Source organism: Branchiostoma belcheri, unplaced genomic scaffold, assembly GCF_001625305.1.
Source record: "Branchiostoma belcheri isolate BF01 breed outbred unplaced genomic scaffold, Haploidv18h27 scaffold3, whole genome shotgun sequence".
Taxonomy (NCBI): domain Eukaryota; kingdom Metazoa; phylum Chordata; class Leptocardii; order Amphioxiformes; family Branchiostomatidae; genus Branchiostoma; species Branchiostoma belcheri.
In genome coordinates, this window is record NW_017803909.1 from 117379 (window position 1) to 244598 (window position 127220).

At 41.1% G+C, this 127220-nt stretch overlaps 13 protein-coding genes across 29 annotated transcripts; 7 read left to right on the plus strand and 6 right to left on the minus strand.

Annotated features, from left to right (window-relative positions):
• The first annotated feature begins 9274 nt into the window (after window positions 1-9274).
• On the plus strand, window positions 9275-13122 carry LOC109474025 (protein disulfide isomerase-like 2-1). Its single transcript, XM_019774231.1, has 12 exons — window positions 9275-9427; window positions 9627-9672; window positions 9955-10138; window positions 10378-10541; window positions 10901-10974; window positions 11148-11197; window positions 11292-11355; window positions 11570-11662; window positions 12024-12077; window positions 12338-12405; window positions 12576-12670; window positions 12845-13122. Exons 1-12 carry the CDS (start codon window positions 9329-9331, stop codon window positions 13099-13101), a joined length of 1248 nt encoding a protein of 415 aa, XP_019629790.1. The 5' UTR covers window positions 9275-9328; the 3' UTR covers window positions 13102-13122.
• Window positions 13123-13196: 74 nt separating this feature from the next.
• LOC109474024 (testis, prostate and placenta-expressed protein-like) lies at window positions 13197-19261 on the minus strand. 2 transcript variants are annotated; one of them, XM_019774229.1, is made up of 8 exons: window positions 18475-19261; window positions 17933-17994; window positions 15187-15245; window positions 14957-15027; window positions 14749-14810; window positions 14556-14620; window positions 14370-14402; window positions 13197-14195 (listed from the first exon to the last, which is right to left on the minus strand). In XM_019774229.1, exons 1-8 carry the CDS (start codon window positions 18695-18697, stop codon window positions 14165-14167), a joined length of 606 nt encoding a protein of 201 aa, XP_019629788.1. In that variant the 5' UTR covers window positions 18698-19261; the 3' UTR covers window positions 13197-14164. The 2 variants fall into 2 exon arrangements, with proteins under 2 accessions (XP_019629788.1, XP_019629789.1); XM_019774230.1 differs by having other exon boundaries at window positions 14957-15024; window positions 18475-18968.
• Window positions 19262-19884: 623 nt separating this feature from the next.
• On the plus strand, window positions 19885-28716 carry LOC109473895 (fatty acid 2-hydroxylase-like). Of its 2 annotated transcripts, none has more exons than XM_019774030.1 (8): window positions 19885-19971; window positions 24189-24334; window positions 24528-24641; window positions 25285-25383; window positions 25705-25954; window positions 26333-26505; window positions 26951-27203; window positions 27453-28716. In XM_019774030.1, exons 2-8 carry the CDS (start codon window positions 24191-24193, stop codon window positions 27512-27514), a joined length of 1095 nt encoding a protein of 364 aa, XP_019629589.1. In that variant the 5' UTR covers window positions 19885-19971; window positions 24189-24190; the 3' UTR covers window positions 27515-28716. The 2 variants fall into 2 exon arrangements, with proteins under 2 accessions (XP_019629589.1, XP_019629588.1); XM_019774029.1 differs by lacking the exon at window positions 19885-19971 and adding an exon at window positions 20579-20771.
• A 1098-nt stretch (window positions 28717-29814) lies between these two features.
• On the minus strand, window positions 29815-34280 carry LOC109473894 (WD repeat and coiled-coil-containing protein-like). Its single transcript, XM_019774028.1, has 9 exons — window positions 34169-34280; window positions 33510-33745; window positions 33103-33197; window positions 32744-32967; window positions 32351-32609; window positions 31953-32144; window positions 31627-31758; window positions 31367-31481; window positions 29815-30994 (listed from the first exon to the last, which is right to left on the minus strand). Exons 2-9 carry the CDS (start codon window positions 33728-33730, stop codon window positions 30199-30201), a joined length of 2034 nt encoding a protein of 677 aa, XP_019629587.1. The 5' UTR covers window positions 33731-33745; window positions 34169-34280; the 3' UTR covers window positions 29815-30198.
• A 207-nt stretch (window positions 34281-34487) lies between these two features.
• LOC109473867 (6-pyruvoyl tetrahydrobiopterin synthase-like) lies at window positions 34488-36903 on the plus strand. 2 transcript variants are annotated; one of them, XM_019773988.1, is made up of 7 exons: window positions 34488-34550; window positions 34933-35081; window positions 35301-35380; window positions 35628-35650; window positions 35897-35953; window positions 36082-36152; window positions 36401-36903. In XM_019773988.1, exons 2-7 carry the CDS (start codon window positions 34984-34986, stop codon window positions 36522-36524), a joined length of 453 nt encoding a protein of 150 aa, XP_019629547.1. In that variant the 5' UTR covers window positions 34488-34550; window positions 34933-34983; the 3' UTR covers window positions 36525-36903. The 2 variants fall into 2 exon arrangements, with proteins under 2 accessions (XP_019629547.1, XP_019629548.1); XM_019773989.1 differs by having other exon boundaries at window positions 34504-34550; window positions 34918-35081.
• Window positions 36904-38118: 1215 nt separating this feature from the next.
• On the minus strand, window positions 38119-42158 carry LOC109473866 (probable low-specificity L-threonine aldolase 2). Of its 2 annotated transcripts, XM_019773987.1 has the most exons (9): window positions 42001-42158; window positions 41132-41365; window positions 40867-40950; window positions 40519-40607; window positions 40036-40215; window positions 39535-39672; window positions 39247-39302; window positions 38887-39023; window positions 38119-38534 (listed from the first exon to the last, which is right to left on the minus strand). In XM_019773987.1, the coding sequence occupies exons 2-9, from the start codon at window positions 41295-41297 to the stop codon at window positions 38218-38220; spliced, it is 1167 nt and encodes a 388-aa protein (XP_019629546.1). In that variant the 5' UTR covers window positions 41298-41365; window positions 42001-42158; the 3' UTR covers window positions 38119-38217. The 2 variants fall into 2 exon arrangements, with proteins under 2 accessions (XP_019629546.1, XP_019629544.1); XM_019773985.1 differs by lacking the exon at window positions 42001-42158 and having other exon boundaries at window positions 41132-41574.
• Window positions 42159-42342: 184 nt separating this feature from the next.
• On the plus strand, window positions 42343-46141 carry LOC109473865 (GDH/6PGL endoplasmic bifunctional protein-like). Of its 2 annotated transcripts, XM_019773983.1 has the most exons (3): window positions 42343-42404; window positions 42988-43770; window positions 44005-46141. In XM_019773983.1, the coding sequence occupies exons 2-3, from the start codon at window positions 43017-43019 to the stop codon at window positions 45630-45632; spliced, it is 2382 nt and encodes a 793-aa protein (XP_019629542.1). In that variant the 5' UTR covers window positions 42343-42404; window positions 42988-43016; the 3' UTR covers window positions 45633-46141. The 2 variants fall into 2 exon arrangements, with proteins under 2 accessions (XP_019629542.1, XP_019629543.1); XM_019773984.1 differs by lacking the exon at window positions 42343-42404 and having other exon boundaries at window positions 42935-43770.
• Window positions 46142-46388: 247 nt separating this feature from the next.
• On the minus strand, window positions 46389-56873 carry LOC109473861 (heat shock factor protein-like). 5 transcript variants are annotated; one of them, XM_019773976.1, is made up of 13 exons: window positions 56605-56871; window positions 55589-55697; window positions 54187-54311; window positions 53428-53552; window positions 52830-52964; window positions 52439-52550; window positions 52043-52171; window positions 51004-51222; window positions 50618-50706; window positions 50240-50420; window positions 49570-49638; window positions 49142-49226; window positions 46389-48637 (listed from the first exon to the last, which is right to left on the minus strand). In XM_019773976.1, the coding sequence occupies exons 1-13, from the start codon at window positions 56722-56724 to the stop codon at window positions 48498-48500; spliced, it is 1638 nt and encodes a 545-aa protein (XP_019629535.1). In that variant the 5' UTR covers window positions 56725-56871; the 3' UTR covers window positions 46389-48497. The 5 variants fall into 5 exon arrangements, with proteins under 5 accessions (XP_019629535.1, XP_019629534.1, XP_019629533.1 ...); XM_019773975.1 differs by having other exon boundaries at window positions 49148-49226; window positions 54175-54311; window positions 56605-56863; XM_019773974.1 differs by having other exon boundaries at window positions 54175-54311; window positions 56605-56863.
• Window positions 56874-57571: 698 nt separating this feature from the next.
• LOC109473513 (kelch-like protein 24) lies at window positions 57572-60714 on the minus strand. The gene is made up of 2 exons (XM_019773391.1): window positions 60566-60714; window positions 57572-59993 (listed from the first exon to the last, which is right to left on the minus strand). Exon 2 carries the CDS (start codon window positions 59982-59984, stop codon window positions 58200-58202), a length of 1785 nt encoding a protein of 594 aa, XP_019628950.1. The 5' UTR covers window positions 59985-59993; window positions 60566-60714; the 3' UTR covers window positions 57572-58199.
• Window positions 60715-60872: 158 nt separating this feature from the next.
• LOC109473505 (ribosome biogenesis protein bop1-like) lies at window positions 60873-72849 on the plus strand. The gene is made up of 18 exons (XM_019773381.1): window positions 60873-61013; window positions 61566-61721; window positions 62126-62272; window positions 62751-62902; window positions 63322-63439; window positions 64174-64275; window positions 67491-67592; window positions 67830-67940; window positions 68265-68426; window positions 68545-68695; window positions 68939-69071; window positions 69345-69528; window positions 69720-69830; window positions 70026-70100; window positions 70337-70439; window positions 70624-70708; window positions 71130-71237; window positions 71513-72849. The coding sequence occupies exons 1-18, from the start codon at window positions 60966-60968 to the stop codon at window positions 71664-71666; spliced, it is 2202 nt and encodes a 733-aa protein (XP_019628940.1). The 5' UTR covers window positions 60873-60965; the 3' UTR covers window positions 71667-72849.
• Window positions 71932-80325, minus strand: LOC109473515 (alanine--glyoxylate aminotransferase 2, mitochondrial-like). The gene is made up of 16 exons (XM_019773393.1): window positions 80011-80325; window positions 79423-79487; window positions 78755-78939; window positions 78463-78586; window positions 77953-78047; window positions 77561-77654; window positions 77177-77242; window positions 76871-76898; window positions 76473-76573; window positions 75944-76036; window positions 74945-75017; window positions 74695-74754; window positions 74320-74408; window positions 73816-73965; window positions 73323-73421; window positions 71932-73115 (listed from the first exon to the last, which is right to left on the minus strand). The coding sequence occupies exons 1-16, from the start codon at window positions 80069-80071 to the stop codon at window positions 72987-72989; spliced, it is 1512 nt and encodes a 503-aa protein (XP_019628952.1). The 5' UTR covers window positions 80072-80325; the 3' UTR covers window positions 71932-72986.
• A 1935-nt stretch (window positions 80326-82260) lies between these two features.
• LOC109473521 (serologically defined colon cancer antigen 3 homolog) lies at window positions 82261-85740 on the plus strand. The gene is made up of 8 exons (XM_019773397.1): window positions 82261-82506; window positions 82890-83041; window positions 83446-83844; window positions 84102-84175; window positions 84302-84413; window positions 84533-84595; window positions 84870-85006; window positions 85477-85740. Exons 1-8 carry the CDS (start codon window positions 82272-82274, stop codon window positions 85595-85597), a joined length of 1293 nt encoding a protein of 430 aa, XP_019628956.1. The 5' UTR covers window positions 82261-82271; the 3' UTR covers window positions 85598-85740.
• A 1659-nt stretch (window positions 85741-87399) lies between these two features.
• LOC109473488 (trichohyalin-like) lies at window positions 87400-121361 on the plus strand. 8 transcript variants are annotated; one of them, XM_019773348.1, is made up of 56 exons: window positions 87400-87767; window positions 88687-88836; window positions 90934-91017; window positions 92575-92706; window positions 92871-92938; window positions 93061-93193; window positions 93583-93750; window positions 93972-94055; window positions 94680-94742; window positions 95089-95172; window positions 95285-95368; window positions 95524-95598; window positions 95880-95918; window positions 96580-96663; window positions 97248-97478; window positions 97806-97880; window positions 98137-98220; window positions 98944-99033; window positions 99263-99298; window positions 100224-100286; window positions 100591-100674; window positions 101061-101135; window positions 101732-101815; window positions 102404-102550; window positions 106053-106163; window positions 106468-106599; window positions 107027-107173; window positions 107351-107434; window positions 107659-107742; window positions 107924-108007; window positions 108186-108281; window positions 109457-109540; window positions 109867-109950; window positions 110292-110459; window positions 110681-110848; window positions 111106-111348; window positions 111765-111995; window positions 112208-112330; window positions 112659-112766; window positions 112909-112992; window positions 113144-113311; window positions 113528-113602; window positions 113816-113983; window positions 114173-114256; window positions 114403-114486; window positions 114742-114983; window positions 115352-115613; window positions 115988-116155; window positions 116334-116417; window positions 116765-116932; window positions 117377-117628; window positions 118013-118705; window positions 118858-118950; window positions 119091-119174; window positions 119566-119686; window positions 119774-121361. In XM_019773348.1, exons 1-55 carry the CDS (start codon window positions 87558-87560, stop codon window positions 119668-119670), a joined length of 7188 nt encoding a protein of 2395 aa, XP_019628907.1. In that variant the 5' UTR covers window positions 87400-87557; the 3' UTR covers window positions 119671-119686; window positions 119774-121361. The 8 variants fall into 8 exon arrangements, with proteins under 8 accessions (XP_019628907.1, XP_019628908.1, XP_019628909.1 ...); XM_019773349.1 differs by lacking the exon at window positions 119774-121361 and having other exon boundaries at window positions 98968-99033; window positions 119566-119762; XM_019773350.1 differs by lacking the exons at window positions 99263-99298; window positions 119774-121361 and having other exon boundaries at window positions 119566-119762.
• The last annotated feature ends 5859 nt before the right edge of the window (window positions 121362-127220 follow it).

Genomic DNA, 127220 nt, shown 5'->3' on the forward strand with positions numbered 1-127220 from the left:
AGTGTTTTACGCGTGTTTTGTGGTACACAGGAGAAAACAGAAGAGTACAACAACATGCACGGCAGAATAGATGCACTACGACCCCTGCACTACGACTAAATGCCACAACACAAGCGTAAAAGTAAACCCCGAGACTGAATCGAATCCTCCATCTGCTTGAAGATCAAAAGACCACGCCCAAAAGATGTACAGTAAGGTTACATCACTCAAGAAGCACTTTGTCCTTGACCACAAGACAGACTACAAAGGTTTGCAAACGGAAATAGAGGAGATTGAGCACAGCTGAATCACCTGATAGGATCAGTGTACTGATCTTGTACGGTGGTTTGTGCCGTGCAATGACTAATGATCACTAATTTGAAAACCAACACGGGAAGGGAGAGTGGCTACGTAAGAAAAGGACCTAAAATCAAACTGCATTACATACATATATTTGAGAACACCTATATAATATCTTCCAAACCTACCGTCACTCATTTGGCTATCGTAAATTAATTATAGTCACATCTTAATGATGGTCATTGGTCAAATGGTAATGCCCTCCATTCCTTTCTTGGTCATTCTTTTTCCCGTCCTTCCATACTGCATTTATGTGGAATTGCTGATATTCTCTGTCATCACTACTATCATCTACGTTATTTTGCTTATGGAAGAACGTTTCGTCTGACAGTGTCACTGTGTCTAGTCTGCCACTTGTTACTGCAGAGTAGGCCGGGAAGCACTCAGAGGACCGAACCCGGGCTAGTAATGGCGGGATTCCAGGCTAGCACAGGAAAGCCTCAATGATGTCGATCTAACTAGTTCATGCCACACTAATTCAGGTCACAGAAAGGCGGCTCTCCCTTTACCCACATATGATGTACAGGCCTACCTCACTGGCGGAACGATGGCGTCTGACTTTGATGCTTCAAGTTGAAACAATCCGGGACTGGGCAGCCTTTCTGAGTCCCAGCAGGCACAGATGGTCACACTTAACAACATATCTCTTTATTTGTAGGTTGACCTTATCACACACAACCCAGTGAGTCTGGGTAAAAAAAAGGTGAAAAATTGGAGCCTACAGTTTAAGATTATCATCAAGATAAGGAGGAGGCGAGCAGGAAATTACCCATTCTATCTCCATACGTAGAAACAAACAAACCAATAAGAAAACTGACAGTTACATCGTGATAACTCTAGCTGTTCTTTCTTTTCTTCTCGACCCATTGTTAGGAGGTGCGTGTATTGCCGTGTAAGTAGTTTTGTGTCATGAAAACGAAAATGGTCAGAATAACACAACAAACGATAAGTCTGACCAAAAAAAAAGAAAGAAGATGAAATTCAATGAGAGTACTGGAACTAACGCACGCACGATAGCACCAATACGCACCCATCACCCCCTTTTACGTGACCAAGGTTAGGTTCTAATACTGCCCACATTGCCTTTTACAGAGAATCTGGCTTCACTTTAGTTCTCCCATCTGTTCCTTGAGGCGATTGGATATCGTGCTTCTGGTCAGGACGGGCCAGTGAGCTAGGCCCCGTCTGAGGTAGACTCCAAGTGTCGACAACATTCAAATGAAGATTAAGAAAGATATATCATTGTCATAACAAAGATGGAATTGAATTTCCAATTATTAGTGTTACAAAAATAGATTTATAGTTATAGTTTTGTTTGTGCTGTCGGAAGAGAGACACGAACCATACGAATGTCAACTTGGAAACAGAGGAGATTCCTGATTTTTTTTTCATTCCTCCGTGTTTCTGGTAGTCTTGAAATCATCGAAGTTCAGCTTGTAGACTAGCCTCACAGAACACAAAGTAGCAGCAGCATATGCTGGCCAGTATAAGTATATTGTTGTACTGTCGTGCTGTTCATGACCCATTCATGGTTTTCATGTAGGTTCGGTGTTACAAGATGGGCGGTTTCAGTGGGCCGTTGGGGAGTGTCTGTCATCCGGGCTACATCTGTCACCATGGCAACGGCTATCAGGCCTTAGGTCTACATTCTTGTAAACTCCAGGTTTTGGCACCCGGTTGTCCTGGTGAACTAGACTGCGCCAAGTATCACGTCTTCTCTTACATTTGGAGATGTAATGTTATGATATAAATAGGATAAACTTTGGTGTGGAAAATTAGCTCTCAAAGTGATGATGGGGGGAAACTCTGGTCAAAAGTATTTCAGGATATACTTTAATGACAATCTAAACTTTTCGACTAACTTTGTAAGCGACCTTGACCACGACTGTTATTCTGTCCCGCCGCTGTACAGCAGGACCACATTCCCGTAACGTGACGGCATCGGCCCCAGTTTCTCACCCTCTTCCATCCGTCAATCGGTCCTTTGTTTTTAGGAAACTCAACCTCAAGCAGACCTCAAGCTGGTCCAAATTTTCCCAATTACATTTGGTCCCCAGCGGAATTTCCATAAACACCAGGAAGTCCTGTTTATGCGTTGATCTTTAGACAAGCTTATAAGGTTCTGTATGTCTAGAGTTAGCGGGGTTTTTCTTCAGCTTTTCTTTCTGGAGAAAACAAGGCTCGGTGTCTGTGACCTTGCCGTCAAGGTCGTACGTGTGAGCTCGTGTGCGTGCAGAAGGGTGGGGCAAAGACTTTGCCGCGTAGCTTCAGATTCTGACCCGTACATTCCTCCTACAGAAGCCATAAGGCTTTGCCGCGTAGCTTCAGATTCTGACCCGTACATTCCTCCTACAGAAGCCATAAGGCCTTACTCTAAACTCGCAGTCGTTTTTCTGTCAGAATCTCGCCTGTAAAAGTCTTCATTAAAACAGAAAGCTCGCTGCCACCGAGACATGACGATAAGCACTACCAAATTAGCCCACCAGGCGTATTTTCCATCCATGCACAATAATAAATCTCGCAATGCGTTTGATCTAATTTTGCCCTCGCTGCGCTCTGCAGGCCCGAATATGGAGGCGCGAGCAAGTGGCCAAGCAAGTGGTCTGATTTTGGAAAGCCAACAAGTAGTTGGTTGGGTGTTGGGTTACGGGAGGAACGCCAGATGCGTGATTAGAGGGGACAGCGTGGCCCGCCTCCATATTTGGTGAGGCAGGACAGCGGCCGGGGAGTGCGGTTTCTCTCTGTATCCCCTTTTCTAAAGTCGTCTGCGCCCCTTGATATGATCGTGCAACTGGCACAAACCGAACCAACTCGTCTGTCAAGGTCACAGAAATGTGTCACTGACATGTGGCCGTGACGTAATCCTTCGTTGCAAATTGTAACAGGAAGTTGAAAAGGCCAATGTCAGGAATAAGAAGAGTGATAAGTTGTAATGCAAAAAGACCTAAGCATTGAAAGATATCAGACACATTAGTTCGTGTGATGAAATGGAAATCATGGAGTCAAAGGACCGATAACCAAACCCTAGCTTCTCGAGCAAATGCAAATCGTCAACAAGTCCGTTTACATACAAAGCCTGAGGTGCACATTCTCACTGATTTCTCAGTTGCAGGTTTTCGAGCGTATCAACTATATATTTTTTTCGAGAAAGCTTTTACTGGGTAAATATGACTTTGAAACTTTCCTGCTACGTTGTCCGTAAGCTTGTTAGCCATTTCATATATCAGATCTATAAAACTGACAGTCATTCGCACAAACTTGAATCGTATCTTTACTGATAATTCACCCTCGCTACGTTACAGTGTGTCTTTGTGGAGGGTCAGGCCAATGTATGTGTGTTACATTGGTTAGATAACGCGTACATTCCTACACTGTATTCCGTTTCACAACACTAGCCAGCGCGTAACAAGTTGCAACTGGATTGCCGCCAAATATTTGCTGAGTGGGCGTTGTGGATACAGTTCTCCAGCGGTCGTCACCCTTCCAGTGAACTTTGATAAACATGAACCATTTTTTTCAAGTTTGTGTACTAGTTGACACACAGATCTCTCTGCGACTTTGTAATGTTAAATTTAATGGCAATTTAGACCGGTTTCATTAAATCAACAATAATAGGGAGGGGGAAATTTAGATTCTATACGTATATCCATATACCTCTGACATTTAGATATACTGCGAAACGTATATTTCTTTTACCTTTTTACCGTCTAGCCCCCTCCCTCAGTTTGTTTTTCTATACCTTACTGGCCTAGCCACTAAACCGGTAGCAACTTTATTTTGGTGACGTCAAACAAGAAAAATCCCGGGGCGTTTCCGTCTTAGCCAAGCCAAGATCAAGAAAAGTCGGCTCTCAGGCGGGCAGGGAAACACAGTCATAACGAACAACAAATAGGCACCCCACGGAAGACATGCAACAAGTAGTTGAAAGAATGTCTTGTTCTTTGAGACTGGCCAGATGTGGCGGGGTTAGGACGACAGGGCGTGTTTCCTAATAAGGTGTTCACGTCTGCGGGAAGCGGTGTGTAGCGGCTAGTTCTAAAGCCGCTCATTCGATTATGATACCATTTGGTAGGCGGGACTATTTGTCAAGTAGAGGAATGTGATGAACGTCAGTGTGGACTCATGTTCCAATCACACACAGCTACATCAACCCTTTACTGACTTGTGGTCTTTGAAATGATTTTTGAAATTGTCAGAACACTCTGACGGCTGCGTTGGTTTTCCAATTATCATTCGCACGCTGATAGGTCTGGTGATTCAGATGTCTAAGACGCATCCTTGATAAATCTGATGACAGAACTACACCACCACACCCTTTCCTCCCCTGAATCACGAACGGTTCTACCGCTAGAGACCTCCGAGGTGCTCAACAAGTGGTCCAATTCAGGAAGCTGACAAGTGTTCTCTGAACGTCACTCCGACTATCGGGTGTCCCGCGGCACGCCGCGCGGCCACGGACGCTAACCCCCGGCCTGCGCCCCGTATTTGGCCCGGTTATGTAGCCAGCAGGGCACAGAATCCGCGCTATGTGTAAACTGTCGCCGTGAATAACGGGGAGCATGTGTGCGATGTAGCCTAGTAACAGGCCTGTGTGTTGGGTCAATGTCTAGATTTTAAACCTGTTCACTGGGCTTTGCAACTGAGTGCAAGTCGGAAGGTCGCACATGTATAAATTTTTGAATCACTCTTCACTATAAAAAAATATAAGTAATAGATCTGACAAATCATTGTTTTTATGTAGCTATCACAAAAAAAGAGCATGAATTAACTGAATCATCGAATGAATGAATGAATAAAAGAACGAGTGAATGAATGAACGAATGCATGGTCTAGCTAACTGTTGTCTAGCTATAGCTTGACAAAGGGACGTGGAAACGCACATACTATGCAGATGTTGACCAGGAGGATAGTCATCTTCTATAAGAATCCATAGTCAAAGGCAAAGTGACCACATTAAATCAAGAAGGTTAAAATTTCATCCTCCTTTAGTCAATCAAAATTGTGCATTCCTTCGAATCCTTGCCTTACAGAATGATGACTCTGCCCTGTGAGACTGTATTGAGTGCCGTACTTCAGCAGTGTTACAGCAGACCCAGTGTGTATACATACACTCGCGTGACATTCTGGACAGCTGTGCCCTAACCTTGCTGCGTCCCCGCTTTTATAGCGCTGTCTCTGGGCGGTGACCTTGCCGGCTTGGTTATGACAGGCCGACCGGAGAATGCCCCCAGGCGGCTGGCGCCGTAGCTGCATAACAATGAACTGTTCAGGCGAGTGACAGGTGGCCGTAGTGGACGTCCTGCAAATTCCAACTATCTACCCCATCTCGCTCTTTCTATTTAAGTCTTGATGTAATATCAAACACCTAAAAACACAGGGTAACAGTAAAGGTAAGTCAGGAATTGCAGACGCCGATACGTATATACGATATCACAAGAAACGGAAGAGCAGTTTCCATAACTCCGGGCTACAGTCAAACCTGTACAACTGACCACAACTACACACGGACCACCTAACCAATGTGACTACTTTCTAATGATCCCTTCGATATTTTTTTCCTTTTATCACAAGCATGACCACCTGTCCACATAGACCAGAATTTTTCGGTCTACTACTGCCAGTGTTTTCTTTGTCAGTTTTGACAATACCTCAGAAAAAGGGAAGTATGCACGTGTACACGTACACTAGATAAGAGAATACCAGAAACCCCCACATTTAAGTACAGCCTGTGGCAAACATACTGGTAAGCAATGGTGACCTTTTCCGTGCATTGTCTCTAGCACGAAGTGTGCTTCCGTCAAGTGAGCAACTGTGAAAAACATGATAGTGATCGCACGAAACATCACAAATGAATCTTCAGTTGACAAAGGTTTCGCACGTGTACAAACAGATATATATATTGGGAGGTACAAAATGAAGTTTGAAAGAAAGTAGCGAATGGAATTTACCTGGAGGTCTTATTTCCTAAGCTAATTCCTACTTCAAATCACAAAAAAGTATTACTCTTTTAGCCGACAAAAGATAGTAAGAGTACAAATACATGCGTATAACAAAATGTTAGCATCCAGGAGGATGGTAAGATATTAACTACGAAGATATGGATGTATGATATAAACTATGAAGAGAAGGAACAAATCGCCATGGTGCAGGTGTGTCCCAGGTGGTCGGCTGGGTCGGACCGATGTTTGTTTGTGTTCCGCACATCTGATGGCCAAGGTTTGTTGTTGGCATTTGTGACGAAGGTCACACACCAATAAACCCACCAGACACCCAAGCCCACCTGTTACGACGCCATTACGACGTTTTTACGACGCTTCAACGACTGTCCCAAGAAAGTGTCGTAACTCTATCGTGCCACGGATGTGACTGACAGAACTTGTGCGGTGTACAGAACACATAAAGCGGTGTCGACAACTCGTTAAACAGTCAGGAACACTAGCACAGTAGCACTGCACCATCTTGAACTCATTGAGAGAAAGATCAAAACGCTGTTGTCAGCGTGCGTGTGTGGACTGCGAGAGTGCCGGAGTAAACACTCACAACACCAAGGCCGAGGCACAACGAACACCTGTTGATGTTGTAACGCCAGAGAGTCGGGGAAAGAGCGAGCGGTGCGCGTCACCAGTCTCAGACAATAGGGAGAAGGATCCTACAGATATACGGGGCAGTTTCCGAAAACAGAAAAACTGTAGATGTGTCACTAGTGTAATGGTATCGGTGTGAGACGACCTTAGGGAAGACAGCGGGTTCTTTGTTTAGGAACCAGCAGGGACTAGGGCAAGACAATTTGCCAAGAACGTCATGAAGGTTGCTCAAGGTCAATTCCGACATCGTTCATAAAATCGTAACCAATCTACACCGACAAGTCCGTGACCAGTGCTGTTTAATCAAGAGAAGCCTTAAAATCAACGCCAGATGTACACCCTGTTATACATGTACTTTCGTCTCGAGTAGATTTGAAGGGCAAGGCCGAATTCTCGCAGATGGTGCACTGACCTGTTGTCTGCACTTTGACTCAAGTTTAGCATGGAGACTGTATCGTGGGGAAATGGAGCGAACAGACGTGATTTAGACCTCTGAAACGTCTACCAAACGCTGCACAGAGTCTCCGATTTATAGAGTCTATAGACATGCGAAAGTTTCCAACAATACTGTATTATGTGGACCAAGGCATCAATTTTTTGTCGGATAAAATTGGACTACCAAGATACTGTATTACTTTTAAGCCCCACTTTCATTCAGATGTGCCTTGTAAAATGCGTACATATGATATGCATATGACAACTTCTCGGTTCAGTTAAATGTAAGTGTGCTACAAACCTATGGCTACCTGTTGACTTTGGACATCGTGAAACGGAAGAAACAAGAAAAACAGTCTCAGGAGAAAGAAGCGTTTGTTTGGATTCTTCTTGAGTAGCATCATGTCTACGACTCCATCTTGTCTCAACACTCCCATCTTTGTTTGCCAGACGCGCATGTGAGAAGTTTACCGTGTTAACGGCTGACTTTTCCCACCCAAACACACGGTCATGCTTAGAGAAGCAACAATTACCACCGGGGCGCCCTGACGGTGTTTTCCCAACTTGTACCCAACTCTCTCCGCACAATGGGTGGACTTCATCAGACCACTTCACGGGCCCTGACCACAGTTGACACAAATTGTCATCCCATACAACTTGAGTCAACAGTCTGTTAGTGACAGGCACTAACTATTAACACATAAAATCAGACCAATGTGTACTTTCTAAGCAAAAGGGTGAAATCAAAACATTGTCCTTACGCGTAGTGTCTATATATCAAGGCGCTAGCATGTTTCTACAAATGCTAATGTTAGTTTATCAAGTCGCCACACACAACACATCTTTGCTTGCGAAGGAGTTCAGAAACTAGCCAATATTTCTATGCGATAACCGGGCATTTGATTAAAGCCTTTTATGATTGGTTCTGTCGGTATTTTTCAAGATGAAGAAATGTAATTTAACAGAGCATGATAAATGTATCTGTGCTTATTGGACTCTTTGGAATTACAATGGACAGCCTTGTATTCATTCAGTAAGACATCAGTGACTGGAGAAACTTAGTATTGACTTGGATGGTGGGCAAATATTTGGTGTTAAACAGGGAACTTGGGGAACTGGTTACGGTACTAGTAGTCAAAATCATGTCTTCAACAATCTAGCCATGCAGCTATGCGGACGCATGGCGCCTCTTGCGTTCTTAATGGATACTGCAGTAAGCAGGTAAGTTACTTCACGTGCCTTCCTGGGCGATCACGTGAGGTCTAAGGATAAACCCAACTTTCCCCCATCCCGTATTTCAGTTTAACCGTAATTTGAATCTTTCAGGCTGTAGGGATGAAAATAAAAGCACACATTTCAATATCAATGACATACGTGTACAAACAGTTAATCCGGATGACAAAGGCTTAACAAGATAGCGACAGCTGTTTGTGTCTTAAAAATGTTTTCTCAGATTTTCAACTTCTCCGTGCGATTTAGAATTGGCATCTATCAACTTCTCTCATCCTTTGATACACTAATACATATCATACATGTAAGAATTATAAACGTAACTGTGATACATTCTGTCAGTTCATGGGCCAGACTTCGTGGCTTCCCACGTTGCCTAGCAACGGTTTCCACCTACAGGTAACAGCTGTAAGCCTCGTCCATGGCCCACGTCATTTACTGCTTTGCCACGTTAAGCCGTGGAACAGAATATCACACCAAAGGGGTGGTTTTAGTTATTATTTCTGTATTATCAATATACAGGTTTCTCTGAATGTACAGGAAAAGCATATCATGTATCTCATGTATTGAAATAATGACGTCTCCAAAATGTTTGTTTGATAGATTCAGCATTTGGAAATGCTCCATGTTTCCCACAACGTTCCATCTACCTACCGTTTCAATGGGAACAGCCCTGATGGAAAACCACATATAAGACGAAAGATAGAAACAAAGAAACAGGTTCCCTACATACAGCTACCATGTGGATCGCGGGGTCTGTGATAGTTTTTATCTGTTGGCTGGCCTTTCCCGAGTCAGGGGCTGTTGTGATGAGACTAGACAACACCACGTATGGCCAGGTATTAATATTAACCTTAGAGCAACGTTTCAACAACTTTTACATTTTGTGGCACTGTGGACTCTGCATTTTGTTAGTGCTAGGGGTATCTAGAATACATGAAAGACTGATTCTTATTCAGTTTATCAAGGGATCATAAATATCAATGGATTGTGGACACCACGAGTGTCATGGCGTTGTTGTTATTTTTCCATGGGCAGGTCACACGAGGAGATAAGTTCGTGCTGGTGCAGTTTTATGTGAAATGTAAGTTGAGATGTATATCATATCATATTATATAATATCATATCTTTTCATGTCATATCATGTCGTGTCATAGCACAGCATAGCACAATAACATACACGTTGAACCTATATGTAGAATTTTGACCCACATCAGCTAATAATCTTATTATCTCCCATACATTGTACCTGTTGCAAAGTCCCTCAGTATTACCAATAACGGCAAGTTGTGCTGAAGGGAGAGGGTGCTTTTGAACTCACGTGAATTCAACCACTTGACGGAACACTTCACCTGCCTCACACCAGGGAGCTCTGCCTGTCAGAAACTGGAGCCAAAATGGGAGGACGTGGAGAGGAGGTACCGGGAACGAGACGATGTCGTCATCGGCAAGGTGAACGCCCAAGAGGACCGGATTCTCGTGACCAGGTTCCGCACCACCACGTTCCCCACCATTCTCTACTATCCAAAAGGAGCTACCGAGCACCAACTGTGAGTTAGTTTTTATTTTTCTAGATCTATTGCTGACATGCATTTTTTTGTTATGAATGAAATATATCCAATGTGTTTTATCAATAACTATAATATGTCTCTTAATCAGTAACGTAAACGAAACATGCTTATAAAAGTAACAGTGGGGAAACGTATGATATGTTATTCCTCTTCTTTTGTTGCACATATCTTCGTTTTGCCTATTCTGTGTCTTTTTCCTGATAAGTCTCCTATTGCAGGTATGAGGGCCGCCACACTATCGCGGCGTTTGTAGAGTTGATAGAACAGCACGCGCCGACCAGCTGGGTTCGGAGGATCTTCACCAAGGAACTCAACTCTACCAACTTCGACCAAACCGTCATGGACAAAGACAAATTTGTCATGCTACAGTTCTACAACACAAGTAAGGAGCACGGTGATGAAATAGGAAGAAGTGTACACACAAGAAATCTTCCTGATATTGTCTCAAACATCTACGACACCATTCACATAGTTCACACGGAACCAGTTTCATTAGTCTCCAGTGCGCTTTAGAGGCGTCTGGAAAGTGTAGAAATTGGCCAAATAGACAGATATTAGTCCAGGGGAGTTAGTCCACAAACTAAGTACCGTTTGCCTCTCAATAGTTTCCAGCCGCCTCTAAAGCCTGGCAGAGGCTACAGTTTTCTTTGATTTGTTTTCAGTTAGATTTGACCATACTTACCTACTACACTTTTGCTTGGAACTTGTTTTACCAGCCATGAATCTTTTTGCGCCCTCTAGCGGACTGTTACAAATGTAAAAAATTGCAGCCTGACTACGAGATGGTGGCAGAAACCTTCCACAACGAGAGAACCGTGAGTCTTTACGTCATACAGTCATTAGATACTGACAATATATAACAAGACACATCTATGTATGATTTTAAAAAAAAGAGTACAATAAAAAGGTGGCGTAATGCATAGTGCCAGCTAGAGAGAAATTTATTCAAGTTTGACATTAATTCCCGATTGGATTATGCCTTCTACAGATTGTCGTGGCCAGAGTAGACACCGAAATGCACCCAGAAATAGGGAAAAGGTGAGACCAATTTTATATCGTAGAAATATCTTGCCTGATAGTTTTTTTTAAGATATACAGTGTAAGGATCTTTAATTCGCTTGTTGTGTTGTAGGTTCGATATAACGCAGCATCCAAGAATCATGTGGTTCACAAGAGACAACAAAAGAGGGATCCCGGTGAGATTTTTATTTTTATTTTCCTGGAGTTATTTGACGTTTGATAGCTAGATTTTAAATCTCTCTAGAAAGAACGTTAGACTTGGCCACATATAACATCGATCGATTCTATTAAACTGTAGAATGTAGATCCATGTGTACTGTGCTTTACCTTTCTGTACTGTAATCTTACTGAAGCGTACCCATTGAAAGATAAGCTCCCCCTATCCTGCAGTACCAGTCGGCCATGAAGCCTGCCCAGCTGGTAGACTTCATCAACCATCAGTGTCACACGGCTAGGGAGTTAGGTGGCGGACTCACTAGCCAGGTATGAACCACCGGGTAGTTAGGGATATACTTTTCAGTTTTTATAGAAGACCTCGGACGGAGCTATCAATAGAATTTCCCGAACAAACAATGCGACACCTTAGTACTCTCGTACGAAGGCCGATAGCGACACTGGCGACTGCCGTGCCTATTGTCTCAGCCATGGTGCTGAAACGCCATCACTTACTTTCTTCGCCTTCTGATGTGCTGTTAAATAATACTCATGGCTCCAAATGATTTGTTATTGGTTATACAATAACTATAGATTAAAGAGTTCAAAAACGGAATAACAGCGATACAGCCATGGTACTGAAACGCCATCACTTAATTTCTTCGCCTTCTGTTTTGTTTCTCCCCAACAGGCGGGAAGGATGGTGGAAATGGATGCGGTAGTTTCAAACTTCATCGCCAGTATCGTAAGTAGACAGCTCACAGACAATAGTTATGGTTGTCTTTCGTAATGCTACAAGCTTACCAGTGATGCTCTATAAGTATAAAACTAAAACTCATTGTAGAGACAGGATGGCCGTAGCCAAGTATCAAAGATGTTAACATTAACGTTACTAGTTGACAGCTCCCTGGTCTGTTCTGTGACATGAACTATCAAAGAAAAAAAGGTGTGACATTAAGCCAATGTATTATATTTGTCAGTTTGTATTGTTTTGCCCAACTATAGGCCGATGTACAGAAAGAAGCAGAAAAGGTGAAGGAAAAGATGGCAGGCAGACAACATCCGCATTCAAAGTACGCCCTTTCCTCTACGTATACCATACGTTAATTTCCGGTTTTAAAAACATTCTGTAATGCGCTTGAAAAATAAAAGAGTTGACAACAATGAATGAAAGAGTAACAAATTGTTTTGATAGTCTGGAGATGTTCATGACGATTTCATGTCTACTTGCTATATTTTGCAGCTATAGCAGTTTTTACATGGACATATTGGACAGGATCGGTAGTCATGGTTACGAACTGGTCACCATGGAGATAACCAACTTTCAAAACAGTCTAGGTAATTATAAGGTTTGGTAGCTATGTAACGTTAGACCACTGAATTTGGTTCATGTGCCAAAATTAAGTATGTATGTTAGATTTTTTGCATCTTTTCTATTGATAATGTTTATTTTGATATACTAAGTAGTTTCTGGTGAAAATTACTTATTTTAAATCCGCTCGTTGTTTTCAGCAACATCTCCTAAGTCACTGTCGGAGGAAAAAAGGGAGGATCTTGTCAAGCGCGTCAACATCCTCCGTGTTTTCCAAAAGGCATACAGAACTCAGTTTCCAAAATTGCAAGACTCCAATTCCGAGGAAAACATGGGTGAACCCGAGGTTGCCAAAAAGCGTGCCAAAGACCCTCCAAATGCCTTTCAGAGGAAGAGTCGAGGAAGGGGTAAGAAGGAGTACACCAGTAAAATGCGGAGTATTAAACATGAGCTGTAGTCAATCAGCCAAAATCATCAAGCAAACCAAAACAGACATTCTGAATTTGTCCAAATGTGTCAATGTTAAAGTAAAATGGTCTAAAACTGAATGTCCGTAAAACAACAAAATGGTTTATTTGTTCATTTCCTAAATATGTGCAACCTGCGAACGAAGTTATTTATGCTAAACTACTCATTCGTTATCAGACTTTAGTATATGTATATCAGTTTTTATTCTTCTGACATTGGTGCTATCGTATGGACAAATGTAGGTTATATACATAAGCATGGGCCTGATCTAGTGTCAAATGTGCCACACTGTGTTATCATTACGTAGCTTTGCACAGAATTCTTCAATTCTTCAGAAGTATTTGTCTGTTAGTAATTCTTATCGACATTATCAACCTATCAATTGAATTATCAGTGAGTGACAGAAAACACAAACTATCAATGGCAACAAACGTGGAATTAGAGTATAAAATAATGGCAACAAAATAGCAGCAATTGGCAAACTCCTAGCAACATGCCACGTTAGAGACAGACCATGCAGGGTGCATCTGTTCCTTTCAGTGTATGTTTGTGATCATATTACTATTAACGTAATTACACTACTGACAAAGATGCAGAATGCAATGTAATAATTGATCATGCATATAAAGTTGGTGAAAAATGTGAGAAAATCCTGCACAGTTTACCTCCAACAATAGGTATACAGTTACTCTTACAATGACCTGTTCATGATGATATTTACAATGAATTTTTTGTTGTTGATAATACTCATGGCTCCAAAGTGGTTGTTAGTAGTAGACAATAACTATATTATCAAAGAATTTAAAAAAATGTAATAGCAGCAACACAGGTATAAATGAAAGATCTAGTCAAGTTTACTTTTATTTTGGATATTTCCACATACAGCTATATTTTCTCTAGTTCAACAATCATGAGCTAGCAAGTGTCATATACTTCAGTTGACATACTCTCCCCTTCTCACTGATATCTTGTTTTCTTCTCTTTCCTGCTTTTTGTCCATATTCTGTCTTGACTCCGGTGTCCCGTTCCACGAGCCTATGTGATTCCTTTCTTTACCGCCAGGCGTCTCTTGAAATGTCTCGACTGAAATAACGATGGAAAGTCGTAAGTACTACAGCTAACTACCGCGAACTTACCACGAAACATGATTATCCCATTCCTGCACGTGAGTTATAACTTTTATGACTTAAGTTTTATATAACTTTTATAACTTATAAGCTGTAGAAGTTTTTCAGAAGTTTGATGAGACTGACTGACCTGTACTGAGGGTAGGTGTCTCGGTATCGGCTGCTGCTCGGATAAGAACAAAAAAAGACAATTAGCTGATGAAAAAAAAATAGTCACACCAAATATATCAGAAAACACCAATTTTCTGTTAAAACGGATAGAAATGTAAGGTATTGGAGCTGACAACATCATGAGGGAATGTTGACAAGTACTTACTATATGTTAGCAGGGATGGGCTTCTGTCCGTACTGGTCTAGTGTGGGCTCCTGGCGCAAGGCGTACTGTGGGAGGGACAAGTGAAACGGTTACAACCGGTAAATTGAATACAAAAACACAACATCGATAATTCAGGGCATCACTTATCGCAAAATAACGATAGGGTGTATTTAGTTAGACGTGGGCTACTGACCTTCCAAGAGGAGGTGATGCTAGGCCGTATGTGCCTCACTGCGTACCCTGTGAAGTGGAAATCTGTACGGGAGGGGGGAAATGGGAAATCAGTACTTTTGGTGACGCAACAGGAGCGGTGGCATTTCCTTTATGACTTTCATACAACATAAAAAGACCAGGGCGGTTCACTAAGAGGTAGATGGGAACGAAAGGAAATGCATACTAACCTTTAGCGTCATGTCCTCTGATCTCAGTTGTCCGTCCCAGCCATTTAGCCCAATCACGCTTCACTTCACTGCTAGAGGGACAAGATGAGGCCCAGAATTAAATCACTACAATCATGTGTTTTGACAAGGATGTAATAGTACATGTACTATTTGTACATCTCCAAGCAGATGTACAAAGGAAAATTGTAAGGTTTTGGAGAGCAGAAAATAAAGCACGGATGTTTACTTACTCAAGAATGCTTGGATCCACCTTGAATCTCTGCGTCTTCTTACCGGTGTTAGTTATTCTCTGTAACATAGAACAGGTAATTGTTAACGTTCATGACATTTACAAACTGTGTGTTGTCTTTCATACATGTACATCGATACAGCAGCCTAAAGCGCCACCTTGCAAAGAACAAATTATTGCAGCCAAACAAACATCTTTACAAAGTTCATCTGTATTCAGTGCGCGCTGTAGAACCGTTTAGCCCGAAGCGGTGTTTAAGGCTCAGTGTAGAGTTTCTAAAAGCATGTTTGGGGTAATCAGAATTTTAAACAAAGCGTTCTTACGGACACCTGAAACCGACGACGTTGTGACTTTGGAATAAGCTTAGCGTTCCAACACAACGCAAGCAAACTTGTTGGGCGGTTGCAAGACAAGCCGTCTTTGCAGGGTTTTAGTTTCTCTGTTGCCATGTGTTTTCCAACATACACCTATCATTTTCAAACGCTATGTCTTAAGTGCTGCTCCCACTATACCATATAAGCCATTTCCACCTGTTGTCCCCTGAACAAGTGCACCATTGCTTCTGTGCACCGTTCCGTTTGGATGCACTTGACTGAGAGAACATACTGACCGCTTTACGCACATGTGTCTAAGCCTCCAGAAAAGTAGACAGTTCGCCCTGTCTTATAAAAATATCAGACGTCAAACCCACATTTGTGACCGGAACGGTTGTGCATAGGAGGGTGGCATGATTTTATGCTAGAAGTATTCTTTATAATAACGCTATATGGGCGCGGTTTTACGGTGTACCGTATCCTACATGGAGAGTGGCTACGATTACAACACTGAGACCTGTTTGGGTGATGGGAGGGTAGAATGCTGCCATTGTCCGAAGGAAACCTGCTATCTACGCCTGAACGACAATGACTGTGTATGACAAGTGGTAGAGTGGTTGTAACAAGAGGCTAGGCTCAAATACAAGTCCTGTACTACACAATTTTGATACGGCCCTAACTTGAGGTTTTCAAGCAATGGCTCTTGTAGGAGAAAGTTTGCAGCAAGTTGTGGTGCGATTCGTGTCGCAATATTTCAGCTCACAGTGCTTGCGACCGGTTCAAGCATGTAAACTGGGGGTAAATGTGCACTACACAGTGTCACATACCTGAACAAAACAGGCGTTTCCCCGAGCCCCAAAACTCTACGTTGACGGTCTATTTGGTCATGGCGTCCTTATTGGCTAAAGTCTACGGTTTCACAACAGGCAATTGCCTATACAAGCAGAGAGTTTCCTATAGCGTTTACCCAGGGTAAACTTAGTAACGTAAGTCTGATGACCCAATTAACAGAAATCCCTCAGTAAGATCGTTTGTCAGAAGATCTCCAACCCGTTGCACTGGATCTGTATTAGGTGTCTCTTATCTTTCCGATCGCGTCAGAGACATTTTTCCTTAACAACCGTACAAACTGGTGCTGTATTGTTTCCCGACGCAGGTGTTGCTATTTTACATCGCCCAGGTAAACAGAACAGGTGAGATAGGTGTGCTGATCACCTAATAGCCGTCAGAAATCGATAAAAGAAGCCATAAACGCGCGTCACGACCCCATTACTGAAGAATCCCCTTACTTATAGCCAGACCTAGATTGTTTAATTGAGCTGGATATTGTTTGTGAAAGGGGCGTGGAGTGATAATTGGGACAATCACAAAGGAAATCTCAGTGTCGCCTCTTGTCCATCTAGAATAACCTGTTATTTTATGCACCTGTTGTATTATGTCATTTTTTTCCTGTCTTCACAGCCACACTAGCTGTTACTGTTTGCATCCAGCAGGACTTTTCGGCATAAACCACAATACTACCTTTGGCATTTGACTGTTCTAATGTTTCTTGTACATAACCATGGTAGAACCTACAACAACAGAACGTCATACCAAATGCTATCAAAGTTTTAGGTGTAGAACTTTCCTCAGTCGATAAAATTGTTGCTATTTTGAATGAAACAAATGGACAAGAGTTACATATATTACGTAAAAATGCTAAAGGCATTTCGCTCATTTCGACTAGCAGTTTTGACAAGGTCTACTGAGCAATATGTCAGGGACAATGATGTCTTGGGTGGAAGGGTGAAAAAATAGTCAAATTTTTCAGTCAGTAATTTCTCACGTGCATACTTGTTCAACGAAATCTCTCTCACGAACCCCATTATGAATTCTCAAACTCTCCCCACGACATTTGCCGTTAAAAAGCTGACGACAGACGTAACCCACACGGGCCCCTGCCCCCGGGTCAAAATTAAAATAAATGGCTGTCGACATGTCAGTTACCATAGATAACACCATGGTTACCACAATCTGTACCTCTAAGGGAGGCACACAAGACTTTTTGTTTCTGAAGAGTGCTTGGGCTTTATTCATGAGTGTACCAAGTATACAATAGTCTCGTCTAGAAACTAGAGTATGTTACTAAGGGGGTTAATCCATATAGAAAAGAGGAAATATCCTTCGATTGTACTATGAGAGCTTTGTTGACGAAACATATAACTCCCGGTCTTGGCATGAAACCAAGGTTCTTAAAGATTTGTTATTTGAAGTTTCACTTACTAATATTAATGTAATAAATGCTACAATAACGAATTCACGATTGGTGATATACACATCAGCAGGTAGCATTCCATTTTATGGAAAGATAGTATTGAGGTTGAATGATTATTCTCTTGGAGATGTTAATTGCAAAATTACTTAAGAAAGACACTGTAATTATTGTGTACTTACCAAACCAGACATGGTTTTGTTGGGCGGGTGTTGCAGTGTTGTCGTGGCGTTACTGAAATCAACTGCGGACAAACAGAACAACATGTATCTAATGAAGATTGTACTTTTTAGACAAAAGAATGATATTCCTAAGTACACATTTGCAAGTGTTTGCAAAAGGTTTGGTTTCTCTCCAGCCATAGTACTATATGGCACAACGCCAGTGTTTTGGGACCTTTTCCTGTTAGGTATCTTAGTATCTCTTCATTACTCGCTATCTTGGCGCTGGAAAAAATAATTTTTACACTAATTTTCCACACTAAATCTTGGCCTGAAATGTTAAGTTGGATGTACGTGGTGCAATTTCGAGTGGGTAGGTAAATACATGACCATTTGATCCCGTCAAAACATCTTTCCAAACAATATTACTGAACTTCGAACATGGACATAACATGTTGACTTCTACACTAAAACATGGGCATATAATGTTGGTACTTTAAGTTTAACTTTTTCGTTGCTTTAAAGCCTATACTTCGTTTCTAGCCCATGTTTCCTTTGCCTACCTGGTCCGATGTCTGTGGTTGTTCGGCAGTGCTCGTCCGGCAGCCTGTGCCCGGCTGTGTCCATGTCCATCCGGCGGATGGTGGGCAGTTTGGGGTGGTAGATTCCCTCCTTCACCGAGGACAACATCACCCTCTGCAGGGAAGGGTAGCGGAAGAACTGGTCGGCCTGGGGCCGAGGGCCCGGCGGCGCTGAACGGTAGCGAACATCGGCGACAGCAGCCATGGTATACCGAGGAAGTTAGGTCTGTCGCTACGCTGGCAAAATATCTGGAGTAGGCGTGTGACTTGTTCCTACCACTGAACGAGAATCTTTACCGTGAAGCGATGGCAGTTCCTTCACGAAAAAAAGTATCCTCTGTCGACTGCCTGAATCGCAAACCACGGCTTATCCCGAACGCTGATCGCTGAAAGTGGGCCTCAAATAAATGTTTGCAACCAAACAAAAGCCCGGTGAAAAATTAGATCGCGCCTCACAATGCCGGCCGGCGCAACACCACCCATTGAGACCCCAGACGCCGTGTCCATGGCAACAGCGACATGTGATCGCCCGGCCTTTGATAGGTCGTCAATGAGTCGACCACTGCCTTTATTCTTCAGGCGGTCTGACTTTCGACCCTTGGAGAAAGAACTTGTAAACTATTGAAAAACACAGAGCTCAGTCCATGATGTGTGAAGAAATGAGTCCGGTTAACTTTCCAAAATTGAATGATGTTACGCAGTGGTGGTGGATATTACCTTGACACAACAAACATCATTTGTTCGTAGACGTACACAAAAGTTTGTATTTAAAAGTATCAAAAGAAGAAGTATAGTTTACGCAATCTCCAAGCAGATGTGGGGATGGACGTAACATTTTCTGACGGACTAGATTTTCTTACAGTCCTCTGTACCCCAATACAGAGGAGACCCCTCAGAGGACAATCAGAAGGCCACAATTGTCCACCCGACATCTGCTTGGAGATTTTAGTTCAGGTCGTAAACCGTTAGGCCATTGACGGCCGTAGCTAATTCCAGCATCTCATGTCGAGAGGAATTTTGATACAATTTTTCATTTTAGACTGATTGGGCAAATAAATGTCTTTCCATTCAGCTATAAGTATAACTCCAGTTCATTCACTCAGAGACAGACTTGGACGGTTGATTCGTAAGTAGAATTTGACCCCAATAGAACAAATTGTTCAGAAGAATTGGTTAGCCTGGTTGCAATCCTCAGTAGTTTACCACCGGATCCCTTGTCGCATGCTCCGACAAGGCTAAAAAGTGTCAAAATAAAGTTTCCATCCAAACGCACATCTGCTTGGAGATTGCCAATAAAGGGTGTGTGTGACGGTTCAATTCACTTCTCGTTCTCATTGATTCCTATTGGCTAACAAGCAGACCGCGCGAGTATTGTTTGCCCTATAACGAGACACGTCTCACCCATTAACAGGTGTGTCGCACCGTGTCAGGTACAGGTGGGAGGCAGACACCGGCAACAGGAAATACAGCAACGTTAAGGTGAGCATTTTTTTTAACTGGAACCTTATGTATAAAAGCTCTGGCCGCTAGTGTGTACTTCTCATTATAAACTGATCGGATATGATCAGATGGTCCTAAGTTAGGATGTCATGTCTCTGTACATGTACTACAGCAATATGATGATTGAAACCGCGTTACAGTGCTACCTTTATGTGATGATGTTGTCCGAAATAGAGGAACTAGCTGTACCATTGAGGACGCCAAAATCACAGAGTTTATGCCCAAATACTAGCACTTCATTGTGCTGCTTTGTCCGCCCCTTTTGAATTTGTCACCATTGAATACACCGTAGTTGGCTCCCCTGCCAACGCACACATCATGATGTCGCATGGCCGGTTGATGGTATGTTGGTATGTTTATATATCAGTAGTCATGACGAATCATCAGACATGTCTGCGAGGGACTATGTCAGTGACAAATTATGAAAAACGTTATGTCTGGATATATATTTCATATATATTTCATAGCCCTATTAAGGTAGTTTCCGGCGATGACCCATTAGTTTTATTTATTTGTCCGGTTTAGTTTATTCCCCTCCCCGTTCGCAAGAATGGTATGTTCCACTCCATTCATCTCCATCACTTCCGGGTCAGGTGTGGTGTCAGGCCGGTGTATCGCCTGGCCGGGCGGGGCGTGACAAGGTGTGTAGAGATCTCCACAGGTAGACACACAACCATGTAACGCTAGACAGTAGTAATACTCCCCACGTGACTTCACCTCTCAATGTCTCCGACGACTGTACACCAGTGCCACGACATCTTTTCTGGACTCTCTTGGAGGTTGGTAACGTTATCCTTGGTTCGAAATTCTCCGTAGTACTACGTCGATAACTCCTGAAAGAGACACGGGCATGGTTACGTGGACGTTTCTGACAAAGAAGGCTGTCTTGGTTGACAGCTTTGACCAGTAGAACAACTATCGACAGCATTATGTAATGTCCAATGTTGCTATACTTCCCTTATCTGCGGCGATGCAACGGACGATTGCAATTTTTTGAAGCTTTGGGGAGCGTTCGAACTGATATTATGGGTAGAGCTTGTGATCAAACCTGTCTGTTTTGGTCCAATTATCTTAGCTACACAGGAGAGCTATCGTGCGCCCTTGCGTGACGAGTCATGCTCCAAGTAGTCTACAGAATATACCTCTCATTTACATGAATGTCTTGTAAGTTGTATTGTAATGTTTCCTGTAACGATGTTACCACCAGGAGTAGACTGACTATAAATAAAGCCCCAGTATTTATTCGTCAGCAACGCCCTGTACTTGGCACTAAGGTTATATATCCATATATAACCATATAACCTTCTTGGGTGTACGTGAGGTTAGCAGGGTCTGAATCATTAGGCCAAGTCTACGTTCACCACTGATATGGTAAACTTGCGTCCAGGACAGACGGTTTCTGGACCAATTAAGAAATTAAGTGGGAAATTAAGTGCTATTAAGTTGTCTTGTCAAGATAATTAGTTGTGTGGAGTCTTCCTACTTGTACCTATACCCTCCCCTCGCATGTATAATATTACAGGTGGTTAAAATATTAATGAGTACAAACTGAATTTTTTTCAAGGAAACTACAAATCCCCTATTTAATGGGGGCCTCCAAGGGGGGGTCCCGACAACGCTCTACGCTAAATTTTGAGAGCCGGCTACGTATTACGCTGAATTCCGGATGCCTCTCTACGCTCTACGCTAAATTCGAAAGATTCCGAACGCACTATGCAGAACTCAATCACCTAGCAACTGCATGTTTGCGTGAAAACCTTTTGATTTATCACATGTAGAGGTGACATAACTTGAATTAAAAGTAGTAACCGGCGGTCACTTCCTTATACATTGAAAGTATGGAATACAAAACGGGGTATTCAGTATTACCGCAAGTACCAACTTGACCGCGAGTCGATCGCCCGAAGATCGGAGGGCGATCTGTGAATGGAGGTAACATGGCCGTAGCCAGGATTATGAAGGGGTGGACAAACGAGCGCCGTATGCGCGAGGTTCCTAGGGGGGTCCTGGGGCATGCTCCCCCGGGAAATTTTGAAAAATGAACCTTCTGAAATGGCATTTCCTGCGTTTTTAGAGGGTTTCAAAGAAAAAATCAGAGATAACTTTTTCAATGACAAAGTGAGCCGTTTTCCTACGACGGATTCCAGCCTTGCTGGTTACACGAATCAGTCCGTCTTTTAAAGAAAAGTCTTGGACCTTTAGATAAAAAGTGGACCAAAAAGTGGACCTTTGAGCCTTGTGGGCTTGTCGTCCGAAGGTAGAAAAGGCCGCAAACAATACAGCGTAATTTGTCAAAACGACTCAGCTGCCGATTGCTGACGGTCCCGCGTTACCCATCACCCGCACAATGACGGGGATGACATTGCTCTTTTCGGGAGTGTCCTCCATTACCCTGGCCATTGATCAGCAATGATGTTCCCGCTAAGAAACGTCTTGAGGGCCCCTATTGGGCCTTACAAGTCATGTGGTTCTAAGGCCTTCTACCCTCTTCATCTGTGGCCATCTGTGGCGTTTGGCCAATGGTCCTCCTGTACGTCACCGATGGTAAGGTCAATCTCGTACCCAGCGCAGTGTGGGATCATTCCCATGTGTTGCCTTGTTCTTGTGTATGGCTCTGGGAACAAGTCTAGTGGATTGTTCGATTGTATAGAAGGGGGTAGAGCAAGAAAGACCTCGAGCGCCACGACAACCCGGAACTTGCGAGGGCTCAGGCCTCGAGTTCCCGTTTGCGGCTTGGATTACGCTCTACGCACAATTAATCGATTACGCTTTACGGTTAATTTCCGATAGCTACAACGCATTACGTAGAATTAAAACAGCGAATTACGCTCTACGCCAAATGCGCCAATTACGCTCTACGTTGAATTAGAGGGTCCGTCTACGCTCTACGTAGAATTAAAACGGCCGATTACGCTCTACGGAAAAGGGCTTGGGGGCCCCCTTTAATGGGAATTGTGGGAATTCTATGTTTGCATGGCATACTACTTACCCTTTCCAGAAAGGAATGCTAATCATGTTTATTTAGGGAATAGCGTAGGGCTGTAGGCACACTGTTGTCATTGGAAACTAGCCTGGTAGTACTCTTCTATTTACTGACTTCAGCCAGCTCCTGTAAATACTTCTTGGTTTTGGGGGAAGGATGAAGTATTATTAAAGATATAAGATTCCTGTTATATGTATAAGAATATTCATTTTGATGTCAAACTGCCCATTCAGTCAACTGAATATTTCTTTTCTTTTGGTGTTTTTATAGTCCTAATGTCCCCTACCCATCTTATTCCACTAGTACTGGTAATGAAAATAAACATGCAAGAAAAAACGAGAATATGTTATTGTGCAACAGTTCTGTATGTATCGTCACTATGACACAGAGGTAAGGATATGTACACAATGCCATTAAGTTGACAGACACCTAAAATATTCATGGCTATCCCTATCATTATAATAACTATATTTAAATGTGTGACATGTATCTTTAATTTATTTCCTCCCACAAACATCCCTGTGGGTGGCCAGCAGGAACTGTATCTAGTTAAAAAGTATATTTGGTCTCTTATTGGCAAAAGTTGTTCAACATTCTCAGTCAGTATGTCTAATCAGTAGCCATGTGAGATTTTTCCTGGCTGGTGCTATCACTAGTATCACTATCAATGTAGAAGACAGGGGCAGCATTGAAGTACTCTTTCTGGGGATTGAGTTCAAAGTTGTCCCACCAGCTTAGACTAGCATTATTGAAGACCTTTGTTGTTCAGCAATAATCTGGAGTTCAACAGGCCAAGCTAAACAAGTCATGGCATTCACAACAGGATTAGACTATGGGCCTTCATGGATGCATCTGCCTGCTTTTCTGGCAATGCCTCTGGAGTGGAACTTTTTGCCTTGCCCTATTTTATCACACCACTCACTAATTTTATCTTTAGTGCCTTTCCACTTCCTTGTTTCCACTGGACAACATTAACTGTATCTAGTCATTTGGTGTAGTAAAGTCAGCTGCCGCCATGCTGCGTGCCTGCGAAGCTGGTATGCTACGCCAAGGGGCAGTTTTATCAGCTACATAGCTACAGATTTGTTACTGACTAAGTTGACCAACCCTGAAGAAATAATTAGGAATCAAACACAGATGAGCTACTTTGCCAGTGTTAAGATATCATATGACTTTTTTCCTAGTAAATCACCTGTCATGTCTTGTGTTTCAGAAATGTGTGAAAACAAGTCAGATGGAAGGCTCCGACTGGTGCATGATGGGAAGCACTATGATGTCACTGATTTTGCACAGCGCCACCCGGGAGGGAAGTTGGTACTGCAGAGATATCAAGGTCAAGACATCACAGCAGTCATGAAGGTAATGATGAAAGTTTTAATACTGAAAAGTTGCAAATGCTATATATATCATGTTCATTATTAATTCTGTATTGGCCCCTGTTACTAGAGTGATAAGAAGAAAAAAACTGTTGTTGTCATATTTAAATTATGCATAGTGTATAACTTCACCATAAACCTGAGATGCAAAATTAAGTCAAGTCTGTTTTTCACAGGGCCCTCTCCATAGACATTCCCCAGCAGCCTATTCCATGCTGTCGCAGTACTGTGTAGAAGAGGAAGGAGGAGCTGCTGATACTAACGGCAATGTCAAGGTTCATCACAGAGAGGTATGCATTCTTCATTAGATTCAAGGATTTGATGCTAGCACACAAAATGCACAGATAAAATATTTGTAGATACAGATTTTAGTACCAACCACTGGATAGAACCCCATTATGCAATAATACATGTACTTTGATAGTGTATACAATAAACATTTGATATAATCAAAAGTAGTAATGGTCTTTTTATATAGATTGGTTTGTATAGAATTACCATATTGCTTTACCTAGTGATACTACAGTAGATTGGCTTTTCTTTATCCACAATGAATGGATATAAATAAGCAGCCGACAAGCATTTGTTATGATCTCAAATAATAAAAAACGTTTCTATTGTCTCTCGGATTTGGATTCTTTTGTTTGTGTGCAAAACACATAAAGGAAGCCAGTGACTGATTTATGTTTTGAATTATTAAAAAGCTGTTGTTGCTGTGCCACTGATGATGACGTACATGTTAACTGGGCTTGGTTATTAAAGTGTTTTGGAGGGAGATCATGTTATCTCCTGTGGGATCAACCAGTTACTGGTATGTACTTTAACAGCAACAAGCTCATATATCTTGCTAAGAATGAAATATTTTCTTAAAAGCAATGGTAATAGCAATATACACACATGTACTATAAACACTGTTCTCCTGTATTTGTTCAGAATGGGAGGCACAGAGCAGATCTACAACATGGCAGCTCCAAAGTAACCAATGGCAGAATACCTTCTCTTGGCTGCAGTAACAGACAAATGGAGATAGAGGTAATCATGAAAGAATGAATATGGTTGGTTGAATGGAGTGACATGCTTGAATGGATTAGAATGGGTGTGAAGGGTATTATATGGGGTCTCTAGTCGTATGAATAGAAAGAATTATTGTATTTTCAAGTTTTAGATTGTTGTAATGTCATTTTATATTACGATCATCTTTGACAATGTTGTTGGCACAATAATGATAATCATATCATTGTGGAAATTCTATCAACAAAGCGGTTAGAAAATGTATCCTCTTGACATTACAAACAGAAAATTACTAGTAACATTACACAGATATTTAACTGCATGGTTTCCTTTGTACCACAGAGTCTTATTGACTGGAACAAACCACTGCTGGGGCAGGTAGGGCAGCTTGGTGACCTTTACGACGAGTGGGTTCACTATCCCGTGGAGAAACCGTACCGACTCTTCCACTCCGAGGTGTGCGAGTTCTTTTCTCGATGCCCGTGGTTCCTGGTGCCAACGTTGTGGTTGCCCCTAGCGATGTACTTTGCCTTCACGAGCGTCGTGGAGCTACATCAGGGCCAGGTGCAGGTCTTCACACAAACATGCAGTGGTCAGTCTCGTCAGTTTTACCCAGTTTGTTTGCAAACGAGACAACTCAAAATGTTTTGGATGAATTTTCACGATTTTACTTTGTGAACAGGTTTGGCCAAAAGGAACAGGTGAATAAATTTTTGGGAAATATCTTGTCCCAGAGTTTATAAGGTCCAGGAATTTTCTGAAGGTTTTATTCTTTGTTAAATTTTGATTGAAAGATTCTACAATTTTCAGTCTATTCTGACTGAAATCATTAAATAAGCGCTCCATCTCATATTAATCAATCTTTAGTCGAAATTGTTGTTCTTAACATGACCAAATTCAATTCTTATGTTTAATGTTTAAAATTGAAAAAAAAGCATACTCTAATGTTTGATTTTCTTGTTTTGTTTAGCCTTGAAGTTTACAGCCCCAGTGCCCCTGTTCCCGGTGGTGTTTGCTGTTGGTGTGATGTTGTGGACATTCTGGGAGTACTGTTTACACCGCTTCCTGTTCCATTCCAAAGCCGTGACCAGTTCACCTGGCCTGATCATCGCACACTTCTTACTACATGGACAACACCATAAGGTGGGCAACAGCTGTATAAAGTGTTGTAATTTCAACTTGGAAAGAGATTATTTTTTATTACTACATGACAAATATTTCTTAATCATGACGCATTCAAAGTACAGAGCTGGAAATACCACTTTGCATAATATTATGCAGTTTAGTACAGGTAAAATTGTAGCTCTGTATTTCTGATATCTACATGCACCTAACCTGCAGTGGACTTAAGTCCATGTACTGGATTTATATCAGGTGTATGTGGATTTTATTTGCTGCATTAACTGTTATGAACATTTTTTAGTATTATTCATACTTTCTAAATCTGAGCAGTACGAGTCAAATTTCTCTGCAGGTAATTTTAAATTACCGACCCAGGGCAGGTATCCAGAAAAAAAATACTTCAACCCGACGTTGGTCCTACTGAACAATAATCAAACATGTTTGTTTTTTTCATGTTCTTTTTTAGGTGCCATTTGACCCTGGACGTCTGGTGTTCCCTCCCGTGCCGTGTTCCGTGTTCGTGACGCTGTTTTACCTCCTGTACTCGCTGCTGCTGCCCCGTGCCTTGGTGCACGCGCTAGTGTCCGGGAAGCTGTGTGGTTATGTGTGTTACGACCTGACACACTACTACCTGCACCACGGTTCACCCAAGGAGAACTCCTATTTCCACAGACTGAAGTCATACCATGCCAAACATCACTTCTTACATCAGGAGACAGGTCAGTTGGCAGGGCTGATAGCATATTTCCATCCAGAATAATGTTTTATTCATTTGATGAACCATGCTTTCTAATAACAGTTGACAGGGGCTGATAGTTTCATTCAGAATATCTACAACATTTAACTTTAAGGCATTTTCAGATTTTGTGATATCAGTTGTTCTCTTAATGTTTGTTTTATTGATTTGACGAACCATGATTTCTGATAATGCAGTAATGAATAATTTTTTTTCTAATTTCTTTTGATAGGTTTTGGTATTTCTAGCAAGTTCTGGGATCGTCCATTTGGAACCCTCATTCCTGGCTCTTGAGGAGAGATTTGTGTGAGTGTCCAGTAAAGGCTGCTCCATTGAAGAGTTCAGGGGGAAGTCAGAACCTTTTTTGGGGCCCTAGCCACACCATCCCTTGATGTATGAAATGATTTAACCCTAAAAGACTGTCTTCTGACCATGGTACATTTTTGTACTGGATAAAGCATGATTCTGGACACAACACTTTCGTCCAAACAACTCCGAACCACAGTACATCAAGGTGATCTAAGGATATTGTGTTCAAACATACTAGGGATGTTATGTTTTGGATAGTTTTTGGATTAATACCTGTTCAACTACAGGTTCCCTTAGTCACTGAGGAAAAGTAGTGGATATTGCTTGAAAGATGCATTTGTAAAACATCCGATAATCATTAGATTCTTGAAGAGTTATGGTGCTCTGAAATTTTTGAAACTGAAAAACTAGACAACAAAAAGGACTGTGTCACAGAAAGTGTTTTAAGCCCACCTGAATTCTCAATGGGGAAGAGCCTTCTGGACAAGTAGAGTGTGCTGCATATCATACTTAGTTAATCTACTGTAAAAATTGTTATATAATTGAACAAGCTGCAGTAATAAGTGCCCTTAATTCACAAAAAAGAATGTACATATCATTAATATCTATTTTACAGTATAGATAAATTATTCAATTCTCACAATATATATCTATATCAAAACTAGCCAATAGCATTGTGAGCTGATTTCTTGTTATTTGTCATAGTTATGTGCAGTCATGTATCTTTAATGGTAGACATACATGTTGAGATTTTGTGAGATTTACCTATGGTGGATGCATGCCTCTCTTTTAGGGGCATTAAATTCCCTAGTGCAGTGGATTACATATCTAAGAGATCCTACATATATGTTCTAGTACACAGGATCTTTTGTTGTTTGCTTCTGTGGTGCATGCAACTGACAATCATATCAAATGTTGAAAGATGGCATTACGTTGTTTGTGATATATTTTCAAAATACCATTGCTTTTTGCTTGGTCATTACAATTTATTAGTGTATGTGTTTTATGTTTGTATGTCACTTTTTCATAGTAACTATTATATACATTCCTTTACTTATTGCTTCATATCAAGGTTTAATACTAGTATTTCTATTTTTGCAATCCCAAAGATCTAGATAAGCTCTATAGACTTGAATGTATTTTTGTATAGTGTATAAGACCACACTATTTTCCTATGGAGTAAGGATGTAGAAACACTAAAGATTGTGTATTCATACCCCCTTCTGTAAAATCCAGTTACTGGTACCTTGTTAAGACAGAAGAACAGATAAAACCTGGACTGTTGGGTATTTACGTATGAGACAACAGAACTAGTATTGATGGCTAACCTGAATAGTAAAGTTATTTTAATATTTACAACCAGTTGTTTTACATGAGCCGACGTTTTGGTGATCGTCTGTGATCTTCATCAGGGATAATATGACTAGTTTGCTGTGCAGTGGCGCTAGGAGTTAGTTACTGCACTGTTACAGTAACATCTAGCTTCAGTGCACAGCACAGTGAACCATGAAACACCTAGCTCCAGTCGTATCAGTAAACCAGGCAGTCATTGAAATGTTGGCTGGCTCATGTAGAACAAATGGTTGTGAATAAAAGAACTTTACTATTCAATTATTCACCAACCTGATGAAATTACTAACAGATGGCTAACCTGCTGTATCATTGGTTATACCTATTTTCTACCAGATCTCCAGGGAACAAGGTTTTCTAGTAAGATTACCTAAACTTTCTACAACTTTTATTGCTTGACCAGGACTGGTACAGACTAATTGATACTTGTGCCTTATTGTATGGAAGTGCTGCCATATCACAGCATTGCTATAAATCATTTAGAGGTATCTGAAATCTAACATCTAGCAATCTGAAGTCTATACTTTTACTGCTATCACTACATAATGGTTGTCGACTCAATTTGAAATATTGGAGAATGGTAGCTATGTTGTATCCTTTTTTGTGTGAAAAAAGTAGATAATAAGTAGTACATCACATACATATAGTGGATATTAGTTATAAATGAAAATGTACTATGCTGATTCATTCCTTACGTACCATAATTATGAGAAAAACTTGCTTCTTGTTGTGTAGTTGTAGGTAGTATATTGTTGAAGGTGTCAAAGAGCTGAAGTACAAACATTGGAGCTGATGTTTCCCAGTTTGTCCTTATACATGAATATTTTCACACAGTACGCTTGTTTCTACATCAGTGGTGAATTTGGTGAATAAAACAACGACTAAGTTGCTTGTCTCTTGCAAGGAACAAAATTGTTTGTGATTATTTTATGACCAAAAGACACCAAAGAATGATTCAACTCTATCATAGTGGCTGTTATTTTTGAGGGTACAAGTTAGTTGATGGCTCATAACTCATTGTAAAGGTTACAGCATGGTAAGATGATGTCAAGACTCAATGAAGCTTAGACATCCAGGTAATAAGATGCACACAAAAAAAAGTTGCTCGAGGAACTGGATATGTTTTTGAAAATGGTCAGACTTGCCTTGACTTTGTCGAACTTTCATTTCCTATTGGACTTCTCATTATTTGCATATCAATAGTTTGTTCATCTTGAGATCTTCCCAGTGTCACTGAGGAAAGGTAGTGGATGCTACCTGAAGCTAACCGTTTCCAAAATCATACCCAGTGGCTTGAGGAACTGTTTTATAGGTGACTATCATGACTGGTTCTTTTCCCCCCTGATAGTGATAAAGGACCCAGTAGCTAGTCTAAGAGGAATGTAGCCATCCTTGTTGGCAGAGACAACAACAAATCCCTCTTTACAACACATCTCCACTGTTCTAAGGCCAAACACTTCCTGAACTACCCCAAGCTTCAACATGCCTCTATCTAGTAAAAACATCTTCACAACCTTCTCATCAGACAATTCTAAATCCTCATATGCTATATGTACAACTTCAGCATTTTCTAGACTAGGATATTCAGGATACTGTTGGGCATCCCTTGTGTGTATTCTGGAGTAGGCGATAAGGTTTTCTTTTACTTTTGTTATCTTCTCTACTTGTTGTTTCATCTCCCTTTCTAATGACTCCACAGTATGTAATGTGCTTGGAAGAAGTTTTAAATCTGTAACAGTTTCATGCTGTGTAGTTATCACTTCTTCGTTCCCCTTTGAAAAGTGCTGCATTGATTTTAACCTAGTAGCTACATTGTGAGATGGCAAGTCTCCTGAGCATTCTGAGGTGCAACTTTCATAGCAGGTGTTTCTTTTTGCACCTCGCAGTGGTTCCTCATTTTCAACTGTTTGGTCACTTTGTTGTGAAGGTTTGGTCACATCTTGCAGCAGGTGCCTGGGGTTTTGTGAGGCACTTGTCTGTGCTTTTGACTGGTGAAGTTCATGGCCAGGTCTTAACAGTGAAGGAAGAACCCCACCATTTGGCAGCCTCAGCTGAGACAATTCTACCTTCTCCTCTTTTTGGGATGTCTCCTGAAGATCCTCAAGCTCAAAACATCTGGACGAGTAGGAAAGTTATCAAGAATAGAGATGATAAAACTTAATTCCTTTTTGTTGAAACCCAAAAACACAAAATACAATGGAGAGAATAGCAGAAGACCACCTGATGAAAACTGCAAGACAGTCTTTAATTTGAAGGTGTGGGTTATTTGCATAACGTGAGGTCAAAGATGGGTGGATTGCTCATTCCTTGACAAAGACTGGAGTTGTACAGTTGGAAATTTGGGTAAGTCCAATTTCTAGTGTTGGAAATTACAGTTTAAACTTGTTTCATAATAGTATTTAGTTTTTTTTGGCAAATGAGAATAATTAAGGTGGAAGATTTTCCAAAGAAAATTTTAGAGATAGTGAGCCTTCTTGTGTAGCTTACCTAAGTCTGAGTTGGTACATCTCTTGTGTAGATGTGGGGAGAAGAGCAGCAAAGTCCTGTTCCATGGGCTTCCCTACCATAGCAACAACACACCCCTGGTCTGGCATGTGAATCCCTGTGTAGTATGTCCAAAACACAATATTTAACAGACTGCCAACCAAAATACCATTACTGATATCTATGAATGGAAACAAAAGTATAATTCATTATTAGGAATCCTACGGGAACCATCTATATATAGGAAACAGAAGTATCATCACCTTTGGCCTTCTCTCCATCAGTAAGAATGATCTCCTGCAGTTTCTTCAATCTTGTACCTTCCTGCAGAGAGAAAACCTGGAGTGTGTCTGCTGTGTTACTGCCAACAGTGATGTGTCCACACCTGGGATTGGCTGGACATACAAACAAAAGACAAATGCTGTTAGCCAATCAAAAAGAGTGATGAATGTAACATACAACTGTTGATCCATCAGGAAGTCATTTCAAATTACCTTAGATGTGTAGTGACAACAGATTATACTTTAACACTTGTTGAAAATGCTCTATATATGATAATACTATTAATAGCTGAAAAAAGCTCACAAACCTGCTATGAGATCTGGCGTGATGATCCTACTCAGCCCCACCCTACTCAGCTCCCTGACATCTGTGCTGTCCACTCTGAACAGCATCAACTCAGCTGTCTCCTTGACGGCAGGCTTAGGAAACAGTCTGAACAGCATGGGTGGGGCTGGTGTACGTCGCCTTGTGGCACACAGGGCTGTCAGGTCAACTGGGCCTGAGAAGTCACAAGCAAACAGGTTGTTATTGAAACTGTACACATCTGATGGCTACTACTAGTATACATGTGTGATTGAACGCTCTGCAAAATGTATCACTATTAAAGCCTTGGCAATACAGCCAACTACCTACAAAGTCATGCATTGCACTGATAGATAATCTTGGAGTACTTCAAATGTAGTAAAAAGAACTTGAATACCTTACCTGTTGATAGTGCTGACAACTCATCAACAGAATCGGTTTTGTCCTCTGTATCGGAGTTATGGATAGGTTCAAATATCCCATCTGAAGTGTCAAACATGTCACCTTGGCAACAGAGGGTTTCTAGGGGCAGGTCTGTTGTCATGGCAACCAGGTTACTGCCTACTAAGGTCATTGACCTTATGTTCACAGATGATTCCATGGTGATGACTGTGGCATCAGCAATGTTAGGTTTGGTACCTTTGCCCCATTTGTTGAAAACCTGACAGAGAAAAATGTGAATGTTACAACAGGAGAATTAAGATACAAATGTATCATTATAGTGATAGTATCTTATCCTAACTTCAAATCAGTCATTCAAAGAAGTTAAATCTATTACTCAGTAAAAAGGCTCACCATGAAATCTACACTTGTTTTCTTCTTTACTGCAACAATAAGACATGGATTGTCGCCTGTCACCCATACACCTGTGCAGACATGCCCCCTGTTGGACATGTCAAGAACTACAGGCCTGCTGCTGCTGTGTTGGTCTAGAGTTGTAACTATCTTGTCTCGTGCCAGAATACAGAGTATTGGTTCAGAAGGGTGCCACAACAAGCCCTGTGGCAATGGAGAAATGTCTGGGAAGATAAATGAACATTTGAAGTCAAAACCTTGATAATTGTCCATTGGATATAAAAAATTATGAGAGGTACAATGATGAAAAAAATGATGCAAGGATGTGACAGTCAATTTTAGCTAGAGAAAGTCCTTACCTAGATGGGTGACTTGTTCAGAAGTTAAATTTGTCGTTTCTGTACCCTTGACCAGCCACACGCTGACCCCTTGTCCAGTGCTCACGGCCAGATGCCTACTCAAAATGATGGGCAAAAGTTTGGGCTTCACACAACAATTTGAGCTACTCGGCTCACAAACTGAGTTACAAACACGCCATAAAACAGTTACTCAAGCAACTGGATATGATTTTGGAAACAGTCAGACATTTCAGGCAGCATTCACTACCTTTCGTCTAACTTTCACCAACAAGTGACAAACAAAAAAACAGTCAGCTATCCAACCAATGCATTCTGATGAAAACATAACCTCTTTATCATTAGGTGTGTTAGCTTTAGGATGCTACATACCGGGGTACATGTAGTTCTAAAGTAATAATATGCCTCACCTGCAGCCAGTACTGACCTCAGCACTCCAAGCCACAGTCTTGACCTTGTCATGCTTCCTCAAGGTCACAGGATCACCACAGGTCACATGACTGCCCACGTGGGACAGTGGGGTCAGCAGTAGGGCCTGTCCATCTCCCCAGACCAGCCCCAGGTCAGGGTGGACAGTATACTGGAGAGTGTTGATGTTGTTTCTCTGGAGCCTCCCGTAACCAAGCTCCATGGTGTGGTATTCTCACTAAGAAGAAATTCAATAAAAAAGTGTTAATAACAAGTAAAATCACTTCTGACTTAGTAGTATCTAAAAAGATCATAAATTAATGATGAAAAATAAAGTAGGGTTTGGTCAGTCCAAAGTACACGACACAATTTCCATTAACAATATAACAGACACCATTGACCTTATGTGTTTGAAGAAGAAAAAACAATATGTTTTTCCCAGTGATTCACAAGAGCCAAATAATTTCGGGTAGCTATTAATTCCTGGGAAGTCATAATATGTTTTGCTGGGTGGGTGGGTGGGGGGCGACTCTTACACACTGCTATAATTTTTGCAGATTAACTAAAGCTACAGAGCTTTAGGGTGGGCAGTTAATTTGCAAGCAGGGTAACGTTCACTACTTGAAGCTATAGAGTAGGTTTTAAACGCATCGCAACCTACCTTTTCTCCTGTATGATCCTGTATCCACTAGTACGTTACTTGTTGGCAACAGCTGTGGTTGAAAAAAAAAGCGCGCGAACAAAATCTCACCTACGACCTCCTACGACCTATGACCTAAAAATTTCAACCGCATCAAAACATGTCCAAAAAGACTCCAATAGGTTCTATGACTTACGTTTCAGCTCGATTGTAAGGTAGCAATTAAAAACGTACGAAATATAAAATGTGTATTTTAGAGTCATGTCTTACCTTTGATTACCCATAGCCTATATTATATACGTGGTAGAATGACAGTCAGCATCCTTTGCACTCCGATGCCGTCACAAATTGTTCGTCTGCTGTTTTGTCGCTGCTTTGTCTGCTAATTTGAGGTGAATTAGTGGTAAGTTGAGACGTTTAATTAGGTGATCAAAACCCTTTTACTAACTTAGCCCATAAAACGATTTGCAGGTGATCGTTAATGGACCTTAATGTACCCAAGTATCATAGAAAGCGGTCGTATTTACCCAAAATCGAAATATGGCTTAGTTTGTAGGGGGAGGGGTATAATTTTTTCGGAACGTCAAAAAGAGAACAAACGACTAGTACATGTGTCCCGAAAACCAACAACTGCCAAAACAAACTTTGGAATGATGGAGTCATAACATTGTAAATTGGTTTCACGCTACAGATTTAGAATATACGTGCTTTGAAAGTTGCATATATGTTCACTAACACTTGATGATTGATAATTTACACCGAACAACCAGTTTTTACACCATTAGTTTAACTGGTGGGCCAGGCAGAGACGAGACGAGTGTGATCAGTATCAGGTGATGGCAGGAGAACTGAGGGGCGTGCCTGTAGGACGGGCACCGCGTATTGTGTACCTCAGCCGGATAGAGAGTTTCAGTGCGTCACACAGGCTACACAGGTGGGAACAACAGGTCTTTTAAATTACTTTGCTGTCTTAGTATGTTATCAATCTGATTACATGTATCTCTTCCAAGGAAGTTACATTATCATCCTTAACTTTCTGAAAGGCCTTTTTTTATTTTGTTGATTTCTTTCATGTTGTTAAATTTAATATCCATTGCTTAATTGCCATGTTTCCAGCCATTAATCACTTTGTTGTATGTCTGTGTTATTGTAGTAACCAGCTAAGTGACGAAGAAAACCTGCGGATATTTGGGAAGTGCAATAATCCCAATGGACACGGGCACAACTACAAAGGTGTCTGTTATTTTGTTGTCATCAGTCAAAGTCGACAAACAGTGTGACACAAGGAGCAAAACATCGAATGTCTGCAAATTAAGGATATACATTGCAACATCTATTTAGAAAAGACTTCTGGCAATTTTATTCATATGGTACATTTGAAGTTTTTTGCTTTTTCTAAATATGGCATATATACCTCTATGCTAAGTTACCTGTGTATCTTGGCTGTATTAATGAGTAAACCCAATTATTTATCTTGCAGTGGAAGTGACATTAAGAAAGGAGGTAAGTTCATTCATGGTTTCTCAATGGCTCAAGTGATACTTGCTGGATCTTGAGGCAGCATGCAATATTCCAACAACGATTAAGAACTGGAGTGTCTTAAAAACAAGCATAATCAAGCATTGAAAGAAATGTCATCTTTGTAGCTGACCGACATGTGTATACTAGTAGTTTATTGTGCTTCAGTTCCTGATCCTGAGTAGTAGTAATGATCAGAGTTCTCGGGTGTCGTCTTCAATCTCCTCTTAGGTTGATCCTGTGACTGGAATGGCCATGAACTTAGTTGACCTCAAGAGTGTCATGCAGGTATGCAACTCATTTCCCTAGTTACTTACAACAAAATGATTTCCACTGCTGCCATCTTTGTGACATAAACTAAAGACATTATGTTATACTGTAGTTTAACAAATGAACAATTCTGTGACTCCTTTCAGAGAGCAATAATGGAGCCTCTTGACCACAAGAACTTGGATAAGGATGTGCCATATTTCCAGAGCATTGTCAGGTAAATATATATCCTTTCATTCCATTTTCACAATATCATCTCTACAATGTACTTTGCTTAGATTGTGTAGTGTGCAATTCCTTTGTGCATACAGTAATCACCATTTCTCTATAGTCAAATCAAATTAAACACAGATACATGTGTAGTTGTAACATTCTAAATGTATATATTCAATGTAACATTCTTTCATTGATAGCTATCAGTGGCCATCATAGATAGATTTTAACAATGTTTAATGTGTTTTGCAGCACAACAGAGAATGTTGCCATCTATATATGGGACAACATGATGAACTTTTTACCAGACGGGACATTGTACGAGGTCAAAATCCATGAGACAGACAAGAACATTGTGTGCTACAGGGGGGAATAGAAAAGTACAAAAATTATGGAGCAGGGGATTACAAAATGTATTCAATAAGATAAACAGCTTAAACAGATATACTTTGCAAACAGTACCATTAGAAAATACACATATTAGGACAAGTGTCCAGGGTTCTGTGTTGCTATGGCCATATGAGCTTGATATCTTGTATGTCAGATTAAGATAGTTCAAGCAGTCAGGTAAAAGATGAAGTGTTAAGGTTAGGAGTACTAGTACTTTCCAATGGAGAACTGAATCAAAAGATTTTGATATTGTGTCTATGTATCTGACAAGACTGCTGCTTAAGTTGCTTGAATATGTATTTTAATGTACATGAAGTAGTGATGTACTACTTTGCGATTTTTGTTTTCAAACTTCCAACAGAAAAAGCCATTATTTCTAGCTTGAATGTAAAATTTTAGTAAGGAAGTTTTAGTTTTAACTATTTACTTCTGATCAGTTCAAATCGTTCCATGGATTGGATCACATAAAAATTTGATGTAAATCGTTGGTGGCAGGAAAAAATGCCACTTGCTGCAGGTAGAGATATACCAATTCTGGTAGTGAATGTCCACACTCAGGAAGTAAAGGGTTGTTAGTGTAAATGATAATGTTATCACATGCTATTGATGTGTATACAGTACATGTATGTTGACTAGGGTGGCCTGGCTCAAGCCTGCTATCTATTCCTATTATAGCTGACAAGTCTCTTTCATTCCTGTCCTAAAATATCTGAGAGACTTGGTGACAATAACTGGGATGGATTCTAGGCTGGCTGTTTTGTCACACATATGCTTACATCTCTTTACAGTTTGATATTGTATGTTGGTGTAAGTTGTGTCTGTGTGAATAAAATCAATCAAGAAGAAAAGTGGTTGATATGCAGTCAGTTTTATTACCTATGATAAAATATTTAGAAATCATAACCATGAGCCTTTAAAATAAGCCACAAATATTACAAAGAACCAATTGATACAGTTCATCAGATATTGTGTGCAGTAAACTGAGTAAAATTTGTAATGGTTTCCTTGCTTTTCTGAATGATGTCTCTCTTGGACTGTTCATGAATATCAAATTCAAAATATCACTTCACCCATATGAACTACCAAAATATCTTTGCTTGGTGGAAAACTGCTATCCTGCAGTTTTGCACTCCCAATATTATCTTGATTTGTCAATATGACACAATGACCTTACAGTACCATACCTGCAGAAGTACTAAGTACAAAAAGTTTTGTTGGAAGACTGGATTTCATCAATACACTTCAATCACATTATCATTTCATTTTGTAGGCCTTACTCTGAGATGCAGATGTATACATTTGCTTTTTAAAGGTCATCATCAAGCAATCATCATATGGTAGGCAACCTCTCAAAATTGTTTGACTGTTCCCAATATGCGTTTCAGTGGAAGATTATATTTGTTTTCAAGACATTGTCACCAGGTAATGAGGTATTGTATGAGGTCTCAGATGGTGAGTTCACTTTTTAATTTATCAAGATTTCTGGGACTACAAACTGTTTTCTTCAGCTTGAATTTACAACAAAGGTTGACAAGCCAAGAAAGGAGATACATTTTCCAGTAAAAATAGTGGTGACAGTTTTCTATTTTTAATTTAGTATTTATGATCATTTGAGACAGTTTTCTATTTCCATATATGATCATTTATGACAGTTTTCTAGCTGGTATTTTTATTTATGATTATTTATCAGTAATCTTCATCTTCTTTGCCATACCAGCCATACTGTTTACAACAACCCGGAATTTTTTCAGCACAAGCTGGGCATCTTCTGCATTGATGTGATGATGGGTGACACATCGAATCCCACGTTTGAAATCCGTAGGGTACATTGGGACACGGACGTTCACGTCTAGGCTGTCACTGGGGTCGTAGGTGTTTAACATCTCACAGAACTGGCCGGGGGTCACGGCGTGTGACACAAGCTCAAACACAATGATGTTACTCTGCACAGCATTCAGGTCGATCTGTAACACTGATGGGTCCATGCTGTGGATTCCTGGGAGGCAAATATAAATGTTTTTGTAAGGGAATGTCCATCATACAATGTACATGTTCTACCCCAGTGCCGACTATGTTTATGGTTCAATCAAGCAGGTTTGATATCTTTAAACCTCCTTGGTTCAATTAAATAATGACTCAAGTAGACAGTATGTCCCAAATTTAACTGCAAACGGATCATTATGTAGAAATAAGTCTCCAGAAATATGTTGTAATGCATTGTGATGCTATTGTGTGAAACATAGCACAATAACCTTAGAAAATGAGCCAATTATTTTTTTTACTTTAGATTTGCATTAGATTTCTGGTATCTAGGATTACCATCCATACTCAATGTGGTGTAACCTTACCCTCTGCAATGGTCCTGGCATTGTCGTGATCCTGGTGCAGTCTGGCAGCGCCATCTGTGATGGCCAGGAGACCAGCTGCAGCGAGAACACCTGCCTGCCGCATGCCACCACCCAGCACCTTCCGCAGCCGCACGCACCTGCCAAAAATTTCATTCTCCTGTACCTTCTAACAACTCCGTGTAACAGGTTTTCAGATATATAAGTTCAAGAACTTATCAATCTGATTTTGTTATGTGTTGAGTCTGTAACAGTACAGGATAGTGCAAGCAAATAATCACACAAATGGAACAAGTTGGACATAGTAGTAATGATGCATATTGTAATACACCCTACATATGACAGCCAACCCAACAGCCATACCTTGCTATGAAGTCTTTCTTGCCACCTATGACAGAGCCAACTGGAGCACCCAGGCCCTGAAATACAGTATGTTGTATTAGCTAACATACATAAGGTCTAATGATTATGATTATAACATACCAGTACTGAGTGATGGCTTAGTTTCAAGTGAAACAATGAGATTTTCTGGTTGTGTCACCTGGTTATGATCAAGGAGAATTTTTTAAATATCCTAGATATAACTTAATAGGCCTAAATTTGGTTTAGTTACTAATTACAACAAGTTAAGTCTTGTGGAAAGATAGGTACCTTAGACAGGCACATGCTGACAGAGTCGCAGTACTGCAGGATTTCACTAGGTGGCACATTCAGTGCTGTGGCAGCATTCATCAGTCGAGCCCCATCCATATGGACCAGAAGTTTGTGTCTGTCAGCAAGACTTCGCAGCTGCAATGGAGACAAAAACTTCAGATGGAGACAAAACAAAAACTTCCAACTGTCCAGAAACTCTACAAGTATGATTCTTTACCTATATTATATAGTACATATGTCATATGAACCTGCTAAATTTTTTTTAGGAATGAGTCAATGGTTTATTGAATGAATGATCTTGATTCAAAAATGAACTTAAAGATCATTCACTCAATAAACCATCGACTTATTCATTAACTCATCTGTCAGTCAAACTTTTACTGACTTACTAACTCATATTCACAAACCCTCAATCACACAAACACTTGTAGGTAGAAAATCTTTACCAGTATTACATGTAAGATCACCTAGTAATCGAATGATTCCTTCCTTCCCTACCTCTTGTAGAAAGCTGAGAGGTAGCACCCTCCCACCACAGATGTTCTGTGTGTTCTCCACACAGATGAGGCGGGTGATGGGCAGGTGGGGGTCACTGGTCCTGATCTTGGACTCCACCTCGCCAAGGTCAAACGTACCGTCTGGTTTGTTCCTGACTGTCCTGGGGTGGATGCCTCCCAACTGTTGAAGAAGATAGAAAAGAAACAAAGCATTATACATTTTCGTAGATACAGACAGCCTAAACAGACTACAGTAACTGTTCTGTTTATTGCTACACAAATTTTTTTTTACATATATATAACATGGTGAGCAGACCCTCTAGCTGTCCTGCTACAAAATGTAACCCAACACCACAGGGTGTCTGCTACAGCACCAGTTACCATGGTGACAGATATCTGGTGCAGGTTATCGACTGTTATTTGTTTGGAGAAGAAGATGTATGAGGATCAGTATATAGAGTCCATTAAAAGGCTTTGTCTTTACCTGTGCAGATCCACCCTGTTCATAAATAAAGATGTGAGCACAGTCTCCTAGCAGCATCTCAGACCCACGCTCCCAGCAGTGGGCCATGACTGAGGAGCAACACAACAAGGCCATGAGAAAGTGTCTGATCTCATGTAATACTTTGCAATTTTATATTTTTGTACCAAGTTTATATGGTGCAATGTAAAAACTATGGAAATATGTCAAAGTTCTGACAGTGCAGTATGAACTTTGGAAGGATTCATACATGTAATGCTAGATAAACAAGTTCTTTATCTCTCTTTGTCTTGGGGCTAATTATCAGTAGACTACTTTACCAGTTTGTTGTATATATGGAATGAAACTCACTAGAGCAGAAGTTTCCCATGGTTCCAGTGGGAACAAACAGGGCTGCCTCCATTCCAAACAGTTTAGCAACCTTTTCCTGCAGAGCTGGTTGGGGATAAAATGAAACATGTTTAACTACTTGCTGGAATAATAACTGTCATAATTCTTCAACTTATCAAGATAACTATTGCAATCCCCATTGTCTCTTTTACAAGTTTATTCAGTTACTGGTGGTTCGCAAATCAGACACTTGTGAAACATCTGTGAGTTTCAAATGTAGCCTCACCATTTACAGTAGGGTCCTCCCCATATACATCATCTCCTACCTCAGCCTCAGCCATTGCCTGGCGCATGGCTGGTGTAGGCTTGGTGATGGTGTCGCTGCGCATGTCAATAACACGGACACCGCCATCTTCCTGATTGTTCGACCCACCTCCTTGGTACATGGACATAGTTCTCTTTGGGTAGAGCTGCACTGGTGCTATTCTTCTGGTACACAAAGGTAGAGGGACTGCTCTGTCTACAAGTGAAATTAAATGTACTTTCCTGGTAAAAAGTGTCTTGTACAAAGTAGAAGTCAGTATCCTGCTGCAGGATATTCCAGTCCAAACAAACATGTCCTTTGGTGTCAGCACTACTGTAGCCTTGCCACTACTGTAAGATCTACACATGCACAAGACAGATAGTTCCTGAAAGAGAGTACAGAGGTGATCATGTCATTGGATGTTTGTAAAATCATCTGATTCTGAGTAGAGTATCTAGGCATAATTGGGAGTTAGGCAGTTTCTGAGGAGGATGTCCAGGAATATGGGGTGTGTTGTGAGAGTTACAAGTTACAAGGTTCTATCAGCAAAACTGTTAACGTTACTTCTATAACTGTTACGTAGATTATTGGAGTGTTGACAAAAAGGCTCCACCCCTGAGGCGTCACCAAGAAAAAACCCTCAACGTCCGTTTCAATCTCGATATTAAAGGCGTTGGATGTTTCATGTAGTGTGATTGCCTTGTTCAAAGCATTTACATAGTACAATCATTGTCGCACTTGTTGTATGTAGGTCTTGTAGGTTAGAATTTTAAAGGTCACAATTTACCCTATCTAGAATGATCATAATAGCGTATCTATATGGTTATACAAAACAAATCAATGATACTGACCAGTATCTTGCTGCTAAAAGAAGGGACATGAGCTTGTTACCCGCATGAAAACCGACAAGAATCTTGCGTTTTTGCAGATAAACGTCCCAGCACGTTGTGGGCCGCAGCACTTCTACTTGGACCGGGTTATTGACCTATAGGTGAACCCGAGAACGCATCCAAACACCAAAATATTTCTACTTAGATGATATGCTCTTAATTCAAACAGACACAAAATACTATAATACATTAAATATGAATTATTATTCTAGAGGTATTACTCTCATAAAGTTTGTATCTTATCTGCTTAGATAATACCAATAAACACACGTAGGTTTTTAGCTACGTGTAGATGCTTTCTATTGGCTCCAAAGTTCGTCTGCTGAAGACTACCTACACGGAGAAGACAGTTTAGATGTTGTTTTGTAGGTGTTTAGAATATTGCTATGCTCTTCTTCTTCGCTATTTTACATGTTAGCTGATTTAGTCTTTGTAAATGTGTTTGTCTACTTCAAATCTATAGATCTGTGCTGTATAGTGAGCCGCAATATGGAAGGGGAGTGGTGGGGAGGGGGGCGTGGCAAATATTTGGCATGGGTAAACTTTGTAACTTGTTGTGATCATTTTGTCACTCAAGTATATCAGAATATATCTTTTATAGATCAGTGTTATATACCGGTGGATTAGAATGTTATGCAATGTAATTTTGGAATTGGCACTTGCAAAGTTGAATATCAGGAAAAAATTCTTCAGTGTCAGAGTGATCCAGGAATGGAACAAGTTACCACCGGAGACGGTGAATCAGACGTCAGTAAACAGATTCAAGAGTAGCATCGACGAATACATACGGAAGAAGATGACCATAGGAGCTACTAAGGGCTACCCGCCTTCTGGCTCCTGGTCTCTGCAATTCAGGTAAATTCAGGTAAATTTATACCATGTAAGCCCCACGAGCGCAAACACTCCAAAAAGTTTTGTAATGTTCAGGTTTTGTTTTGCCCAGTTTAGTGTTTACTTGACAACGTGACAACTCGACCATGACTGGATCAGCCACTATCAGGAGGTTAGCTGCCATCGCCTTCCTCATCACAGTCCTCTCCACAAAATCAACACACAGCAAACACACCAACGTGGTTCTTGTCGGCGCAACAGGGGACCTGGCTAAGAAATATCTCTGGCAAGGCTTCTTTGACTTGTACCAGGCAGAACATGCCAAGGGGAACACCTTTTCCTTCTACGGAGGGGGAAGGAACAATGTAGAGGCAGGTGGTCCTATTCTACAAGAGATTGTAACAGAGAGTAGGAAATGTTCCACCGAGATTGATAGTTGTATACAGCAGAGAGAAAACTTCGTCGAAATGGTGAAATACCACAGACTGAAGTCAGAAGATGACTATGGAGAATTATGTAGAACCATTGAGGTAAACCTCAAACAGTCAGAGCTGGAAGAAAGTGGCAGAATCTTCTACCTCTCTGTACCTCCGTTTGCTTATCCGAGTATTTCGGCCAACATCCACAAGTTCTGCAGGCCTAAGGAAGCTGGTGCTTGGCTACGAGTCGTGGTGGAGAAGCCATTCGGACATGACCTGCAGTCAGCTGAAGAACTGGTGGAGAGTTTGTCGGAGTTCTTCTCGGAGGAAGAGTTGTACCGGGTGGATCACTACCTGGGGAAGCAGGCGGTGGAGGAGATCTTACCGTTCCGGCGCGGGAACTGGGACCTGGAGGCCATGTGGAACACAGAGCATGTAGAGAGGGTGGAGATAGTCATGAAAGAGACCATTGATGTGAAAGGTGAGAGTATAAAAAATCTGGAGAGAAAAGACTAATTAATAAGGTAACATACTACTAGTATACATACAGAGCTGTGCTGAAAGGTAACTACAAAGTCTTTGCTAAAGATTTCTTTTCAAGTTTAAAAACTTCAATAGCAAGCAAGGTTTGATTTCTATACAAAATACCATTATTAGATGTCCTATCAACTGTTAAATCTGATTTTAATATCACATTTTAAAAATTTCTTTCCAGGTCGATTGAGCTTCTTTGACAGCTATGGCATCATCAGGGATGTCCTCCAGAACCACCTGACTGAAATTCTGACCTTGGTTGCCATGGATGCCCCACAGAGAGGTAACCTCAGTGATTTCCAGCTGAAGAAGCTGGACCTCTACAGCCACATCCAACCTTTAACCTCAGAGGGCTCTCTGATTGGTCAGTATGAAGAATACAACGACCAATGGCAAGACGAGTTGCAAAAGGAAGACAAGGACATCAGCCAAACAGCAACTTTTGCTGCAGTTGTCTTTACCATAAACAATGACAGGTGGAAGGATGTACCATTTGTTGTTACAGCTGGTAAAAAGTTAGATGAGAGAGTTGGATATGTAAAAGTTGTGTTCAGGAAGCTTCTAGATGATGAAAACTGTATAAAAAGGGCTTGTCCTCATAATCAGGTCATTTTCCACATTGGACATGGTAAACTCAAGGTTCCTGCTGTGCTAGTTTCAAAGGGCCTTCCCAAACCAGTAGTGCCAATGGGGTGGGTTGAGTATGAACCTCCTGCAGATATGGAGATTTTTGATCTTCCTGCCAGTGCCTATCATGTCTACACCCCAGAGGTTGTCAGGGATGCATACAGTTCTATTATCGAGTCTGTGTACCATGGTCAGAGTGACCGTTTTGTCAGTTCTCCACACTTGCTAGAATCTTGGAGAATCTGGACTCCTCTTCTTAAAGAGCTGGAAGGAAAGGAGCCAAAGAAGTACCCCGGTGGAAAGGAAGACTCGACACTGCAGTACGTGTTAGTTGACGACAAATTATATTTTCTATCAGATCTGTTAGTTGATCAAAACGATGCATTTGCATTCTCAGCATCCTCTACACCAGGTTCATTAAACCTGGCTACTCTGCCATCTGTGTTTAGAGGTCAGAGGTTAGTCTCAGGCGACAGTGACAAAGTCATTACTCAACTGGCCAATGATATCAAAGAAATAGCCTTACAAACTCTCCAAAGAAAAGACCACTTTCACATTGCGTTCTCCGGTGGCAAGAGTCCCTTAAAGCTGCTGAACTATCTTGTCCTGGAGTCTGAGAGGATGGGGTTTCCATGGAAACAGACCCTTATTTGGTTTGTGGATGAGCGCTGCGTCCCCCACAGTGACGAAAGGTCAAACTTCTACTTCGTGGAAAAGAACCTTCTCCGCTACCTCAACATCCCTTTGTATAATATCAATCCCATGCCAGTGGGTGGGGCTTATGAAGAGTGTGATGTAAACGGGGCTGACCGATATCACAGTAAAATCTCCAACATCCTGGACGGTGCCTTTGACTATGTGTTACTCGGGGTGGGGTCTGACGGACACACGGCCTCCCTCTTCCCAGGATCCCCTGCACTGCAGGAGCGGGAAAAGTATGTCACACTCGCCGACGCGACAGGAGATGCGGAGGTCAAACAGAGGATGACCTTGACCTTTACATCCATCAACAAGTCCCGGAACGTTGGTGTTCTCATACTTGGGACGGGGAAACATGGTGTTGTTCAAAAGCTCCAGGATGGGGGAGTTGATGTGGAAAGTCTACCCATAACTGGAGTTAAGCCAGAGCAGGGCAGCATGACTTGGTACATTGATCACCAAGCTCTGTTTGGGCAGGAGTAGATTACGTTTGAGTTTCAATCTGTCCTGGATGACTTAACTGCGTGTTCAAGTACATACCATAATCTTGGTAATGCTTCTATTATGTTTTGGAACTGAAATCCAAATCATTCAAAAGTATAATGACAACTATGCAACATGGCTTACACTAAGTGTAAGTTTGTGGTCTATGAAGTATGATATTTACCTTGTGATTGTTTTTTTTCTTCAAGGAATGGAATAATGACACAGCACAATACAAACCAGAAATGATTTCACAATCATGGATCACAGGCTCAAACTGTCATGTCTAGTCTAGCTTTTATAAGTAAAACATCAATTGCTATGCTGCTATCTCTCTGTATATAAGGCAAACAGGTACTAGCTTTTCCAAAATTCTCATCCAGCCTTGAGTGATTGTTACACATGGGATGGTAGTATGATTTACCAGTATTGACTGCTAGCAGAACAAATATATTGCACTAGCCATTATGTAGATAAAGTGAAGCAAGGTACCATACATGCAAGTCTTGTATGGGTTAAACTTGTCTTTAATAAAAAATTACTCAAGCTAAATCAAATAGAATATTGACAAATGGCATGCCCCTTTTGATCGACTATAGTGGGTAGTAGTCTTAGGATTAGCTGCTGTATTTCACCTGACTAATTGCTCAGTTGTAATAAAAAGATGAATTATAATGCTGTGAATAACTGAGTTTTATTTTGTATGCAGCTCTGTTTCTTGTATCTGATCATGACATAACGACAACACACATCATATGCGTAATAACCTGTTTTTGTTTATTTTTTCTGTGGAAAGTACAAACATGTTGATCTGTTCCGATAGTCATCCATATAACTCTTATGCATTACTATGTGCAAGGTGTACACAGGGTTGTTTGAAGTGCTTTCAAAACCATTTCATTACTTTCTGATATACATCTGTAAAACAATATCACCCATCTGTGGTATGTCACCGTAAGACAACTAATATCAAATACAAACTTCAGGTAATGTATGTCATTTTTTGCACATATACAAATGTGACAACTGGCCCATGCCATATATGATATTGACTCTGAATACATGTACTTCCTAAATCCAATCTACTTATGTGAATGTAACAAAAGAAGAACGCATACTAAAACTTGCAATCACAATTCAATTTCATCATCACACCTTTGACTGATGAATTTGTGGTCAGCATAAAAGGAAGTCTACCTTATCCAAGAGTTACTTTTCCGTAAATGTTAATACTATCAGTGTTGTAATTGTAATCTGCTTGGTCGACTACCTTTAGCAATGTAGACTGCATTCCTAGTCACTGTCAAAGATTGGAGATGCTGAGGTTTCAGTATAAGCATGGGACCACTAACATTTGATTCCAAACAGAATTATCTAAAACAGATTTACTCCAAACAGCAAAACATCACTGGGATTTAAGAGACATCCAATGCTGCTAGTACATTTTAGCAGTATTTCTTATCAGATGAATTGCTTATGGTACACTTTAGCATACAGATCATCTACATTGTAGGTCTAGAAAAATAGTACTTCTGCCATAAAAGCTACAAGAACTTGCTTGTTTATTCTTCACATTAATGTACTTGTTGATTACATCATATAGAAAAGTGGCCAATGTGATTAATTCATGATTTGCTGTACATTTAGTATGAGGGAGTGCCAGTACTGTGCCTTTCTTTGGCTGTACCTTGCCAATGAAAAATTTGCAGACAGAAAAGAATGTACAACTTCTAGGTCACTCGATAGGGAATCATGTCAAGGAAAGACAACCAGGAAGGATTGAATAGGAGTCCGTAAAAATACTGGAGCGATACCTTTTTTTAGAACATGCCTGTAAATGATTTCTGTGTTGAATTTCTTACAATTGCAAATTATCCCAAACTGTGCGATGCAAAATTTCCACAGGCCTAATGGATGCAAGGCATCCTCTAGCCATTTAATGTCACTCCAACAGTGTGGAAGAAACCTTTTCTTTACCACTTCCAAAAGTCTCTCAAGGACACCTTCTACTGTTCCGAAAAAAAAAAAAACATCTACACACTCTTTCTAAATAGTTCAACTAAAAAAAAAAGAATTGGAATGGTTTATCCTAACCTCTGTAGAAGAGAGAAAAAGATTCAGAGTCAGACACCAAGAGTATAATTCTACTGACTTCTGAACACCTATGGTGATGCACCATGAACTGATACACCAGAACTATGAGTGGCAGGTACTGATGTAATAGTGTCAGCCACACTTGGCAAGTTGCGCAGGAGGGTTTAAGTATTACTAACAATTAACACTGAACATGCTGGGATAGAAACATAGGTTTACAGTGTCTCTGTTGTAGCTGGCTTCACAGGCAATCATTATAACCCTCTTCATCTCAACTACCTCATATAACCAATATAGAACCTACGTACATGTGCTTTTAAGTAGTTCTGGTACCTAGGATGGAAAGGGTTTGCGATCTCTCTCTGTAATGCACACTGCTCATTTCAGTAATTTACATTTTGTCTTAAGAACACACAAGTTTAATATCTTGGTTCTCAGATTTCTTCACAAAAAAAAAAGAAGAGACAGGGCAAAACAAAAAACATGCCTCAAATGTTACAACATTGAGCCATGAAGTCAACATAGCTGGCTGGTTTATAATTAAAACAATGAACTTTTAATCAAATCACTGCATTGCTATATGGAAAAATTATAGCAACTACAAAGACAAGGACTTTCTTCAAGAGATTCAACCAACTGAGAACCGACTGATTAAACTAGTTTGACCTAATGTACTGGTCCTAATCTCCACCTGCCTAGAACCAGATCAGGGCAGACCATTATACTACAAAGGGGTGCACACATCCTGACAAATCTGACAGCCCACATTCTTCATTTCCCAGCATCCCCCTTGCCTGCGTCCCCTGCTATGACCTTGTTGAAGAACTCAGGGTCTTCGTCTTCATCCAGGTTATCAAACAGGCTGGGCATGTCGTCAATGTTGGCGGGAGCATATTCAATCAGTTCCTTTCCTGGGAGTAAACGCAAGGCAATTTTAGAACATGCTACTTTAACTTCAATGAGCAGAAGACATGCCCCATGGACATGTTTGAATGTGGCAACTTGTTCTTAATGTAGTGTGTACTCTGTAGCCTTTACTATGCACTTTCTGTACTTACATCACTTAAACCACTTTTCTCCCAAATCTATATGACAAGTCCATTAGTACTTACCATACATCGATAGTGGTGTCCGGTTTCAAGCATAAGCATGTCTGCAGCTATAGTGGTGGTGTAACAACTTGAAAGAAGACTAAAATGGCAGGGAGATAGTGCTTAAGAAAGATTTATAAGAAATATTTACTTGTATTTATGTCATGCTGTTTCATAAATAGTTATAACTTGGGCCCCAACTTGTAGTAGATCTTCCCTAAATACTATCTCTCTGCCTTTTCAGTCTTCCTTCAAGTAACTAGGTTACATGTTTTTATAAGTTAGCTAAAGGTAAAATGTGTAAGAATTGGACACACAAAGTACCTTTACCTGCAGCCTCCGAGGATTCCAGACTGGCCAGGTCCTGCTCGTTACGGGTGTGGACCTCTGACAGGGAGTCTAACAGGGCCTGTTGTCCGCAAAACAGGGAAACATTACATGTTATCAACATAGAATAATGGCATATTCTACAATATTAGTGTGTAACAAGTAAAGCTTTATGGGCAATTAGAATTTAGAAACTTAGTCCAGTCATTCCGTTGCACGATTACTAGTAACACTGAATGGACTGTCCTTAGCAGAAATTGTCAACAAAATTCCATTTGAGCCCCTAGAACAATGTGTACATCAATGTACAGCCAATCAATGTCACACAGGGCCAGGCCAAGTGCATGCTGGGTACAAATCATCTTCCCAGCTCTGGTCCATCAAAATTTGAAGTGGGGCGGGGCTCTGGCCTGGGTAATATTCACCTGTCCATGGCTTGATTCTGGCAGGACAAATCCTGCTCTGTTAGCTTCTAGGGTGTGTGGTCTCCAGTCCTGCAGATGCACATGGGAGGCCAAAATAGTTCTGTACATCAATTTTGAATCTCAACCTAACACAAAAAAGTTTGGAAACTTGATTTTGGTTGGTCAAGTTTGGCTGACATAAATGGCAGGTTTAGCAGTGGAGGGTATAGATGATGATTGAATGTCAAGAGGAGGTGTTTTTATTTCTAATTTTGATTCAGAATTAGGACTGCTATGAAGAGGAGTGCAAGGCTCTAGCCAGTTCATTTTCTGTCAAGACAAAATTGACAAAGTCTTTGGTAAGAATACAAAAACACCCAAAGGAAAAACAGCAACCACTCTCAACCCCATGATTTACCTCTCAAAATGTGGGAAACTGCATTTTTAAAGGCTTGAACATCCAAACTTTGTCTACAGACCCACTCCGATCATGAACCTGGGCTGACGGAAAATAATTTTGAGCTGGCTAGAGCCCTGAAGGAGCCTTTTTGATCTGTCCTCCCTGTAATTCCTTCTCTTTTCGTAATTCCTACCCCCAAAAGACGGGGAACAACAGACGCTAAACTGGATAGTGAGTGAGTGAGTAAGTGAATACAAAGTTCACAAATGTATGAAGATGTTTGATACTGACCGTTGAGTCGGACATGAGAATGCTTGGTTCGTTGGGGAGGAGGTTGAAGACATCGGTGAGCTGCGAGGCGTCCAGGCTGAAGTTTCCACTCTGCAGCAGGGACTGGATGGAGTCCAGGCTGGACTGGATGGTGTCCACGTGAAAGTCCACGTCCTGCCTGGTACAACTTGGCTGCACACATCTGGATTTTCCACCAGCATATAACATTCACATTCAGTCAGTGAATGCAATACTATGTCATAGGTACCGTATCTGTTTTATTTTGAATTTGATTAGGACGAAGAGAAAAATTCATATTTACCTGAATATGGCAGGTGTGTACATTCTGTGGCATTTAACACTTAAAATAGAGCAGGGAGAAGTTAAAAACAAACTGACCTGCCCAGCTGCTTAGGAGGCGAGCTGTGCACTGCAATGGACATGTCTTGTGGTTCCTCTTGTACAGTTAAGGTGCCCTCAGCAAGCCCCTACAAAGGTAACACATGGATGATATGCTTGAATACATTGTGTACATAAACAGTTTTAACAGGGTCACTAACCATAGGACAATGCACACTTCTAGTTTTAAAGACTGTTTTTGAAGACTGGCTTCCTCCTTCCCTAGGCCTGTCTACTTATGTTTACTACAACACACCTGCATGAATGTTAACTATAACACACATGCATGACTGTTTACTACAACACACCTGCATGAATGTTAACTATAACACACATGCATGACTGTTTACTATAACACACCTGCATGAATGTTTACTATAACACACCTGCATGAAAGCTGTTGGTGAGAAAGCTTCGTCCATCAGCCCTTCACTGGGCACTCCTGCCATGTCTGCACCAAGGCTGGACGTCACCGATGTCGGGGTGAATGGCAGGGACGTGGGGGCCGGCAGAGAAGAAGCGGTCTGCACGGAGCTAGCCGACGTCCCCGGGGCCTCGGAGTAGGGGGGAGGGGGTGGTGTCACAGCTGGTCCACTGCTGCTACCCTGGGGAACAACACCCGGTCCCCACAACACAGGTTAGACAACAAGAACTGTATTCCTAATGACCTTCCACAAATCTGCTGGTTTGACACATCTGCCTCTGTATGGCATCTGTTTAACCGTAACCGTCTTACCTTCTTTCAGAAAGCTTTGCACTCAAGATGGTCTTCTTGGGAAAAAAAAGTTATGTTTCCGGTTTCAGTCCTGAAATAAATAGGGTCAGTGGGTAACGAGTCTTCGTTTGGAAACCTGGAAACAAAACATTTTTTTCCCTAGGCCTAGGCATAAGTACACTATAAAATGTTACGAGATGTTAGTACATGGTTTGCTTGGCCTGAATACCATGCAAAAACAACGTAACGGGTATAGCAAAAGGTTAAAAAAGGTTGGATGATACCATGGACCCCGGGTCGTGAGGAGGGGGGCTTCAACCTCACCACAAAAGATGCGGTCCAACTGAGCTAGCCAGATATCATTGAACGTGGACATGTCATGGTCCTGAAATATAACACCAAAGCACTAAGTATCAATGTGCAATAGCAATACATTATGTTAGTTTTTTTAAGACCTGTTGACTTAACTGACTATCTGAAAACACACAATGATGAATCATACCAAGGATTCTGTTCTACAGCTACTGTAGCAACATGTAACATAAAACATAGCAAACAGCTGACTAACCTTCCTTGCTGGATGACTAACCTTCACAAAGGTATAACAGCCACTTCATCACAAAATGCTTAAACGGGAAAGAAGCACATACAGCAACAAACACTTCATTTACATGTACATCAATTGTGCTAATGAAAAGGCATGAGCTTACCCCTGGTGGAGAGGTTGGTAAGGTAACAGTCGGCATGCCCTGCCCACTGAAGGAGGCCAAGTCTGTGATGTCTGATATGATTGGTCCAGAAGAGGAGGGGGAGACCTGTTGCGGCTCCTGCGGTTGGTTCTTTTTGTATCCAATCATGGGAGAGGAAAAGGGAGTAAAAGGAAATGAGCTCTCCAAATCTACGAGTAGTTGTACAAATTGAAACATAAATGGCATCACCCATGCAGCATTGCCAAAAAGTACAAATCAGCAGCCAAAGAACTTCAACGTTTAAACTTTCTGTTGTCAAGATATTCTCTTTAATCTGATAATTCTAGGGTACATGAAGGATGTACATCTAAAGTAATTTGTGACTGATACTAATGACCAAGAATCGGAAGTTCTTACCATAAATGGCTCTGCCTCTGAAGTGTTGTGCAGAGATAGCTGCCTGCTATATCTTGGCACCTTGCTTGTGCTGGGCATGGCATCACCATAGCTGTCTTCTATTGCCAAAGTCCTGCAAACAAAGTACATTATACAAAATTTGGACATTCAAACATCAAATTGTAAAAAAAAAACTAGTTTTTACTTTTTTATTGTTCTAAATGAATCTCAAAGAAATTAAAGTTGATAGAACCAGTATATGAGAAGGAACTCTAAGACTTTGTTATATCATATTTTGCCTTATCCTTCTGGTATAAATGAATACATCTTTCTCGCGACATACAGCCTTCCCCACTATAATGATCCTTCCTGTTCTGTTCACTTAAAAAGGTTGTGAATTTTATTTGCTGACCTCCTCTTGATGCCGATGCGCCTGCTGGGCTGGACCAGAGTGACCAGGAACTGAATCAGCTTGTTCACAATCTGCTGCTGCTTGTGGTGCTTCTGTCTCAGGCTGGCGACTTCTCTCCATAAGGCCTCGTTTTCCCTGGAGATGAAACCATCATAATCATTAGGCTGAGGAAAATTAATGTTGTGTTTCCCATTTCAGTACTGAAAAAATAGGGACTGTAGGTTGAGATTTTGCAAGAATAATCCAACAAATAAAGTTTAACAATGCATTGGGACTGTCTCAAGGAATAAACATAAGGTGAGAGGCTGCCTTTAAAACAAAATGAAAGTTGGACATGCTCTGGGTAATACATAGCAGTTTGATGTTTATAGTTTTTGGAGCTTAGTGCAAGATCACAATGCCAACATCTGTGCTTTCTTGCATTACCACAATGTAGTAACATGTATCTAAATTCTAATGGTTCTTTCAGCTGCAAAAAGTTAAAACTTTAAGAATGCCTCCTTTCCCTTCTACCACAAAATTACATCTCGAGCTAGATGGCTAGCTAGGTACCACTAGAAGAAGGAGGACAAAAAAAAAAGGATGTGTGATAACTCACTGTTTCATTGAATGCAGCCTGGTGTCAATGGTCTCCTGTTTACCTCTCATCACCTTCACATCATTCAACACACGAGACATGTCCTCATGTCTCAGCCTCAGGTCGTCCGACTTCACAACAGACACCTAGGACAAGACACTTTGTGAGAAGGTTTCTACAGACAAGATGTTCACATCTTGTGTTAGGGGAGGGAGAGGCATGAAGAAAAATTAAGGGTAGTGTAGAAAGTGTCCATTGTTGGTTTGTAAACATGATCAGATGGAACAGGGTGTTGTTTCAAATTACAACACAAAGAAAACAAAAATTAAAAAAACAAAAACAACACAAAGGAAAAGCATTAAGAAGAAGTTAATCACTTTGGTGGTGAAACAAATAACTGTATTGTACAAGAGACAAATCATGTCCTGATAAGCTATTTGATGGAATGGAAAAGCTACCACCATGTGTATCCCAAGCCTTTATTCAAAGACAAATCAAGCTCAAATTACTACTGGATAAATTACAGGATTACTTGTCACATGAAACGTCTGGAAGTAATCCCCGAAATTTATCCAGTAGTAGACTAGAGCTTGATTTGTCTTTGAATATTGTTTACCTGAATGCCTAACCTCCATCCCAAGCCTTTGCACCAAAAGTGGTTCACTCAGCCAACCAACACAGAAAAAAAACTAAAACTAGACTACCTATAGATACTACCTGTCAATGAAGGGCAGACACTACAACTATGAAGAAAAGTATAGCATTCACCGGTGGGCCAACCTTCCTCTTTATCTGTTCTAGGAGATTCGGTTTCCCACGAATGAAGTTCTGGTGGCTGAATTCCATGTCGTCACGGTCCGCCTTCAGTCCGCCAGACTCCACGTTCATTACCTTCCGGAATCCATCTATGGAATAAAAGATGTTTTGACACAGTGAAGTATATGTGGGGAAGGGGGTGTAGGGGAATGAAGTATTATATATGTTATGCTAGCCTATTCAATATTCCAGCTTGTTTGCCCTGACGCAGTGCCTACTTGGCAATTGTATTGGCACACTGGTAAAGTCAGCAGGAAAAAAAGTCTGACTCTGAGTTAAGTCTGGGCTATTAAATCTAAATATAGTTTAATGGGGGATTCCACACCCTAGTTTCATAACCCCACCTATGCACTTCCTCTTTTGTAAATTGATATCCCTCCAAAGAAATGTTCCATTTGACAGCTTTGTATTGTAAGAAAAGTGGGTCACATCATAATATTGAACAATGAGAATTGCTTAATCTTACATTACAAACAAGTCTACATGTCAAATTGTAACAGTTGGCACACATTCCATGTTGTTCACGCTACCGCAGTGTTGACTTGGAAAGGTTTCAGTCTGGTCACTCAAGGGCATCAGTCTACTTGGAAGGAGGCCATATTCCCAACTTAAACCATAAACACTGTCTGGGTTATGGAACAAAACAACTTGTTTTTCAAGCTCTTCAATCCCTTCTGGTCTTTGAAATACCAGACAACCCCCTAGACAGAGGGCTACTAAAAAAAACAGCTATAGCTATGCCAGTATAGGAAACAATCATCATGGCGAATGAAGGTATACTGTGCTTTCTGTAGCCCAGTATGCAAAATAGATTTGCAGAGAGGACAAAAGAGACACTCTATAGCTATGAATTAAGTATAATAGGTTTGAACACTAGGCTAGTTTCTTTTTTGTGTGTGTTGACATTGACAATGACAGCCACTCTGCAGAGCTTTTTTGTACATATGATAACAATGTATGTTTATGAACCCATGCTGCATTATGGTATTCCTGTACATAAATTTATATTGATAAAATGCATGTGTACAAGCGGCAGTATTATGTCCCATGCACATATCAACTACACAAACATGTTATGGACCAACACTGGTCATACACGTAAGCAGTAACACTGGAGCTGTGGCTCGATGCTACATGTAAAGCTTCTAGAAGGAAATCCTAATCTGTTCCAGATTACCAAGGGACTGGTGTGCTAATGGGCGGGTTAGCAGGTCAAGGGTAAATGACTTTGCAGGTGTCAAACACAGACAGCAAGAATTTCTAGAAAGCCTTTTGCACTACTTTAAACCTTAAAATGCTTAGTAATCTACCAATGTATGAGTATTTCATGCCATGCATTTAATATTTGGTCTTTGGAGTAACTTACACATGTTGAGTTGTCGAACAAAGCTGGCCATGTTGTTGTGTTTGAAGAACTTGGGCAGGACTTCTTTGGCGAATCTGGCCTGGTCATACACATGGAAACTTGCTCCATTCTGGAAAGGGAAACACATGGTTATAGATCATCAAGTCTAGTCTGTATTTACAAATGTATTATATTTACTAATAGAGATAATTACCAGTATGGGATAGTTCCACGCAAAACAAGCCCTGCAACATCCCTGAATAGTCGCTATGGTGCAGCAACATCCACAAAATCATTAAACTTACAAGCATATAAATAAAACTGTAACAAACAATTGTGTAACTGTTTGTGCAATCAGGAATAATAATAGGCTGCTACCTGTTTTAAACAATTCATAATTTATTCACAATTATACTTTGAAGGCTTCGAACACAAATTGATGTGTAAGATATTTGGTTTTAATTTCGCAGGAGGCCTAGGGAAGAGGGGACATAGTAATGCAAATCATGCCAGACGGAACACATGTATGTTCACAGTGCGATGAGTACATGTATGTAGGTACATGATGTAGTTCTTTGTGATAAGAGATCAGTACTGCGAAAACCATGAACATGAAATCAACGTGGATATTTCATGATTTTCAGTAAGCTACTAAGTACTGACAGAAGGTCACCTATTCTGCAATAGCAACTGAGTATTACAACACACCACATGCATAATCTATGGCGTCCTGATCAGCAAGGACAATGGGTATGGAAACCTATGTATGCCGGAGCGTTCACATAATTTCAAGTGTAGTTGATCTAGCAAATACTTCCACTTCAAAATCATAAATTTCGTCTAGCAAAAATCTTCAGCGCCACCATAAATTCTGGGGAAATTCTTTCTTTAACCTTGATCTAAACCTGTGTAGCCCCACATCACAAATTTAACAATTTCTTATCATGCAAGAGGAATCATTTTATCCAACAGCTGCAAAGTTTCCAGGCTGTACGTGCGTTCGTTAGTCGGTACGTGTACATGAGGTATCATCTCACCGTGCTCCAGAAAATCAGCTCGTTGGTGGAGGGGTCCTCTACAAGCGTCCAGAGCTTCGTCAGGAAGGCGGGAACGGCGCCGCCGGACGACTCGCCCCCTCGATAATCTCTCGAACTCATGACGACGAATAATCAGAGCAGTTTAGACGCCCTCGAGAGCTGGAAAATCGCCGCTGCAAGTTCACGTCCGATCTAGATGAGTCACGAGGCGGCCATGACAGGTGCGCACAAACAACGTAAATATTTGCGTCATGGGCATCTCGCAGGCTCTCGCGAGATTTGAGGGAAGTACTAGTAGCCTGTATATTCAAGCAGATGTGTGGTTTGGGTTTATATAATACTAGTAATTTTTCTTCCAGGTGTTTTTTCTCTGGATGGAGTTCTTAACGAACGATATTAAAACAATGGTGACTCCAACGATATCATAAAGACCCATCAGTGCCCACTATTATCATATGTAAAACAGCAGTAACAAACCTATCCCCCTCCTTGGTTCAACCATGGAGGTAGTTTTCTACCTCCATGGTTCAACCAATCAAGGACATTATGTATAATGTCTCTGAACCAATTTAGATTTTAGGCAATTTCTAGCCAACAAATGTGATAAAGACTGAAGTGTCATAGGAACTACCTAAATACATGAATATGACCAAAATAAACTTCAGGGATCAAAAGCACCACCAATCTCCATTAAATTTTACTACTAACGTTACAGATGTTACATGTGATCACCCTTCTCATGCCTAGCCTGGTGTCCAGCCTTGTTAGCTTTAGTCCGCTCCCCAAGATCCGCTCCCCGACAAAAATCGTTTGAATGGTAACAGCGCCCAGTCTTGTTGGCAGGGAGCGGATCTTGGGGAGCGGAGTAAAGCTAACAAGGCTGGACAACAGCCCTGTGCCCCATGACTTGACTTTCAGTAATGATCTCTCTAATTCTGGACAAGTAAACTCACACAACACAAGCATATTGCTGTTGATAGCTTGTTGCAACATATTGTAAGCAAAGTACCACATTGTAAAAAAAATACAGGATGAAAGTACACATACTATAAGTTTTCTCTTAGCTCTATCTATTCCTTTAATACTGACAGGTGCATGGAGGTAATCAGTCATATAAAGGTACCATCAAGAAAGGTAACTTTGTGACAACTTTGCAAATACATATTCTAAAGTCTATTTGGGATATACTTACCCCCGACAACTATTTCAAATCCACAGAATATGTGAAACTACATGTAACGTTACATATGATACTGTATAGCCAATTCCCATAAGCTTATAAATTGAAAACAATGCCTAATTAAAAGTTAGCAAAAAAAGATCTAGTAACAGTCAATCCAGTAACATACTAGTAGCTGCTAAGCATAGTTTATGCTTTTGCAATATCTCATACAAAGGAGCATTATTCCAGCCATTTGACTGAATCTTCTTTCTAATGATTGACAAAATTATGGTCATTACTTATATTACAGTATCTTGAAGACAAAAATTATCTAGTACAAAAAAAAAAATATCAGGATTAGGTGCTGTGACAGTGATCATGGGTTTGCTCAGATGTTGGAAAAGAGACTAGGGCTAGGAAAGGTACTGGTAGTCTATTCCCTATCACCCTTCAGTACAGTGACACAAGCATGGCTGAACAAACCCTTTGACATGGTTCCCACAAACTTAACTGACTTGGCTTCTGGATCAAAACAGTAGACAGTTTTTTTAGCAGTGTGGCAACTTCTGCCTCCACAGATGTAAAGCTTCCCTCCAAAGACAGTCATTCCAAATGACCTTGTATGAGTTAGACTTACAAAGAATTCTTTTGCCTCAACAACCTCACTCCAGGAACCCCCGTTATCACCAGGGGTAAAACAATACATTGTGTAGAAATATGATAGTGTGGGTCCAACCACATAGATGTTACCATTGAGAACTGAAGCAGGGATGTTACCACATGCTACAGGTATGTCACTCTGTGGATGCCACTCAGTGTCTCCTGGGCTGATACGGTATACTGTAGATACTTTGTTTTCATCATTGGATCCACCAATCACATATATGTTGCCATCCAATACTGCAACAGCATGCATTCTCCTTGGCTCTGGGAGTGAAACACCGTCACTCCATTTGTTCAGGTGTCGGTCGTAGACCTCTACAGATCTCAGTGCCGGGCTGACCGAGTTTTTGCCTCCGATTGCATACACTTTACCTTGCAGCACTGCCAGCTTGTGCCAGGCCCGAGTCACATTCATTGGAGCAAGTTTGGCCCAGTTGTCCAGTTCTACATTATACAGCCACACTTCCTTCCCGACCCTGGGCCTCTCACCTGCAGACACAATAATGTCACTTGTGCCCAGAACAGCTGCAGCAAAGCCATAGCTGGCGTCCTGCTTCATAGTTGTCAAAGGAACCCAACTTGAGCCAGATGGCTCAGCAGAACTGGTCATCATAATGGAGTTCGAAAATTCTGGACAGGTTGCCGGTCCGGTATTCTCAAGACCTTCAACTTCTACCTGTTTTAGATGCACTGCCCCTCCAATGACCACAACTGCCTCCCTCAGACCACTGACACGACGAGGACGGGTGCGTGGTGACTGGACCTCTCCTGGGAACAGCTGATATCTGCGAGTTTCTGACACGATATCTGGGCAAGACTTGCGTATGGCGTTGTTGGTCTCCACTTTCTCCATGAAGTACATCTTGTCCATGAAGGGAAACCTGACCAGTTCCATCAGCTCTTTCATCTCCTTCCTCCTCTTCCTGGTGTCATGGTTGATCCAGGCCATCACTGCTGTGTACACAGTTTCTTCTGAAGCGTTGAGGTTGTCAGATGAGATGAGGGTGACGAGCTGGTCCTTTCTCAGGTAAAGGAACTCGGGCGTTTTGCTGACGGCTGTAAACTCTTTCATGGCGTACGGCAGTGCCTTTTTCTCCAAGTCAGGGGACAGCATTCCACCCAGGTCTAACATGCTTAGACAGTTCTGAGCACACAGATGCTCAGATAGGAACGTCGTGCACGCATCAAAAACAGGTTGGATCTGAAAGAAGTTGGCCCCTTCCAGAAGTTTCACAGCGTTGTGTTCGGTGATGGTGACTTTTGAAGTGTAGGCATAGTCAACAAGAAGCTGGAGGGTACTGGTGCTGACTTCCTGAATGGTCACCTTGTCTTCCTTGCTCTCGCGAAGCCCGTTACAGAACAACGCACGAAAATATCCACTGCAAGCTGCGAGGACATTTCGGTGGCACGGAATCTCTTTTCCAGCAACACAAAGGATGACATCTACCAGCAGGCTGTTGGATCGCAGTCCCTCCAAGCCCTGCAAGAGGGTGCCTGAGTGTGGTTCATGGCAGAAGTTGAATGATGTCAGTGATGTCTGTCCTGCCGCCATCATGCAGGAATCCTGCAATACAAGTGAACAAACCGATAAGTTACACTTGACAAATAAGATCAGTAGATGGTCTCGGTTCAGTCCGAGGTTATACCAGGGGTCCCAATCAAAATTTTGATTTTATCTTGGCTGGTGTACTAGTAGGTGTATGGAAGCTTGGTGGAAGCAGTGTTGTACATGTATAATTTTAGCCTATTGTCCTTTTTTGTGTTTGCCCTACAGGCTTAACAATAACAAGTCATGAAACATTTAATAATTAATAAAATTTGGAACAGAATGGAATGCAGGAAATTCTTTCCCTGTTTTGCATAAGCTGAGGCTCCAAGGAAAATTATACGTAGGACCACAACATGACGGACAGCTATGAAATCCCTTCGTGAAAACACTTTGAAGTGTGGTGGGTTGATTGAAAAGTCAAGATTCCTCAAGACAAAGCCATTCCTCGATACAAAACGAGAACCAGATGTTTGCAGGGCACTTCTTCTCTACTGTATGTAGAAAACGTGCTGTTTTGTCTCATAAATTTCGGCCCGATTCAGCTTCAAATTTTCAACTCGAAGATAGCAAATGCAGGGTTCCCTTACCTGACAGTGAAGCCGTTTCTGATCTTTTGTTTTTGAGAATGGTGAGGCTCGTGGTCAGCACAGGATCAGCAGAAGGAAATATTTATGCACGTCAGCAGACACAAAACCGCGGGAAAAACTTCTATGAAGTCAAAGGTCATTCCTGGAATATTCCAAATCAAGTGACGGGGATATCGGGGATTGAGTAATAGATTTCCTACCATTGCTATGAGACCTAACAGATGGAATATACTTCAAAGGCAAGGGACGTGATAAACAAGCCTGTGAACGTATTATTCAAATCTGCTGGGATCAGGGGGAATGAATGGATGAATGAACAGCAAGAGACCCCTCAAACTGCAGTAAGTTATCAATGCGCTAGAGGACGTTATTTTACCTTTGACCCACATAAGCAGGCAGCATGGCTTCCAAGCGGAAAGTTGGCGAAGCTAAACTGGAGAAAGAGGAGGTTTGTGAGGATTCTGAATACGTTTGGACACCCATCCGTTCCAAGAATATAGATACATTAATCTCAAAACTCTCTGTGTAACAATTTCAGTTTTCAGGCCTCAGCAAATTTTTTAATTTCTCTGCTTAATTTTGGAGCAGTGCAGCACATGTTTCTTGTGTGGGGAGGGGGGCAAACCCCGGCAAATACTTAGTCTAGCATACACTAGCAGTTAAGTCTTACGTTTAAGATAATGTTGACAAAAATTTCTGCTGAGAGCAATCAACTCTTTTCACCAGTGTGCAATGATGTATGAAACATCTGTCAATCCTCTGAATATCTGTGATGTCAAAGCCCATAGGCTTGTACTGAGCACACACTATATAAATTTGCATATCCAAATTCTAAATGAATTACTGATACATGTAGAAATGGTTGTGAAAAAGTGACCACAGCATTCAGCCATTTAAGGGTTTACTTCAATATAGTTACTGAACAAACATCATTCTCAATCTGCAATATGTGTTAATCATGATTGAAGTTATGAACTAAAGACTGCTCCCCTTCTCATAGTTGGACCTGTTTGTGGATGCTCCTCCTGATGACGATGATGATGAAGATGAAGAAGATGGAGATACCTCTGACAGTGAAGAGTCTGTGTACTCTGGGTTAGAGGAGGAGCCGAGCTCGTCAGAAGAGGAGCAGGAGGAAGATGATGACTCGTCTGACGTGAGCATGTCATATATCAAAAGTCAACTGATATAGAAAGACTAGCCTGGGTGCCTCCCTTGTAACAGGGCTACCTGACCCAAGGTAGCAAGTGCAAGGAGCTCTGTTACAAATGAAACGGCACCCAGGCTAATAGAAGGCAGCTATGATCAAGAACAGTTTGCCAGTGTGCAATGATGTTTTTAACATCTGTCAATCCTCTGAATATCTGTGATGTCAAAGCCATAGGCTTGTACTGAGCACACAATTATTTCCATAAAAGTAGAAGACAGAAAAGACAACAAATTTAACATACGTAATGTTAAAATGTACAGTTTGAAGTAATATGAAATATTAGGATAATTCCATGTGTTTCAATGAAGCAAACCTCTGTCAAAGGGGCATAAAAAATGTTTCATATGTAGAATGGAGATGATGGTACAGAGGAAACTCCAGACATCCCTGGTCCTACCACTGATGACACTACAGGGTCTGCAGGTACTTCCTCCATGGAGCGCTTGGACAACAGGCCACAGCCTGATGAGTATGAGTTTGACTCCTCGGATGAAGAGGTAAAATCAGCTCACTAATACTATTACTAGAAAACAATTCTAAATTTTCGCATCAAACTGTTTGTTGTACATTGAAGAAGCACTAAATGGTTGATATAGCAGTTTAGTGCCAGTGTGCTATGATGTTTAAAATATCTGTCAATCCTCTGAATATCTGTGATGTCAATGCCATAGGCTTGTACTGAGCACACACTCTAAATGTAGAAAGAAGACTATTTCATAATGGTAAGCAGCAATAGAAATCATTCATAAGGGACCGATTTCAATTAACAAAAATTGCATTTTTTATTTAACTCAGATAGTTTAGACAGATTCCCTGACTGAAATTCATCTGATATCAATCATTGTTCGGGGTCAAAAAGAAGAAAGATGATGGTACAAATGTAATACTAGTACATGTTTATAACTGATATAATATGTTTTGTCACATAGTTATAAGAAAATATAATGACAAAGAAGTTTATTCTGTCCCTGTTAGGACATCCGTAACACAGTAGGTAACATTCCCATGGAGTGGTACAACGACTATCCTCACATCGGCTACAACCTGGACGGGAAGAAGATCATGAAACCAGCCAAGGGGGATGAACTGGACGAGTTCTTAAACAAGATGGACAACCCTGATTACTGGTCAGTAACTGTGAGACTGACCATGGAAAATATGGAGTAACTGTTTTGATCTAGAGTGTGTCCTATTGTATGTTCCAGCCTCTGACTCTGACTCTGAGTGTGATTTTCTTCTCCCTACTGGTGTGCTATGATGTATGAAACATCTGTCAATCCTCTGAATGTCTGTGATGTCAAAGCCCATAGGCTTGTACTGGGCACACAACTTTATCCTTTTGATTACATTTTTTAAGCCTACAATGCAAAAAAACTTTTTTTGTTTTCAGTTATTTTTGTACATATACATTGTATTTCTCTTGTTTGAAGTTAGTCATCTTAGGGGCCTTAACTATAGAAATCCCCATAGGGCAAAAACTGTGTTCTACTACCTCAATGACTTTGGGCTTAGTACTTTATGTGACTTGTATCTGACTCTGTTGTAGGAGAACAGTAAAAGATAAGACAACAGGAGAGGATGTTAAACTAACTGATGAGGAACTGGATATCATTCAGCAAATCCAGAAGGGCAAATACCCAGAAAAGGCCTATAATCCATATGAGGTGAGTGACCTGTAGGCACTAAGCTAAGGTGACTGCATTTATCATAGAGTCAGAGCCAGTAGAAAAAATGTCCAAGAGTTAGCCTAGTACTAGAGTACTAGCTGTTAAAGATACCTGTGTTGTAAGATTTTTCAGTGCTCTTTTACATCAAGATTTGTTTAAGAATCTTCTTATTATTGTCAAAACATGTCAGGCTGTTGGTTGTAAGTAGAAACTGTTACTGCACAAATTGGTTGCTAAGGCAGTTTTTTGCCAGTGTGCTATGATGTATGAAACATCTGTCAATCCTCTGAATATCTGTGATGTCAAAGCCATAGGCTTATACTGAGCACACAACTGCATCCACGTGTAAATTTGGTGTCTTCACTATTCCCTGGAAACTACGATACTAAATCAAATGTGCTGTATTAGCATATCTAGACACATGTGGTTACTGACTTGACTCTTTGTACTTACATTAGTCATGTAGCAAGCGTAGTCCAGTGGTTAGTAACCCTGCCTCTGGACCACGAGGTTGGGAGTTCAAATTTCGGATGTTGTCGCTCACCTGACATGCATGCTACTGTTAAGGGTCGTGATCCTTACTTAGGACAGGATAGGTGAATTTCCCAGGTACAATGAACTGGTAAATACTGTACATAGCGTCTGTCTTCTTCGTTACGACCAGTTGGAGATTAGCTCTTCAGTGAGCTAAAACTTGATCAAGATCACTTTAATTTTTTCCCCCATTCCAGCCATATATAGACTTCTTCACACATGAGAAGATGATCCACCCTGTAACCAACCGGCCTCGTGACAAACGCAGCTTCATCCCCTCCTTGGTAGAGAAGGAAAAGGTAAGATGATGTGGACTGGTCATCTGTCAGCCACTTCCTACAATCATTTACAAGTTGGAGCAACTTTGTATGTACTGGACACTGTAACTCATTGTAAGATATTTTAAAAAGATTAATGGCTCTTAGTGGCAAATGTACAGATCCTGACACATTGGAGGCATCAAATCATCAGTGTTTGGACACAGTATCAATGATTAGCTGAAAGGTCTGGAGGGCATCACTCCACTGTACAGGGAGTGAAGTCTTTCCCAAGGATACAACATCGGTCATGTCAGGGGATTGAACCCGGGACCTCTTGGTTCCAAGCCAAACACTCTGACCATCATTACACCACATGATGTCACTGTAATTGTAATTGTAAGATATTTAATGAGAAAAATGAAGGTTAGCACCACATTTGAGCCTGTGTTGTTTTTGTTGCGTATAGCAGCCCAGGTCAAGCAGTGGTGCTACATATACAGTACCGTTCGCGTTATAGTTAACCGGGTACCCCGTTACTAACGAGTTAGATTTTCGTCAGAAAATGGTTAGAAAATCGTCAGTATTTGGTTAGATTTTCGTCAGAAAATGGTTAGAAAATCGTCAGAAATTATTTCTAACGCGTTACCGTTTGCGTTAATGTGATAGGGTCGGATTTCATGTTTGTTTTGCGCGCCGACAAGACAATAGCAATTTGCCACCTCCTGGGGCGTCCGCTAATGTGTTGCGATGTTGCCCCTTGAAAAATAACAGCACCAGAGGCAAGTGGACATGTGATTCGAAAAATAACTTTGTGGTTTATCCGTGTGTCGACTGTGTGAAGCGAATTGTGCTATCTTTTAATGCTATTCTATAGTTATTTCTAGCGGAAAATATTACGTTGTGTAATACAATGTCAATGTATGTCAACAAAGTGTAGCAGTGGGCAGACGATGTCTTGTACATTTTGTACCAGCGGCGGCCTACCGCTCTCACAGGACGTCATGGGACGTGACGAAACAAGAAATATCTGCCGTAGAAGAAATATAAATCGGTAACTCATGCCTTAAATTCACGGCGGTTTTTGACACAAAAGAAAAATTATTATAATTTTTGTAAGGCGCGCGGCTTACTAGTAGTAGCGGCTTACTCACGGTAAAATGTACCGTCACTCCCGGCGCAAGGACTCGGTTCGCCAGCTGAGGACTTTCCACAACCATGATGATATCATAGTTAATAAAGGAATATATAATAGATCTATCATGTTGAAATGATAATTGTAATACATGGTTCTATTTAATAGCGGTAGTTTTGTTTCTTATTTTGACGGGGGAAACTGTCGAGGGGTATTATATAATAATATAAAATCGAGGGAACGCAAACTGAGATCGGCTCACTTCCGGGTGTATAACGCCAAAATTTCTCGACGATTGTATAAAAATGACCACTCATTTGTCGCCTACGGTAGCGTGTACATGGTAGTGCTATCATATCGTGCCAAAGTCAGCGTCAAACGTCAGAAAATCCCCGTAAAAATATAGTTGCAAAACACATTTCCCGCGCACTCACGGCCGGTCGCCATGGCCGCGGCCGCCCTGTGATGCAGGCAGCATGCTCATTATAATATGCAAGTAGCTACGCTCTGATTGGTTCACCTTAGATGACCTGCGCTCTGATTGGCTAGAACGAAGCCCGTTGCATGCTGGGGCGCCCTTCCACGCGCGAAGTGCGATCTCGAGATAGCCACATTTACGCTGGTTTCTACCTTATTTCTACGACTAATTAGCAACATCCTAGTAACGAAATGCGTACTCAAAAGATTTTTCGGGAAAAAAAATATATGTACATGTGGATTTGTGGTGCCTTTGGCGTAATTTTGTTGGTCACATACAACGTAATGTAACACGGAAGTGCACGGAGTCGGAGTCGCAGCACGGCTTTCCGTCCCACTCTAAACAAAACTCCAAGGACAAAACAAAACTCCCCAAAACTGGCCAATAATTAGCCATAAAAATGTTTGTGGGCACGTGTATTAAATATGCGCGCTAAATATGCTGCCTTTTTTTCGAGTGTAATAGGAATTTTCCGCGATGTTTTTGCACATCCCTAACGTTACCTCACGCCCGCCGCCTATTATGTACGGCGGACAAGGACCTTTATAACTTCAGATCATCTCTAAGGATTGCATATTCGGTGGTAAAAGAAGTAAACAAACAGAGAAAAACAGCAAAATAAAGTTGACAAACTATGGAAACGCTTGCCTGGGCAACAGTGACAAAAGAAAATGTCGATCTAATTGATGCGCCGGTGATCGTTAAAACGTTTTAAACGTTATAATATACTAGTAGTAAAATGCAGGCTAGATCAACGTTCCTTCCGCTGTTCCAGCGGTGTGTATCGGTAATTTCCCGCCCCGCATGAGGTAAATTAGTACTCCTCCCACGATTCCTGTGATGTTACCGCGCCTGCATATGAATGGAGAAGTCTGACGAAAAAGAAACGCGTTACTTTCGGAAAAGTAACGGAAAACTTACGGAAAACTTACGGACAACTTACGGAAAACTTACGGAAAAGAAACGCGTTAGTAACGGCCGTTAGGGTAACTATAACGCGAACGGTACTGTAGCTTTGCCCTTGACTTTTCCATGTCTGCTCATTCGTCATTGAGTATGTTTGGGATTGATCAAGGTACATGTACAAATAGCCAGCAATTCTTTAGTTAGAAGAAAGATGATGTACTTCACACAAATGTAGCCAAAAGCCTAGTAAAAAAATGTTGTGTTTTCGGTTTCCCGACCAACGTCAGCAAAAGCCCGCTGATGCAGGCATGTTATTTGATTGACTGCAGGCTAGTCTATAAAATTTTTGATCTGACATCTGAATTTCAAATCCTCCAAATTCTGAAACGACATTCAACGCATTTTTCAGAAGCCTTTTTTTCTTCAGTAAAGCGAGAGAAATATTTGTCCACAGTCTTGATGCATTGTTAAACTTTATCTGTTGGATCATTTTGTCTGAAATCTAAAAACAAGAAAAAAGCTTAAAGGAAGGAAATCCCTACGTACCAACCGTAGTTTTTTCAGGACTGAAACTGGAAACACAACATTAATCTTCCTAGGCCGAATCACATTTTTTACTACAGCATTAGGTATTGCTGCAATGCAGAGTGCCCACCTACCGGTAGCCTTATAATATTGGGAAAGGTGTGTTAATGCTCTTGAGCAGACTACACCCTCAGATATCTGTCTCCTGTCCAGGTGTCCAAGCTTGTCCATGCCATTAAGATGGGCTGGATCAAGCCCAGGAAGGCTCGTGATGATGAACCCAAGTATTATGACATTTGGGAGAATGACAATCAGGTGAGGATATCTCTGTTGTGACCAAGGTGCTTTAGTCTGATTAAACTGTAATTTCCAACACAAGAAATCAGACTTACATGTACCCAAATTTTCAACTGTACAACTTCAGTCTTTGTCAAGGAATATTGACTTTGTACATTGTTACATTATACAAGTGAGTGATGTGTATTGTTTGCTTACATCATTTGGCATTGACGGTATGTTGAGTTATTAGAACTTGTATTTCCATGTGTACAGTACTCTCCAGACAAGCGCTACCAGACTCACATCCCTGCACCCAAACTGAAGCTGCCAGGCCACGAGGAATCCTACAACCCTCCCCCAGAATACCTGCCTTCTGAAGAGGAAGTAAGAACTATGCAGAAGCTACCATTGTTTATATGAGTATCTGGCACTTGTCATCAAGAAGAGTGTGTGTGGTCTTCATAGAAAAGATTGTCAAATAATGTATGATACATAAAAACACTATCAGTGGACTAAGTTGTCTACTGTTGGAAAATTTGACTCATTATGTCCACATACAATGATACATTACTGAATCTATAAGAGAGTCTTTTGGCATGTAGAATACTAGTATGTTTCATACCAGTGCCAAATGTGAGGACTCAAAAAGCTTCAACTTTTTAACAGTGTTAAATACCACTATTTTAACAAACACTGCGATATCCCCAGATTCTAGCCTGGAACCAGGCAGACCCTGAGGACAGAAGACAGGCTTTCCTGTCCAGGAAGTATGATGCCCTGAGGAAGGTTCCGGCCTATGCTGGGTTTGTGAAGGAGAGGTTTGAGAGATGTCTGGACTTGTACTTGTGTCCCAGGCAGAGGAAAATGAGGGTGAGATTTCTTTTTTTTTTGGTGACATTGTGGTATTTTCTATATCATTTTAAAATATTTGTCACTGGCAGATATTCTACTAAAACCCTGAAATAAATGCTACGATGTACTCTTCCAGGCCAATGTGACAGCTGAGGACCTGATCCCCAAGCTGCCCAAACCTCGTGACCTTCAACCCTTCCCCACGACCTTGTCAGTGGTGTATGAAGGACACACGGACGTGGTGAGATGTATCAGTGTGGAGCCCACAGGACAGTGGCTGGTCTCAGGTCAGCAAGTATCCCTTCATGTCTCCTTTAAGAAAGCCTGTCAAGATACTGTATCAAACAACTTACTGTAAAAAGTTACCTCTTAACATTCAATTTGATACCTTGGACATCAATGGCCTCATAGCCAAACCTTTTTTCAGCTCCCAAGTTTTTATCCTCTCTGCAAGTATTTGCGGATAAAAGCTAGGGTGCTAAAATAGGTTTAGTAACCAGGCTAATGGCCTCAATCATGTTTTGCTGCAGGTTCAGATGATGAGATGTTGCGGTTCTGGGAGGTGGCCACCGGGCGGTGCAGGAAGGTACTGCAGCTGGGAGGGAGGGTACGCAGCGTGGCCTGGTGTCCCAACACTGCTGTCTGCTTGGTGGCCGCTGTTGTGTAAGTCATATTTATTGATACATGATTCCTACTATGTGATCTGTATCTTCAGTCATAGACAAAAGGTTCCAACTCCTATTGCAGGCAATTTCACTATTGGCATTGTAGAAATTCTTTCTACTGTAAATTGTCCTAGGACATACATGCACCCTAGGAAAGGAGCTCATCTTACACATGGCCCTCAGCCCCTATCTGTTATACAATACATTTTGATTTATGTTTGTGGTTCAACATATTACATTGGTAACAAGTGTGTTCTATGATTATCCCCAGTGATAGCACAGTGATAATTATCAACCCCAGCCTGGGTGATAAGCTGGTTTATCACTCCACTGATAACCTGCTGAACACATACGAGGCACCGGAGAGCCTGGAGACAAAACTCCCAGTGGAATGGTCTGCAGCAGAGGGCAGGGACTATGACATGGGGATCAGGCTCAGAATATCACATCCTAAAGTAAGTAGACTGTTCCGCTTATAATCCCATACATGTTTGTTTTGTTACATATACAGATGTAATCAGAAAAAAATAATGTAACAAAAGCTGTTATGACAGCTCTCTATACACATGTTCTGGGGGATAAACCAAGCTACATTTGTAGATGGTGTTTTGTGTTAAGATGTTGCTGTAATTTTCATCCCCCACAGATCATAAGACAGGTGACGTGGCATGGGAAGGGAGACTACTTTGCCGTTGTGATGCCAGACGGAGGGAGCATGTCTGTACTGATCCATCAGCTCACCAAGAGAAGATCACAGGTGGGTTAAATTTCAGCTGTCTTTCCCTGCAAAATCTTGTTAGTTGTGTATACAACCGTAGTAATATGTACATGTATGAAATCCATAATGATTGAAAAAGTAAAAGCCACTGTATACACTTGTTGATTTTTTTGTGAGGAACATACTACTAGTATTTTATGAATATGAATGGCTCCTGTTCTTTCTTTGTTTCAGAACCCCTTCCGGAAGTCCAAAGGCCTGGTGCAGTGTGTTCTGTTTCATCCCATAAGGCCGTTCCTGTTTGTGGCTGTAAGGATGCTTCATTCATACACGTAGTGAGATACAATGTAGTAGAAGGCTATTTTCCTCATGTAGCTTTAGATACATGTACCTAATGCAGTATAAAAAGAGGGATGCATGAAATCTTAAAAATGCTATGCCTTCGTGAGTAAAGCCTTACTTCTATGTTATCTTTTCAGCTGTTGCTTCCATATTTTGATAAAGATATGGATCAGCAGATGATATTAGCAGATTTTTTTCCCCAGACCCAGAGATATGTACGTGTGTACAACCTACTGAAGCAGGAGCTGACTAAGAAACTCATGGCCAACTGCAAATGGGTGTCCAGCATGGCTGTACATCCTGGAGGTGGGGTGCTTTCAAATTGTAGATATCGTTAAGGTTAGGTCAGTGAAGGTTACAGTAGACATCCAGATAATGAGATACACCTAAAAACAGTCACTCAAACAGTCAGACGTGTCTGGTAGCATCCACTCAAGTTTTGTGTTTGAATGACAGCCCTTATACATGTAGTTTGCCTTCTCTTCCACAGGTGATAACTTGATTATCGGCAGCTATGACAGCAGGCTCAGCTGGTTTGACATGGACCTGTCCACAAAACCCTATCAGACCCTCAGGTAAGGTTTGACATGGAGCTGTCCACAAAACCCTATCAGACCCTCAGGTAAGGTTTGACATGGACCTGTCCACAAAACCCTATTAGATACTCAGGTAAGGTTTGATATGGACCTTCCAAAAACCCTATTAGACCCTCATTTAACAAACATACCTCATAACTTATACACGTATGTCAATAGAAATACAAAATGTATGAATAGCAGAATGATACTCTTCAGACTTGAAAGTCTGGGAAGGTTCATGGGTGATAATGTGCCTGCATCTATTATATTCTATTATAGCCATAATACATGTAGAAAGGGAAGTCATAAAACATAATGATATTACAAATGTTAATGAGGATGTAAGATATTAATTCTACAAACTATTATTTCACATAAGGATGGTTATAATAGAAACTTACCATTGCACTGCTTCTAGGCACCACAAGAGGGCACTGCGTCAGGTTTGTTACCACAAGAAGTATCCACTGTTTGCCTCTGCCTCAGATGATGGCACAGTTGTCATCTCCCATGGTATGGTGTACAGGTAAGATCATCCTTCAGTTTAAATTATGTTTTGTATAGTTCCAACAATTTTTGGTTTTTAATTCCTGTAAGTTCCAAGACATGTTAGTGGCAAAATCAGAAGTAGGGTCTTTTCTTGGGGGGTATTATTATCTGTCAATTTACAACCTCAAAAAAGGGATGTTTGTAGGATATTATTTTACATCTAGGAGTAATGAGTCAAGCTAAGAGTTTGTCTTAAACTAAGGATTAACAAGGTTTTTTTTCAATGCCCCCCTCCCCCTTTTTCTGTTGCAGTGACCTGTTACAGAACCCCCTGATTGTTCCAGTGAAGATCCTGCGAGGTCACAAGGTGACCCAGAATCTGGGCGCTCTGGACTGTCAGTTCCACCCCACACAGCCCTGGATCTTCTCTAGTGGGGCAGACACTACTGTCAGACTGTATACATGAGGGGGCAATATCTAGATATTAACATGAAAGCTATCTGTGTTGGTACATTCCATAATGAAGTTAGTACTTTTGTTCAACACAATGTTGCTTACACATGTACATGGAATTTTCGATGGCACCAAAAATTCGAGGTGAGCAACAATCTTTTGTGTCGAATGGAGCACTAACTTCATTATGGAATATTCACTGGCAGATAATCTTTTAGATTGAACACATCATAATTTAATGTGACACAGACACAAGTAAACAAATGCCTCAGAACTTTGAAACACATCTTTGTTTCGTTGTGTTTTAAGTTTGCCTATGGCAATGTCCTATGTTACTAATGTATTATCTATGTAATATGTATACTTGCATAAAAGGCCTAAAAAGAAAGAAGACACATATGTAAAATGGTATCAGTGTGCACACATGATCATGAAATTATAATCTAACTTTTCAAACAATGAATCACTGTACTTGTTTGTAAGATCATAATTCTTCCTGACCCCTCCACATTTTGCACATCATACATTATCTTAATTTGCAATGTATCAATTGTCTGATTAGATTCATCCACAGATACATAAACACATTTACCATCTTCACAGCCTGACTGGTATCATTCCACATTAATTTGAATTTTCTGTACATATTAGATATTGTGGCATTTTGGTAGCTAGCAGGCACGCGGTTTTGGGTAGCACCAATGGTTGAACCCTATGTCAATACAGCTAGTAAAAAAAGTCTAAACCTAACCAATTCTACACAAACTCAAAGAACAAAAATATGTTATGCTAAACTACAAATTAAACTTAAGTGACTTCCTGAAGTAGTACTAGTATTTGTATGTGATGTATGCAAGTCCAAGAATCATTGCACAAGGCAAAAGATGTTGCCATTTGATTAAAAAAATGGACCTACTAGTGTGGTCCACGTTTAGTGCATTCGAAAAATGCCTCAACCTAATACATTTTGTTTGTCATTACATCATGTCATAGCAAATTTTTCTGCTCTTGTATTGTCTGTTTTACATGGAAGAAGACTTCCGAGTGCCTTACCCATGCCATGTATAATACACAAGCAGGGATGTATACTGACTTACTGTGTGGTATCCACACAATGGCTACTGCATAGAGTACATGTGGAATGTGCTTTGTATAGTGTATCCTTTTCTTATACATCTCATTTCTTTATCCTTTCATGTAGATTCTCCAAATTCCTTTTTTATAATATTTATAGAAATTGGTAGAAAACTGTCTATTACATTTCTACTACAGACTCCTTGATTCTGTATTGAAAGAAAACAGTTTGCATGTTTCTTGGATCCTTCAATCTCTGTTAGTTGACTGCTGCAGCCGAGGTCTGCTGGGTCTGTTCACAGTACTTTTCTATTGCCCGACGAATGATGGCGACACCAAAGTCCACGTCCTGTTTGGTCAGGCACATGGGAGGCTTTATCCTGAACACCTAAAAGACACATTTTCACAGAACATTTCAGTCAAAAGATAGCACAAGCATACTTTTCTTTCACAGATATGATATTAGAATTCAACACAGGCTGTGACTGATACATATATATTCCATTCAAGACAAGAGTTTCATCAGAGGTGTACATGTAACGTTACTTCATTTTCATGCACTGATGACTAACATTGATAATGATGTGATACTTACATTTCCATAGAAACCACCCTTGCCAATGAGGACACCCATGTCCTTAATGTCCTCCCAGATGGAGATGACATCAGGTCCAGGCAGTGGTTCCCTCGTACCCTGTAGGGTACCAAACTTTGTGAGGAAGATTGCTACATTATAGATTACATATACATATATATACTTTTTTTTTTTTAAATGTACTTCAGATTCACCTCATAACAAGGCTCGTGAGAGCCACTTACATGTTTTGGCTTACAGTGATGACTGCGTGGTCAGATATTTGTTCACCCTTGATTTAAACCGTTGGAGGTTGTAATTTGCAGTGAAACATTCACGGGGAAGCTTGTTCCACAGTGAAGTGGTTCTGGGGAAGAAACTGTCAGCATGAAATTTTCTCTTGACTGCGATAACTATTACATTTTTGTTCCTGGATAGTTTTCTTTGCCCATATCATCGATCAGTGTTCTAGCCAGCATGAAATTTTTTTCTGTCCTGTATCATTTCTCTGTACCTTATCCTTGACCAGCTCCAGTCCAATCATCAGCCCCTTGCCTCTGACATCTCCCACTATGGAGAACTCGTCCCTCAGTTTGGCCAGCTCCAGTAGGAAGTACGTCCCCACTTCTGCACTGTTCTGCTGGGTCCCATCCTCCTTCATAACCTGTGGGGAGGGGGGTGCTTGTTACAAACTGAGGCTTTTTTTTTAATTGAAGAATTTATTTTTGGGGATTTGAATACCCACTCGACTGATCATGTTGCAGCAGTATAGTACTACGTGTAGTAGCATGTGTAATACTGTAATTCAACATGGCGCAAGGGAATTACAGAGTAGATGCTAAGTTTATGTGACTGCATATAAAAAGGTTATATATTGTATAATAGGAGATTTTGAAACTCATTGTGCATTCCTTTTATTTGACAATCTTTCCTGCTAATAGTAATCCAGGAATAAGTCTTGTCTACCCTATTTCAATGATGTGAAGACTTAGGCTGTGAAAGCAACCAATTGTCTCACATCAAGCACAGCAGATCCCACTGCACAGGCCACTGGGTTCCCTCCAAAGGTGTTCAGGTGAAGAGCCTGGGTCATGGACTGGGCAATCTCTGGAAACATGCAGGAAAAAAAAAGAATTATTGGAAATTTGTTAGACCAATAACCATTCAATTTTTATAATTTAATTTACATAAAAAATATGACATTCATACATTTAGCCTTCAAAATTCTTTATACCTGGATCTTCTTTACAACCTGTAAGTTAAAGCAAAACAAAACAAAAAGACGAAACTGCATTCCAGCATTGATAAGTTTGAAAACCAAGGAGTATGTGAAAGTAATGAATATTCCATACTGATGTTGGAAAAACAAACAACATACTAGTAACATGCTTACCTGGTGTGGTGACGACAGCAGCCAGGGGGTATCCATTGCCAATACCTTTGGCCATGACAACTGTATAAGGAGAACAAATGAAAAAACTGCAAAGTTTGAATCAGGTTTGAATAAGAAATTGACTACAAAAGACTGAGAATTTAAATAAAACCTGTACCTTTTTGTCCTAACACGATTAAGCTGTATTACAGCATGTAAACATGTACATTTTTCACACACTTGAGACCACACTGAAGTCATTTGTACCCACCCATGTCAGGCATGACGTCATGAGTCTGGAAGCCCCAGAAGTGACTGCCCAACCGGCCAAAACCTGTCTGAACCTGTCAAGACAATGTTAAGGACAAATAGTAAGAGGAGCAAGCAAAACTTGTGAAGGAGGTGGGGCAAAAGAAATAAAGAGATTACAAAGAAGTAGATGCTACATTTAATGACATTGTTGAGAAAGGCTGAGCGTCTTCAAGTACAGATGCATTAAATTACTTTGCAAAATATGACCTGAGAAAAGATTTTGAGAAGAGACGTATGGTACAGAAAGCATTTTAAACATGATGTTATGCCTTTTTTGATGTTCCAAAATAACATAGTTTCCTGATGTCAGCTAAAACGTGCTTTCTACACACTTGGTCTTTTATATGTATATTATGACAGAATAACCAGATGCATAAATAATAGAAACTCTATTATTTCCTGTCTTTCTGGATCATTACTGGCTGTGTGGCTGATAATGAAGACACAACAGACTGTGGGGAGTCTAATCTTTTGATCTATTGAGCTACATCAATGCGGTTCCCATTAAGCAGATCCCAACAAGGGTGCTGCCAAATAATAGGTTCACCCCTGGTGCTATTGATGTTTCAACAATGAAGGTAATTTGGTTGGGGAAAGTGTAAGCTGATCCACTCCAGCAACACCTGCCACCTTTACATGTGTCATACTTCTATCAGTCTATTCTTTTCAAGTCAAAAAGCGATGATTCCTTTCAATTTTCATCTTTCTTCTATGTATATGCATAAAGTTGCCTACCTTCATTCATTTATTTACTTTAAAGCAGTATTTAGATATGACTATGATTGTTTTCACATATTATGTTGGTGACCTTGAAACAAAACAAACATTACTTTGAATTGATGTAGAAACATTTGATAACTCTTACTGTCTGCTTCATTTCCTAATAAGCTTCATGTATGCCGGAGATTGCATGCTGGGCATTTGGGTACACTACATGCATATAGCCCCAATCACATACCTCATCAGCAATACAGATTCCTCCTCTCTCCCTGATCATTGCGAACGCCTCCTTCAGGAATCCCTTAGGATACTGCACAGCTCCCCCCACTCCCTGTGGAGGGTAAGATATGACTGATGAAAACAATCAAAACTTTCAATTGTCTCTGCTGAAGGTTTACATTAATGACATAATTATGTTCGGAGAAGGAAAACATAAGTTTTTGCTGAGTTTCTTCTTCTTCCCTTCCAAACAAATAAAGTCAATGGCCTGGACCAGACATCTGTCAGCATGGTAACTTGTGCTGTAGCAACACCCTGTGGTGTCGGGTTACATTATGTAGCAGAACAGAGTTGGGCAGCCTGCTCATCATATTATATGAATCTGACTTTGAGTAAGAATAAACAGTGCAGTAGTTTGTTTGGCTAGACCAGGTGAACATAATATTCATTTTCTTTCAATATTAGCTGTCTGGTCTATTCAATAAATCTTACAATTAAGCAGCAAACAGTTGGAAAAAATAACATTAAGATGAGAAATGTCAACACACCTGAACAGCCTCTGCAAAAAACCCTGCAACTCTCTTGCCAGTGGAATACCTTAAGACCTCGTGTAGCTGCTCCAGGTACATGTCTTTAGCCATGCATTCACCTGAAGACAATCACAAGTGAGTCATGCATATACATGTTACGTTACAATTCATATTGACCTGAAAAATTACTATATAATTATTATATAGGATATAATTACTATATAGGATAAAGTACCAATATTGAACTGGACTATTTTGTGAGAGGAGTAAACAAGGCTACCTACATTAGAGCCCACACAACTGACACCAAGATGGGGGCCGCTATCACCAGGCAATTCATTACTCCCTGAGCCTAATTCCAACACAACTAGAGATGAGCCTTCATAACAGATAAAATGCCAGTGAATCACACCTACCTGCTGCACAGGAACAGCTTCTGTCAGTCTGAAAAAATGACACAGAATCTCATTAACATGACAGATAAGTCAGGAACATTGTCCATCACAAGTTGTACTGTTTGTTTTGAATACTACTACTACAACATCATCCAACTTTTCTCAGGATGTCCTCAGGATGTAGCTTGACGTGTATAGAAACTTTCAAAGACCTTTATTCATACAGAGAAAGTTACTACCCATAACTGATGAATACAAATAACCACATATTGGGTAGATTTATACAATGTATCTCATATTATATATAAATAAAGTAAACTTTGTGACCTGGACAGGAGAGTCCCTGCAGTGAGCTCCTCCCCAGAGTCCTCTGTACACATCAGGATTCATAGTCTGAAAAGAGCAAGGGCATATCTGTATCTATATCTATATCAGTCTGTATCTATATCTGTATCACAAGAACATGTGTCATATAATTACTCCAGGCCTACACTGTAGTACATTCAATACATGGGAATGATTGACGAAAATGTTATCAAGAGACATACAGAAAGTCGACTTCAACTACCAAATATTCTGTCCATTCATGAGAAAAAAAAACAGCGACTAAATATTAAAAGACAAAGGAAAATAGAAGACTTCCTTTGTGTATACCAGTCCAGATTAATATTGTTGGTAGGGCCTGAGTGCATGGTGTAGCTAAAGACTTACATGGTGATGTCCGAACCCACTGGCCATGTTGTATGTCCAGGTACTGTGGGCAGTCAGACCCATGGTGTAGGGACTGGCACCGTGGTACGCATTCCTATAGACCCACAGGAATAACACATGTAAACACCTGTATATGGTGGTACTGTCACAAACTTAGAAAAGTCCAAAGGACACTGAATGAAAGTGTCTGTAAGAACTCTTAACCTTCAGCCTGTTAAGGTTGTCATTTGGCACAAAATTTGTACTGGTTATGGGTTTATACTGCAGCAGGGAGGAGGTTCAGGCACTGAGATAAGTAATGGATTTCTATACTTACTTCAATTACACCATATCTTGGCAACTTTGTGCATTTGTGTATATAGACGAAAACAGTAAAACCACAATGTGCTGACCTGAATGAGATGATATCAAAACTGCCAGAGTGCAGCCGAGCCATCAGCAGGGCCAGGTCATTGGCCTCTGAACCAGAGTTGGTGAAATAACAAACCTGCAGGGAGAAGTACCAGATTGAAAGTCTTACTACCTACACGAAGGAAAATGTCTCAGCCACTGAGGTGTTGCCAAAAACATAATGTCTAGCTCTGAAATATGAACCAATGAAACTTTTAAGATGACAAAGGTTGAACAGAGAGAAAGACAAAGAATTTCAGTTTGAATACATACCAGGAGACAGTGGATAATTTGAAAAGGAAAAAAAAAGAACAGAAAGAAACACTGGTTTAACCACAATCAAGAATGACAAAGAAGAAATAATGGAAAAGAAACACAAGACAAAACAGCAAACGGTTATACCGGTAAAGGAGCAAAGGGGAGATATGGCTCAAAGTGATAATGTACAAAAATGTATGTACAAAATGTACAATGTAATAATGAATGTACAAAATGTTCTTTCCAAGTCTTACCTTGAGATCACCAGGTAAGTATGAGGTGAGTTTCTCTGCATACTCGTGAATGGGAGGGTGCATGTAGACATTGGTGGTGTGCCACAGTAAGTCCAACTGTTCTTTAGCTGCTTCTTTCACTTTCCTATAGACATGAGTGCCAGAAAAAAGTTTAAATTACAGTATTATGCTGCACATTCAGTACTTGGTTACAGTGTTACAAAAAAATGGAAGTCCTCGCTGTATACAGGTGTGCTAGGTGTGCTATTATAAGTCACAAGAATTAGTTTCATATTTTAATATTAGTACTCACGGATGACAGTGCCCGACACTAACAGTCACAATGCCAGCGAACAGGTCCAGGTACCGCTGTCCATGTACATCCCATAACCACTGCATGTGACCCTGGTACACCATCACAGGCTTCTTGTAGTACGTCAGGAGGGCAGGAGTTAGGTTACTTTTCCTGCGCTGCATGGCATCCTCATATGATATACCCTGCAATATAAATATTAACATTCAATCATATTTTATCAAATAAACTTATGAACATTGCATGGAGATAAATAAGAGATGGAAAGAAAAGGTTCTTGTTTATTTGGATCAAATGAAGAAATAAACATTTGTACATCGAGATTTGCCATGTCATGCCTGCATACCATAGCATACCTATCCTACACCCCCGAGCCATTCTGCTTAGTTCGGGGGTGTAGGATAATGGGATACTGTAAATCACTTTTTTTTTCACAGTACATTGTACTTTTATATTTAAAGCTTTCGCGTTTTTTACGGTGAACATATAGTTCTGCGAACATTTTTCTCAGGTCACGAACTTTTGCCCCGCAAACGTTACTGATTTACAGTCAATAGCCAGAACCGGCCCAGACCAGTTCTACAAGAGGTCTAGATGACCCAGATAATTAAAGGCAGCCTGTATGTGTAGCTTTATCATTGTAGTTTTATGACATGAGCTTTAATTACCTTGTATGGAGTCGGCTGGAAGTCACATGGGGGCATCTCTGGAAGGGTACTGACCACACGGACACCTGTCAATCAGGAATTGTACAGTTTGAGACTTGAGTATTATCTTTTAAACCCTATAATGTAGGATATGGCACAAGTAGGGAAGTTAAGGTTAAGTAGGGAAAGCAAATAAAGACAATACCAAACTGTATATCACATCTTGAATGGCAGTTGCCTGATGAATACTATGAAAATAACGTTAACATGCAAATTAAAGGCAACTGGAGGAAACATTATCAAGTGCTAGCACTGCACTAATGATACATTATTGTAATCTACATGTATTACGCTTCGCCAATATTTAACATCCCAGTCTACGTAGTCTAGTCAGAGAAGTCCAAAACATATAACGTTACATTTTTGGTTTCGCCTCAAACAGCTGACGTTGCACATCTGGAGTCGATAAATTTGGGGACCACAAGCTACACATCCATACAAGAATCATCATCGTAAATCTTCTTTGCTGTCACTCTCAATCCTATATACTGCTTGATGTATTTCTCAACGACTTTTTACAGCTTTTGTAAATTATCTTAGGTAAGTTACCTCTTGTAGTTCCCGCCCCCTTCAGGGCAGATCTTGCCAGCAGGGAGAGTCTTGGAAGCATCTTGGAACTGTGGCTATCAGCAGTCCAGGCTGAAATATCCGGGGCCCTGGGGGTGTTATCGCAAAAATCAAGACCTCAAACGCTCTCTAGACTTCTCCTGGACCTCCTGTTTTGTGGTTTTCCTCCGGCCTGTGCAAACAAGACGCCACGAAGTACGCCTACAAAGCTGCACTCCGCCGGAACTGGACTTTGTCTAGTTGTTGTTGATCAACACTGACCTCTCTGTGACAGCGGATCTGATAATCTAGGGACAAACCATTCAGCCCCCAGGGGAGGTCGCGGGGCTGTGGAAAAGTGCTCTTTTCTGTGACATGAAGATTACTAGTAGCTATTGACTTATGCGAAAGCTATCACCTCTTTTTTTTTTAAAGTAAAATAATTCATTAGCCTGATTAGATCTGATTAGGCAAACGTTTATCTTATTTTTCATATCCCACATGGGTCAAAATAACGCAGGTGGTTTTGCCTATACATTAACTGTTACATTGTATTGTATTACTTTAAGAAATGTTAACTATAATTCTGGGGTGGTGTATGCGATCATGACCTAGCTGGTCAGAGCCAACGGGCAATTCCTCTCAATGTGACCTATCAAATCCGTATTGTGTAGAATCCCAATATAGACGCATTGAAGACATTAAACTCAAGGCGCAAGTAGCTAGCGCTACGGTATTTATGAGCTAATTTTCCAATGTCCAAGCAGATCCTACGGTGGCAAGACAGAATAGATACTAACTGCCTTGCCACCGTAAGATCTCAGTATAGATTACCCATTCTATTTATATATCAATCATCGTTTATTTATACTGAGTAATATCTACCAATACGGGAAGCCTTGCGAGCGTTTTGTGGCTTGTGTTCCCCGGGCCATTGCTTTCATCTACAGTGCTACTCACAACGCTGAGTTCTAAACATTATGCATTCCGGTCGTCAGACAACGTACTATGATATACTGTTTGGTCGATATCTCCTACGGTGGGAAGCACCTGTTTATCGATGTGTGTAAAGGTATTGTGCTTGTATTACGAGACTGACTAACATTCTGCCCCAGGCCATCACTCACTGAAGCGCAATCTCTCACAGGCCAACAAAAAGTCAAGGGCTTTTGTCTGAGAGGGTTGAGCGTAGCGACCCGACCCCTGAAGCTAATCTCCAAACATATCTTTTGGTGACTGCAAAGTCCGAAACACTGCAAAAATGTTCTTCAAGCAGAGGTTTGGGTTTTGGCTTGTTTTTAGCGTGTTTTTTATCGGGCTTTCTTTATTGCACTGGTATGTATTTTTACGCCAACCCAACTTTGTAATAAAGAAAGCCTGACAAAAGGCCTAAAATCACGCCAAAAATAAGACAAAACTCAAACCTCTGCTTGGAGTGTAGGCAAAAATAAGCCGAAGGCTAAACCTCTGCGGGGAGTACCCCTGAAGCCGCCTGGGAGATGTATCGATGTTACGGAGTATTATCACCGTGAAAGAACGCATTAGCCGCGAACTATCCACTGCTCCCATCAATGCAGGAGCTATTCGGAACGAATTACCCAGGGACAAAGTCCCAACGTATTGCCCCAGACTGCTACATGAAGTTGGGGCAGCCAGCTGTATTAATGGTAAATCTCTTGTTCCAATGTCAGTTATGGCAAGGAGGTATAAAATCAAATTTAAAGTCTTGTATTTAACCTTCTTGGTTATGGAGACGCATGAAAAGCGCTCTTCTGAATTCACTTTTCATAGAGAATAACATTACTTAATATTTGAGTCTTGTCTTAAGAGGAATTCACTTCACACATGAATAACATGACACCAATTGGACAAAAAAAGAGAATAACTTAGAAAATACCAAATGTTCTGTTACATCTTTTACAAACTTCAACTTTCAACACTCTTGACTGACTGTCAAATGCGTATCAAGATAAGCCAAGGACATCACTCCAAACACCTCCTTAATGGTGATATCGACTTGGATAAATTGTGAAGTTTGGAGGCCATGCCAAAAAAATTAGACCAAAAGGAAAACATTTTCCACATGAAGTCTCAAAAACTCCTTGGTCAAATCAAGGAAGTTGAAGAGCAACCTCCTTGATCAAATCTAGGAAAGATCAAGAAAGTACTAGTATCGTATGGTCAACAAAATTTTTCATGAGCCATTTCAACTTAGACACCCCTTCATGCTGAATAGACTATTCCAGTAGAGTCAGCTGACCAACATGGCCGAAGGTAGTAGTGGGGAGGGCGATCCATCTGAAGAAGAAAATCCATTTTCTTTCCGAAAGTTCGTCGGAAAACCCGGCAGCAAGGGCCAGGAACAAAAATCGACAAAGGCAGAGAAAACGACAGATCAGGAAAAGGACGATTTACTGGATATCTTTGCCGGACCGGCGGAGGTGAAACCGAGAGAGCAGCTGAAAGTCCAGTTGGAGGAAGAAGACGCCCCTCCTGCAAGTTCGTATTCAAGCTATCCCTGAATATTTAGCACTGAAAGATTGTATGAAATGTTGTTGTTTGGATGTGGGTAAGTTTATTTTGATGAGATGATCGAAGAACGGGTTAAGTATAAAGGACTCGAGCCAAAATATTAACGTGAAATACCGTACTAGTAGCCACAGTACTGTGAGCAAGGAGGTTTCCTTGATTGGAATGCAGTGTATCACTTTGCCTGCAAACTTCTATTGGTCCTTGCTGATAATGATATATGATTAACTTAATAATTTTTCCTCTTACATCAGTAATTCATGCAAGTTAAAATATTCCTTAAATGTGTATTTCATATTAATTTTAGAATAATGTTAACTTGAAAATTGATATGGTTGTTTTCTTTTCTTCAGAAGGAAAAGCCAAATCAAAAAAGGACAAGAACCCATTTTCCTTCAAGGAATTCTTGAGAGAGTCGGCAACAAAAGGCGCCAAGTCAAAATCATCACCTCAAAGAAAGAGCCCACCTGAACAACACCTTCTACCACCTGTATCACCTCCTAAAGTAAGTTTAGCATCCTTGTAACTAGCCTATCACCTAACAATTCTTTAGCTTTCTTATGACTTTGTCAGGGTGGCAAAACTGGATTTTGAAACTCAAAGTCAATTTTTCGGTCACTCGTTTAATGTAGTTAGTTGAATCCCATAGCATACTGATATTTGTGAGGCAAAAATGTGATGTCACTGACAGAAAATGACTGCTTGTTCTGTATCATAGGCTGGTTCTAGGCATTAACAGGCGGTACCCAAAAAATAAAGATATGCCTCAAATAGCTTCTTTTGGGGGCTATTGCATTTTAATGTCAATATCAGACAGATTTTCTCATCCAGAACATTTTTGTTTTGCCACCCTGAAAATTAATTTAATGCCTTTAGAGTTTGTAAGACACCATGTTCATTCTGTTCCAGTCCTCCACATTCCAACAGCACACAGGAGACGAGCTTCCCCCCGTCACCTCCACGGAGCTGCCAGACTTTGTTCAGGACTACTTCCTAACAGACACTAAAACTTCCATCCCAGAGACACACCTTCCCAGCTTCTTCTCCGATCCAGAAGTTCCTGGAGTGTTGGATGGAGCAGGGCCGCAGGATGCGCAGCCATTGGACAACGTGTTGGGAGCCGGGCGAGCCTCCGTGGAGGTACCTACGGTAGACCCTGAAGGATCTGTGGAGCCATCAGTACAGGAGGGTCCCATCAACTTACCTGACTTCCTGTCAGATGGTGCCATGTGTAATGGGGAGTTGGAGGAGCAGGGACAGGAAAGTACAGGTGCTGCTGCAGGTGTGGATCACACAGTGTTTGCACAGGTGAGACAATCTGTCTAATGGCATGATGTCGTAATGACTTACATAAAAGTTCATCATCTTCATGATTCTCAGTTTGAATCATTGGCAGATCCATTGAGTCACTTCCCATACACAGAAAGCTCAAAATTGCATTGAAAAGATTTAACCAAAAGATTAAAATATTCTATCTAATAGAGGATGGCACTTCCCAAATTTCATTACACCTGATAAAAAATTGCTTTTATCATCTTAGAATTAACCTGTCTGTTTTGTTTCAGGTGGAGAAGGACAATGGAACATTGAGAAGGCAGTTGGTAGAGGCCAGGAGACAAGTGCAATCTCAGACAGAGAGGTAAGACCTAAAGACTCTGTTATGTGCATTTTGGCTGGCAAAACAGATGAAAAATATTGGCTGTGATTGCAGCGTTGTTGAAGATATCTTATGAGACAAGTTATGGCTTCTCTATTTTCTCTTCAGAATATCGGAGCTGCAGCAGCAGATGGCAGCACAGAGTAAGGCAGAAGCAGAAGAGACGGCAGCACTGGAGAGGATGGTACAACAGGTGGAAACCAACCTGGAGGTGGCAACAGTAGGTTGACCTAAAGTATTATAAGGCAAATTCTCTCATCACTAAGTGTGATAATGTTAGAGCTGATGGTAGAAAGGCTTCAGAGAAAACTAACTTCTCATTTTCTTTTCCTACATCAGAAAAGAGCTGTTACAGCTGAAGAAACAATAGCCAAACTAAAGAAGGAGATCAAATCACTTCAGGTATGTTATAAGCCCGTTGGTGTATGTCCAAATTGCAATACTCAGCTTTGATTTTCTTGACTCATCAGCATTTGTTTGGTTAGAAACCACAAATGTTATTGGTACATTTTTGTACTAGTACTAGTAAGTATACACACAAAGCTTGTTCATTGTTCTTGCTTTCATTCTTACATTGTTGTGGTGATGAAGGTACTGTATGTTGCCAAATTATTTTTAAAAATGTATCTGTTGATGTTCTCCTCAATCTGTTTTATCATATGAATGGATTCTTCAGGCCCAAGTGAGCTCACTATCCCAGGAGAACAATGCTCTAAGAGCAGGAGACTCCCCCCTGACTGGTGTGAGAGAAAAGGCCAAGTCTGCATCAGAACAGCTGTCCACTGCTGCTAAAAATGCAGACCAGTCCATTAGGTAAGGGAGGATATGAAGAACTGCAGTGAGCAATGATTATAATGAAGCAACTTTAAACTGTACATTGAAAGTTTCAACACAAGAAATTGGACCAGTCTTTGTCAAGAAATGAGCAATCCAGCACTTTTGTGATTATGCAAATGACACATGTGACTCGGTGAGCAGTAGGTCATAGGTTGCAGAAAGTCTGTGGCGCCCCCTGTCTTTGTGGAGGGATGATTGCAATGCCCTGAGATGGCCTCTGTAATCTCGCATGGCCTCTGTAATACTCTCAATGATTATAATCTATGGTGAAAATTGATGCAACTGTTTCCAATCCATGTTATAGTAAAATGTTGATTTTTAGAATGTAAAATTCTAGAAAAAAATGTTGCATTTTTCTGTTGTTGTACATGTAATAGCATTGTCATTGTTCTGCCACATGTCTGTGCTGCCAGATCTAATACATGCTTTTTTTCCTATTCTTACAGGCAACTACTCACTGGTGTGGAAACACTGAAACTAGTGTCAGATTTGTTGGCAGACATAGACAAAATTACGGAGGTGAAAGAAGAGCCACCTCCACCTGATACCCAAGGAGCAACCTCATGATCATCACAGATGTACATGACAGATAATCAGAGCCTAACAGACACTTCCATTGAAAAGCAGGCAAACAGTTTTAAAAACTTTGTAAGATTTTAATAACTAATTTAAGGTGAAATTGTATGCAATTGGATGGCAAGATAGTGATTCATAATGAACCTTGTATTTGGTATCTGAGCAATGTTGGAGGATTGCTGCATTTACATGTAATACAGTATACCTGTTACTCGGAGTTGGCAAACATAAAATCATCATGTTTTCATTTGTTTTGTTAGAGCTAGGATATTTCTCAAGACCTGTTGATCAGGTGTTTTGATAGAAAAATTACCGGCAATACAATAAGAGCTGTATCCTACTAGGAGAATCTTACAAACAGTCCTACAGAAAATCCTCATTGTTCTAACTCAATGTATTTTATACCTGCAATTTACCTCACAATCAGCTCACTAATGCTAATAGCTGATTGTTTTACTTACAGATTTTACTTTTTGATAATGTGGAAAAGTGTGATGAATATGTTATCATGACACAAAGACTGTTCAATGTCATGAGCCAAAATGTTGTGAAAATGTCAGAATAAGCCATCTACAACTACTTGCACAGTATCTCATTGTTGCACTATCTGAAATGAATTAACATCAGCAATTTTCTTCCAGGCAATTGTAAATAAAATTTCTTTGAATATGCTTGCATTCATTTTTGGGTGGGGAAAAGTCTGCTCCTTTTGTACTGGAGCTATGTAAGACCTAGTACTAGTAGTCTTGAGTAAACCTTTTTATAAGACAATACTGAATTCAGAGTTTACCAGGTAAGAAGGTCCCATATGCTAAGAAGTAGATATAAATTGTAACAGGTCTTTACAATGCAGCCATTCCTGAACTGCGCAAATTTATCACCAACAGTTGGAAAAATGTCCTTTCCTTTTCTAGTTGTTGCAGTCTTTCTATTCATTCATTTATTCATTCATTCTAAAAGTCTTCCTATTCATTCATTCATTCTTAAAATCATTTCTTGAAATATTACAAAGTCAACATTCCAACCTGGCATGTTGACTTTAGCTCCTGTAGTAGCAAGTGGGTCTGTCACAGGTTGTCTGTTTATTTATTTTTGTTTCTCTCCTATTTCATTAATTTCTTGCAAAAATCAGAGAACCATGAAACTGTATCGCTGGTAGGCGGCTAAGGCCTAAAGTGAAACCCTTCTTTTATACTGATTTATTGAAAGTTTTGTTAAAGTCACTACTGCACTAAATATGTAGTAGCAACAAGGAAGCGTTGTTGCAAAAACAGTACAGACGAGTGAACAAGCGTGCCAGTATACAGAAGCAGGTGTATATGTAGACAGGTGTTTATAGGCAAAGGGACTAACAGGCAGCAGGGTAAGTACGGACAAACATGCATTCAGGATCCAACTGCTTTCAAAGTAGGCGCTAAACTGAGAAACATCTCAAAGGCAAACAGTTGAACAGTGGGTGCCTCGGGTCATATAAAGGTCCCAACTGAAACTGTGCTAAATGAATGGATGAAAGGGTCTTGGAACAGAATCCAAATAGTCCCTTAGGGGACAAACCGTTACGTATGATAACAAGACTCTCGAAAAGAAAGTTGGTGTGTTTAAGAAAAGCTCAACTCGTGTGGATATCAATTGGGAGATATCAAGAATATATTAAAAGTATTTTGAGTCTTTACTTTGGAGAAAAGAATGAAGTAGAAGCGTTTTAGACTACATTAGAAACACTGCACACCTGTCCACGATCGGTCCCTGGACACCTGTTGCAACGTCACGCCTAGCACTGACCAATCAGGGGCCGGCTTTGGGCGTCGGTGTCAGAGTTCTATTAGTATTATGGCGGACGGAGGGTCGATGTTACGGACTGAATGCAAGGAGTTGTAGTCATGTTTCGGACCTGAAATGACCCGGACTTAAACTTCTAACGAACGATCGTCTTTGGGAACACTTGAAGATAATGGCTGACAGAGATAGTCTCCGATTGCGGGGAGCTGCCGCCCCCGGGTCCGCCAACACGTCCCGTCTTTTGAATGGATCAGGAACGGGAGATCGGCCCACTAGTGCTACCGGGCAGATGCAGAGTCTTCTCGGCGAATTTAAGGGATTGTATCAAGACAGGTTAAGAAGTCTTGACCAGAGCAACGACGACTCGAAGGAGACCTACAAGGTAAGGGTACTGATCCTTGATTGATGTGCTTTTCTGGAACGTTTGTCAAGGCAACAAAGAGTCACTCAGCAAAAGGGGGAGGGGGGCACAAATAGTGAACGTGGACTATCTGCCAAAGGCAAAGTTCATCGTACGCTTCCAATCGATCGTTTCGGCATATCTACAACAGTTGCCTCGCTGCCATACGACTGGGAGGAATCTTGGAACCCGGCCAATGTTTTCACTACATGCATAAATCCGTAAACACCACGGTTTATGCTAGCGCGAAACTCAAAACAGTATTGTGCCCCCCCCCCTTTAGTGAATAGACAACATCACACGTACACATAGCAGACGCGTCTGTTCAGTATACCTCGGTTCAAAGCACTTTCTTTTGTAAGTTCTGGCATTGAACCTCCATTTAAATCTCGTTCAATTTTTAGATCACAATTTTTGTTTTGGTTTGTCTGTGTGTGTATACTAGTATATAAATTTCTACTGCCCATTCGACAAGATGAAAACTCCCCCCCCCCCATCATTAAGATTGAATAGAAACTTTGCAGATTCACCATTGGCAAATTTGACTTAGCATGCAAAAGACATATGTTGACATTCTACATACAAAATTATGAATAAATTAAATTATTTAAGATTGATGGGGTCAGGATAATACAGTGGGTCAAATGAATAGTTAACGCCTACAATAATTACCAATGATTTTCCTTGTATCATTTCATTTGCCCTAGGGTAGCCTTTCTTTCATTGTCATGGGTTAAATATGTTAACATCCTTTGGTCTAGGGTACAATAGGCTGTCATAAGAGCATTGCTCATAAAGGTGTATCAAATCATTTAATTCAAAGATATGCATCTAGTTGATCAAAATGCAACATATAGAAAAATCTTAAATTGATTGACATGCGTCTTTGTTTTGTCTGCAGATGAAATGTCGCATCCTGCAGTCGTACGTGAACGACTTGTCAGAGCAGAATGAAGTCCTGGTGCAGACTGTGGAGGAACTGGAGAGGGAAGCCAACGGCAGGGTGGCATTGTTAGAGGGGAAACTGTCAAAAACCACCAACACTGTCAAGGTGGGAAATCATGCAACTTAAACATGATTGTCTGGAACTAACAGACAACTCTTTTCATTCAAAGACAGTGTCCTCACGATCACCAGGCTGTTTGAGTGTCTGGGCCCCCCTACACTGTGGTTTGGACCCCCTATGCCTATGCTAAATGCTGTGATTTACCTCCTCACCTGCTGTGTTTTTTAAGGAGAACCCAGGTGTAATCATTCAAAAATCTTCAAAAAATGAAAGATTGAATTTAAAATGAAGCTATGACAGAAGGAAAAATAACCTTGCAAAATCTAAAAAGCTGGAAATAGTGTCTCAGAGGGTTATGAGTTTAAAATTTTTGGGGCAAGACCCCCTACTGTGGTCACGTTGTGACTCAATGCATGCGTGCACCACAGATATTTTGCCCTTCTGTACCTGACCCTGACCATGAAAAAAATTGTAAGCTATACAGTACATATAAAGGTATGGGAGGTCACACTCACAGGTACTTTGCATTTTGCTTGTTTCCCGCACGTGTTATTTTTACTATGTGAGGTCTTATTGATTTTATTGATTGGTGAAAACGTTCTTTGTTGCACACATAATGACACAGTCAAAATCTACATTTGGAAATCCTTTGATACTTTTCAAGAAGTAAATCATTCATTACATACCAGATATGTCTTACTCCCACCATATGTGACAGTCTGGGAGAGATAATAATAGACATAATCAGAAAAGACATGTCGTCTAGACTTGTAATTATCATTCATTAGGTTTCTAAAACTAGTCATTGTCTTAGGCCAAGATTTTAAAATACAGTGGAAGGAAATGTATATGGTTTGTAGCTCCTGGGCTTTGTAGTTTGGACACCACACAACAATCAAATGTTAGCCAACATTGTACAAACAGGAATAAATGGTACGTTTACTTTGGTAATCGTAAGCTATAATGGAAGCAAATGATTAGTGACTTTGTCATGTTAGACCAGAGGTTTACATTTCAACAATCAAATTTGCTGTAGCTTTGTGTATCTTTAATAACATCCAGTGGCTAAGACAATAATGTATGAAAAAGGTTTGCTGTCCCTTTGCTTGCATTGCTTTCTCACTAGTATCAGTTGCTCCTGGTAACACCATTGAGATGTGTGTATGTCAAAGTGTATGTACGTCATGTTGTAACTGTAAATTACATGGAAGGTCAGATAAAAGAGCTTTAGCTTATGTGGAGGGGATTGAAGTACATGTTTACACAGTCGGTGGCAAAGATAATTAGAATTTTTGTTTTATGTAAAGTAAACATATGAATTACTTGTCATTTAGGGTAATGACATACAATATCAGGTGAAAGTAGTACCATCGTCCTGGGTGATTTTGACATCTACATCAATACACAGATACAGCAATGTTGTCAACCATTCTGCAAGGTCCAATTTCCCTTTCATTTCTTCTCCTTCTGTAGTCGTTAATGGTTCATCCCTAAGAGTATGAAATATGATGTCATCAAGCAGTCAAGTGGCTTGAGTGTAGACCAGGATCCTTGTTGTCCCAGCCTTTATGTATGTAGGCTAATGACAGCAATTTTAATGCTGTTTGTTATATGGACTTACATGTACTAGAATCACTCTGGATACTGACTGAGGTAATGTTGGTGTAATTACAGTGTTGGTATAGCCGTTAAGTCTCAGGAAAGGTATCTTTTCTTGTTTTTCACCCATATGTAATGTATATTGTCTGCCAGAATACTGTACTATGCTTTTGACCAAATCATGCTAGTACATTTGTAGTACTGGCAACTCCAATTTCACAGATGATTAACCATGAAGATTAAGAATGCTGGATGGACTTTTGCCAAAGCTACTGGAATTACATACATTGTGGGGAGAGTTATATCAATATTGTCAGATAAAACATTGGTTTCTTTTGCCAGCACCTCAGTGTTTTTTTTTTCAGCTGAAGTGCACATTTTTTTATCACTTGTTTTTTTCTCTTCCAAGATTTTTATGCAGATGGCTTCTTCAATGGTTACACATGTATATTAATCTGAATGTTGCTGTCTTCTATTTTCTCTAAGACTTGTGGCATAAACTGTATGTTGAAAGGATTGACTTTGTACGTATTGTTTTTCCAGGAGTATGTGAACAAGGCTCGTGACTATGAGCAGCAAGTAAAGACTATAGCTGTACAGAAGAAAAATGCAGAGGACCAGCTAGAGGTGAGACATGCTGCTTTTTTCATTGTGTTATAAAAATGGTCTTGAAGATTATACAGTTTTCATATTTCCTTCCGTTTGTCCAATCCCTTGTCCATTTTATGAACTGAGAATTATTCCCTGATTTTTTTTTTCTTTAATGATATGATAACTTACACTTCTTTTAATTACTAACCAGTCCTCTCATCGATATTCACCTGTCCAACGTATTAGAAGACTGAAGGAAACTGTTGGTCAGGTTGTATGAAATGCTGACTCTTTGGCTACATAGTTAGGTTAGCCAAGTCACAACCTGCAAGCTTTGGCTTTGTCTAATGGCTGATCACCAGGAGATCTTGCTGGGAGCCTGGTAGCAAAATTTAGATTCAAAGCATCGAAAGCTATGATCAGCAAACCCTAGCTGTCTTGCTCATTACCTTCGCCAAGAAGGTTATGTTTTCAGAGGCGTTCGTGTATGTGTGTGTGTGTGTGTGTGTCTGTCTGTCTGTCTGTCTGTCTGTCAACACGATAACTTGAGAAGGCCTTGATGGATTGTCTTGATACTTGGTAGGTGGGTAGGTCTTGATGAGACCTCAAAATGATTAGATTTTGGACCCCCTAGCGGCTTGTAATGGTACTGCAGCTGAACTTCCGGTTTTGATATCTCATGATCTAGACATGTTATGGTGATGAAATTTGGGTGGTAGATAGGTCTTGTGCTGGGGAAGAAGTCACGTGAGTTTGGGCCCCCTAGTGGCTTGCTCTGGAACTGCAGGGATATATTCTTGAAAATATTCAAAAGAGGATAACTCAATAACCGGTTGACGGATCGTCGTGATTTTTGGTATGTAGGTAGCTTACGTGATGCTTAATATAATTATGTGACAATTATGCAAATATGGCTGTAATTTGCATAATTTATGGGGAAATTCTATAAATCAGCTGCATTCCATAATAAGACAATAGAAGCTTGTGACATTGGTAATTGACAACGAGAGAAACACATAAAAACATTGATTATGTTAATAATGACTTAATTTGCATAATTAATGAGAACATTTTATAATTATGTAATGATAACTGCCTGTAATTTCATACTCATGGTATTTGAAAGTTAAGTTGAGGTGAACATCATTAAACATAATTTATTCAAATCAGGACCTCATTTGCATAATTTATTGGGAAATAGTAGAATGCCTTGTTTGTTTATATAAGACTGTCTTTTGGTTGAGATTATGATAAAATGATATAATTCATGAAAATTAGGTTCCTATTTCTTAAATCAGGGGGGAATAATCTAATCTATAATTTGTCAGTCATTTGGCGAAGGTATGAGATCGGGGAACTCTAGTTGTTGAATGCTTTTGGGTGATTGACTGTACTCATGTTAAATATTTAGATTCAGTTACTGTATCTCCTAGCTGATTTTGGCTCCCGCTTTGTTTGCATGTCTTTCTGCAGTGCTTTCTATGTGTCAGACTCTCCATAGTGTTGTATACAGGTTTTACTGTCTTTCTCTGCAAACAAGTTTACTATGTACATGTACATACATACACAACTGAACTGTTGAATTTTCCACAGGAGTGGCAGCTGAAGTACCAACGACTGGACACCCAGGCCGGCTCGCTCCAGGGGTTTAACGATGACCTGAAACACGACATCAACGCTCTTATCAACATGATCAGCACCGCTAGGGCCACCGGCAAGTGGGAGGTAAGAAGCTATCACGTAATAGAACTTAGCAGACTGGTGTCTTTTGGTAGCCTAGGGAAATACCCTGTAGTCAGATAATGTAACACTCTAGACCATCATCATATTGTGCAATGTTTTCTCAGACAAGATAGGACGTCTCTCTAACAGACTTATTTACTCCACAGACAGGAGACATGGAGCTGAGAACAGTCTCCGTGGAGGCAGTGCTGGGAGCCCCTGAAGCTCAAATCATGTGAGTTACAAAAATTGATTTGAATTTTAAAATTACAAAAATTAATATTGTGGGTTTGATTAGCAATAGGTCTTGCTTGTTGATCAGATTTGACGCAAATTCTTGTCTGGATTGCCAAACAGAAAATCGGAGGAGATTCTACAGCGGCACATCCGTGAAATGAAGGAAGAGTTGGCCCAGAGAGACAACATCATCCAAAAACTACAGGAGGAACTGAAGAACGTGTCATACCAGGAACAACGGTCACGGGATCAGGTCAGGGCTGTTTACAGCATGTGTCATGATAGCCAAACTCTTATTACTTACATGTATTTCCAGTTACATAGCAAAAGCATGAGGAGTAGGCATTGTTATGATAGTTGTCAGTGTACTATCCAGCCTGAATTTTTTCTGTCCAAATTTTGCTACCAGACTAAGCTTAAGCATAATGACATCTCTTCTACATTTTTACACACTGATTTTTGTTTGTCCAAGATGACAGACCAGACAACATTTTTGTCAGTCATAAGAGGCAAAATTCCATCAAATGATGGAAAAAAGGAAGCTAAAGCACTGTCTGAAAACGTTAGCAAGTACATGTAACTGGTTTGTTATTGTTATCAATATATAAGTCTATAATACATAGTTTTGCAACTCCCATCTAGGCTGCACAGAGAGACACAGTCCTGGGCTCGGTGAAGAGCACCCTGTCTTCCATCCATGACAAAGAACAGACAGCCTCCTCACAGATCATTGACAAGGACATCAACATCATGAAACTCAAGTCTGAGCTGAGACAGGCCAGACAGGGGCGGGAAGAGGCAGAATTACAGGTGGGTTGGACACAGCACTTTGGCAGAACGTACTGCGCATGTACAAAACTAGTAATGATGGAGTATGATACAACTATTTGATTTTCTGGTTAAAGAAAAAAAAAATACTGCTTCTTGGTTTTGGAAAAGGGTTTTATTCTTTGGTGTTATCAGGAAAAGTTATACCTTGCAATATGATCATGTATCTTGAGTCACATTTTTTATTCTGTTTGTTGCCATAGGTTTCAGACCTGGAGAGGAGAATCAGTAGCCTGCAGTCCCAGATCTCACAGCTAGAGGAAACACTGACTGTCAACGACTCAGAGGTGAGTGTATACTAGGGCTGCGTACCTAAACGTAACATCAGGTACAGGTACAGGTACCGGTACAGAGGTTTAGGTACAGGTCCGGACCTGTACCTGTACCTGAACAATTTGACAAATTAACACGTGTTCTTTTTTTCAATCATGACACAGAAACAATAATAAAGTGTTGACAACTTGTCAGTATCTTTATTCAGAAAACATCAAACACAACCCTGGATCAGCCACACTCTCGCGATGTCTCGTGAGACTGAGATCTCAAATCAACGGTGTTTACGTCTTTTCCAGTGCTAATTTTTCGTCTTTGTGGTAGGATTTACCTATCTTTAGTCATATACATGGTGTAAACTAGCTATTTCGGTATATACTCGTTACTTCATGATCCGGTATTTTGGACCTGTACCGAAACGATTTTTACGGTATTGGACCGGTACAGTGTACCGGTCCGCAGCCCTAGTGTATACTCATGCACTTGGCACAAGCTGCAAACTCAATTTGTAACTTCTTGTCTGCTCTCTGTTAAAACATTTCTTTGCTGAGTGATTTTTCTTGCATTGCACATCCCCATTTATTTCAAATCATGAATGCACCTACATTTCTTGACAAGCTTTCATTGTTTTCTAACAGAGGACCAGCCTACAACAAACGATACAAATCCTCCAGGACAAGCAGAGGAAAAGTAGTCAAGAGGTAATGTTGCAGAATCTGATGTCTTACAACAGAAATTTTTTTGTACCAAAGCAGTGATCTTAGGTTGACTGAGGTTAGGATGATGCTTTTACTAGTAGCCAATAGTGCAGTAGCCAAGAACACTCGGTGTCCGCTACTGTTCTTGATAAGTGTGCTGGGTTCTTTTAAGATGAAAATGTTACACCTGAAGATCACCTATATACGGGCTTTAAAGTTTAAGTCCCCATCCAAACAAAGTATATAATTTCAAAAAGAAAATACTGTCATTGAGATGTGTTATTGAGAAAATAAGGAATGTCAACAGCAGGTAGATGTATAAACTGTTTTCCTTTGTGTCCTTTCCTAGGCCACACACAGTGAGGGCATCATGAGGCAGCTACGAGCAGACCTGGAGAAGTCACGGGATCAGCAGAGGATGTCCACACACGATGTAAGGAAACACACACCAATCCAGCTCCTTGTTTTTACCTCTCCTTGTCTCCTAAATGTTTAGTTTACCAATTTTTTTGTACTGAGCCTGATGTCTTTGTCCTTGTCCTCAGGTAACCTCGCTGGAGAGAAGGATCAAAGCCCTGGAGGATGAGGCTCAGGAAGCGAAAGAGGCAAAGAGAAAGGCAGTAGACGAGGTAGATATTAAGAGCACTATACAGAATACAAAAAGCATGAAATGTGATGTTGCAGTCTGAGTACAGGATTGATTATTGGTAATGCAACTGTATAAGAAAAGGAAATAAGAAAAGTGTTCTTGGGTTTTCATTCCTCTTCTGTTTTTGCTTCCTAGATTGGTATACTTCAGGCTCGACTACGGGAGTCACAGATCTCCACACAAGGCAACAATGACATGCTGAAGGCTGAGGTAGGATTTTATTTTCATGTTGCCAAATTATCTCATCATGAAGGGATAGAACTTATAACTACCAGGGACTAGCCTGGAGTCCAGCTTTGTAAGATTTAGTCTGCTCCCCAAGATCTACTACCATTCAGTTGCCCATCACTAGTTATTTTTCTGTTCTGATTTCACAAAAGTTAATTGATATAGTCCTTCAGTAGAACATGTGTCTTTGTTTTCTTTTGCATAGATATTATTTTTTCTTTTGCATAGATCTTACATGGCATTTGTATCACCTTTGCTTCTAGGCAGTGCCGCGAGGACAGTACCTTATACATAAACTAGAGGTACAAGTCAGGATGGAATGTTTGGCCTAACTCTCAAATAATAGACTTAAGCTACATGTATGTTGTCTGTCTGTTAACATGTCACACTGATGACTGCTGCATGGGACATGAGTACCAATCCTAGTGGTGTTGGTGATGGTGTATTTCAGTGTTCTAGCCAGCATCCGTCTTTCTGTCATTTGAAGGAATTTTACCGATCATGACAGACAAAAATTTTGTCATCTTTGACAGACGAATACCCAGTATCGGTGTCACTGTGTAAAGATATGGAAAGACTAAGCTTGTCTACCAGCAAAATTTGCCCCACTAAATGTAGAAAAAAGTGATTCAGAGAGTCAAGATTTCAAAATTTTACTTCAAACAAAATTGAGATGACTTAAAAGCATTTCAGGCTGACTAGAACACTGGACAGGTGTATCTAACCAGGGTTCCAGGGTTTCATGCATGGAGTAAGGTACATGGTGGAAACAATCAAGAAGCAGAACAAACTCTGGCATACATGTACATATGACTGATACTGTTATACCTTCATATTATACAGGTGGTGTAAGAAGTCATTGTCATAAGGTTGTGGAAAGGTTCAAAAGTATGTCAGAAGGTAGATTGTACTGTATGATGTTTGTAAGCTGTAAGTCTGTTCCATTTTGTCCATTTTCCCCAGCTGGCCCGCCGAGATGAAACAATCCAGCGCCTGCGGAAGGAAGTCATGAGTCTGCAGGACAAGCGAGATGAACTGCAGGCAGAGGTGAGATATGTTCTCATACTAATACAATTGATACTTTAATTTACATATGGGGGTTAAACTTCTAAATTACCATTGCTTTATCCCTGGAAAAGCCAGACTCAACCATAGCCTGGGTACCATCCTACTTGTATACCGGGGCTCCCACACTCGCTTCCCTAAGAAGTTACTTCTTAGGGAAGCGAGTGTGGGAGCCCTGGCATACAAGTAGGATGGTACCCAGGCTAACTCAACCAGTCAAACCTCTTGTGATTTTAATAAAGTAGAGGTAATACAATATATGGGAGTTTAAAAATAATTTTCAGAAAAAAAACATGGCATACTAGGGCCATCATTGACTAAAATGGTCCTCTGTTTTCGAAAATAGTTTCATCAGGTTCAGTGAATATAGGATATCGGAATTTTCTTACTCAGTTCTTCTCTCACCCTGCTCGCCACCTATCGCTTCATATAGCGGCGAGAAGCATTACACCAGTCAGAAGCTCTGAGGAATGTGTCTGATAGAAATTGAAATGTAAGCAAGGTGAGAGAAGTAGTGGTTGTGAATAAGATAAGAAAGTCCTAACATCCTGGTCTTCTGTTGACAGTTGAGCCAGGTGGAGCGTCGGTTCGGCATGCTGCAGGAGCAGGAGTCCAGCCTGCGGCAGGAGCTGCAGCACTTCCGCACACGTACGCAGCAGCTGGAGCGGGACCTGGACGCCGCGCAGCACCAGTACAGGGAGGTGGTGGACCAGGCAGCACAGGGAGAGAACAACGTCAGGCAGCTGGAGGACGAGCTACGGGCCAGCAAACTCCAGCACAGCGAGTCTCTTACACAGGTCAGTCACAGGGCAGAGGTCATGTTGATATAAGTCATAGACCATGTTGATGTGGGTCATAGGTCAGGTTGATGTAGGTCATAGGTCATGTTAATGTGGGTCATAGGTCAGGTTGATGTAGGTCATAGGTCAGAGTAGACCATACTAATAGAAAAGACACAACATCCTCGCCAACTGTAAGAGCAATGGCTTGTTTTGTGTAGTGAGTGATAAACAAAGTACATGAACATACCTGTAACGTTACATGTACTTTGTTTAGCATATCACAGGTTAGACCACTATTTTTTTCTACAAAAACATCTGATTGTTTAATAATGAATGTTCCAGGTGGAGAAACTGAGCACCAGTCTACAGCGCTTGCAGCAGTCTTCAAAGGAGACCAGGGATGCCCTAACTGCCGAGGTAACATTTTTCATGTCAATTCTGTTAAGTGTATGACGTGAAAATGTTTACTATTTGATTGTTACATTATGAGTTTCCTGGACATTTGGCTTGATAGTAGATTGCAGTTTTGCTTTCTCTTTTTACTTTGACTTGTCAGACAAGATATATTCTATGTCTACATGTATACTCAGTTAGAACATTTATCAGAATGATGATAGTACAGCTGCTGTTACTATACTGCAATGAGTTGTCATGCTGGAATTGTTGACTGTAGGTTGCAGAGAGACATGATGCTGTTGTCAGGTTGAAGTCTGAGCTGAAAGAGGCAGAAGAAAAACACAGGGAAACCCTAACAGCAGTAAGTCTGACACTTTTTCTCCAGTTGCAAGTTTGCATTATTTACAGGCAATATGTAAAATGCAGCATTGCAGACTACTAGATTTTTTTAGTACAACCATATTGTCTTTCATATGTTTGTATTTCATTAATTATAAGTTGCCAGTTTCTGTTAGATTTTGAGTTTTAACAGTCTTAGTTTTCTCTGCATCAAACTCCCCCCAAAGTTACATTACATGATATCTTCATTGAGATAGTAGTTATCATGAATCAGACACATTGTATCAAAACTTTGTCATAGAAAAATAACATGTTAGAGCTGTCATATTTTAGTTATAACTTCTTCTACTTTTTGGCATCGCCAAGCATTGCCATGTTCAGTACACATTCAGTCATACAACCACCCCTGCAGCTTTAATGGCTGTAATACAATTCTGTACAACTGTACAACTGCAGATTCACTGCTTGTCATAACTCTCTCTGCCACTAGTGTTACATCCATCATTATCAAGCACTGCCCATAAAAGCTAGAGATGGTTGGTACAGCACAATACAGTGCCCATACTTTCTGACAACAAAACATGATAATATTTTCTACAATTAATAGGATTTTTTTATAAGTATTTTGGACACAAAGTACAGGCACTGTGTTAACAGGGCTCTGTGGCCATGTTTAGGGCTCATTCATTACATGACCATTCACTGATGCATCCATTCCATACTCGGCTGTGTGCTTCTCTGATAGCCTGGCTGTCCCCTAACTCCACAGGCATCTAACAGCAGCAATGACGAGAAGCAAGACTTGAGACAGGAGCTTGAGCGGTGTAAAGAAATGGTACAATATGCTTGGCACATTGGTGTAGTAGTCACTGTGGTGGTGGTGGTGGCAGCCGTGGGTATAGTGGTGGCAATGTTCTGTTACGTTGTAGTTCCATTGTATGTTTTTGTTGTTCAGAGCTTGTTTGTAACAACTCTTTACCTGTATAAACGTGTTACAACAAGAGCTTCTGGTTTGTTATGCTTTAGACTGTTCCTTAACCCATTTTTTGCAACTTTGTGTTCAGTTGGCTGACAAGGCTCGGCAAGAGAAAAATGAGCAGGTACCCAGAAATCATCTCATAGTAGTCACTAACAGCTAACGCCTTACTCCAACACGTGCTAGTCTTGACCCCTTTGACCTTGATGACAGAACCCTGGGAACAAGAGTTTCCTGCCTGGGATGGAGATTAAGGTTCTAGGCAGGGAATGTTGCTGTTAGGGTGGTCAGTAGTCACACTGCCTAGCACACCAGCCCCTCCTTGGTTACATGGCACTTCACCAGGCTTCACAAACTTGTAACCACACATAAGGGATGGACCAGGAAATATCGGGATAGAGGAAAGGGGGAGAAATGGGAAAAAATCTAGTCCAAAAAAATTCAGGAAAGCAGAAGACAGAAATTGTACTTCCATTTATCACACACCTATGATACGTCCTGGTCTGTCTTTTTAGAGGCACTTCACTGGGCTACTAGCATGTCCTTTTTCACCAATTGTAGCTGGTTACAGTTTTACAAGTTAGAAAGTGTTACGTGCACACTGGTTACAGTACAGTTAAAAACTGTTATAACCCTTTTTACACTTTCACCTTTTTTTCACTCTGGTAGCATGGTTGCTGAAGCTGATGTCGTCACGTTAATCACAGAACAACCTTACCATTCATGGAAAGAATATCTGACACTGTATTTCAGCTACTTTCTTGCATGTTCTCTCATCTTTTCTCACATGTTCTCTTATATATAAGTTTAGAGTTTGTTCAGCAACAAGTTCTCTTGTTGTGAAGCAAGTTTAAACTGTAATTTCCAACACGAAACAGTTTTTCAATGACTTCTACCAACACAGATAAACTTTGAAGTTCTCTTATTCTCTTATGTTATACTTATCACTGTTTAATTGACCCACTAGGCCTTACATATGGAAAGTAGTATGTGTAATGATGAAATAATGATGTGTAATATGATATTCATGTATTTGTTGGTGCTCACAGGTTCAGCATAGGGGAGAGGTAATTCAGACACTTCGTGCAGACATCAAGGACACAAACACCAGGGTATGTTACTGGTTATGAGACTGAATGGAAGTTTCAAGAAATAAAAAAAAGTTCATCCCATTTTCTACAAGTTACTGTTTTGTTTAAACATCAGGTTGAATGTAATGTACTGTAAGTCCTGATTTTTTCATGGTACTTCTATGTTCATGGTTTTCATGGTCACTTCTGTACCAGTATACCGTGAACATAGCCATTTTTCTCAGACTGTGAAATTTTGCTACTGTGAACAGAAAGGGAATGACAGAGTACATGTATCATATATTTGCTAGTAACAAGTGTAATGATTTTGATATACCTGTTCTAGATGGAGAATACACTGTCACAGCTTCGAGCCAAGGAAAACGAACTGTCTGCCACACAAGCCAGACTGGACGCTTCAGAGTTAGAGGTTGGTAGTTTTCTTTCCAACTCAATAGTTTAGTCAAAGGTAGAGCCTTTGGATTTTGGGGCTCTTGAGTAGTAGAATAATCTATGTGAATGTGCATTCATCACCAAGGACAGGGCCAGTGTGACGTCACTAGAGGAATAATCAGTGTGAATGTAATTTCAGCACCAAGGACAGGGCCAGCTTAGACTGGTCAATTCTATACAAATTTAGGATCTGTTCCTGTGTTTACCTACTTATGTACATTATACCAGCTATATGATGCACCTTTTCCATACATAGACATGTTTAACTTCGTAACATATGCACTGAAGAATAGAAAAATAGAACGAACGAAAGAATCTATTTGGTTTAAGACCTTGCAGAACTGACTTGTTGGTGGTTTACAGATTGAGCAGCTTCAGACTCGGTTGAAGGAGGCAGAAGTCACAGCCACACACAGCTCCACACGACTGGAGACAGAGGTACAGTAGGGGATAACACGGGGTTACCCACTTCACAACAGCAGGGGCTCACCATGGCAGAAGCTAGGGCCTGGGCCAGCTCATTTACGAATCACAAAAATACCCCAATCACAACTTTTCCCCCAATATTTCTCCTTTCCCTTTCTTCCCACATTGTTTTAAGATAAGCAATTCAAAGTTTTGATTATACGAAGAATACTGATTAAATTACCTTCTGACTTACTTCTTACTTTTGATGACGCGTGTCTCTATCTATTTCAGTCCAGTTGATTTGTGTTGTCTACTTTATGTGCCCCCTATATTTTACATGAGCTGATGCTGTTGTGATGTGGGTAATCTTGTTCAGCCCCCACTGTAGCTAAGTGGGATAAAGAGAGAGAGGGAGGGAGAGATAAGAGGGAGAACGGGTTTTGATTTTATGTCAAAAATACAAATTTTATAGACATTGAAGATTGTATGTTTAACAGCACTGTATTTTATACATATACACAGTATCTATGATGTTTTATATTTATAAACTGTTTATGACTTTGTATTGGAAAAAGTTGTTACAAAAAACAATGAACCAACGGGCTAAGGCACCAATTCTTCCACAGTTGTCAGGCAAGAATGAAGAAGTCCATGCACTGAGAAGGGAGGTGTCAATACAACAAGAGAAGCACACACAGACACAAGCACAGGTGGGTGATATGTTACAAGGGGATTCTTTGCAGCAGCTTTTATACATAGCATTTTCTATTTACAAATATACCTCCAAATAAGGGATGAACTCATAAGGCAAACTTACAAAAGTAAGTTGACAAGAAAGTCCTACACCAACCAGAGAGAGGTGGCACAAACTGTTGCTCTGACTGAGCAAATATTGCACCAATGCTTCAAGACTGCTGCCAAGTACTGGTTCTTGATGTATAAATGGTTCTGTCATTGTCTGCAAGGAAAAGTTGTCATTACTTCTGTGCGGTGCTTTTAGTTGATTACTCAGTCACAGTAGGAACAGTATACTGTCATTCTGTCAGACTCCTAGCTGACAGCTCATTACTACTGATCCAACAGGTAGTAGTTCAGTAAATATTTGACTTGAAGGAGAAGACAGTACTGGCAAATAGCCACAATCAACAGAGGCTTTTAAGACTGGAAATTAAAATGAAACAATGAATGATAGACTCTGTTATGGTTGAACACTGAACTGTAAAATACGAAGGAAAGAAATGTACCGGTACCTTCAACACAGAGTGTTCAGTTTTTTCACCACTTTGTTTTCCCCGCAGTTGGCTGCCCGTGAGGAGCAGATTGCTCGGCTGCAGAAGGAGCAGCAGGACCATGTGGAGGAGATCTCTCGCAGGGAGAAGGCCATCCAGAAACTGGAGCTGGACCTCATGAATGCTCAGGAGCAGAAACGGCAAGGAGAGGACGAGGTGAACTTCTTTACTTTTGATTACTTGCTTAAGGTTTGAGTTAGTTTAGTGCGGTTGATAGTGTGTCAATTCACACTATTTTACCTGGAGTCCTGGTGATGATGTGAATCAACATGTGACTGATACGAGACAGGGGTTTGCCAGGCCTCCATCTGGGTGTATTGAAGTGAATCATCAACTTCCAGTTACATGTCATTGTATTTGGACCATTGCACACCGGGCATGCCCCTGAGGCCTCTTGATTTTATAGATGACATTAGGAGCGTCCCTTTACCTGACAACAAGAAACGGGCTGAGCTTTGGAAAGATGTTGAATTAGTCCATAACACAAAGACAGGTGTCACATTTTCTTACATTAAAGTTTTCCCTTATGAAACTTTGAGTGGGACCTGGAATAGGGTATAGGTGATCTGCACCAAGAAGTTTATTTTCCCAATTCTCCTAATTGATTTGCCAATTTGTCTAAACTCTTAAGTAAAGATGACTGCCTTTATCTAAAATATACAGCTCTCAGGCCTGCTGACATTGGAAATCTTTCTCCAAAATGTGTAGAACATTGCTGCTTGCTTGAAACATCTTCAGAAAAGTCCTGGCTTAGGTCAAGGAATGTCAGAGTCAGACATACATGTAGTGACAGTTGAGGAGAAGGAGTGGCTCCTGTTCTTGACAGTCACTTTACTTTGCTTTCCTCCCTGCCATGTAAACATCATATAGTCAAACACCTTTTGGCAGGCATCACTGCATGGAGCTTAGAGTTCACAAGAACGTGGACAAACCGATGCCTCAAGACCAGTACTGAACAAATTCTCTCCTTTCACGAATTACCCGCTATTTTCGGTCCACCTGGTAACCGTGGAGACCAGTCGCTGTCAGTGACTGCGGTGAAAGGACGGGATGTGCTGGTAGTTTACAGAAGGATTAGGACTTCAAACTCAGGCAGCAGTGCCCATTCCGTAATGACTTCACAGCAAACAGGCCCACTCCACGGATGCCCAATTCCTGCCCATTCACCACATCTGTATCAACACCGCCACAGGGTATCAGGTGTTTGGGCCATTTGCATAACAATGCCCCAGCACTCGGGTTCATTAGCATAGACACCCGCTGTTGGTGTCTGAGCAAGCGGTGGTAGTTTTGAATGGGGTTCTCATGACTTGGGCTGAGGGAATGGATGACTTTTGGGAAGAAGTCGAGGCTCTGAAGAGTCAACGTAAGGTGCAAGACTTACAGAATAAGGTAGGAAGAAGCACTGCACAGCTTGTCAATGTAACATTCTCCTAAATGTAAACTTACCTTTCAAGTTAGTCTTGTTTGCACTATACTTTCAGGTAGGTTTCATACCAGTGGCTGTGTTAAACTAAGCCTGATAACATCTCGATAAGAGGATGTCCTTTACAATTTCTTTAGTTTTTGAAGATTTCCTGATCATCATCTTGAAACTAAGTCTGAAACAGCTTGTTACACTTCCACACTAGTTTATGTAAATTTACTACCTCCTGTATTTGGAAGTGTTCCATTAAGAGTACCGGTGGTACAAATACGCTTAACTTAAGTGCTTGTTATCTAGCACTTCCATCTAATCAAATTTCAAGGTTTGTTAAGAAAGCACCCTGACTTAAGTTTGTAATTATGTAGACCTAGGGGCCAGGAAAATGAGGTAGAATTGGAGCCTGCATGTCTGCTGACCTAAACTAGATTGGGTTATTCTTAGAAAGGTAGAAGTCAGTGAATGAATCATTACGTACCAGTACTACATTCCCTGTAATGTAGACCATACATAACCTGTTCCCCAATCACATGATATTGAAAGATGTAACATTGAGCCTTTGGCTTTCCTCTCGATTAAGTTGTAACTGCCACTGCATATTTTAGACCACCTCATGTCCTTAGTCCTTTCCCCTAACACCTCTAGCTGGGCACGATGTAGTCAACCGGTAAATTGGCAAGCACGCTTGGTAGTAATCTTAGTTCTCCACAACGGGGATTAGTGTAGTGCCTCGGGGCCCAGTCTTGTCCTTACACCGTGCAGTGCAGTTGTAACTGTTGTCACGGTCTAAAAACAAGACACGCAAGATGATCCTCTCTTATCTCTTGCTATCAGTAACATCTGTTTCTCACAGCTTTTGTTCTTGTGATTTTTGTTCTGTTGAGAATGTCCTACTTACCTGTATCAGTCCATACATTTCTGACAATGACAATTCAGAAAATTTCACAATTTGTGATGTTTTGTTTGTTGTTGCAGTAAGTTGTTTGGTGACAGGTGTTGAGAATTACCTATTGTTGGTTTTCTGGAAACATTGTGTTAACATTTATGACAGATTCCACTACTGTACATGCCAAAGAACCCTTCAATTGTTTATTGATCACAATTTTGTAAATTGTCTCAGAAAGATCATCCTGTGTATTGTTGACCAAATCCTGAGGAAAAAAATAAGGCTTCAAAAGATCTTGACAAGTTTTCGTTGGGACAATTTTACGGTAGATTTGTTGTGATCCGGATTTTTCCACATACCAGTACCGCCACATTGTGTCGCCCCTCACATGTCTGCCATCTGCTTTCACTGCAACTGATCCCGAACATTCATTTCTTTGTGCCTGGAAAATTGGATACGGGCACCTCTCACACCCGACACTAGACACCTTTTATATCCACACCATATCTCGAGTTGTTTTTGGTACATGATAAGCCCCATGTTATACAGTCGTCCAAACATTTAGGTTATCTATTGTGCCTTGTTTTGTGTAGAAACGTTTTCATAGGAGTAGGCATAGACGTTTATGTTACGTGTACACATTAATTTGTTTATGTTAACCAAAGGCAAATCTGGCATATTCAACACACAAAAGCACTTGAGACGTTGACAGAATGTCCTTAAGATATCAGATTTGTACTGCATGTGTTCACATAGCATTGGTGTAACACAAGCTTGGTAGGCAGGTGGGAGAATTGGAACACTTTTCTTTCCCTATTATACTATTCTGTATGGGATAGTAAGGTATTACAGTTGTCTGTATTGTGTGTTCTTGAATAGCGCATTCTTTTTCTTGTAAGGCTATGACTGTAACATTGTTATACAGTCGACAGAGACAAGTTAGGATGTAGTGTTTTATATCAGCCATGTCTGGTATATCATACAAAGTATGTAGGAGCATATCATGTATTCAATGGTGAATTTATACACTGTGTCCATCATAAGCCAATTTGATGTTTTTATTCTGATACAGTTGTTTTCCCCTAAACAGCCTTCTTTTCAATTGGTATTTTCTTGATGTTTGTTTTATGTACTACAATATACATGTAAAGACATTGTTAACGATAAACTTACTATAGGTAAAGCACAGTGTTAAAATAAATGCAGTACTGGACTCTGTTGGCTCTCTCTATTATAGTATTACCTTCAATAGTTTTCAAACCATGATTCGGATACCTTCATGTACAAAATGTAGGCAAGACAACTATTACGACCTTTAACATCTTATCTACTGAACCTGTCTCCCACAGATCTCGAGGAAGGAGATCTCCATCCAGCAGCTTGAGACAGACCTGAAGACGGTGAAGCAGCAGTACAAGGAGCTGATCGAGGAGAATGGCCGCCTGGAGGCGAGACTGCAGGTAAGTAACAGTACGATACTGACACAGGTTAAGTGCCGGACACAGCGTATGCTGAACAGTACACTACCTTATTGTGTTCACCTGTTAAAGGACAGTAAATGTTAATTATAATGTTATAACAGAATTTTAAGTCGTGATAGTGGTGATTTTCCAGGATTCGTAACTTGTTTTGATTCTTATTTGTCATGTATACTGCTTAAGTCCTAATGATATTTGAACTACGTATTTGTGTACAGAAACTGAAATTCGGCACTGGTGCTGCAATGGGTTTTTTTAATACTGAATAAACCCTTCTCTCTCTCAGGCGCTGCACATCACGTCTCAGAGCGAGCACGACGTGCTGAACAGTGAGGTGTCTCGGCGGGAGGAGATGGTGCAGAAACTCCGGCTGGACTACATGGAGATGCAGGAACAGAACAGCAGGCTGGAGGAGAAGGTAGATTTGTTTATTTGTTTGTTTGTTTACAGTCAAACTTGTCTAAGACAACCACCTGGGAGGCCGAGGGAAAGTGGTCCTCTTAGACAAGTGGTCTTCTTCAAAAAGCATGGTGACAAGACAAGGAACAAGAAAATGGCAACAAAATTTTCACCCATTTTACAATAGACTGACTGACATTGTCCTAAAGTGACCACGCCTGCGCCATTTTACATAGCGCAAAGACTGTTGTGCTGTTGAAATCCATGGAAAATAATCGATTTCATCCCAAGTTATTCTCGAAAGTTAGTAAAGTAGCCTTTTGGCACCAAATATGCATTGGCCACAGCATTAGGAGGCCGAGAGAATGTTAAAGAATAGAGGATTCAGAATTTTTTTTTACTTGATTAGTTTCTAAAGTCTCACATGTTTTATGCCTTCCTCCCAGATCAACCAGCAAGAGAGGACAATAGACCAGCTTCAGCACGAGAACAGGACGGCAATGGGTGAGCTGGAGTCACGGGAAGAGACGCTACGCAGCGTGGAACAACAACTAGAGGAGGCTAAACAGATGCACGATGCTGCAAGGGACGAGGTGGGCATTCTGACATGGCAACTTGATTGTACTTACAGATCGGACCTACTTTATGGTTCATTTACTATTTTTAAAAGTTTTTTTCAAGTCAGCCACCTAGTTTGCCTTTGTTGTCAATTCTATTCAAGTACTTAGTATTGTGTCATTGTTTCTAAGATTTCTTGTTCCTCTCTTTAGGTGGATGGTGCAGAGGATAATGTCAGAGAACTGACCTCTGAACTCTCCTCACTCAGAGCTGAGCATGACACAGCCAAGCAGTCGGTAAGGCTTGTGTAATAGGTTTACTGTAAAGTGCTTTTATTGGGGAATAAATTCTTCAAGTCAAACATAAAAATTTATAATCCCAATCAATACAAATATGGATATTACACATCCATCCCCGGTGCCTTTTGCTAAATTTCCTCAGCTAATTTTTGTGCCTCAGTCTGTAGAATGCCAAGTTTTTATTCTATCGTTGTTGTTTATTGTGTTTGTTGTTTTCCCAGCTGAACATGAGAGAGGAGTTGATTAAAACCCTGAGACGAGATCTGGACACCCTTCAGCAGCAGTATGGAGACATCCAGGGCAAGGTAAGTCACCAGAAGCAAATTCAGTTGCATTTGACACACCCTCCATTTTGATTACAAGACCTTCATGTTTAAAAAATTGACCCTACTTGTCTCATAAGTAATTTGACGTTGTTTGGGCACCATTTTGGGAGGAACCATAATTGATTTGAAAATGTTTTTTTTTTTTTCTCGTGCCCTTTAGCTGGGACAGAGGAGTGATGCTGTCCAGAGGCTCAACACTGAGATGAGCAAGACGAAAGGGAAGCTGCAGGACAAGATGCTAGAGGTAGGGGGCGTTTCTGCCACCAGTCTGAATTCTTTGCTGTCTATAATATGGTATCCTCTGCCATTAACTCTGGGTTTGACAGTGTACTCTAGCCATGCATGCAAACCATGAATTATGACACATAGTCATGGTTTGCATGCATCGAACTCAATAAGTAATGATTGTCCTTTGACCCTAGGTCCAGAAACAGACAGAACTCGTGCGTAAACTGGAGAAGAGTCTGTCGCAGTCTCAGAACGCGCTAGACGAGGCACGGAGAACTGCACAGGAGGAGGTGAGTACAAACTCCATGTACAGTTCCTCTGGAGCTAGAGCTAGAGACTGCCTGCATGTGACTAAACAGAGCAGTTTTGAACATAGCCAATATGATAGTTCTGTGCTGAAGCTCTGCTCTTCCCATACTACTCGTGGTGGCATTACCAGGTCCTAATTCCTATTTTGAAATGACAATCAAGTCACCTTCTTGAGTTGGTAAAGTATCAGATTTCTCAGTCTCAAATATATCCCGTATCCTCCCCACATAATACATTTACATGCTTCCCACCTCTTTCCAGTGTTTTAATAGCACCATTATAATATTTCAGCACAATGCACAAATGAACAACTTGTTTACTTAAAACTGTTTTCTGTTTACCTCCCCAGGCCTTTGGCTCTCCTTTACACCTGACATTCTAGTAGCTGCACACCTTTAACTCTCATTTCACCTGCCTTCTTCCATATTCTTTAGATTAGGCAGTAATGACTAGTATAATGCATGTAGTATCACTGGCTTTTCACTGTCTGTATTATCATTGGTTTAAGGATCTTTGACATACCTTCCTTTTAATTGATCCTATGTACTCACCATTTAGTTGCACATATAAATGGTAGCTCTCTTTCTGTAGAATGGTAACAGCAACACTACTGTTTGGTGAGCATTTGTTGCCAGATTATCTCGTTCAAATTGGTAGTCTGACTCTGAATGTGTATTATTTGCATTTGGATGTGCCCATGACACGACACGTATAACTATCCTATAAGCCTAAGAAAAATTAAGGGACTGCCCCCCCCTCCTTCTCTCAGGGAAATATTAGACCAATCCTGGTACTTCAGTTCTTCAGTATTATTAAGACTTTTGACAGGCAACACAACAAAATGTGAGAAAATTTTGTATAATATACTCCTAAAAGTGTAACACTTTTTATTTGTGGAATTTTGTAAATAAAAAACATTGGACCTGATATTATGCAAGCATACGGTGTTTGGAACCTAAAAACAGCAAGTAGTGCCTTGCTGACTGTTTAGAGCTTTTGCTTAATAGTGCGTTTGCTTCTTGAACATTACCAGTAGTACTAGTGTGTGTTCTAACTGTGGTGTGTGGTGGTTGGGGCATGTTGATGTTGTCTCCCTGCATGGTGCATGTGCAGTGCTGTAATGCATGTGTGGGTCTCCCCGCCCCTCCTGCTGCAGATCTCACGCCGCGATGCCAGGCTCAAGGAGCTGGAGGACGACCTGGCCGAGTCTCAGCAGCAGTACACAGCCTGTTACGAGGAGGTGAGACTATGTTGTAGGCTATCATGTCTTAACAAACATAGATATTCACTTTACAATGCATGCTAATGATAGCAAAATTTCACGGTCTGAGAAAAATGGGGGTGTCCACTTAACTACAAAATTATGTTCACGGTTGCAGCAGGTGCAGGAAAAATAAAGTCTGCTAATTATTTGTTAACGGTAATGATTTAAAAAAATCAGGGTTTAAAGTACATGTAGTTTATTATCTAGGTTTTGTCTGCGAGCAAAGATTGAGTCTTGGAGATAAGACTTGGAGATTGAGTGTAACTAAGACATCTAATGTTTTTTTTCTGCCTTGTCTCCAGCTTTTGAAACAAGAACAGTTTGTCGAACGTCTGAAAGAAGAAAACTCACGCCTCTTCCAAGACAAAAACAAGAATGCTGCTGAGGTAATCCATCTTTTCATAGTTTTTAAAGTTACGGTACATAATGTGTTGTTTTTTTGTTGTGTTTCTTCTTTTTATTCTTCTCGCTTTTCTGCTATTGGTCATATGGATTCGGTTTTGGCCAAATGACCAGAAATTTGCCATTGCAATAGAGTGAACAAATACAGGAATTTAATTTGCATTTTTTTCTGATATACATTCTGCCATTTTCAGACTAAAAATGTACTTGTATGCATGTATATCTTGGGCTCCTGAGCCCTGGTGTGTTTTGTTTTATTCCATGTCATTACAAAGTTCATTGAAATCAGACATGACTGAATGTGCTTGTTGTTTGTCCATGGCAGGTGCAGCGGCTGGACAGTGAGCGGCACCAGCTGGAGATGGACCTGACCATCACCACGGAGAAGTACCGCACCTGCCAGGAGGAGGTGGCCGGCCGAGACCAGAACATCCTTCGGCTCAAGACTGACCTGGACACCACGCAGCAGAAGTACAAGGGCTGTCAGGAGGAGGTACGTACTCAATTGTACGATTCAGAAAAGATATAGAATACAACACGGTGTATTCCGTATCACCCGAGGTACCAGCCCAACTGTGTAACTCTGTTTCCAATGCCCGAAAACCAGTATTTAAATTTTCCAAAGTGGCTCACACAAAATGCATTCAAACTATTCTATTGAGCATTTGGAAGCCAGTGTGATAACCAAATACAACCCTTCTTGTGTTTCCCCAGTTGACTATCCAGGAAGAGGAGGTATCTCGTCTGCAGGGGAAGCTGAAGGCCGTACAGACAGAGTTACGGGACGTCAGGGCACAGCAGGAGAGGAGCGAGAGACTACTGGCCAAGGACGAGAAGACAGTACAGCAGCTGCAGCATGACCAACAGATCTATATGGAGGAGGTCAGTCTACAGTAATTACAATGCACATAGTTTACGTAAAGTAAACTTATGTAAAGTAAAGATCTCTATCAGTGAATTGATTGCCAAACAGCTTACTAAGTTGTTACTGGTCACCTTGGACAGGTTGCTTGATACTTGTGTCAATGGGAAAAATCTTTGGGACCGAGAAAAAGCGGTCACCTTGGCCAGGTGGCCAGCTTGAAGAGGTGGTCACCTTGGCAGGTTTAACTGTACTTTCTTCCCTGTGCCTACAACAGATCAGGAACCATGTGAGGACAATCGAGCAGCTCCAGGACGAGCTCGCTGCTCTCAGGCACCAGCACAACGAAGAGATGACCTCTCGCGCCACCGAGATAGAGAGACTGAGAGATGCACTGGACGACAAGAACGCCCAGCTCAACTCCTCAGAGATGAAGAACCAAGGGTACAAGGAGACGATCGAGAATCTCAATGCAGAGCTGGAGAGAGGACAGAAGGCTCACCAGAGTGTGGTGGAGGAGGTAGGAACTTTGACTTTCACCTTTTAACCTCCAACTGACTTTGGTTGATCATGTGTGATAGTATCTAAGTGCGTATATTTGAAGAGAAGAAGCAGGTGGTTCTTATATGCTACAAGGCAATGTGAATTGATAGTTGGGACCAGTGTTCTGGCCAGCATCTGTCTTTCTGTCATTTGACTGAATTTTGCTGCTCATGACATGAGGGACAAAAACGAGCTTAGCCTACCAGTGAAATTTGCCCCTCAAAGTGTAGGAAATAGTGTAATAGATTAAAATTCAGCATGTCCCAAGACATGATATTATGTCAAACAAAATTGAGATGACAGAAAAAATTTAAGGCTGGCCGGAACACTGGTTGAGATTCTATCTACTGTACATGTAACTGGTTCTGATGAAGATGGTTTTTTCCCTGTTAGGTGGGTCAGTGTGAGAACACCATCCACCAACAGGAGCAGGCTCTACAGGCCGCCAAGAAGCAGATCCACGGTCTGGAGGACCAGCTAGCGGCGGCGCAGGGTGGCATCGAGCAGCTGGAGAACGGCCTGGACACGTACAAGGACAAGTACAACCAGGCCATGAACCGCATCAACCGCCTGGAGTCCAGTCTGCAGGAGCTGGAGACCAAGTCTATGGAGGACAACAAGATGGTACAGCTCAACTTCAGTTTATCCAGGGCTCGAATTAGTACCTTTTAAATTCATCACTTCGTGCAAGTGAAATTTGAGGGGTGCACATAATTTTTGACTGCACTTGCACCAGTACAAGTAGCTTTACAGCCATTTCTTAGCACATTTTTGTCATCATTTTATATCATGTGAAGGTGAAGTTTTGCTAAATACTGATTTTTGTTCTCCCACAGTTGGAACAGAAGGACCAGTCTCTGCTCAAGTTCAAGTCCGAGCTGGAGAATCTGCAGCAGCAGCTGGAGGACAGGCGCGACCAGGTGAACACCTGCGAGGACGTCATCGAGCAGCTGACACAGGTGATTGATACTGTGTTTCATTGCAAAGTTCTAAATTCACAACCACTTGCTAATGTTTCAATGACTGTCTGTCAAAAAATTTGGGCAGTTATGACTGGTTCACTGTGCACTGAAGCTAGGTGCTACTGCTATCAATGTTGTCCCAAATGTAAAGTAATTGTGACAGACTTTTTAAACAAGTGGTTGTGAATAAAGAACTTTGCGATTCAATTATTCACAAAGCTGTACTTTGAGAGTAGCACTCAGCAATCCTACTTTGAAGCATCATCAGAAGCTCCCCATGTCATTTTATCCAGTATTGAATTCTTTTCTTCCCTCTTTCTTGTAGGAGCTTCACACCTCTCAGCAGGACTTAGCCATGACCAAGGACAGGGTGACTCACTGTGAGGAAGTCATCGAGAATCTCAAGGAGAAGATGCTAGACAAGCAACAAGAGGTAGGAAAATTTTATATCCTGTTCTAGAAATTTTGCCAGCGTAAGTTCGCATCATAACATGTCCTCTGGGACAAGTGCCCATAAAACAAGTATGGGAATCATTGTGCTAATCAAGGATGTTATTCCCTTATTATAATTCCAGTCCCAACAGCATGAGGAAAAGGCAAGGAAACTGCAGGCTGATCTGATTTCTTATGAGGAGAACCATCAACATACCAACCAGGAGGTAAGTGATCTCAGATTCACCTTTAGTGTGCTGTTTTTTTTTTTTTACATGTCAAAATTCATGGTTGGAAAGTTTTTGTATGTGAAAATCACAAATTGGCCAAATTTACTGCTGGCCAAAGATGTCTATAACAAACCTCTTTTGAACCCAGTTTGGTGACCAGGAGGACGCCATCCGGCAGCTTCAGTATGAACTGCAGCAGGTGCGAGACCAGAGTGAGGGCAGGCAGCAGCAGATTGGGGAGCTGCAGGAGACCATCGGTCAGCTGCGCATCGACCTCACCAGCCTCAAGGAGCAGAGAAACAGTGCATCTAAAGAGGTCAGAGTCTACAGATACACAATCATTTTATGTATAAAGAACAGTGAGAGGGATGGAGACCAATCTATGATACTCTCTAATAAGGATAATGAAAAAATTGACAATTTCATCTTTTGCTTATTGTACAGAAGGCGTACATATTAATCATGACCCAACTCAATGTTTAGGTAGAACTGTTTTGTAATAACACATTTAATTTGTTTGTTTGCTGTACAGATCTCTCGTCTAGAACAAAGTCTACAGCAGCTACAGTCTAGTCTACAGCAGGAACATCACAAACACAGGACAGAGGTCAGTCATCAACAGTACTACATGCAATCTCAACTGGACTCATCCAAGAGGAATCCATCATTTTCTTTGACTTAATTTCTTTTCTCTTGATGTGTATTCTTCCTTTGGCTCTACTGTAACCATTTAGGGTTAAAAAGATCAAGTACAATGTAAAAGTCTGAAACAGAAGCTGATCTGACAATAATTTGACCTTCCATTTTTGGTTAAATTCAGAAAGCCAAGATGGAGGAAAATACCAAGTACCTGGAAAAGAGCCTGGAAGACTCCAAAAACCGGACAGCGGACCGAGAGAACGAGCTGGCCAGGAAGGACGAGGCGCTGAAACGGTACGACATCGAGCTGAACGCATCGCGGGAAGACATCAAGAGCAAAGTGGACGAGGTGAGAATGTTAACTCTTTTATTACAGGAAATATTACAAGTATCATGTCAAATGAAATATACTTACGGTGTTCTGTTATAATATCCATGAAAACTATTATCATTTTACTTTGTCCCTGAGAGTGTTAAAAGTAAGGAATAAAAAAGGAAGTTTACTTCTCTTTGATGATAACTATTGTTTTTTCCTCAGATTGAGAGACTAGAGAGCACCATGAAGGCGTTGAAGGTCGACATCAATGGTCTACAATCAGCCAATAGGCAGAAGGATAATGAGGTGGGCGGAGCTTAGCAATGATTGACAGTATGACCGTGGTCTCCCTGAATATATTTTTTTCAAGATATCGCTTTTTTTTTACTGAGAACCTGAAGTTAAATCTGTGACTTGAATGCTGACTAATTTTTTTCTCCCGTTTGTTCCAGTACTTACAGATGCAGGGAGAGGCAGACAGGTTGAAGGGAGATTTGAACGAGGCCAGACGTCAGTACAAGGACTGTGCTCAGGAGGTAAAACTCACCAGAAATCTGTTAACTGAAACCGGATTCTTATTGTTTCACTTACTTACTTGTGTAGGAAACCAAAGGTAATAATTATTTGGATTGATTCTGCACAATAGAATGAAATGAAATGAAATGTAAATTGGTAGCCCTGTAAGTAATATCATTTTTGGAAAAGATTGATGGGGAAATACTCTGTGTCAAACAGCAAATGTTGGCTTTCTGGTAATAAACCCCTCCCCCTCCCCCCCCTCCTCACCCCAGCTTGCCCACCATGAGGAGAAGTTGATGCTGATGGAGAGCAGCCTCAGCACCACGCAGGAGCAGCTCAGTCTGCGCGTCAGCGAGGTCGTCAAGCACGAGCAGGCCAACCGCAAGCTGCAGTCCGAGCTGAAGGCGCTACGGGATCGCACGCGCAGCAACGAGGAGGAGATCCAGGAGAAGAGCCAGGGCCTGGCCAAACTCAGGGAAGAACTAGCTGCTGCTAAACAGGATCACCATAACAGGTAATACTCGTCTAGTACATATATAACAGGTAACACTCATCTAGTGTAACAGGTAACACTTGTCCAGTAGGTACTGGCAGTAACCTAAGCATGTACAAGGCAATGCTGAAGTGCAGTACTGTACCAATGTCAGTCTAAAATTATGATGGTACATGTATATTGACTAATTGAGTGAAATCTGAGTCATTCACAATGTGACGACCCCCGCTGGGTGTCATTATGATCCGTTATCTGCCATGGAATGTTTTCACAAAATTCTAATTTCAAAATTCAAATTTGTACAAATGGGCCAAAAGAACAGTTTTCTGGCTGTTTTCCATTGTATTGTTTACTGATGTTAACTGTAATTTATTGTTTTTGTTCCCCAGTGTACAGGAAGGTTTACGACATCAGCAGACTGCCCACAAGATCGAGGTGGAGCTGGCCAACGCCCACGAGCAGCAGAAGCTGCTGAACGAGCAGATCTCGCAGCAGGACGGGATCCTGCGCAGCCTGCAGGACGACCTGCAGCGGGAGAGGGAGAAGCACGCCGAGACGCAGCAGGTGCTGCAGCAGACACGCCAGCAGGGCAGGACAGCGCAGGAACAGCTGGAGGAGACCAAGGCAGCACTCAGGGACAGCAACAACAGGGTAGGATAGCACGGAATCAATTCTTTTGGGCTATTCCATTTTAAAAATTTAAGTCAGGAATGTTTCTAACCCCTCTTTCTACATGTCAGCTCTGGTGTGAAATTTCTCTCAGCCCTATGTTTTTTATTAGTCTTGGGCACTGGACCATACAAAATGGATTTTCCTAATGGGGTAAAACAAGGAGCCAGCTTCTATCCTTGACACCTAGGCAGTAGGCAAGACTATACATGAATGAAAAAAAAGAACAACTTTGAAACCACTAAATTTTTATGTGAAATACCACTTAGAGGATTAGATGTAGAGGGTTTATGTGTTAGCAAGTTATAAATTAAACTTTACAAGTTGAAGTAAAGGGTCTATTCTCCCTACTCCAGGTAAAGGATAAAGACAACATGCTTGCCAAGCTGCAGACTGAGCTGGACACCTTACAGCAGAAGAACCGCACTGTGAAGGAGGACCTGGCAGAGAGGGAGGGGCAGCTCAGGGTCGCCAAGATGAACATTGCTACGCTACAGAAACAGGGCAAACACCACAACCAGGAGGTCTGATACTTCTTCTTCTCAGAGTTTATTATGATAATAGATACCGTAATATGTTTACCTTACATACCAAATGCTTTCCAGACATCTGTCACCAAGGTAGCTGGTGCTGTAGCAGCTATGTATGACATGTAGTGATCTAGCATTGGTGTAACAGGCCTATTGTTGGTGTATTTGACAGGTTGCTCGTTATGAAGAGTCGTTAGCACAGCTGCAGATGGATCTGGAACAGAGTCAGGACCAGTACAGAACCTGTCATCAGGAGGTCAGTAACACAATTGTTCATGCAACTTTGGGAAGGGTGATATCTCTCGTGCTTTGCTCTTTAGCCATACAGTTTCGTTGTTTGAATTTTAAAGCTACTGTACATACAAGTTACTGATAGTACTCATACAAGCTCTATACAGGGCAAGGATGTATAATATTATTCAGCAAAACACATTTCCCCATAGACACAATAGTCTGTCACTGAATTTTTGTTGTTGCGTGTGTCTTTGTTATTCTCTAAATCTAGTACATAAAATTTGATGCCAATGTTTTACTGACTTGCAAGAATGTAATGGATGTCTTGCTGTATGTCAGTGTTTGATATCTGTCTTTCTGTCCTCACAGCTGATGGAGGCTGAACAGAAGATCCATGAGTTGAAGATTAAGGTCTCCACAGTGGAGGGGAACCATAAGGAGTCCATGGAACAGCTGGGAGACAAGGCTACGGAGGCCGCCAACCTGCGCAACGAGGTGCAGCGCTTCCAGCAGCAGAACCAGGCCATGGCACAGGAGGTCAGGCTCAGGCAGACTTGGTCATTTCTTTGTGTCTGTTACACAGTATTTTATGGTCATAGCTTGGTTTACAGGGTAGTGTGAATAATGGTGGTAAAGTTACTTCTTATTCTCTGATTCTTTGTCACACATAATGTAAAGTTTTATCTCCTTGGTCATGTTTTCTTTAGCTTTGTCATGGCCAAGATATTACCACGTAACTGTACATTGCAATGCAATGTAATAGAGGTCATTATGTTGTAAACTGTGCCGACATTTCTACCATTGATAATTTAAGTAGTAAATACTTGTGTAGTAAATGACTAACAAATACACATCAAGTACATGTTTAAGTATTACAAGAATGGCTAACAGCAGCTTTAAGTGTATAGTTTCTCCAATACACTTATCTATGGCCAATGTAGCCTCTCTGTTCTAAGTGTGTTGTTCTGTCCTTCTCCCCAGATCGCCATGTACGAGGATAAGATGCGGAAGCTGCGTACCGAGCTGAAGAAGGTTCAGGACCTGAACCGGCAGAGCGAGGAGGAGGTTCGGAACTACGAGCAGCGCCTGTCGGAGCTAGAGCATCGGGCGCAGGCGTCCAGCGAGAAGCACCACCAGGGCCTGCAGGACCTGTCCCATAAGGAGGAGCAGGTGGTGATGATGAGGGTGGAACTGTCCGCCCTGCAGGAGAAGTTCAGGCAGAAGGCTGAGGAGGTCAGTCTGGGGGTTGGCTGGGATTCTGTGTAGCAGGATTTAAATGCAATTTTGGATTCATCAAGAAGGTGACTCACCCGATGTTAGACACTCAGTGACAGCGCCTTTGACTAGGATTGAACCTATTCACCGCTTCTGGACATAACTCTTTGCTTAAAAATTGTGAAATCCTGACCCTCTGAAGTATATTTCAAGCATTTTTAGGGGCAAATTTTGCTGGTAAACTAAGCTTAATTTTAATGATGTCTCTTACCATATCTTTACACCTTGATTATTTTCTGTCAAAGATGACAGGTTGGGCAAAGTTTTGTCTGTTATGAGCAGCAAAATTCCATCAAAAACAGTCATTTTGGAATGGTTTAATGACTGTTTTTACTTCCACAGAATGAGAAGGTGAAGAATGAAGTGGTCGTCCTGCGACAGAAGAACGCCTCCATGTCAGACGAGATCCAGAGTCTCCGTCAGTCGCTGGAAGACGCGCGGGCTAACGGCGACCGTCTCCACCGCGAGAGCGAACTCGTGGTCACCAACGTCAACACCTGGGTACAGGAGCAGAAGTCGGCCAACGAGAAACTGGGACAGAAAATCCGGGACCAAAGCCGCGCCATCGTGACTCTAACCTCGGAAAAAGAACACCTGGTAGAACAAACCGATAGACTACAGAAAGACAACAGGAAGCTTCAAGATGAAGTTGACGAGCGACGGTTAGAAAGCGAGAGATTCAAGGCTCTTCAACAACACTCTGCCCACCAACAAGCCTTACTGAACCAGCTCAAAAACAGGCTAGAAGAGAGAGAAACTGATAACGACAGAGAACTCGGGCAAAAGGTGGCCACGATAGAAGACCTCCACTCTAGGCTGAAGGCAAACGTAGACTCTATCCAGCAGCTGAACCAGCAGCTGAACGCGCTGAACAAGGACAACCTGCGGCAGCGCTCGGCTCTAGAACGGGAGGTGGCTGCTAGACAGAGTATGGAACTGCAGCTGGAGAGTAAAGAACAGACTATCCTGAGTCTGAAGGCACGACTGGAGGCAAACGCACATCAGCAGTACTTAAACCACAGTCCACATAAGGAGGTATGTGTACTCCAGTTCCTATTTCCAGTTTTGGTTACCTTGGTCGACCATGAGTTTTTTTCTGTAAGAAGCAATGTTGGTATATCATGACTCCTGCACAAGAAAACAGTTCTTGGCATCTATGTACAGCCTTTTATTCTTTACCATTGTAGGATTCAGGTGTGTCTGGTCTTCAAGATTCAGCTTATGCCTCAGCACTGGAGAGGGGTCTACTCAGGTCTTCACTCAAGATGGACAAAGACAAGGTGTGTTTGGATTAATGTAACTATGGTGAATATTTTGTATTTTCAATGTACACGTATGAAGAAATAAAGTACAGTATATTGTATACAGTAGTCAATTTTTGTTATAAAAATGAGTTTTGTTTTTCTTCATGTGTTATAAGGTGCGTGCCAAAGCTCTGGAGGATGCAGGGAGCACAGATCCACAGAGCCTGGACAAGTCTTACTGGATACAGAGGGTTGGAGAGGTCAGTTTTATTTCACATCTATCTAAAAAGTAGTAGCTTCCCCATACAACTTAACTATTTCAAGTTCAAACTTTTGCTCCAACACAAAGAAGTGTTCTCACCTTGAGCTTTCGACCAGTCACTCTGGTCTTCTTCAATAGACTAACCCAGTGATACTTGTCACATGGTTTCTCGGAAGTGTGACGTCATCACTGGGTCAAAGGTTTTTTGTAAACAATGTCGGCCTTCGTTGCACAAAAGCTTTAATTTCAAACGTGTAACTACGAACACAGGTGGACTTTCATGACATAACTTCTTCTGTACTGAGACAGCCTTTTGTTTCTGATAACATATTGTAATTGTGGTGTGATATTGTTCCACTTCTGTGCTAATATTGAGTTTGTCCCTCCAGTTGTCCATCCAGCTGCAGCAGAGCAGTGAGTACTGGTCCGACAAAGTCAGGGAACTCTCCATGCAGGTGGAGCGCGCTCAGTCCGTCTCACCACATCCTCGGTAGCACTGGACACAACTGAGCATGCTCAGTAGCACTGGACACTTCTGGGCATGCACAGTAGCACTGGACACATCTGAGCATGCTCTATAGCACAGAATATGTCTGGGCATGCTCAGTAGCACTGGACACAACTGAGCATGCTCGGTAGCACTTGAAACATCTGAGCCTGCTCAAAACATCTAGATACTAGACTATATGTACATTGGCTAGTCTTAGCTTGGTACCAGTTATGATATGCTTACCTCTGGATAGGGCAAACAGTTGAAACGATAATTTGTTATGACATGAAATTAGTGAACTGACCAAGATAAAATAAGATAAGATGGGTAAGTGACATTTGAGGGACCAAACACTAATGTGAACACAGTTCTTTTCTGACCATGACTTTGTAATGACTAGTAAGTATGTCAATCTATGTGTGTTCAAATTTTGTGATACATGAAATTGTAGGCATAAAAAAAAGCAACAAAAAATGTGAAGCTTCTTTAGTATTGCCAATTAAGAAGTAAGAATTGTGCTGATGCACCGCTGTAAAACTTTGAACTACTGTCTAAGGGAATAGTTTTGTGTCAAATCTGAACATGTGGAACTCTAAACTGCAGAGTAGATGCTTTTAAAAGGCAGCAAGAATTGTGATAAAAAACTTTCATAGTTATGTATTTTTATTTTATATATTTACTATTGATTCTATAGTGACTTCACACAAGCACTATATAATGGTAGACTGTGCTGTTGTTGCTAGCAATGTTGAAAATTATTTCTTTTAATTGTTTGTTTTAATTTTTTTTGTAATCTTGAAGTGTATTGAATATGTAAATTTTGCTTTCATTAAGTTTTGTTGTAGTCTCAAATACATGTACTGAAAAATAGGGAAGTCTTTCAATCTCAACATATTTCTGTGTAAAAAGTCTTTCAAATCCTAGATAATTCTGCCACATTCCACAAACAACTTGTTAATCCTAGCCAATATAATCTATATGGTATTATTTTGAACAAAAAGGTGCAGAAGATGTAAGTAATTCTTGAACAGATGAATGCACAACTTGGTAAATATTTTTGTATAATTGTATTTTGTATGAAGTTATTAAGTATTTGATTTTTGTGCCAGTATTGTGTGATTTTTGCCTTAGATACTGTGTTGCTGCTACAATGTCACAGTTAAGTATATGTAAAAATTTGCTTGCTGAAGAGTTATGATTTTCCACTTTCTTGTACAAGAGCAATGATAAATTCATTGTGCAATTAATGTCAAAGTGCTGTGCCAAAATTATTGGCAAGGTTGGTCGTATATATGTTGTATAAATGCTTTTGCTGAAGAATAAGTTTCCAATAGGAAATAGTAATGAATTCTAGTACAATTTGACAGATTTCTAGAATTTTGTACACTGTGTTTAATAGTATTTCCCACCTTTATGTTCCTTTTCTTAAAAGTTGTGGTCTCATAATTTGAAGACTCACATTTTGTAGATCAGGAACACCTACTAGTTTGTGAATGTTGGTAATGTTGGTTGAACCTGTAGCAGAGATAGTGTGAAGTCCAGTCTACATTCCTACAGTAACTGGTACACTTTAAGTACATGTAATGTCTGTGCCATGTAGCACTTATTATCCGTCCACGTCCTATATTTGAGTTTATGATTCACATTCCTGTGTACAGAGAACATTTTCTGAAATAAAGATGAGCCATGTGTTGTATGTACCGTATTTCTTTCATAAGGGACACCCCCCCCCCATTTGGGCTTCATCAGAAGCCCCTTCTTGCCAGCTGAGATACGGGTAGCTTACTGAGTCTACTGTACTTGTCCCACTTAACCACAAACAGATAGGAAATAAAAATCATCACCATGGTGACGATTGAAAATTATTAAAACTGAATACTGGAAATGCTGTTCTGCTATTAGTAAAATAAGAATCAGTGCCCCTTAGAAATCGAAAAAGGGCGATACGTGAAACTACCTGTGTCGCAGAGCATATGTAAAATTATACTGCTCCTCAAATGCAGTGCAAGACGAAATTTATTTCATCACTAACTGTCCATTCTCAATAGGGTATGATGAAGAGTTAAGGAAGGTAGGGCCTCGAGTGGGGGAAGGGGAAGATCTCAGTAGGGCCTCGAGGTCCTAGAGTATGGGGAAGGGGAAGATATCAGTAGGGCTACGGGTGCACATACAATTTCTTCCGGAAAAAGAAGAAGAAGGGAGATGCAAACTGCACTTGCGTAATGATACACAATCTAAAAACGCCTCGCTGCGGTTTGTTTACGAAGTACACTTGAAATAGTATTGTTGACACTGGTGGACATTATGGTCACACTGGTTGACTCTCATGAGTTAATGTTATTCCGTTCATGGTCATAAGACGAAGACATCGCTAATATTCAACGGCAGTTTTTACAATGATTGATCTCAAAGAAATCGCAAACTCTGTGTAAACGAACAGAGTTCAATCATGGATATTGTTGGAGTTTGTTTCTGGTGATTTTTTACCATTCCGCATAAAATTTCATTTCTATATTTAAGGGTAATCTGTTCCACCCGTTCACACACATCAGTTGCTATACTTTGACCTGTGGTTGACGAATTTGTGGTAAATTATGGCAGAAGACTACTACTAGCAACTGCAAGGTACACTCAATGGACCATACATCAGCGCCCCTTGCGGTTAACTGACTTAAGTTCAACATTAAACCCAGCGGAACAGTTGCCTTAACTTATCTTCGAAATCCTCTGTTTTGTTTTGGTTCCGTTTCACACAACGAGGTTTATCTGCAATAGTCAGAGAATATCTAGGACAATGTTAGGTACAACTTACCACCCAAAGCGGACGTAGCGCGTCTTCCAGGACGTAATTTTCCAGAGTATTGTTCCCTTCCATGCACACACTCGCCATCTTGGAACGGCGTGTTTCACGCACAGGTGCCACCTGTTAATCATGTCAAGCACCACTCAAGCAAGTCAGACAAACCTACGACGATCTCATTACCGTTTTTATCAAATTTATAGTCTTTTCGAATTCTCTCATCATGTAGACCAGGTAGGAGTTCTCTCCAGTTTGGCTTGTCTTCAGTTAACAGTCATCTCAGGCCGCAGAGGATGATCTAAGGCTCTGTAGTTATATACGATGGGTGTAGCATCATATAGTTGTCAAACCTTGATTTAAAGCAGTTTACGCTGGGTGCTGTGATCACGTCTTCAGGTAACTAGATCATTCAACTAGATAGATAAGAAGAAGGACAGTAACTTTACTAATTTACTTTAGTAATCGTTAATGATCTTTGTTTGACTTGCTTATCTCAAAAATCTAGGCAAGAGTTGCACCTTCTAGCGATCGTATTTGGTATGGGATGGAGATATAAGGTTAGAGGGATGGGGATAGAGGGATAGGAATAGAAGAATTTTACGGAAATAGTAATAGGATATGAAGTCACAGATAAAATGTTTTCCCCGCATTTATCAATATAAGTTTGAGTATACGAATTGTCACTTTCTGAAAGGCTACTACATTGAAATTTCAACCATATTTTATGAAACAAGACGTTCGAGAGATGTTTGTGTTCGTATGTTGATCAATAGTTTCAATTTTCCCTTAAAATGATTTAAGGGGTATGCACTATCGGTGCAACGTTGAATGATACATGGTAGGCTAGCTATTATCATAATTTAGCTGTTGAGGTCTACATTTAACCCGCTGCCTGGAGTAAAACAGGACCACTCAAAAATGTACAAAAGCCGGCCCAAACCACACGCCTCTTTAGCTAGTTACATTTGGGGACCCAAAACAACTCTTTCACGCACATGGGGTCGGTCTGGTGAACCATGTTCGGATGTCGTGAGGAGAATGACGGCACTGTGGATTCCCCTGGACCGCCCGACAGCGTCACACATTCCTGTGCCTTAAGTCCGACCTAACCAGACAATTTAGTAAATGGGGTTTCACTTAACAAGGCTTTGTGTGCGGGGAGCGCCCGGATTGACTGGGGAGCTCAGGAAATGCCTGAAATCTGTGAAATCATCCTTTGTGAATGTCAGGGGGGACGCAGGTGGTCCAGGTGCCAGGATAAACAAGGCCCACGGTCAAGATCAAGGTGGATTGGACAGGACCACGACATCCTTTTTTCTGACGTTTGTTGGACTACAACGATAGGTGCAGGACGCGTTTACGTGACGTGGTTGTGACTTATGTACGTGTGAGAGCGCACGTAGCGATAGTTATTTTAGTGTACCTACGCTTTACCACATGTTACACAAAAACCAGGAGGTTATCATGTAATAACAGAACATTGTATGAACGAGCTACAGGTCGACAGTTCTTGTGACACTGACTGTTGACCACAGTGTTGGCGATACTCAACTTTGGTCAACCGCAGATCAGGTGGATTGGACAGGACCACGACATCCTTTTCTCTGACGCTTCTTGGACTACAACGATAGGTGAAGGACGCGTTTACGTGGCGTTGCTGTAACTAATACGTACGTGTGAGAGCGCACGTAGCGATAGCTATTTTAGTGTACCTACGCTTTACCACATGTTAAGGTGGGTTGGGCAGGACCACGCCTTTTTTCCTGACTCTTTCTGACGCATGTAGCGATAGCTATTTTAGGGCACCTACGCTTTACCACATGTTACACTAGTAGTAGTTCACTGTATTCTGCTGCTGCAGTAGCTCTGCATCCTGCAGCATCAATCAGTCTTTCTTCAGTTACACTACCAGGAGGTTAGTATATGTGCATCAGCGACTGGGGAAAAATAGCAAGGTTGGTCAACCGCAGATCCTCTCATCTTCAAGTTTCGAAGCTACAGAAGCACTTAGCTTTTCTTTCATGTTGTCTGGAAATCATTGTGTACACGTTAACTGAGCAGAAATACCTTTACCATAATGACCCCGTCAACCCCTTTGGGATGCTTTCCTGAAGTCTTTGTCCGGATGCACGGAAAACCTTTGCAAAACGCCATGCAAAACGCACATAGTAACCTTCTTCCAAAAATAGAAACTCCACAGTACCACCCCCCTCACATGTTTTTCTCCTGCTAACGATAAATGACCACACGTCCCCCTCACACCCCAAACACCTGTTTCACAGCCGAGGGGCTGGGTCAAGGGTCAACCGTGCCTCTGGGCATGCTGCACCCACGCGTGCATGACGGGAAATGCTGCTGCCCGAATACATGGCATGCTTCCTCAGAATGTCAAAATGTCGCCCTTTTCTACCCCCGTGCGCTTGTTGTTGGGATGGAGAAATTGGCGGGAAAAGCTGGCGGGCAACCTTTTCCCGAGTCTCCGAGAATATTCCAACTGATAATTCCTTGCAATGATAGAATATCCAACGATTTTACAATTCAGCAAAAGACAAACACGATGAACGTTTTTCATACGTAAATCGGCGGGAAAGCTGGCGGGCAAGCCAGAAATTATGTTAGGATGATTTTCAAAACACAGCCTCAGAAGCAATCTCCTTTTCCCGCGCCTTCGAGAATATGCCAACCGATAATTCCTTACAATAAACAATATATAGCATATCCAACAATTTTGCAAATCAACAAGACAAATGCAATCTGCGTTTTTTTATGCGTTACAGGATTATCTCATACGGCACAGTCAAGTATTGTGAACAGAACTAGAATATACTCTTCTTGAGCAAAAACATTTCCCAAAAAATAATAAATCCTTGTCAGTGTCTCTGCGTGGCTGTCTAAGCCGGCACATGACCGTGTATGATGCCCAGCACCTTGTGGATTTCATAACCGGATTGACAGCTATGATCCACTCTAATCCTGACCTTCGACCCCACAGATATTCCATTTTCCTCCCGTTCTGAAATCGCTTCCCGAAACCCAGGTCCGTTTTCCAAAACAACGGCCGCTTCATTTCCCCCACTTCCTCCTCGGCATCGTCCCAACCTGTAACCAGACCTGTGTCTCTGCTATGTGTGCGACCTGTTGTGTTGACTTAAGGGCGCTGTACTCTCTCTTAAGAGCGACATCATCTCGGGTACCAAGAGAGATGACGTCCCTGAGGGAGGAGGACGGCCGAACTTTACCCCGAGATTCTGAGTTACGTTTTCACTGTGCCTCTAGTTACAACAACAGTGGGGACCTCTGTGGTCTGTCGCGCGGGCTGGCGGCTCGTGTGGTGTTCCTGCACGAGTTCCTCATCACCAGTAAAGATGAGAAAGACATATTCATTCCACACTGAATATAGGTATACAGCAACTCCTCTATTCCACACATGTGTAGCTCACTCAACAAACTAGGACAATAAGTCACAACAGCAGATGTAATTTGTTTAGTAATATTTGAATATTTACCACTTCGTATGTTCCCGCCATGTGTTGCACCGGTTTTAACCATCTCAAGTTATTGATATAGATTGCAAATTTTATCAGAGGTAATATGTATAATGAGTCGTATCATTAAAATGCCATTCTTTTGTTTGTTTATTTATTTATTTATTTGTTTGTTTGTTTGTTTGTTTGTAGAGAACTGTTTTAAACTCCAATTGTAAATTGAATGTAACCCCCCGCGTGCAATGTTCAATTAATAAATCTTGAATCTTGGAAAAAACAAGGCTACCTGGTTTCAAGATTGTGGGGAGGGACGACAAATGTCCGAGCGCAAGGAAACTTGCCATGTTTGAGGGGGTACTGGGGTAGTGACAGCCAAACACAGTTTGTGGTTCATATAAGTGACTATCTCACCGGAAATCTGTCCTAACAATTTCATTTTGAGAACGATACTAAATTTGATGACCAGTGTCAGAGCGAAAATGAAACATCTTTTTATCCCAGCGCTGTTTAGAAACACTCTCGGCTTCATTCCGAGGGCCACTCTGTCGTATAACTATGACATATGTTAGCATCGATGTTAAATATTATACTCTTCAATTAAGACTCGGTGATGACAGAAAAGCACAGCTTTCAAAGTGTACTGACATGATGATGGAGCTAACACGTGTGAGCCATAATTTCGTTTATTATTTGGCACCGCCAAAAAGCCCCCTCGGTCTTGTTGAAATCCCTCGGGAGCAGAGAGAACCGGCCCCGAGGGACGCAGCACCACGCGTGCCCCACTCCGGCGCGTGTGGTCGTAGGAAAACAAATTTGTTCGCGATGTTAGGAATGTGAGGTTGAGGCACGTTTCATTTCATGGGTGCACAGATCATTTCTGGCAATGAAAGCTGCCGGTGCTCCGCCCCCGGTGCCCAGTGTTCCCCCACCCCCGCATCTGGCACTGAACGCTGCAGCCACCTGCGCTTTTCTGGTATGGTTCTAACGTTAGATAGCCTGGTTACCATACCTATTTTAGCTCCCGAGTCCATATCCTCTCCCTAAATACTCGGGGCTAAAATAGGACTGGAAACCAGGCTAAACGCTAGAACGATTCAGAAAGCAGGAGATCAATGGTGATAAAAGGATGTTTCCAGACGTACTGTTGAAATTGAAAGATATTAACGGGATGGGGTAATGCATATGTCTGCCCGATATCCTCTTTGGTACCAGCCCCTCCCCATCAGAACTCACAATCCCCCCCCCCCCCCCACACACACACACACAGAC

Excerpts from the sequence above, each read along its gene's own strand:
- LOC109474025 (XM_019774231.1), top strand. The coding sequence starts at position 9,329 with ATGTGGATCGCGGGGTCTGTGATAGTTTTTATCTGTTGGCTGGCCTTT. Across the intron at positions 9,428-9,626 it reads ACAACACCACGTATGGCCAG|GTCACACGAGGAGATAAGTT; the intron begins GTATTAATATTA and ends TTCCATGGGCAG. Across the intron at positions 9,673-9,954 it reads GGTGCAGTTTTATGTGAAAT|GGAGCTCTGCCTGTCAGAAA; the intron begins GTAAGTTGAGAT and ends GCCTCACACCAG.
- LOC109474024 (XM_019774229.1), bottom strand. The coding sequence starts at position 18,697 with ATGGCTGCTGTCGCCGATGTTCGCTACCGTTCAGCGCCGCCGGGCCCT. Across the intron at positions 17,995-18,474 it reads AACCACAGACATCGGACCAG|TTGATTTCAGTAACGCCACG; the intron begins GTAGGCAAAGGA and ends GTTTGTCCGCAG. Across the intron at positions 15,246-17,932 it reads ACAAAACCATGTCTGGTTTG|AGAATAACTAACACCGGTAA; the intron begins GTAAGTACACAA and ends TCTATGTTACAG.
- LOC109473895 (XM_019774030.1), top strand. The coding sequence starts at position 24,191 with ATGTGTGAAAACAAGTCAGATGGAAGGCTCCGACTGGTGCATGATGGG. Across the intron at positions 25,384-25,704 it reads ACAGACAAATGGAGATAGAG|AGTCTTATTGACTGGAACAA; the intron begins GTAATCATGAAA and ends TTTGTACCACAG. Across the intron at positions 27,204-27,452 it reads CTTCTTACATCAGGAGACAG|GTTTTGGTATTTCTAGCAAG; the intron begins GTCAGTTGGCAG and ends TTCTTTTGATAG.
- LOC109473894 (XM_019774028.1), bottom strand. The coding sequence starts at position 33,730 with ATGGAGCTTGGTTACGGGAGGCTCCAGAGAAACAACATCAACACTCTC. Across the intron at positions 31,759-31,952 it reads CACGCCAGATCTCATAGCAG|CCAATCCCAGGTGTGGACAC; the intron begins GTTTGTGAGCTT and ends TTGTATGTCCAG. Across the intron at positions 30,995-31,366 it reads ATGTACCAACTCAGACTTAG|ATGTTTTGAGCTTGAGGATC; the intron begins GTAAGCTACACA and ends CTACTCGTCCAG.
- LOC109473867 (XM_019773988.1), top strand. The coding sequence starts at position 34,984 with ATGGCAGGAGAACTGAGGGGCGTGCCTGTAGGACGGGCACCGCGTATT. Across the intron at positions 35,381-35,627 it reads ACACGGGCACAACTACAAAG|TGGAAGTGACATTAAGAAAG; the intron begins GTGTCTGTTATT and ends TTTATCTTGCAG. Across the intron at positions 35,954-36,081 it reads ACCTCAAGAGTGTCATGCAG|AGAGCAATAATGGAGCCTCT; the intron begins GTATGCAACTCA and ends GACTCCTTTCAG.
- LOC109473866 (XM_019773985.1), bottom strand. The coding sequence starts at position 41,516 with ATGTGTAGATCTTACAGTAGTGGCAAGGCTACAGTAGTGCTGACACCA. Across the intron at positions 40,216-40,518 it reads AACAGGGTGGATCTGCACAG|TTGGGAGGCATCCACCCCAG; the intron begins GTAAAGACAAAG and ends CTTCTTCAACAG. Across the intron at positions 39,024-39,246 it reads AAGAAAGACTTCATAGCAAG|GTGCGTGCGGCTGCGGAAGG; the intron begins GTATGGCTGTTG and ends AATTTTTGGCAG.
- LOC109473865 (XM_019773983.1), top strand. The coding sequence starts at position 43,017 with ATGACTGGATCAGCCACTATCAGGAGGTTAGCTGCCATCGCCTTCCTC. Across the intron at positions 43,771-44,004 it reads AGAGACCATTGATGTGAAAG|GTCGATTGAGCTTCTTTGAC; the intron begins GTGAGAGTATAA and ends ATTTCTTTCCAG.
- LOC109473861 (XM_019773974.1), bottom strand. The coding sequence starts at position 56,724 with ATGAGTTCGAGAGATTATCGAGGGGGCGAGTCGTCCGGCGGCGCCGTT. Across the intron at positions 54,312-55,588 it reads TGTTCGACAACTCAACATGT|ATGGATTCCGGAAGGTAATG; the intron begins GTAAGTTACTCC and ends TTTATTCCATAG. Across the intron at positions 52,172-52,438 it reads CAGAGGCAGAGCCATTTATG|AACCAACCGCAGGAGCCGCA; the intron begins GTAAGAACTTCC and ends GGATACAAAAAG.
- LOC109473513 (XM_019773391.1), bottom strand. The coding sequence starts at position 59,984 with ATGATGGCGGCAGGACAGACATCACTGACATCATTCAACTTCTGCCAT.
- LOC109473505 (XM_019773381.1), top strand. The coding sequence starts at position 60,966 with ATGGCTTCCAAGCGGAAAGTTGGCGAAGCTAAACTGGAGAAAGAGGAG. Across the intron at positions 68,427-68,544 it reads CCAGGCAGAGGAAAATGAGG|GCCAATGTGACAGCTGAGGA; the intron begins GTGAGATTTCTT and ends GTACTCTTCCAG. Across the intron at positions 69,072-69,344 it reads TGCTTGGTGGCCGCTGTTGT|TGATAGCACAGTGATAATTA; the intron begins GTAAGTCATATT and ends GATTATCCCCAG.
- LOC109473515 (XM_019773393.1), bottom strand. The coding sequence starts at position 80,071 with ATGCTTCCAAGACTCTCCCTGCTGGCAAGATCTGCCCTGAAGGGGGCG. Across the intron at positions 77,655-77,952 it reads TTTGATATCATCTCATTCAG|GAATGCGTACCACGGTGCCA; the intron begins GTCAGCACATTG and ends GTGGGTCTATAG. Across the intron at positions 73,966-74,319 it reads TGGGATCTGCTGTGCTTGAT|GTTATGAAGGAGGATGGGAC; the intron begins GTGAGACAATTG and ends CCCTCCCCACAG.
- LOC109473521 (XM_019773397.1), top strand. The coding sequence starts at position 82,272 with ATGGCCGAAGGTAGTAGTGGGGAGGGCGATCCATCTGAAGAAGAAAAT. Across the intron at positions 83,042-83,445 it reads CACCTGTATCACCTCCTAAA|TCCTCCACATTCCAACAGCA; the intron begins GTAAGTTTAGCA and ends ATTCTGTTCCAG. Across the intron at positions 84,176-84,301 it reads GTGCAATCTCAGACAGAGAG|AATATCGGAGCTGCAGCAGC; the intron begins GTAAGACCTAAA and ends TTTTCTCTTCAG.
- LOC109473488 (XM_019773348.1), top strand. The coding sequence starts at position 87,558 with ATGGCTGACAGAGATAGTCTCCGATTGCGGGGAGCTGCCGCCCCCGGG. Across the intron at positions 107,435-107,658 it reads ATGACACAGCCAAGCAGTCG|CTGAACATGAGAGAGGAGTT; the intron begins GTAAGGCTTGTG and ends TTGTTTTCCCAG. Across the intron at positions 118,951-119,090 it reads TCAAGATGGACAAAGACAAG|GTGCGTGCCAAAGCTCTGGA; the intron begins GTGTGTTTGGAT and ends ATGTGTTATAAG.